The sequence below is a fragment of the Nilaparvata lugens genome, chromosome 6 (genome assembly GCF_014356525.2).
Source record: "Nilaparvata lugens isolate BPH chromosome 6, ASM1435652v1, whole genome shotgun sequence".
NCBI classification, from domain to species: Eukaryota; Metazoa; Arthropoda; class Insecta; order Hemiptera; family Delphacidae; genus Nilaparvata; species Nilaparvata lugens.
Window position 1 is genome coordinate 26297903 of NC_052509.1, and position 131360 is coordinate 26429262.

The 131360-nt window shown below is 34.2% G+C and overlaps 3 protein-coding genes across 5 annotated transcripts; 2 read left to right on the forward strand and 1 right to left on the reverse strand.

Annotated features, from left to right (window-relative positions):
- Window positions 1-12801: 12801 nt before the first annotated feature.
- LOC111063772 (probable palmitoyltransferase ZDHHC24) lies at window positions 12802-14018 on the forward strand. Its single transcript, XM_022351451.2, has one exon. It carries the CDS (start codon window positions 13036-13038, stop codon window positions 13894-13896), a length of 861 nt encoding a protein of 286 aa, XP_022207143.2. The 5' UTR covers window positions 12802-13035; the 3' UTR covers window positions 13897-14018.
- Window positions 14019-17706: 3688 nt separating this feature from the next.
- Window positions 17707-59813, forward strand: LOC111055890 (suppressor APC domain-containing protein 2). 3 transcript variants are annotated; one of them, XM_039430559.1, is made up of 8 exons: window positions 17707-17888; window positions 19504-19662; window positions 26298-26587; window positions 29831-30116; window positions 52968-53074; window positions 54770-54916; window positions 57304-57483; window positions 58771-59813. In XM_039430559.1, exons 2-8 carry the CDS (start codon window positions 19524-19526, stop codon window positions 58909-58911), a joined length of 1290 nt encoding a protein of 429 aa, XP_039286493.1. In that variant the 5' UTR covers window positions 17707-17888; window positions 19504-19523; the 3' UTR covers window positions 58912-59813. The 3 variants fall into 3 exon arrangements, with proteins under 3 accessions (XP_039286493.1, XP_039286495.1, XP_039286494.1); XM_039430561.1 differs by lacking the exon at window positions 17707-17888 and adding an exon at window positions 17960-18275 and having other exon boundaries at window positions 58771-59504; XM_039430560.1 differs by lacking the exon at window positions 17707-17888 and adding an exon at window positions 18634-19189 and having other exon boundaries at window positions 58771-59504.
- Window positions 59814-64300: 4487 nt separating this feature from the next.
- On the reverse strand, window positions 64301-119180 carry LOC111055892 (DENN domain-containing protein 1A). The gene is made up of 14 exons (XM_022343200.2): window positions 118777-119180; window positions 117247-117405; window positions 115758-115895; window positions 110537-110672; window positions 109878-109931; window positions 105363-105620; window positions 104108-104209; window positions 102705-102932; window positions 100837-101013; window positions 100044-100076; window positions 93134-93405; window positions 84841-84964; window positions 72797-72934; window positions 64301-70722 (listed from the first exon to the last, which is right to left on the reverse strand). The coding sequence occupies exons 1-14, from the start codon at window positions 118791-118793 to the stop codon at window positions 70435-70437; spliced, it is 2124 nt and encodes a 707-aa protein (XP_022198892.2). The 5' UTR covers window positions 118794-119180; the 3' UTR covers window positions 64301-70434.
- Window positions 119181-131360: the final 12180 nt, after the last annotated feature.

Here is a 131360-nt window from a genome sequence, read left to right on the forward strand (position 1 = left end):
TACTAAATCTGCATCTACATAAAACGATAATTTAATTTAGATGTATAATCTTACTTTTAGCATTTCGTATCTGACTCCTATGCATGAACAAAGTCCTATAACTTAATGTAGTTTATGTGAGTAGTATCTTGTCCACTTGTAACTAGTCGTTCTATATTTTTGTGAATATTTTGTATGAATTTCAAATGAATAAGTTCGATTTGATTCACTATAAAAGTTTTGAAATTATTACTTTCAACAACCCTCTTTTGCTTTTCAATCACTTATAATTTTTCCATGTTTGGCCATTACCGTTCTTGTATAATTTAAGAAATTGATATCTGGGAGGATATTTGAAAGTAATATATAGGATATAGAAAGTAATAGATACAGCAAACAGGATATTTGAATCTGTCCTATTTTCAAAGAAGAGCGATAATAATGGTGCATATTTTCCTGCATACAAACCAGAACCCATTCCTCACACCTTTCGGAGGGTCACTAATCTTTGTTTGCCTGCTTATTGTTTCTCTATATCAAAAACTCCTATTATTATCCTCCTATAGTTCCGAGATATTCATTTTTTTGGAGACCAATGGAGAGAAGGCCTGTCTGGAACAGGCCACTGCACAATCGCCAAAGCTGTTGCTCACAGCCCTGTGCATGAGATGATGTCAGATGTCATGAGCACGGAGTTGGTTTTTACTAAATCTTTCTCTGTTAAATTCTGCTCTAGAGAGGAGTGGAAGTCTGAGGAAGGGCCCTATCCCAAAAGAGGCAGCCTTGTCTGGTACACAGACGGTTCTCTCATTGAAGGGAAATCTGGCTACAGTGATTCACCTATAGAACACAAGTCTATGCAAGTCTGAGACAACACTGCACCATCTTTCTGGCAGAGATTTGGGGCATCATGGCTTGTGCCAACATAGGCATTTGCCAGGCGCTACTGCAATAAGCATATAGTAATCCTGTCTGACTGTCAGGCAGCCCTCAAGACTCTTGACTCCAATGGAATCAAATCCAAATTGGTGTGGGAGTGCCACAAAACTCTCAGCAGGCTTGCAACGCTCAACTCTGTGCATCTTGGTTGGGTACCTGGCCATGTAGGCATAGGAGGTAATGAGCATGCAGATGAGCTTGCTAAGCGGGGTTCTAGTATGCCATTCCTTTGTCCAGAGCCGGGCTGTGGCATAAGTAAAACAACTGCCTTCCACACAATAAATAAATGGACCAGGGACTTACACCACCAGCAATGGCAGGGTCACCCTGGTCAAGCACTCAGCAAAAGACTGCTGGCAGACGCAAGCCCTCGCTTCACCAGGTGGCTGGTGACTCTGGGTAGAGGTCAGGTCAAGCAGGTGATTGCCCTTGAACCGAAATATTCTTAGTGCGAAATAGTCTTAGTATGCTACGTCATTTTGACGTCACCGGGCATGCGCAGAAGGCCGAAATAGAAATAGTAGTCATGCGCACTGGTCGAAATATTCTTAGTATAATGTCGTCATCAATGACGTCATTGCGCATGCGCTGTACAGTTCTACACTATCACAGCAACAAGTTAATGCTCACGCACGCGAGTCCGCGTGATCAGTGTTACCAACAATAGAAACTCTAAACTATAATTTCCCTATGCATTCCTACAGCAAGATTTCTTTCCTAGCAATAGCTTGGCACAATATCAGATCATTACTGTAGTAACTCAAAAAAGCTGTATTGTGGGAAAACAGCTTTTATGTTTCTACTCTAGGGGAATTATCTATTAGAAGTGAACTATAAACAATCAATATTCATTTGATGAATTAATAGATTACTATGGCATTTCTTCCCACCTTATCATTCATCAAATCGATTTTTAAGGCTAAATAATTTTTTTTAAGGTAAATATCAACTTATTTCGAGTTTATACAGTAATGCATAGGAAGTTGAGTTAAATTTTTCTTCTTGATATAATCTGGTGAAATTCAAACGATAAAACATTTTTATCTGGAGATTGATTAATTAGTTTATTGATCATATTAGCAATTATTAGTTTTATATTTCATTTCAAATTAAGTTGAGGGTCAAGTTGAGGGTCTCAACCAACTTATTTTTTAATTCCTCACACTAACCTTTCAAATCAATGTGAAGCGACTGTATTCAAATTCACACCATTCTTCTACAACGGATGATTATTATTTTCAAGGGTGCCCAGGGGATGCATATTACATGGGGGGGGGGAGAGTTTCTTAATTCAGTGGGGGGAGGGTGTGTTCACCCGTGCTATCATAACATTAATTTCAATCTTTTAATTTGTTCCTTTCAATAGATTCAATGCTTCACATTGAGTTGTGATCGATAGATAGATACTATATCAATAGATAGACTACTATAGATATTATAGACTAACATGATAGAACATAATTTCGACTCAGATTACATCATCATCAGTATTTTCAATTTCTTTTAAAATGATATTCTATTGATTTGGAATGTTTACTCAAAATCAAGAGGAAGAAGACTTTCAATGATATAAAATGAAACACATGTTGCAATCTATCATTATGACAATAATCCAAGGTTATGCTTCACGAAGTTCCATGATGATTTTGCAATTAAATATTCGCAATTGCATTTCTTTTGTTATTCCAAACTCTCCAATAACTCTTCAGTTGATTATTAATTAAAATATAATTATATGAGAGATTTTGAATATTAACATTAATAATTAGAGCTTACACATAATATTAAAATTCATATTCATAATCATATTATGATGACTGCTTGCAACATATATATTTCCATATCTTTGTCTTTTCAAGTTTTCTTCAATTTTTAAATGAGAAAGAAAGACTTTTAAAAGATACAGAGAAATTTTAAGACTTTCAAGATACAGAGTATTGAATACAGACTTTTGAATACCGATTTCCATTCAAGTTCTCTCTAAATCAATAAAATTCTTGTGTGGGGGTCCCAAAAAAGCTAGTGATGTAGTATGACTGACGAAAATTTGTTTAGATGGTGGGGAGTGTGTGTAGAAGCTAATTTTTTTCTGAATCAATGGGGTGGAGGGTAAGGGGTCAACCGAGTAAAGCAAATTTGATAATGATCTTGATGTGTTGTGAAAATCATTACTTCAATACTTCAGTATCTTATCATTCAGAACACTTTATAAAACTTTAATAGCCTTCACTTGATAATACTCGATAATACTTTCATATACTTGGCAATACACAAAATTATGGTGGAGAGGCTACTGATCCATGACAGACGGCAATCATAAGTGTGGTGATTTGAATTTCGACAATGTATAGGATGTATTGGGCCATCTATACAATCATGGTCGAAGACTAAAGATAATACACTATAGCTCTCTAGAATCGACATCCACGAGAATAACATTCACAATTTAAAACTACCATAAACTATAACTTCGCTTTGCTCTTTGAATAGGAAATAGAATTAGTGTTAAGAAGCCAATCAAATAAATGAATTCTATACAATAAGAAGCCTATTAATTGTAATAGTGTGAAATTGAGTGAATGTTATTGCAGTTTTTTTGTGTATCAGGTCTAAACCTGAGGTTAAATTCTTGAAGTATTTTTCATTGAAGTTCCTGGCTCGTAGTTATTAGTTGCTAAAATAGGTGACGATTAAATATTGCTGAGAATCTGTGCATTTGGATTGACGAATCCACTGTAAGCTCCCAACTAATCACAGATTCAAATAGATGTTTAATAGTAGTATAATGTCAGTAAATTTTACAGGAGAGGAGAAACTCTCCACCGTTTACATTGGTGCACAACGGTGGGATAGACTGCAAGAGTGTCTTTCGAACTTCATGTCTAAGAAAGAAGTAAGGATAAGAAGTAAGAACTTTAGTTAGTTCTTAGTTCTTGAAGACCTAAACTTTATTTTAGTTCTTTGTAATTAATATTGCACGTTGTGCCATGAAGATTAACTAAGTCATGGTATAAAGAAATTCTCGGCGACATAATTTGATATCCGGTGTGAGGTGAAGAGGTTTATAGAACACCTCCACCGGTTACAGATTGATTGATATCCGGTGTGAGGTAAATTGGTTTATAAAACACCTCCACCGGTTCATTATAAAATACCTCTCTAGTATTCAATGTATTGATATCACTGCGACTTTGATGTTGCCTCTCCTTACAAATAACTACTTCCCTCTCAATGGAACACTTGAAGAAAATGTTTGCAAACTGGCTAGGGAAACAATAGTACCATCTGTACTCCCAGAATTCGAAGAAACTATACTATAGTGTGAGGGTCATCTATTGTTGTAGATATTCTTATTGTTATGAATATTCGACACTTTCCTTCGAAACCTTCCAGATTGTAGACTGGACAGAAAATAAGCCCTTTTGAGAAAAGCACCATGTTCCTTCCGAAAAGAGTTTCAGCTAGAAAAGGTTTTGTTATGGAATACGTTTGAACCTCCGATAACATCACCCTATGTTTTTGGCGACCCATTTCCCTCTTAGCAGGTCACTTTCGACTCATTTATGTAATTCGAACAAGAATGCAGCTTTCAAAGCCAAACAGCAATACACACGTGGATACAAGGAACTTCTTTCCTTTTCAAAGAAGTTGAGTGAATATTTCAAGATGATAACACAATATTGTCAATATATGATTTGCTAATAATAAGGATGGAGAAGAGAATTACAATCATATTACTTTCTCTTATTCATATTCATATTCATTTTCTCTTAATCATATTCATTCGCAAAGTTGAAATAGATCTTTCCTGTTGAATCCATTATAAAAAACGTGAATTATCTCGATTTCCGAGTTTCAAAAATGGCCATGAAAAATTTTTTGTGGAATCTATCGATTGGAACTCAACAGTTATGTAATCAGGGTGATTCCCCCTGCCTAGAACTGTGGTTCTCACCTCTCAAATTCTCAAACTCAGTATTCTTTTGGTGAAAACGTGAATTTTTTCGATTTACGAGTTTAAACTAGCCATAAATAATTCCGTATTTAATTTTTTCATTATAACTTACTGGCTCTGAATCTACGATGACCTCCTCTTCATAGAACTTTCATAATCGATGATCTATAAGCATATTTTTGTGCTCATCTGACCAAAATACATTTATTTTGAAGAACTTGAAGGGCATTATTTTTTTGAATCCTGTTGTTCCAAATATTTACATGGAACTATTGTCATAACTCATAAGGAACTATGGAACTATTGATTCTACATCCAGAACAGTCAATTTTCGATGTAGTTCTGGATAATGTTCTTCCAACTTTACACTGGCGTTGATAATATATAGTAAAGTCAAGCGCTGGCTTATCTTCGACCTCTATTATTCGTAGTTTTGCATGCATAAACTCTCAATAATTATTCATATATTCTATATTTAATTCATACATCAAGAATCAAGGGATAGAAAGATAATGATTACAGTGTGGACTAGTGGCTAACTAATTAAGTTGATTGAATATTTTTTTAATCAGCTTATAATTCTGAAATTTTTCATCTGCCATTTTAAAAATATTTCAATAGTTTTTCAATTTCAAATTTGCATTTTATAACTATTTTCATATTGTATTCGATTTTTTTTACAATATCTGTGATTGATCATTGAATATATTTATTATTCTGCGATTTGAATGATTTATTTATAACCATATCCATAATAAGTATCATCCTCCTCCTTCTCCTCTTCCTCCTCCTCCTCCTCCTCCTCCTCCTACCCCTCCTCCTCCTCCTCCTCCTTCTCCAGAGTATGATAGCTGATGGCAAATGCATTTGAATGCATCAATCAATAGACCACATCATGTAAGATTTACCGATCAACTAAGTTCATTTTCAATAAAGACGTGCAACCTATGAGCTCATTCCAGGAAATACAAGTATTAGATAGTTATTTCCTTCTAAAGAATGTCTCCTTTTGTCAAATGTGGTGCATATAATATATGAGTGCATATTATATGGTGCATATAATGTGAGTGGGTGAGTGTGCGTGTTCATTGAATCATAGGTATATGCTTAGTTTTGCCATGTGTAGACAAGGAATGTCAAAGTCAAGGACCAACTAGTGTCCATGAGACGGCAGCCCAGTATTAGTCTTCAAAGGCAAAATGCAAAAACAACCCCTAAAAAGAAACTGAAAAATAAATTCTTTTCATACGTGAACACATAGTTAAGAAGAATCTAACGTGATTAATGTGCCTGCCTGATTTTCCCTCTGCCAAGTCTACAGAAGAGTTAGAACAATATCTGTCACATAGGTGTAAAGTGAAATTTCGTCCCCGAAGATTGTATGTTCCAAGTTTTCAAAACTGAATTAATCATGGAAAGAGTAATTGAAAATGCTCTACAACATCTTTTTGTATATAAGTCTCAAATCTATTCTATGTCGGAGCTGGCAATACTGGTACAGAGAATTTATAATACAATACAAGAAGAATCACACAAAGAATGTTTCGTTTACCATAAGTCAATAAATCAATTTTCAAGCAATCGTTCCAATATGTAGCTCCAAAATACTTCAATCAACTACCATACGAAATTAAATCATCTGAAAATATTAAGTCTTTTTACTTTCCTTGCCCTATTACCATAGGTAAGGAAAGTATTGTTTTCCGAAAAAAATTAAGGTACCCCAATATACAAATTTCTATACGTTTCAAGGTCCCCTGAGTTCAAAAAAGTGTTTTGGGTATTGGTCTGTGTGTGTGTGTGTGTGTGTGTGTGTGTTGTGTGTGTGTGTGTGTGTGTGTGTGTGTGTGTGTGTGTGTGTGTGTGTGTGTGTGTGTGTGTGTGTGTGTGTGTGTATGTGCGTGTGTGTGTGTGTATGTGCGACAGTGTACACGATATCTCATCTCCCAATTAACGGAATAACTTTAGGTCCTTACACTATAATGATCCGACACGAACAATTTCGATCAAATGCAATACAAGATGGCGGCTAAAATGGCGAAAATTTTGTGAAAAGCAGGGTTTTTCGCGATTTTCTCAAAAACGGCTCCAACGATTTTGATCAAATTAATACCTAATATATTCATTGATAAGCTCTATCAACTGCCATAAGTCCCTTTTCTGTAAAAATTTCAGGAGCTCCGCCCCATCTATGCAAAGTTCGATTTTAGATTCCCAATTATCAGGCTTCAGATACAATTTAAACAATTTCTAGCGGAAAAGATTGAGCATGAAGAACTGTACAATTAATGTTCAGTAACATTTTCACCTAAAATTGAAAATAAGCTCGGAATTCGAGAAAATGTTATTATTCAATTGCAAACTGTTGATTCTATTAAAACATTCACTATAAAGAGATAGCAGACTTCGAGTGTCTCCAGCGTTATTTTCCTGTCCCCAGCTGGCTCAGATCTTGGAATAGTAGACTTGAGATGCGCGTGAACACTAGCGTCAGGTGATCAATTTTCATAACGGCAAGGAAAGTTGTGTGAGTGCGCCAGATTTTTAAAAACTATTAAGACCTTGGCTGGTGTCTTTCCAAGAATTAGTTTTTCTTGATGCAACACTGACATAAGTATGAATATGTTTATAGTAGGTACATAAGGTAGTAGAAGCAGGTACATAATATACAGATTCAGAAGCATATACAGATTCAGCATTATATACATATACATTTTTTCTCTTTTCGATAATTAGAATCGTGAATAACACATGTGAGAGATAAATAGTTGAGTAGTAATGGTTTTTAATACATTCATATAAAAAATAATAATGATAGCCTACATTTTTTGAATATTCCTGATAAATTGTATTGGTTGTATATTTTTTTCTCATTGGTTTGCAGACGTCAAGGAGTGCAAGAGATTTTTAATTAATGCTGGACTCAAAAATCAATGGATTTTATTTTGTATAATTTCAAATCAAGTCATAACCATTTATGTAACTTTTTTAGTACCCAATGATGATTTTTTTTTCTGTAAGTTAACGAATACTGGTTAGAGTGATCAACTTAGTTCCTATTTGTAAACTGTAATTTGCTATGTTTTTGTGAAAAGGAATCAATAAATTTCATTTCATTTTTTCATTTTGAACGTAATTAATTTTACGAGAGCCTGTCGGAGAAGCCTTCTTTTATAAAAGGCCTTCTCTGATTGGTTCTCGTAAAGTTAATCATGGTTAAAATTTAATCGGCTTCTGTGCAACAAGGCCTACCTTTTCAAATTCATCTGATTTTGAAGCTTCTCTTCAATTAGATTGATAATTAAGTTATAACTCTCAATATAATTTATCAAGTTTTTTAATATTTTTCAATTTATTAATGCTTTTTCAAGTGTAATAATAATTTGTTTCATCTTTTGATCAACCGAGATACAAATTTTTTAGTATAATGTATATTTGGACTGTAAATTTTTGTGATCTTTATAAAAGTGTTTTCATAACCTCATTTGAACTATTTTTATCAAAATTAGGGAGAGGAACAGTTTTGGGTTTATCCTGTTGATTCTCTCCCAAACATTAATTTGATGTTGTGATTAAGGAATGTAATAAATGTAAATGTAAATATAATGTCATAACTCTCATAACACTGTTAAAACATAATAATCACTTGATATGTATTGAGCACTACCTTTGGTTTTATTAGGGAAATTGATTTGGAGCTTTTATTTGCATAAATCAATATACTTCATAGGTAACAAATAGCAAGATGTACCCTGTTGTAATTATATTTTCAAATGGCTGCAAGGGACCATTCCGTTATGCACTACCATTCTGGGTAAAAGAGGATCTTCGAGCAATAAACGTTCCCTTTTAGGTTATCTTACTGTTGGTTATGGATACTCGGCATTCCGTGCGACGTCATAGTTCCTAAGAATATTCTGGTGACGTCATAGTGACTAAGAATATCACTGCATGTGTATGCGCGTGCGTACGTTGCCCTGTGACGTAACGTACTAAGACTATTTCGCACTAAGAATATTTCGTTACACCCTGATAGCTGGACATGGCCACTTCAGGAAACATCTCCACACAATTGGACTCAGAAATGAAAGCCAGATGTGTAGGCTTTGTAATCAGTCTGGAGAGACTGCTAAGCATATCATACTGGATTGCGAAAGTCTTGGAGCTAGAAGAAGGGCTGTGTTTGGCTGTAAGCAACCAGGTGAGGAATGGGATGTTGGTATAGGGAAGAAACTCCTGGATCTTGTAAAGGACACGGGAGTTGGTTTGCCTAACAAACATACTTTTGGAACACACAATAAGTTTCGGTTGACGTGTGAGGTTCTTTGAACCTTTGGATCTTTGAATCCGTCCCTTCAAAACATAAACATAAACATTATTGCTTCCACTTCCAAAACATATAAAATTTCAATCAACAATAATGCAAAAATAATAATTTTGAAAATAGCTGCACCGTAAAAATATTATTTTCAAAAGATTGGTCTGCTGAGTGAAGGTTTTCTGCTGAGTATGAGTGTCGAACAGTTGTCTGAAAGTCTTTTTTGTACTGGAAAAAAATACAGTGAAAAATACCGGATGTGTCCGTTCAATTATTTAATATTTCTGCTTTTCGAATTCAGAGGCATGCGTGTAATGCGTACTGACGGACGCTCACTACCCCTCCAAGGCATGCGCGCGAGGCTATCCAGTACTCACAGGAATCTGTGCGTCAGGCAGCAAATTATAATTTGTTTATTATTTAGTCTAATATGCTTGTTGTCTTTGTTGGTAGTTAGTAGTGGCACAGAATAAGTACAGAATGGAAACTTGTAATACTTACTTTACTTACTTTTTCGTGTCCGAGCATTGAGGCATTAAAGTTGTCGTGTCCAGTATTGTGCCACCGAAATGCCAGAGGCATTTCCCTGCCACAGGTCGTTGATGGTGCATTTTGTTGGGCAGAGGGGGCACTCCAAAAGGTGTCCAGTGTCCTGAAGCTCTCCACACTCGCAGTTTAGGTCTCCGGGCTCTATTTGATGCCATCTAGCCCTATTTACTTTTGTCGGTGCAACCCCAGTTCTAAGTTGGTTCAACACCGCCCATGTTCGCCAGTCCAGGTCAAGTCCTGTAGGTGTTGGTGTTTGTTTTGGGAACCATGGAGGTGGATCGGCAGATGTAGATCCCAGGAAACTCTTCCTTGATTTTAGTCGTGAAGGCGGTGGTTCGTCCATTTGGTACATTACATGTCGTGAGTCAAAAGTTTGTTTGAACCGCTCAATGTACTCAGTTTCAGCTCTGCGTACTCCCGGGTTTTCAATGCCTGCTGCTTGGTGCAACTTTTCAATGGGAGTGGGTTCATACACCCTGTTATAAGGCGACAGGTTTCATTGAGTGCTGTGTCAACCTTCCTGGTATGTGCTGACCTATTCCAGACAGGACATGCATATTCCCCTGTTGAGTAGCATAGTGCTTTGGCTGTTGTCATTAGTACAGTTGGCTTTGCACCCCATTTACTACTTCGAAGTTTCCTCAGAAGATTGTTTCTTGTGCTTACTTTCAACATTGTACTTTGACAATGAGCTTTATATGTGAGCGATCTGTCCAATATAACTCCTAGGTACTTTGGTGTCTCTGAGTGTTCCAGCAGCTGATTGTTCCATGTTACTTCCAGACGTCTCTTTGCTTCCCTAGATTTCAGATGGTAGGCACATACTATTGTTTTAGCTGGATTTGGTTTTAGGGAGTTTGCTTTGTAGTACTCTGACAGACCTTGTAGGGCATTGGTGAGTTTTTTCTCAACTCCAGGGAAAGTACGATCCCTAACAGCTAATGCAAGATCATCTGCATACAAGAAATGTTCTGCATCTGTAAAGATGGGTTGATCATTAGTATACATGTTGAAGAGTAAGGGTGACAGCACTCCACCCTGGGGAAGCCCATTTCTTTGATTTCTCCACCGGCTCTTCTTCCCTTCAAAGCTAACATAGAAGCGTCTGTTCTGCAGCAGTGATTCTACTATTTTTGCTAATTGGTGATCTCCTGTTAATGTGACTATTTTTTGTAGAAGCAGCCTGTGGTTTACTGTATCATATGCAGCCGAAAGATCCACATATGCAACGCCTGTTATGAGCTTTTCCTGGAATCCCTCTTCAATATGCTCTGTAAGCTTCAAAACTTGACTTGTACAGTTCTTTCCTGGTCTGAATCCGGCTTGTTGGGGAATGAGTCTTTGTTCAATGACTGGTTGAATGCGTTCCAGAATCATCCTCTCATAGAGTTTGTACAGGTGACTGAGGAGTGATATGGGTCGGTAGCTACTGGCTTTGTCAGGGGTCTTGCCAGGTTTAAGGAGTGCAACTACTTTAGATTTCCTCCACAGTTTTGGGATACTGTATTTAGTAACACAGTTGTTGAAGAGTTCAAGAACCCAGCACCTTGTCACACTTCCGAAATGTTTTATTTGCTCTGTACAAATATCATCCTCACCTGCTGCCTTCCCAACTCTCATCACACTTATACATTTTTCAAGTTCTTTCATGCTGAAAGGAGTGCTGAAAATTTGGCCAGCTACTGGAATTTGAGTGCTTTTCTGTCGCTTATGTTTTGTATTTTGGGTTTTCCCATTGAGGAGAAGTTGGTGAGCTATTTGGTTGGAAGTCACTTGGCAGCTCTGACTCAGAGATTTCCTATCACCATTAAGCTTCTTCATCAAATTCCAAGCTATTTTACTGCTGTGTGTCATATCCATCCTCTCTAGTGTTTCCACCCACTTTTTCTGTCTCTCTTCAGCCATGTTCTGGATAAGGGCTTCTCCACATGCAATTGTTTCTTCCCTAAAAGGGTCCTGGTCGAATAGCTGCTTGTATGTTGCCAGCACATGCTGGTTATCTTTTGACAAACCAGGTATGTAGTTCTTTCTGCATCCCCTTGGTATGTGTTTACAGGAGATTTTTCTTAGCATATCCACAAAAATCTCATAGTTCTTGGGTATTGCTTCTAGTTGAGCAACAGCATCATCTAGATCAGAAGAGTATTGATTCCAGTCAGCCTTTTTAAAATTAAATCTTCTTCTAAAAGGAATTTCAGCAGTTTTAATGGCTGAGTGGATGCTTATACCAATAGGCCTATGTTGTGATCTTGGAATATGATGATACACCTCTTTAGTGCAATACCCCTCAATACATGCACTAGCAAAACACAGATCAGGATTATAGCCCTTTTGCCATATTTTACTGTAGAAAGAATTTGGAAGTTTTGGGTCATGGACAAGGCTTAGTTGGTTTTCTTCTGCCCATGCTTCGACTGATTGCCCATTCAGGTCTGTCTCCTTGTATCCCCATGTCAGGCTGTGGCTATTGAAATCACCCATTATCAGTCTAATTCTTTGTGAGGAAAAGTTCTTCGTTGGAGTAAATCTGAATGGTTTTCCAGGTGGCTTGTAAACAGATGTTACAGTGCAGTTTTGAAGTTCTACCGTGAGTATTTCAATATCGTCAGCATTAGTAAAAGAGGTTGACTTTAAAGCCAAGTCTTCTCTGATAAAAATAGCACTGCCATACTTTGAATGTGGCACTTCAACTGCCCGTGTCATTCCATAAATTTGTGGTCTATTTCTTGTAAGATCCCTGTGTGTTTCTTGAACGCACAATATGTCACAATTAGTATTTTTACATAGCTGAGAAACTTGTAATAAATCGCCCATCTAACCAATGCTTTTTACATGACCCCAATACTGAACACGTCACGTGACCTTGGGAAGTTCCAATCCTGGTCTTCTGATTGGCTCGTAGCAGTGAACGAGATCAATTGATCCGGATCATTGAAGTGATCCGAACCTGTCATCAATACTACCTATTACAATGCGGCGCTTCCTAACAAGATGGCGGATTTTAGCGTCAGGGTACTAGCCAAGTTTCCATACTGTATGTATACTGTGGTAGTGGTTAGTACTTGGTATAGAATACCTAGGCTCACCTAGGCCTGATTAGGCCTACCTATCTAGTCGATTTGTTGAACTTTGAGATTCGCAATAACTTTACATCATATTTATTTTTACGTTTTACTCATTGTAAATAATTCTCATCAGTTTCTTGTGAGCTCGGAAAAATTTAAAAAACTGACTATGTTATGGTTTTGTCAAACTTTGGATTTCCTAACCTAGAATTTTGGACATTGAAGTGTGAATGAACATTATGGAGCTTATGATAAGAAAACAATTTTTGCCACAAACTCTGGGCGATAGATTTGCTTTTTTATTCTTTATTTTAATTCTACCATTAGGTTATTGGTTTACTTTATTCATTGTTATTCCAACTGTAGTTCCAAATAGCCCTGTGAGATACCTGTTGCATTTTATATGGTCGACATTTCTAATGATAAGCATTGTGAGTAATTTTGTGTATCTTGTTTTAACGGACTGCAACGCTTCAAATGCCATTAAACAAGCCAGCAACCAAACACATTGGAAGTATTGTGCTGTTTGTGATTGTGAAACTCCACCAAGATCTTGGCACTGTGATATTTGCAAAATATGTATTCTCAAAAGAGATCATCACTGTCGATTCTCAGGATGCTGCATAGGCCATCAGAATCAACGATTTTTTATTATGTTTCTTGCATACTTGTCTATTGGCACTTTATATTCAACGTGTTATATCCTGATATTTTTGTGGACAAGTACATCATTCACTATTAGTGTTTTTAGCGTTGCCAAGATGATATTTCCTATGGCGGTATTTGTTCTTGGAATAGATACTTCATCATCTCAGTTGTATTCAATCATGCTAATTGTAAATTTTCTTGGTCTGGTTCTTTCATCTTGTTTATTGATTTATCATTTTAGTGTGATGTTGAAAGGAGCAGTAATGTATGAAAACTCTCATAAAATCTATGAGTATGATCTTGGTTCATGGAAAGAGAATCTAAAACAAGTTTTTGGCAGCAGGTGGTACATATCTTGGATTTCGCCATTCATAAAATCTGAACTGCCAAATAATGGTGCTGATTGGGAAAGTGTCAAGTGTCAGGCAGTTAAATGCAAGTGACTTGAATTTTAAGAACTGACACTCAAGTCAAAGTTTGGGAGAGTCATCTAAATACTTTAAATAGCCTACCGTACTTATTGTAATGCTATTGATAATATATTGTTTGGTATTATTTATTTATAGGTATGGTTTATTTATTAGATGAATGAGTCCATCGCCCATTAATCAAATGCTAAGCTAATGCATTCTTTAGTAAATTAATTTTTAAATTATTCATTCCATTTTTTCACCTCTTGATTGCAAACTTGCTAGTATGTGGATCAGTAGATTTATTCAACCTAAAATTCTTGGACCAATTACAGCCTATTATACAGGTGGATTATAAAAGGACTTTACAAATTTCAAAGCACATAAATATTTATTGAAATTACGCTACTTACAGAATTGAGAAAGGTGTCATTTTGTTACAAAACACTTCAAGTCTAAGTTATTTTGTTTCGATGTGACAGCCGTTGGTAATGGGACATACATCCCACTGGTAATAGATTTTTTGCCACATTCGTACCAGCATATCAGGTCTGGAGTAACTTGTGCAACCGCAGCGATCCAAAATGTGATCCGATTTCGGAGGTCATTAAGATTGTCTGGTAGAGGCGGAACATAAACCTTACTTTCAATGAAACCTCACAGGAAGAAATCCGGTGAGCGGGGTGGCCATGCTATTGGCCATCATATTTGGATCGCTGCGGTTACACCTGATATGCTGGTACAAGTGTAGCTAGACATCGATTACCGGTGGGATGTATGTCGCATTACCAATGGCTGTCAGTCACATCGTACCAATTTTTTTTCAGTCAACAGCAATATTGACAAGAAATCTTCAAATTTTCTACACAGGATTAGCTAAGGTGTAAAAGTGTTTTAAAATGACACTAAAGATACGCTCAAAATCAACTGAGGTGTACACATTTTGTATTAAAAGGGCTTAGAAGTTACACCCAAAATTTTTTCTCAGCCTTTTCAACAACTAGGGTAATTAACAAAAAAATGTTCAAATGTGGAACACAGACTCAGACAAAGTGTACATATTTTGTATTGAAAGGGTTTTGGAATGGCGCTAAATAAGATACACCCTCAATTGGTGGTCTTTGTATTTGGCGGTTTGTAACATTCTAAACTTATTTGAGTACAAATAAGGAGGAAATGTTTATTTAGTACAAAAGTTCATTATTTTGTGATGTGAACATTTAGAATTATAGTAGGGCTTTGTAGAAATGCCAAATGTATGTCAAAAATTGGCTGTTTTTCATGTGTTATCCAGCATTTTCTTGCGTTTTCTCAAATTTTTTGAGAAAAGTGGAGAAAATTAAAAAATTTAGTACAAATACTAACATGTTAAATGTTGCATCAAAAATCTGGTGTGGCGCACTCACACAACTTTCCTTGCCGTTATGAAAATTTATCACCTGACGTTAGTGTTCACGCACATCAAGTCTACTATTCAAAGATCCAAGCCAGCTGGTGACAGGACAAGAACGCTGGAGACACACGAAGTGTGCTATATCTTCATAGTGAATGATTTAATAGAATCAACAGTTGCCAAACAGTTTGCAATTGAAATAATAACATTTTCTCGAATTTCGAGCTTATTTTAAATTTTAGGTGAAAATGTTACTGAACATTAATTGTAGAGATGCTAATGCTCAATCTTTTCCACTTGGAATTTTTTGTTTAAATTGTATCTGAAGCCTGAGAATCTAAAATCAAACTTTGCATAGATGGGGCGGAGCTCCTGGAACTTTTACAGATATGGGACTTGTGGCTGTTGATAGAGCTTATCAATTTTTTTTCTTGATTTTTATAGCACCTAGTTAAAGACTAATAAGCTATTATATTTTGACATAAATTGATAAGAATATTGTTTGTGAAGGTAAAACCCATTGGTCAAGGATTAAATAAAGATTATTTTTAGCATAAAAGGATACAGTATTCTGCCTTTGCACTTCCAATTGAACACTTTAGCACTAAGAGCTTATCAATGACTATTTTATGTATAAATTTGATCAAAATCGTTGGAGCCGTTTTCGAGTAAATCGCGGAAAACCCTGTTTTTGACAACATTTTCGCCATTTTGAATTGCATTAGATCGAAATTGTTCGTGTCGGATCCTTATAGGGGACGGACCTTAAGTTCCAAATTTCAGGTCATTCCTGAAGATCCCAAGAAGAAACGAATTTATGGTGAATTTCATCATTTGTTTGATGACTTGAAAAAAGACGATGCTAAGTTCTTTTTATATTTCCGCATGACTCCAAAGAAGTTCTACGAATTGCTTGAGTTACTGAGATTCCTAGTGAAAAACAGTAACTTCCGTGAGATCCTGAGGAGCGGCTGGCCTTGACACTGAAGTAAGTAAAATTATAAATGTCATGCTACTTTTTCATTTGATTTTTTTAGCGATTCCATTTACGTTTGTCGTGATAACTATTATCACTAGTATTATACAGGAAGGGATACTCCCTAATAGCCTCTATCAACATTTCGTCTGTACTCATCGCTCACTGAACAAAGGCGCACTACAACAAAACACTGGCGATGTGACTTCACTGATAGTTGAATGTCGACTGGAAGAATGATAAAAAAACGGACCGGCTATCCGGCAAGAATGCCCCAAACAGCAATGGTGGCCGACGGTGACTGACGGACACGGTCGTGGCCGGTGACGGACGGGTATAGTGGGTTGCCGTTCGTTTAAAACAATGCGAAGCAATGTTACCGGTACGCAACGGTGACGGCATAGTGGGTTCATCTGAGGTGAACTTTTGCTGTATTGGAAGGCTTTGAATTAACGCCAATTCAGCACATGGGACTTTTGATATGATCACCTCCTAACTGGTTCCAACAAAAATGAAAAGAAAAAAAAATGGTTTAAAGGATCTCCTCCAAATTCCTTTGTTAATATTGGTCTATTGTTGCAGAACTGAAGATTTCACACTGTAACATTAAAGCTGCTGCAACAGTCTTGGGGAACTGTGTGAAATTGTAATAAAATAGAAGAGAATTTTATGTTCTTTAAGCTTATAGTAAGCATGTATTTTTCCAACGATTTTTTGAAAGTTGAGGAACATTTAGGTAATAAGAAGATAAATTATTATTGCAGGCAAACGGTTTTTTTTTCAAAGCGACTTTCAGGATATGAAATTATTGTGGGGTTACACACAGGTTATGAACGTGAGATTAATAGTTGAGGGATTATTTGAAGTATCCGTTATCTGTACTATGAAAAAACTGTATAGGATAGATTTAGGCCCGGTTGCACAAAGCCGATTAAATTTTAACTATGATTAATTTAACGAGAACCAATCAGAGAAGGCCTTTTTGATAAGAAGGCTTCACTGATTGGTTCTCATGGATTTAATCACGATTAAAATTTAACCGGCTCGGTTGCACAAAAGCTTGTTAACTTTTAATCCGGATTAAATTCCACAAGAGCCTTCTTCTCAGAAAAACCTTCTCTGATTGGTTCTCGTGGCATTTAATTCGGATTAAAAGTTAACAGACTTCTGTGCAACACGGGGGTAACAATTTCTGCCTATTTTTTTACCAGAACCAATCAGAAAAGTTTTTTTGAATGAAAATAAAACGCACACAGACTGTTTTAAATTTAAATTCGCCGCCAAATGGAGTGACCTGGATTTTTGTATGCTTAGGTTGCCTACAAAAATATAATATATTTTTGTATATTATACAGAATTTCAAATAAATATTCATGATTCTTCTTAATTTCAAGGAAATAAGTGATGAATCTTAATTATTTCCCTATTTTTTCAAGACTGCAAAGTATACAAACATTATGTCAAAAAAAGTTTTGTAACGGAAAATAGGTTAGGGTCAGCGTGGGTGGTTGTTATTTTTGTGTTCGTATTTTTTGCTCTTTCTTGATAGTTAGAAATTGGTTTTGTGCTATGCTTTTTATATATCATAAAGATGTAAAATATTTTTAAAAGATTATTTTAAAACATTTGAATTCGGAGAACGTAGATCTGCCACAGGTAAGCAAAAGCCAGGTACTTTGTAGGTAGCTTACATACTTTGTTTTTGCTACTTGTTGCTTGTGCTGCTGGGTGGGGACTTTGTAGTTTACCCAATTCAAATAATATATTCTTGCTTTTCAAATAATTTCTAATTTAACATTTTCATGAAATTGAGAATGAATTTTACTTTTAATATCTTATAGCTGATTCGGTCATATTCAATTCTATCCAAGTTATATGGTTTTACGTAAATCGATTAAAATTCCATAATTTATTCAGTGATTGCAGTGCTTTAATGCCTCGGGCTTTAGAATAATTTATTGAAAGTTATATCACCTCTTCAGTATAATATTATGGATACTTAGTTATTGTTCCTGTTTAGTTGCTTTTTGTGTTTGTTCCTGTGTAAGTAGGCCTATTTGCTATTTAATATGCGCATGGTTTATTTTGTAAAGTAGGCAATCTTATTTTATTTCAAACTAATAACTAATAATGCTCAGCTAAACTAATAATGTGCGGAATCACTTTTTTATCAACATTTTCGCTTATTCTTTGAAAATTTTGTACTCTGAGTTGATAATTTTCATTTTCAGGTCAGCAATAAAAGTTGACGACTTTTGTTACTAAGCCCTTCTATGATGCTTACTGAGTATGAATTAAATAGGCATATATTCACGCAATTCTCAAGACGTTCATCATCTTTGGTAATTTATCAATGTAAATATACTTTAAAACTTCCAAGTGCCTCTGTTCAAGTTTGAAGGGCGAAATAGCAACTAGGAACAACATCTTCCGGAAGCTTACAGGATCATCCTGGGAGGCTCACGCAGATATCATGAGAGCAAACCTTATAACTCTGCAGAAGAATACTTTACTTCAGTTTAGAAGAAGTAAAAGAAGACGGCTGGTGACAGATTGAGATATCAAAATATATACGGTACCAAATATATGGTGGAATATTACCACCACAAATGAGTTATGAGTAGTCTGTTTTGCAACAAAGGCTGGATCAAGAAGCAGCTTTCTGGGAGAAAATGAAGATGAAGTAGTGATTGCAGTTGTAGAAAGAAGAACGTCCAATTGTCTCTCACTACAAGATAGACTGATGAAAGGCTGGTGACTGGAGAACACTCAATTGGTTTATGACTGGTTCTCGCCAGGTGAGAGCATTATGAAAGAACTTCTTACTCCTGGTCTGTGATAATCTCAGTATTTCATGCTAAAAAGAGAACCTAAATTTAGCGAATGAAAAGGCGATAAATATCGGGAAAACTTAATCTGATTCGAGTCCATACATGGAAAGAGAAGATTTGAAACAAGTAAGAACTGAAATACATATAGCCTAGTCTAACAGTCTTGAAATTAAAAATCAAAGTAACCTTTTTGAAGTAAATCACTCACTTGAAAATTAATTAATGTGTTGAAACATGTTGTGAATAAAAGTTTTGAAAAAATAGTACCTACTCAGATTTTCAATTTCAAGGTAAATAAGAGTAGTCCTCACCAAAAAGTTGATAGGCCAACTGCTATATAATATATATTCATAAATTTATTATAGCTAATATTATATTGGAATGAGTTCAATGAACTTATAAACCAAGTGGTTCTGCATGATAATTATTCTCAATTACAGGCTATTTCACTGTGAGTAAGATGCCTCCACCGACGGTTGCAGACTCCGCCGGAGGGCTAAACTCTGCTTTGGAAGGATTGCCCAAGCAATTCGTGCATGCAATGAGGACTCTCTTCGACATCATGGACGACAAAGGCTATGGATTTGTTGAATTCAGAGGTGGGCTTGTCATTCTGTTTTCAAATATTGAATCCTCCAGGTTCTACAGTATCCCATGATGTTCACTAAGGCTCGATGAACATTTGCGACGCTAGCCAGTCGCGTTTTTACGAGTGGAGCGATTCTCTGTTGGCAGCCAATTTCAGTTCAGTGCACACTTGTGCGTATCGACAGCGTCTCACTATCGAGTGACGTCAATTTGTACTCAGCAATTTTCGCGGCTTGGGCAACTTGGCCATTAATCGTGATAGGAAATTTCTGATTTCTAATTTTCAAAGTTTTTTGTAACACCGGATGTCAGCAATTATAAAATCACAATTATTGAAGGGATCAATTATTCATCAGCAATAATAAATAAATTAATCGGTTGATAACTATAATATTAGAGATATAATACAAATGAAGAGGTAATAGTACAGCTTTTTGAAAAAGACCTTTTATTTCTTTTTAAAATGCAATAAACCTCTAAATTAAAAAAACCATTGAAATCAATTTATTGAAAGCACTATAAATTTCAGGACTTATTCCCATTTCCAGGCGAAAACCTCAAAATAAATAAACATTAGTGTTGACTTATTAAAAATTATAATGTAAACATTATAACATTAAACACCTTAAGCTGCGTTTAAACCGGAGTTAATAACACGAGTTATTACCAAAAACTTATTAACTTGACTGAATCGTCAAAAATTTATCTTGACAAAAGTTAATAACTCATGTTTCTAACAGAAAATTCCTTGTTATTAACAAGATCTTGTTATCAATATGATTGACTTCCATATGATTTCATTTAACGGGAGTAACCGGAATAAAAAGCAAAAAATTGTCTTCAAATTTGAATTGAAACATGTGTGTGATCATTAACATAATGATCTTCATCTTATCTAATGTAAATGAATTATGATGCTTACACCAGAGTTTAAAACAAAAGTTTTCAACATAAGTTAATAAAATTTTCTTTTGGCTGCTAGTTATGTTATCAACGAAAGTTGATAACTTTGTCACAGCTGTAGTGTTTTGTCTGCAGCTGTAGTTATTAGGGAACAGCTGTAGTTGTAGGGTAGGGATGCTGGGCGAGGGGGCTGCGGGGAAGATAGTAACCTGTTATTAACAAAAGTTGATGCGATAAAAGAGGCTTTTGTTATTAACATAACACATTTCCTTTGATCTTTACCGACTCTCGATGGATAACATAGATCTTGTTATTAACAAGGAATTTTCTGTTGAAAACACGAGTTATCAACTTTTTTCAAGAAATTTTTTTGTCGATTCAGTCACGTTGACAACTTTTTATTAATAACTCATGTTATCAACTCCGGTGTAAACGCAACTCAACATGATTTTATTGACTTTTGTAATCAACATCAGCAGTTGATAACAGAAATGTTAAAAACTTGTGTTATTAACTCCGGTGTAAACGCAGCTTAACACAAGTTTTCAACATTTTTGTTATTAAATTATGTTAATTACAAAAGTCACTAATATAATTTTGAGCTGCGTTTACACCGGTGTTAATAACACGAGTTATCAACAAAAGTTACTTGACTGAATCGACAAAAATTTCTCTTAACAAAATTTAATAACTCGTGTTTTTAACAGAAAATTCCTTGTTATTACAAAATTTATGTAATCCATAGAGAGTCGGTAAATATCAAAGGAAATGTGTTATGTTAATAACAAAAGCCTCTTTTATCGCATCAACTTTTGTTAATAACATCTTCCCCGCAACCCCCTTGCCCAGCATCCCTACCCTACATCTACCGCTGTTCCCTAATAACTACAGCTGCAGACGAAGCACCTGACAAAGTTATTAACTTTTGTTGATAACATAACTAGCAGCCAAAAGAAAATTTCATTAACATGAGTTAAGAATTTTTGTTATCAACTCTGGTGTAAACGCCCTATAATTTGTTTACATTAGATCAGATGAAGATCATTATGTTAATGATCACACACATGTTTCAATTCAAATTTGAAGACTATTTTTTGCTTTTTATTCCGGCTGTTATATCATATGAATAGTCCGTTGAATGAAATCATTTGGAAGTCAATCATATTGGTAACAAGATCTTGTTAATAACAAGGAATTTCCTGTTAGAAACATGAGCTATTAACTTTTGTTAAGAGAAATTTTTGACGTTTCAGTCAAGTTAATAACTTTTTGTTAATAACTCGTGCTATTTACTCCGGTGTAAACGCAGCTTTACGGTATATTATGTTTTTATAATCAAATTGATGAACATTGTTTTAATAACCTTGAATTAATCAATACTGATGTTTATTTTTCGCCACACTGCACAGAAAGCAGCTGTTTTCCAGTCCCTACGTAGATCTGAAAGATATTGCTTGCAGACGACTCTAGTCTGACGTCAGAACAGGTTTCTTTCCGGCCTAGGCTAACATGGAACTAAGAAATGTGATCGAAAAACAGCTGATCAAAAAACTTTCCATTATTTGTGTTCATTATTCAATAATTGAAACATTTATAAATAATATCTTATTGTCATTTGAAAGAATAAAAAAGTATAAACTCAACCTCCCACATAATTGAACATCATCTTTTAGGTTATTTAGACAAATCAGAATAAAAAATAAAAATACTTGGACAATTTCCTGATATTCAGATTACCTCAGATTTGCTAGAGCTATCACCTTCCACTTCTGCTTTCGGAAGTGCTTAGTAAACAACTATTCTCATATATATATATATATATATATTATATATATATATATATATATATATATATATATATTGTTTATTTTTGTGTGTGGCGAAAAAATAGCGTTCGCACTACGGGCAAAAATGTTTTTCCGGCTCTCAATCTTTTCTAGTCCTCGCGGCCTACGGCCTCGCACTTGAAAACCGATTTCGAGCCGGAAAAATATCATTTTCTGCTCTAGGTGCGAAATATACTATATTTCGAATTTCAAAAGAAATATTCTAGATTATAATATTATGCTATTTTACAAATAAATTAAAATTACATGGCTCCATCCAGCAAGGGCAAAACCCTGACCGCTGAGTGAGAGTATCAGCTGTTTAGACAATATAAAAAATTATTTACTAATAATCAAAGCTACAAAAAATCGAAGTTCAACAATAAATTACTAGTAATTACAATATTTGACTGATGTCGAAGAAAAATTTTTGTATCACCCACTTATGTATCTGTTCATCCTCTGTCTACCCCTATTAGAAAGAGATTCTGACAATGCATTTGGCATGATATTCATTATTTTTGAGCTAAGATACCCCAATTGTCTTCGCACTATTGTCAAATCTGAATAGTTAATATTATAAATGTTATGAGATGTAACTATCAGGTTATACATAGAAACGTTATTATTTACTGTAAATTCATCCTTCCTCATCCATGCATAGTAGAGAAGTTTCTTTATATAAATTTGACGTACTGTCATCACTTTAAATTCGGCAAATGTTTCACTACTAGAAAAGCTTATTAAGAATTGCTTTTATTATCATTTTTTGAAATGTAATTATTTTATTCATGAAAACATCATACGCTCCTCCCCATACCACTAATCCATATTGCATCACCGATTGAACATAGGCAAAGTAAAGGACCCTAAGTAATTTAATGTCTAATATTTTACGGACTTTATAAAAGATAAAGGAAATAAATTTTAAGCGTTTACAAATATATTCTATATGAGGCTCCCACTTAAGGTTACAATCAACCATGATGCCCAGATACTTTAAAGATCATTTCTCAAAATCACAATTTGTATTTATTTTTAAAATCATAGCATCATTTGGTTGACCAACTATTGTAGGAGAAAATGTAATATATTTAGTTTTTGATGTATTTATACTCAATGTATTAATATCAAGCCATTGTTTAACAATGGATAATTACTCTTTCTGCTCTCGAGTACTTCTCTAACCATGAGCGGTCCTTAACTATTACAGCCGTATCGTCAGTAAAGGAAATTATTTTCGAACTATCAATATTTAGTTTAAAGATGTCGTTGATATAGAGTAAAAATAAAATCGGGGACAAGACGGTACCTTGTGGTATTCCAAAGACGTTAAGTCGTTAAATTCCTCCTTTATTTTCTATACTATAATAATTTACCAATTAAAAGATTCCGAAAACGAACATAATAAATGACTTACTATAACTAAATCAATCGCACTAAAAACTTTGAAATTTTTCACTGCGTCAAAAACATAACCCACAAAGAAACAAGCAAGGAAATTGATCGAACCAGTCTTTTGACCGTGTTCAAATAATTTGATCGCCCGTTCGGCGGCAGTCAAACTTAATCATCGGATTGACCGTGGTCAAACGTAACTGGTGTTGGTGGAACGAATTATTTCTGATTTAATCAGCTGATAGACTTTAACCATGTTCAAATGCCTTGACCAAGATTGGTGAAACGGGGCATTAATGTTTGAATGTTTAAATGTTTATATGTTGCGCATTTACGGCGAAACGCAGTAATAGATTTTCATGAAATTTGACAGGTATGTTCCTTTTCAAATTGCGCGTCGACGTATATACAAGGTTTTTGAAAATTTTGTATTTCAAGGATAATATAAAAGGAAAAAGGAGCCTCCTTCATACGTCAATATTGGAGTAAAAATCAGACTACAGAATTATTCATCATAAATCAGCTGTCGAGTTGGCTATAAATTGCATGCCATGACGCATGCAATTCAATATCTCAATGTAACTTGGTAAAAAATTAACAGCTGTGTAGACTATAAATTGCATGCCTCATTGAATGCAATTTTTATGCTCTATTAAAATATAGGATGCAAAGAACTTATAACAGCTCGTCTGGGCGCCTAGATGTCTTCTGGTTTTCTCGCGCTAAATTCCGGAAAGCGTTATATGATAATTAAATCTTGTGTAAGCATGATCTGATCAAATAAATAGGTAGTTAATTTATCAGTGTGGATGTGCTTATGGTTTGGGACGTCGTTATAACTGAGCGAGGTCTACTGTTCACAGAACTACTAGTCATAAATCAGCTGACAAGTGATTACACAGATTGATGTGTGGAGAAGCCAGTCTATTGTTGTATTTATAATACTGCGTGAGGTCTACTGTTCACAGAACTACTAAACAGGCAAATACTATTCTTATTCTGCACACTGTATATGCTGTGTATATACTGTTCACAGAACTACTAGATAGGCAAATACTATTCTTATTCTGCACACTGTATATGCTGTGTATATACTGTTTATGTATTGTGTATACGGTATATATACTACTAATTAACTAGTAGTTCTGTGAACAGTAGACCTCACGCAGTATTATAAATACAGCAATAGACTGGCTTCTCCACACATCTGTGTAATCACTTGTCGGCTGATTTATGAATAATTCTATAGTCTGATTTTTACTCTAATATTGGCGTATGAAGGAGGCTCCTTTTTCCGTTTATCCTTGAAATGCAAAATTTCCAAAAACCTTGTATATACGTCGACGCGCAATTAAAAAAGAACATACCTTTCATGAAAATCTATAACCGCGTTTCGCCGTAAATGCGCAACATATAAAAATTAAGCGAAATGCCAAACCGTCGACTTGAATCTTAGACCTCACTTGTATTAAGTCCAAAACAATATAGTTCTTATCATGGATTTTCATCAATCATATTATATTTATTGTGAAAAAAGTCTAGGACGGTTTCTAAATGAAACTTGGAAAAAAAAATTGAGTACTGTACGGCTTAATATCCAATACAACCAAAACTTCTTCAATTCTGATTATTTTCGATAGCCGCGAGGCCATTTAACTAATTTGGAGGCGCTGAATCCGAATCTGAAACCACAAATTCTCTATCACCATTTTTACGCGTTTTAGGTTTTTGTAGTGGATAATGAAACGCGGCTTGCCCGCCGTGACGTAAAGAAAGTGGCGGCTGGCATGCGTCAGCAGAGCGTCGGCAAAGCGTGAGCGGGCGTGCGACGCTGTAATGTGCACTGCTCCGTCCGGAACCCATATACTTCTAACAACTTTTAGAACGCCAGTGACCTTGTTGTCGCTCTGGTCGTAAAACCGCGACTAGAAAAGACGCAAGTGTGCACCGGGCCTAATAAGGATAATTTATATCCTTCTATGATTTTTGAAAAACTAATTACACGTAGTGATACAGAACTCCTAATTTCCAAAAAAAAAATCACTCAAAATGCTTCGGACAAGATATCAGATCAATTTTGATGCAAAACTCAATTTTGCTTTCCTGTTAGTGCTTTTTTTCAATTCTGATCAAGGAAAAATGAAAACATTAAATTGGAGTACCGTACCTTAATTTTTTCGAAGGCAATACTTTCCTTACCTATGGTAGTAGGTAGGGTGAGATAAATGAAAAATGCAGGTGGTGAACTGTCTTTTTTGCACTAGGTGAAGCAAATGTATCATTGAGATACATAAAGAAAATTATATAAAACATGTAATGTTCTATTGGATAACTACTGGATTACATGCTGTTCTAATAGTTTGAATTGAGACTGAAATCATTGAAAAATCATGACATTCTTGTGAAAATGGCATTGCAAATAAATTTACAAAGCAACCTTCGCTTTACGCTGCTCACAGTCGGTCTAGTATGATTTTGAGTTGTGCTTTTTTATAAGAGTTCGTCTTCTATTTGCGTAGAAATCCAGAACCGCTGGCAGGACGACGGCACGAAGGGGTTGCCGAAGGGTGTCATCGAGAGTCTAGGCAAGGTAACACCTGCCGACGGTCTGCTCACGTTCGACCGTTTTTGCGCCGGACTCAAAATGTGCCTCCTCAAGAATCAAACCGCGCCCGCCGACTACCGGGCAGTTGCGTCACAACCACCGCCGCAGCCACAGCGACCGCCATCGGCGCCGCTACTCGACGTAGACTCCACAGCAACCGCAGTCGCCAACAAGCAGCAACGCACCCTAGTCAACACCGCTAAGGTTTGTTGCAGTTTGTATTTTGATGATATTGTATCGTCGGTGTTACTCATCACTCTTGTCTCAGGTTGATCACTAACGGTAGGACAAGCATGTTACACACACACACACACACACACACACACACACACACACACACACACACACACCACACACACACACACACACACACACACACACACCACACACACACACACACACCACACACACACACACCACACACACACACACACACACACAACACACACACACACACACACACACACACACAATCAGCGAGAGGTTTCTAAAAAATATAAAATAACAAATACAAACATATTTAAACCTGAAATAGAGTAGTGAAGAAAAAATGAACAATGAAAAATCGATGGCACAAAAAGCTAACCTGTGCTCACACATTTTTATGATGCATGTCCTATCTTTAGTGACCAGCCTCAGAGCTCAAATCAATTAAAACTGATTGCCTCTCGGACAATTCAAGGTACTGAACAACATGAAAAGTACTGTACTTGAAATAAGGGCATAAAACTAAAGAAAAACATTTTACTATTATGTGGTATTCTAGTGCCGGCACTGAATTATTTCCTCTTTCATCTTGAAGTTATGTTGCATTGATGTGCAAATGTAATTGATACCGTTTAGTACTTCTCAGCCTAGGGGAATGTTTGGTTAACGAAAAAGGAACTGGAAGCTGTAGGGAAAGGTGGGTAAAGTGGCCACTCAATTATTTGGTTGGCTTTTCAATAAGTTTATGATTGTTGACAGTAATGAAAATCATGTCTAAATTTGCTTATACTATTTAGGTTCCAAGTAAACATGTGTTATATCTGAAATTTCATTATTCATCTGATTTCAATAATAGAATTAAAAATGTGCCACTCTACCCTCCTAGGTTGGGTAAAGTGGCCACAACCTGGCCGCTTTACCCGCCCCCAAAATCCAAGCATGAAAGTGTTGAATTAGTTCAAAAAAGAACACTTATTACAATACTCCATTCATATTTATTGTTTATTTTAATAATTTTATAATATAATAATTATAGCCTTATACCATTAAATTGTCTATTCTTGAAGTATTTCTTCTAACTCCTGTCGAATATCATCTTCAGTTGTGAGAAACTCTTCTCCCTGTTTGAGGCTGGCACAAAAATCTTCTGCTTGCTGTAGAAGATCTTGACTGTCAATATTGTCTAAATCTAATGACTCAGTATGAAGTTCTTGGCTTGGCTTTTTGAAGTCCTTTTGTCATCAATTTCTGCTGAAGGCATATCATGGTCCTCACTTTCTGAAGGAATGTTTTGATCTTCATTCTCAGAAGGCATCCACTCTTCATCATTCTCGTCTTCTGATGTAGAATAAATTCTCTTCTTCCTTTCATTCTTCAATTTTTTTTTGTTTTCGGGTTTTTTGATTTGCCTATATTTCTAGAAGCTGCTCCCTTTTCCTTCTGTTTTGGTGCAATATTTCTCTTTTCATTCCTTTTTTGGATCTTTTTATTGACATTCTCCTGTCTCTTCTGCATCTCCCCCAATAACTCATTTTTGTAAGGACTTCCTGTTATGACTGCTGTCTTTCCTTTTTTTCTGTTTTGCCTTTTTTGCACAATCTGGGATTTTTTTGGAAGAGGCAAAATTTCTCTTGTAGAAACATTGAATGAGCTTCTATTCATATCTTCATTCACACCACTAGGTCCAGAATCTTCTTTTGTTTCTTGATTTTCTTCTTTCTCTTCCATAATTGGGATGTCAGTCACATCAGCTGGTAGAAAATCATAATCACGGAAAACATCTGGATTGAATGGGAAAATTCCACATTTTCGGAAACCATTGATGGCTGTTGAGGGCACAGCTGCTCTCAAAAAAGATTCACCAAGGAGTCTACTGATTTGAAACTTTGTGATGGCTCGTCCAGGGTTATTCCTCAGAAAATTTCACACTCTTGAATGTAATATGCCTTGAAGGGTGCCATGAAGGATACATCCAGAGGCTGCAGTTTGTGGCTGCAATGGGGAGGCAAGCATATCACAGTCGTGTGATTTTCTCTGGCCATGTTGATGAAATCAATATTCTTAGTGTGTGTGGCATGCCCGTCCAATATGAGGAGCACCGGTGACTGCTGAAGGCTTTGAATGATTCAGGAAGTGTTCAAACCATTTTAAAAAAATATCTGCTTGCATCCAGCCAATTATTTATTTATTTATTCATGCATACCCATATTGTATTATTTGTGAATGAGATTGAATGGTAGAAAGGACTTACTAGTGCTAACCCCACCTAATAGAGAATATTTTCATTTCATATCATACTCAAAAGAACCTCCCATAGACCTTTACTTATGGACTCCATTCTATTCAAAATTCAATCCAAACTCTATACAGTATTATGATTCACTCATCACCTCTACTTGAATGAGAAATATGAGTTGCAGTTTATGGAAATGATGACTATGCATGAGTGAGTATGAATGTGTGTGAGGAGAATGGGTATAAAACCATGCTGTTCCTTGCAATATCTTGTTTTTGAAATGATTAAAAATAAATAAATGAAATAATTCAAGTAGCCTAATGTTATTAATCTTAATAGTCTATAGGTAGGTTATCTCAATGATAGCCAAAAAAATTTACCTGATGAGAAAATAAAGGGGCGGGCAAAGTGGCCAGTGGTCATTAACAGAGTGGCCACTTTGCCCGAAAGGACGCCATTACTAATAAGATACCTTATAAACTAACCAACTTGACAATGAACTATCAAACGAAAATGTATTCAAAGATGAAATATAAACAAATCAGCTGCAACCTAGCAAATAGATATGACACCTATTAATATTGAACAGTATCAAATGATATTTGTCACTTACCAAAACTATGTGATGTTGGAAACAGCAAAATGCGAATTTTGTTGGAACCATTAACAGTAGAGCATCCAAAGTCACGGACAAAAATGACCGACTGGCTGGCGACTAGTTGGCATTTTTTCTACGAGAATGCATTACTAACAAACAGCATAAAGTCGAATGGCCACTTTACCCGATCTGGCCACTTTACCCATCCTTCCCTAGAGCTAGAAAAGTGAGAATCTGTTGCTGTTTTTTGGAATTTGAATTACAAACTCTTACAAATTAACATACAAACATACATCAATACTCTTATTTTATTATAGACGATACTTAGCAAGTTCTGCGATTAGTATTAAAACAAAATTTGAATAACTAAAATGAGAATAAATGAAATTAGAATTTGTTGTAATAGGTGCGACCGAACAACGCAATGGCGCAACAACGCACACTGAGCATGCCGCAACTGGTGATGGCGGGCGGTGACTCAGGCGTGGGCATTCCCATCATCAAGCCGCAACCGCAGCCGCAGCCCATGTACAGCATGGGGCCGCCCAAGCCTCCGCGTACTGCCGCCGGATTGGAGCGGGAGCGAGAGCGCGACCACCGCACCGCGGAGATACGCACTGCCCTTCATAACTGGCAGCTAGGCCTCATGCGACTGCCGCCCAACCGCGTCAGCGGCGATGGTCTCTCTGCTGGTCAGTTTGTTTGTTTGTTTTTTAAAGCTTCACAGACTCTAATCAGAGTATAGGAATTGTCAAGAATGTATAATACATACAATACCTAATACAAAAAAAGAAGAAAAAAATCACACAAAGGAACCCTCTCTACACACAGACTCTTCTGTGGTATAGAATACTCCAAGCATCAAAAAACTTTTCAACTCGTTCTCCTAAACATCGACATCTTTACAATTTTTCAAATGATTAGGAAGCTGTCTAATAAATTTAAGGCCCATATATGTAGGTTTTTTTCTCAAAAAGAGCTGTTATGTGATACAGTGAAGCATAGTCTCCTCTATTTCGTGTATTATATCCTTGCGAATCAGCATTTCTAGTCATATTTTTTCTTCTAACATGCATAATCACCTCATAGATATAAATAGAGGGAACGGTCAGTATGCCTAATTCTCTGAAGTGGTTCCTATAGGACTCTAAAGGCATAATACCTTTGATCGCTCTAACAGCTTTTTTTGGATCTTAAACACCCTCTCCAAACTCTGGCACGTCCCACCCCACATAATAATGGCATAGCGGATGTGTGACACTATGAGTGAGTGGTAGACTGCCATTATGAGTTTGGTATCATTCAATCTTCTAATTTGGCGGAGTGCTAAGACTCCAGATGCAATCCTCCCACAGAGCTGATCAGTATAGCAATCCCAAGAAAGATGCTGATTCAGAGCAACCCCTAGGAATTTCACGAAATGAGGCTGGTTAATTTTTTTTTCATTTATTTGTACATTAATAAGTTGATTTATCCTGGAATTATTTCTGTGTAAACTGCAAAAAAATGGGATTTTGATTCATTAATTCCTAATTTGAGTAGAGAAAGGTACTGGGCTATGGCATTAATGTTCAAGAAAGATTCTATTTCTAACCCACTTGCATCCTGAGAGCTGCAAATATATGATGTGTCATCGGCATACATTAAAACTACCCTGGGATATAACTTGTGGCACATCATTTACATAAAGCAAAAACAGAAGGGCCAAGTATAGAGCCCTGTGATACACCAGCCTTCACTGATACTCTATCCGATAAGTAATGAATTATCTTCCCTTGTTATTTCCACACACTGAGACTTATCCAGGAGATAGGACCTGAACCATTCCAGTTCAACATCTCTCACACTCACCAACTCCAGCTTCCTTAACAAAATTGAATGGCTGGCAGTATTACCATAGAACAAATATGTATAGCATAAGAATATATTCCATGGTGAAAGGCATTAATATAAATTTATATTGGCATAACCTACATAATATTTAGACGATTTGATACAAAATTGAAAAATAGAACAAGTTTTGGGCAATAGCCTGATCAGTATATCCATAGTGAAAAGATAACATAAGAAGATATCCTATGGTATAGGGCGTTTATGTTCTAAATTTCACTGATAATTCAAGCCGACTGTCCTAGTAATTCTTATTGGTGAAACTATGTGATGCTGGTAGTCTCTTATACTGTGCCGTTGATTCAATGTTTTTATTACAGCCAGAAAATACATACAGTACATTAGGCCATGTCATTACAATAAAATTTCTAACAGAATTACAATAACAATACATAAATAAAGATAATACACAACATGCAGTGCAAGAGCAGGCTTCAAAGCTATTAGGTTTTTCACAAAAAAAAAATACAGAAATATCAATAAACAATTACTAAACTTCAATTCTATCACCGTCTATACAGCCTATTCTAATTTTAATCTATACCTACTTTTACAATAAATTGTGGACAAACTAAAACCATAGAAACTATTATCACAGTCAATTTACTTAGTGCTTTACACAGTCAATCTACTTAGTGCTTTACACAGTCAATTTACTTAGTTATATAGTGCTTGGGTCAGACTCATCAAACTCATGAATGGAATAGAATGGGTTGGCAATCAGCCATGATTTGACCCGCTTCTTAAAGCTCACCAGAGGCAGCTCTCTTATTTAATCAATAGTTTCAACCTATTGAAAAATCTGATGTCAGATATGGGAAAACTTTTCCTGGATCTTTCCAATCTCACCCTGGGCAGGACCAGGTTTCCATTTCCCCGTGTAGCATGACTGTGAACCAGATTGGCCCTGGTGTACAAATTAATATTCTTTCTAACCGAAACCAAGCACTCGAATATGTACAGGCTGTAGACTATCATCACTCGTAAATGTACAAACTATGGTTTGCAGTGATCAATCCAACTAGCCCTAATCACAACTTTAATGGCTCTTTTCTGCATTAATAGCACCCTATTCAAGTTTCAAGTTCCATGTTTTATTGTTTACATCAGCAATACAACAAAATACAAAACATCTCATCAGATACCTATAACTAACAATTTAAAGATTGGCACTATATCATAATGTATCAATAATACAGTAGAAATAAACTTTAAACTTTTAAGTATACAACTCATATCAACATTTTGGAATAATGCAACTGATGATGGAAATGAACCTTAACATTTTATGTGAGAACCGATGCAAACAAAAATACTATTCTCAAAAGAACTTCCGCAAAGCCCTTGTCCGTGATTAGGAGTTTGAATAATGGGACATATGAAAAAGATAAGACACATACACACACGCATTCACACAGTCATCAATATTCGACAATTATTGACACATCAGTGCATTCCCCTTATTACATATATCTGTGATATATAGTGATATATAGTGATACATACATAGTGATATAAACTTCATGTGAACAGTAAGGAGGAAGCCTCCACCTATAAATCTACCAATAGGTATTTTAAGGCAGAAAAGAGAATTTAAGACAGAAGAGAGAAGAAGAACAGAAATGTTTAGGTTTTATGACAATTTATTTACTTAGCTTACCACTCTGAAGAAGTTTTCAATTTCCAAAGGTGAATGAAGCCATAGCCAACACTTCGTTTTACGGATGAATTCAAATTCAAATTCAAATTATTTATTCCACACTCATAAATACATATACGTACATGAATCAAACAAAGCTCAACATGACAATACAATACAACCAAAGTGTAATAATAATAAACGGTAAGTGAAAAAACCACTGGCATAAGATGACTCTTGTTCGCCAGTGGGAGTAGGAGATGAAATTATAATACGCTTAACCTGATTTAAATTGATTTAGCACAGAAGCAAATATTTTTACAGAATAGTAAATTCTGAAACGAGGAATCGAAACAGAATTCACAACAAAAAAATTAAAAAAATCTTTCGAGTATCTTAATATACCATATAGCTATGGTACTCTCTTATTCATATAGTGATCCATAAATACAGTGTAAACAGGGTATATAGAACGCATTTCATGGTAAATGGGAAGAGGGAAAATCATAATATTCTTATAAAAACAAAAAAATTCACAAAATATTAAATTGAAAATAAAAAATTCTGGCAAATCGTAATTCCCATACGAAAAAAATAACAAATATTCAAATTGGAATAAAAATTCTGGCAAATCGTAATACTTCTACGAAGAAAAAGAAAACACAAAATATATTGGGAAAAAAAATCTTGGCAAATCGCAATTCCTATACGAAAAAAATCACAAAATATTCAAATCAAAATAAAAATTCTGGCAAATCCAATCTCTTATGTTATTAGGGACAGTTTTGATACATGGAAATTCAATGAGATCTGAAGGTAATTTATTGATTATTTTTGGTGCTATATAAATAAGCTGCTTACGGATGATTGTCAGATCTGAGTCATAACATTTATATTTATTTATATTGTATCTGGTTCGTTGATGTTCATTATTTATTTTAAAAAATATATTTTTGTTACTCTGAAAGTATTTAAAGACGTTCAATACATACAGCTGGCGGATTGTCATCACTTTAATTTCATTGAAGGCTTGAATAGAAGGGTATATCATGGGTCTATTTAGTATTGTTTTTATAATCATTTTTTGTATTACAAATAGAGCTAATAGATGAGTGTTGAATGCTCCCCCCCAAACCACTAATCCATATTGCAGTAGGGACTGTACAATTGCAAAGTAAACCATTTTTAACATTGGTATCTGGAGTATGGACCGCAATTTATAGAAATTATAGGATACAAACTTTAATCGCTCACACAAATAATCAATGTGTCTTTTCCATTTAAATCCTTCATCAATAATTATACCTAGGTATTTGATGTGGCTGGTTTTTTCTATTTCAGGGCAGTTACATGCAGCTAAATTATTGTTAAAATTCTCACAATTAATGTGCAGTTCAAGTACACAGTTCGTTTCTTCTCTTCCAGCAATACTCCTTGAAAAAGCAATATACTTTGTTTTTTTAATATTTAAACTAAGGGAGTTGAAATCCAACCATCTTTTTAGTGTAGAGACGCCTTCAGCGGCCGTCTCATAGGTCTCATTCCATGTTTCACCCCCATACAACAACACTGTGTCATCTGCGAATGAATATACTTCCCCTCCATTCAACTCTAATCTAAGTACTTCATTCACATATAACAGGAAGAGGATAGGTGATAAGACAGTGCCTTGAGGGAGACCATAGCATGAAAGAGGTATTTCACTTACTGAGTCATCAAGTGATAAAATCTGTGCTCTATTTGACAAGATAGTAGCTCTTGAACAATTTCAAAGGTAATCCTCTTATGCCAACCCACTCTAATTTGTCCAAAAACTTATCGTGAGACACAGTGTCATAAGCTTTTGCTAGGTCCAGGAAGATAGCTAGGGTTTTCTTTCCTTGGTTCAAACGATCTGAAACCGCGTTCGAGAATTTGATCAGGGCATCATTTGTACTCTTTTTACTCTGAAAACCGAACTGATTCTCTTCTATTATTTTGTGTTTGTTTAAAAACTTAATAATCTGTTTTTTTATCAATTTCTCCATTATTTTAGTCAATGAACTTAATAAACTAATTGGTCTATAATTTTCTGCAAGTTTCCTATCCCCTGATTTGAAAAGTGGTTTAATCTTAGCAATCTTGAATGAAGTTGGAAAAAATCCTCTTTCAAAGCATTTATTTATTATAAAAGTTAACGGCCAAGCTATAAAAGGCGCTATTTTTTTCAAAATCTTACTATTAATTCCATCTATGCCTGGACTAGTATTACATTTTAGACTATATATTACATTTTTTACTTCATCTTCTATGACAGGTTTTAAAAAAACGAGTTTTCTAGACTTGAATTATCTTTTTTATAATAAAATTTATAATCAGTTTGGTTTTCATATTTCGCTATTTTATCTGCATAAGTCTTACCCACATTTACAAAATATTCATTTAATTCTTGTGCATTCAGTTTTATTCTACTACACTCATTTCCTCCCTTATTTAGCAGCTCGTTAATGTAAGTCCATATTTTTTTTGCATCTTTGCCACATTCATCAATTTTATTTCTATAATAATTATCTTTAGTGCTGGTAATAAGATTATTCAATAAGTTTCTATAGGATTTGAATTCATTTTTCAAACTTGTATTGAAAGGTTCTTGTTTTACTTTTTTAGCCATTTTATCCCTCTTATTAATCGAGTTGATTAGCCCCTGAGTGATCCAAGGCTTAAGTGGTTTCTTTTTGTGATTAAGCTTAATCTCTATAGAAGAAAGCTCTATATATTTTTTTATTTTATGAGTAAGGTTTTCAACCAACGTGTCCACCTCCTTGTGATTATCATTGTTACTTTCATTATTGTTATCATTATTATTTCTATTTTGATTATACAGAAACAACCATTTTTCATTTTTTAAGTAAGTTCCAGTTAGTTAAATCTATTTTAGTAATTATATTTCTTTGAGCAAGAGATTTTTCTTTCGTTATGTGATTAGAACTTAAATGCAGCGCAGTTGCAAAATGATCACTAACATTTACTTTAAGAATACTAGCAGTTTCTGTTTTAATTGAATTATTTGATGTATTTTAAAAAAATATATGATCAATGCACGAGTGACTATCATCAATACTCCTAGTTGGTCCATTAATAAAAGACTTGAAGCCGTTACTACTCATTACATTTAAGTAACTTAGTGAATGTCTGTCAGTTCTCAAAATATCTATATTAATATCTCCAACGAGAACAACATTTCTATCTTTTGGAAGAGAATTCAGATAGTCGTTCAAGTTACTGATAAAGTTATCTGTGTTACTATTTGGTGACCTATATATCGCAACAATCTGTAAGATTAAATTCCTTCCCAACTCAACCAAAATACTAATCATATTAGCATCCAACAATTCACTATCCAACACCCTAAATTCAAAACATTTTTTTAGATAAATACATAGGCTGTCACACTTGTTCAATTTTGTAGGCTTATTAACCAAACTATAACCATCTATATTAAACTCAATCGGTTTATTACCAGAATACCATGTCTCTGTGAGAACTATAATATCAAACTTTAGTTTAAAGTTGTTTAGTACTACCACAAAATCATTAAAATATAATTTATAGATACTTCGAATGTTCATACTAAGAAGATTGAAGCAATTAATTATGTTCGAATTTTCCCTATTCAAATGCAAATCATAGTTCAAGTAATCATCTATTTCTTCCGTTATAAATACATCATTTCCTAAACTGTCACATAGGTCGTTGAAATCGTTCATATCAAAAAGAAAACTCAACCGGGTGTCTGGATTTCACAGTTCATTTCATCGTCTTATCATCTGTACTGGACATTTGTTGCAGTTCCTTTAAAGTAGTAACCCTAATTGCTCTGGAGTTTTCTTCCTTTCGTATGTAGATTTTCCCATTTCTTGTCCATGCGAATTTATATCCATTCTTCCCTATGAATTGTTTTGCCTCATATAACAGTTTCTTGAATTGTTTGCAAATTTTCAGCTTCCTTATTACCTCAGGAAGGATATTATAAAATTTTGGTCCCAGAAAAATGAAACATATTTTAAAGGTGTTGGGTTTGGGAAGTCTCACCAGCATTCGTGTAGTTTGCCGTGTAACCAAACTGTCTTGTCCAATATCTATCTGTCTTCCCATCAAATATATATCCCCACTCATTTTATAAAACAGGGATAGAACTTTCAACACATACATATATCTAAAAGGAAGAATCCCCAATGATTCAAACATAGTGAAAGTATGAGCCCGTTTACTAGCACCATAAATTACCCTAATGACAGTTTTGTAAAACTATGAGATTTTTAAAATGTGACATGAATGTGGAAGCATAGCAAGAAATGCCATACTCCAACCTACAATTGGAAAAAGTAAAATACATCATGCAAAGAATAGATACAGGGAAGAACGCTTTTAATCGATAAAATGTCTTTACTAAATATAGAAGGTACATTTTCATTTTTCTTATGTGAAAGTCCCAAGTTATACTCTGGTCCAAAATCAATCCTAAATATTTGACGGATCCTGATTGTTTTATAACTTCACAGTCACAACCCACTGAATTACATCCAAATTGATGGTATTTAATAGGATATGGGAAATTGAAAGTTGCAGTCAAAGAGAAGTTTATGTAGTAGGTTTTAGCTGCATTAATTGCAGCTGCTTAATTGCTGCATTTGTTGCAATCAAACCAACATCGCAGATCAAATAGACCATGCTGAATCATTCTATGCAATTCTCTTTCGTCTTTGGCTGAGTATGCTAGGGCTGTGTCATCAGCAAAGGATGTTATGGATCCATAAAAAGTATGAGAAAATAGATCATCAATGTACACTAAAAATAGTATTGGACCCAAAACTGATCCTTGTGGGACACCATATTTAACCATTGCCAAATCACTATCACTGTTAGAAATTGAAACATATTGCTTGCGATCTGACAAATATGATCTCAGCCACATGATAGCCACCCCACGGACTCCAGCAGCACAAAGTTTTTCCAAAAGTATATTGTGCTCTACAATGTCAAATGCTTTTATTATGTCTAAGAATAGACCTGACGTTCTGTACTTATGAGGTGTATTGATCCCATGATAGATATCTGCCATGAACTTGTTAAGCGCCTGCTCTGTACTTAAGCCCTCCTGGAAACCAAATTGATTCCTATGAAAGAACTTTACTGAAAAATGATATTATTCTTTTTTTAAAAAAGATTTTCAAACATTTTTGAAAAAACTGAGAGTAGTGAGATGGGTCTGTAATTTGAGATTTCTGTATTAGATCCACTTTTAAATATCGGGATCACTTTTGCAGTTTTGAGTCTAGTTGGGAATTTACTCTCTGAAAAGCTCGCATTAAAGATGTGACACAAAATAGGTACTATTGCATAAGATATTGATTTTATTTAATTAGATGATATATTATCAGGTCCCGGAGACTTTCCTTTCTTCAATATTTTAGGCCGCTAAGGCCTAGTAAAAATGATCAATAAAATTCTATTGTATAAAGCCTAGTTAATAACTGGAATTAATTATGCTAATGCATACTATACGATCTATTGTAATTGGCGTAGTTTTTCATGCTACATTCTATTCAAGTTGATTATACTATTGTGAGATTCACATTATAAATTCAGCACTTAATTAACATAGGTTTGCTCTTGTCTGAAATCGGACAAATCAGATAGCTCTATCTGTTCTACCGCTGCACTCTTGCCAGATCGTTTGTTGACTATAGAGAAACATAGCTGTAGTAGCTATGGTGAACTTGATATTTTTGGGCTCAAAATTTATGTTTTTTATTCTATACTAGCTGGCCCGGCGAACTTCGTACCGCCAAAAAGGCAATGTATCTGATATCATACTTGACATTATTTGGTGAATCATGAAATTTATCTGACAATCAATATTTTCATTTACATCTCAATACAAACTTCCTATGAGCTTAGTCATGCAGCATTATTTATTATTCTGAAAACATATTCTTCTTAATCAATAGCTGATAATATCTATCAGTAAAGTGGTGAGTTAAAAAAATACATAGGTTAAATTCAGTGTTTCAAAGATGAATTTAATGCGTTCATAGTTGTTGATTGTCAATAGATGGAAATATGCGATATACAATATGAATTACACAGAATTACTTATTCTTTCCAACTTCCATTTTAGGATGAATATCAGCTAAGCTAAATTCCAAAAAAGTAAATTATTCTGATATTCTTCAGTAATTAATGAATGCAATAATAACTCTCTTTCATGAGTTGAATTATAGTTCTGTGTGTGGCCAGCTCACAAATCTACTCCCATAAGTATTACATGTAAACTTTCAAAGGACCGTAGGAAAGAGTCGGATCATACATTTGATAGGCCATAAACCTGGTCCTGAACATAACGAACACAATTAAAAAAAAATCACCAAATTTGGTGCACACATAAAAAGTTATTGAATGTCAAAATTTGAGGCTCGATTTTCTAATCACATAATTTCATATGGCCTGATAGTCTGGGGCTGTTCTTTACAAGCACAAGGCATTTTAATTATGGAGAAAAGGGCTGTCAGAGTCATCGCCAGAGCACAGAATCAAGAACATTGTAGAGATATTTTCAAAGGTCTTCACATACTAACACTTTATTCAATGTATTTCAAATGCTTACTGTTTCTGAATGCGAATCCGGAGAAAATGGAGTCAAGAAATGTTATTCATTCTTATAATACAAGATCCAATCAGACTTTCAATGTAACCAGAAGTAGACTGCTTAAAACTGACCAAAGTCCCTCAAATATTCATTAAATTAATGAATAGGCTTTCTATTGAGGTGATGCAACTTTTCACAGGAGGTTCTAACAGATTTTAGAAACTTTCCTAACTTTTTGAGTAACCCAGTCTACTTAGTTAAAGTGTTCATGGATAGGAAAACGAATGTAGGAAACTTTAATACTAGAATTTATGAATTGCTTTTCCATGAATAGGATTCCATGAATATTTATGAATTGATGATACACGTATATAATAGTATTGTATATGCATACTGTACTGTATTAACTGAGTGTTGTTTTCAATTTATTGTTTTGTTGTTATGTTATACTAACTGGCCTATATGTCAAATTGTGACATCCTGTTTTTTGGGCTAATAAAGTTCATTTTAATCTATTCGATTTGAGACAAAATCAATTAGTAGAAGAAGTATTGGGCAACAGCCTGTTTTTATTTTCTGACTATTGCATTGTTTGCTCCATCCCATGAATAAATAAATAATGAACTACCGAAATATTTTATCGCAATTATGAAAATGTATTATTAAATCATAAAAATAAATATTATATTATTATTATTTCTATTAAAGCTAGTCACTAGGACTAACCATTAATTTTGCTCTCCTATTTCTTATCCTAAAATATTAATTTTTATTGCTAAAGTCTTCCAGTGAAGCCTACAGTTCCAATCTATAATTTCACTACTTTAAATTATTTCACTACACTTTTAATTAATATACTTTTTCTCTTCACTAGCACTACACCAACTAGAATGGCTTTGTTCTCTTCAACCTCCTTGTGAGTTCAGTGTTGTCTAGTAGTTGAATGACTTCGGTGTTGTCAATTTGATGAAGACGTGACTCATGATGGGCTACCAATCGTCTTATCTCACAGGTCACATAGGGGATGTGCAGATCTCGGTGCAAATCGCTGTTCCTTATATACCAAGGCTCTTTCATCATGTTCCGCAGTACTTTGTTTTGGAATGTTTGAATCTGGTTGATCTAGAGCAGCCCCAAAGCTGAATTCCATAGGTCCAGACAGGTTTTAGAATTTGTTTGTATATCAATATTTTGTTGTCCAATTGTAGTTGCAATTGTCGGCCCAATAGCCAATAGATTTTACTGTATTTGAGTCCTAGCTCGCTCCTTTTCATCTATGCTCTTTCTATTTCAAATTAGCGTCAAGAGTCATTCCAAGGTATTTTACTGTGTGGTACTACATTCCCATTCAGATTTATTCGAATCGGATCATTGATATTTTTGTTTGTGAAGTTTATATGAATGGACTTCATCTCATTCAATCGAATTCTCCATCTTTTGGTCCAGTCACTGAATTTGTTACTAGCATTCTGTAGTTTTGTGGTTGCTTCTTATACTGTTTCCCCTTCTGCCAGTATCGCAGTATCATCAGCAAACGTAGCAATTGCCACTGCATCCAATTCAGGAAGATCGCTTGTGTACAGCACATGAAGAACTAGTCCAAGAACACTGCCTTGTGGAACTCCAGCCCTTATTTCCTTCAATTCAGAGACGTCGTCACCTTGTTTTACTCTGAGATTGTTCAGATTGTTGGTGATGTATGATTTAAAAAGTTTTACAAGTTGAGTGGGAAGAATTTTATGAAGCTTATTAATCAGTCTTTCATGCCACACTTTGTCAAATGCCTGTGCCACATCAGGGAAGATTGCTGAGCATATAGAATTTTTCTCTAATGAATTCTCTATCACATTGGTGATTCTATGTACTTGGTCCAGGGTTGAGTGCTTCTGCCTGGAACCAAATTGATGGGCTGGTATCAGATTCCTGCTACTTATGATGGGAGTCAATCTCTTTATTAGCAATTTCTCAAAAAGCTTTGAAATTACAGGCAGGAGATATCGGGCGGTACGATTTTTCTTCTTGGGGACATTTCCTAGGCTTTTGTAACATAATGACTTCTGCCACCTTCCAAGTTGTAGGGAAATGCTGTAATCGGAGTGATGCATTGAATAAATATGTTAGCATGGCAATACCTTTCCTTGGAAGTTTCTTCAAGATCTCACCTGTAATCAGATCAAATCCAGGTACTTTTTTGGTATTCAGATTATATTTTATTTCTTTTTGAACCTCATTTATAGAAACTAGATCAATCTCTGTATCATCTATTATATCTTATTCAGGATCAATTTCAGATTGAATGTTGTTTGGCTGAAAGATTTCTTCCTGATGATTAGCAAATATATCTGCATTTCTTCATTATATATCTTCATTCTTAATTGAGACGCGAGTAGTAAACATCGTTGTTTAGAGCTGCGGAACATAATAACAATTGTGTTGTGATTATTGCAAAAGTGAGTTATAGCTGATAGACTAGTGAATCCATCCGTTACGTTACGTATGAGATCACCGGTCAGGGCGCCATATGGATTAATTCCGGAATTCGAGGAAGTGGGAGAAGAGCAGGAGCAATCATCATCTTCAGGACAGGTCCAGGAGTCCCCTACAATGGAGAAACCAGCAGAGCAATCTACATCAAAGGTAATCAGCAATGAATTTTCAAAGGATTATGAACTTTTAAAGCAGATAAAGCACGAACTTAATCTATGGGCGGAAGCGGAATTTGAAAAAAGAAAAGTTCTGAGGGCTGATTTCGACAGATTTATTTCAATAACTAATGAATTGTCGGAAACAATCGTCAAACTAGAAACAAGGTCAGTGACAATTTCACAGCTAGCGGCAGGGCTCGGAAACACTAATAAGGGTATTCAGGAGTCCCTTAAAAATATAAATAAGGCGGTAGACACTATGAAACAAAGTGAAAGTAGGCCTATGTTAAGCTATGCTGATATGGTGCAGTTGCCAGGAAAATTGAAGGACAATAAAGTTGCAGGGAACAATGTTAGGAAACTACAACCACAGGAGCATATAGTTATGTTGCAGCCAGTCAAACCAGTCCTGAACGAAGTGGAAAACAGTAGAATTATTAAAAATGTATTGCGGGAGAATATCAAAAACAAAGACGATATTAGAGTTAAAAAGACCGTGAATGTTAGAGGAGGTGGCCTCATGATTTTTCTGAATTCGGAAGAGGACAAGAAGAAAATCATTGAAAATGAGGCGTTGAAGACTGGAAATATGAAAAATTGAAAATAGTTGAACCACAGAATAGGAAGCCACGTTTAATAATTTACGATGTCCCTAGTGATTTAAGCAAAGAGGAACTAGCCGAGAGTATTTTCAACAAAAACTTTGCTATCTCTGAACTAGGAAAAGAATCATTTTTAAACGGATGTAAGCCTCTCTACAAGGTTGGACCAAAGAACAAGGAAGTAGTTCATTGGATCATTGAATGTGAGCCCGAGATAAGAAGAATTCTAATAAATAGGAAACGAGTCTTTGTCGACATGACTTCTTGCAGGTTAAATGACTTTATTTCGGTTCAACGGTGCTTCAAGTGCCAGTGCTTTGGTCACGTTTCAAAGTATTGCAAAAAAGAAAGTGAAGTCTGCGGTCACTGTGCTGAAGATCATAGTACTAAAGATTGTCCAAATACCGCCAAGGAAGCAATATGTAGCAATTGTAAGAAGAACAAAAAGCCATCAAATCATAAAGTTCACGATCCACAATGTCCTAGCCACCAGAAATCATTGCAGCAATTGATTGAAAAGACTAATTATGGGATTGTTTAAAAATATATATTGTTCTCAAAAAATAATAAATCAGACTGGAAATATTGTGATGGATATTAATGAAATTTTAGGTAATTTGAATTATACATATAGAGTTCAACAAAGATCAAAAAGTAGGACATCACTCGTATTTAATTTTGGAGGTTACACTGACCTGAATATTTCCTTCGCCAGCGTAAAAAACGGAAAAGTAAATATTCCAAGGGCATTGCTACCGTAGTAAATAGGAAATGTATGAGCATTGATTACTTCAATAGTCTAACTACTATATTTTCACAAACAAAGCAAATTGATGCGTCGGTGAAATTCGACGAGACATTGAAAATACTCAATTTGTTTTTATTGACAGATAATAGTAACTTGCTTTCCAATCTAGAAATATTACTATCTATGATCGATGAATGGGCTTCAGATAAACAAGCTCTGACAGTTGGAATTGATTTTTTTGGAACCATGGCTGATGTATCTTGTATTGATCTCTTAAGTACTGTCTTGGCAACAAAACATATTAAATATGTGTTTTACTACAAGGGTATAAATAATCTTACATTTTTAAATATTCCAGAAGAGAAAAACAATGAGAAACCATGTCCAACGGGATACTTACCTGAAAAACCACCCAAACATGAATTTATAAATAGTATGCTGGAGCTCAGAAATCTTCTGAGTCAACATGATCAGATAAATTCTATTATTTACTATGAAATTCTGACTAACATTACAAAAAAAACTTATTGAGCTCTTATTCGTACCTAATAGAGATAAAGCGTAAAGAGATGAATATTTATGATAATAATCTAAGAACATTTCTATGGCCAACTAGGAAAAGTTATAGAATGGGCTTCTGCTTGGATAACGAAGGAACCTACGTGGAATTCAACGAGAGTAATAAAAGATTCTTAACAAAAGAAAAATACATTCTTGTTAGTAGAGATACACAACTCATGTTAAACGGTGAGCTGTATCAGAAAATATCATCAATTGACATTTCTGCTTCAAGTCTTCCTAATATTACGTGGATAGATGGTGTGCCAGGGTGTGGAAAGACGTTTGAAATACTGAACCAGCATAAACCAGGAATAGATTTAGTTCTCAGTCAAACAAGAGCAGGAATCAAAGACATCAGAGAGGCTGTCATTCATAAGTACGGTAAGGATTACTGTAGAAAGATAATAAGATCAGATTACAGAACCGTTTCATCTTTCATTATAAATGGAGTGGGCAAGAAATATCATCGTGTCTTTATAGATGAGGCTGTACTGATGCATGCTGGCTACATTGGTTTCATTGCGAAATTATCAGGATGCTCCGAAGTTTTCCTACTTGGTGATTCTAAACAGATTCCTTACATCGAAAGGAGTGGACTGAAAGTTAGATGGTCTCATCCTTCAGTTTTTTGTGAGCCCACACGGAAAGTGACTTTAACTAGAAGATGTCCGATCGATGTATGCTGCGCACTATCCAAATTCTATGGTAAAATTGAAACAACTAGTGGAACTCTTCGCTCAATTAGGAAGACCATCTTAACGGCGGTCTTCCACAGCTTGATCCAGAAACACTTGTATTAACATACACGCAGAATGAGAAAAAAATTATTCAAGAGTTACTAGGTGACAGGATTGATAAAACAATAAAAATTCACACGATACACGAAGCACAAGGTCTTACTTATAGAAATGTTATTCTAGTGAGGACAAATTCAAAGGATCTAGAGATCTATAACAGTGAAAGTCATGTGATTGTAGCACTCAGTAGGCACACTCATAGTTTCAACTATCTAACAACAGCGGAGAATGATCTCATATCATTGCTTATAAAAACACATTAAGCTTTGATGATAAATATATAATGAGATGGCAGAGGAAAATAGAGGAGAACAAGCATGGAGGGGTGCGTATGAATAAGCATGATGATGAGTAATAATAACGTGCTGGATGTGGCAAATGAACTTGATTCCGTGGATGAGATAGAGGACAGTGTGATTGAGGATAAACAACAACTCCACGTTGCTCTTCAACACTCTAATATAACTGTATTTTCTCTCAATATCAGAAGTATTAGGAAGAACTTCGATGACCTGATGATTCAACTACAGGATATGTCCCATGATTTCGATATAATAATACTAACAGAATGCTGGATCAAAAGAGATTATACACAGAAGCAACTGAAGGACTACAATATTTTTCACTCTTTGAATAATCGTACTCAAAATGATGGAGTAATTGTATATGCAAAGGAAAATCTCAATGTACAATCGGTAGAACTAAATATCAGACAGGCCAACGTTCTTCATCTACGACTTCAAACATCAAAGGAGAGATATAATATATTAGCAGTGTACAGATCACCTTCCTACGCCAGCATAACAGAGTTTTTAGAGGACTTTGAAACAGTGCTTGGTAGACTGAGAGGTCAACTTATTATTTGCGCAGGAGACTTCAACATTAATACGCTACAGCCACATCAGCATTATCAACTTGATGATTATTACGACTTATTGAGTGAACACGGTTTGAAGAACTGCATTAAAAAGGCTACCAGAGTAACAGCGGGAACGTCTTCTTGTTTGGATCATATGTTGACCAACTGTAAAAGTAAAATCCATCCAATCGTGTATCACTCGAGTATCACAGACCACTTCATTACAATTCTTGGACTGGAAGAACATCAGTTAGACAGAACAAATGGGGATGAACAGAGCTCAACTAACTGTCAACTCTCATCTAACTGTAAATCTGTCAACTTGAACGGCTTGAGGAGAGGACTGCGAGTGGAACAATGGACGGAGGTTTTTGAGTCAAATAACACAGACTCAGCTTACGAAAAGTTCCTAGAAATTCTACAAAAACATATGGAGAGCAATACACATCATTACAGACAAAAGAAGAGGATCAAGAGCATAAAACCATGGATAACACGAGGACTTATCTCAGCTATAAGAACAAGGGATTCTCTAAATAGAAGAAGGAAACTGGACCCAGAGAACGGAGAACTCGCTAACTACTACCGAAGATACAGAAATACACTGACGTCACTCATCCAAACTACAAAAGAAAATTATTTCAAGATGCAACTAAATGAAGCAAACAATGATGTAAGAAGACATGGAAAATAATCAAGGATGCTACAGATTCAGATCAGAAAAAGGATATACAACTGAATGCTTTGAAAATTAATGGTGACATAGTCACACTGAAAGATAATCCTAGAGAACTATTGAGTCATGTAAATAATTTCTTTGTTAATATTGGAGAGAGTATGGCTAACAAAATATCTGAGAGTCTGAATAAAAATATTAACGAAATTATAGCAGATAATGTACCAGAATTGCATGTACAGAGTAATATGTTTCTTTTCCCCATAGATGAAAAGGAAATAATAAACACAATTGATTCTTTACACATCAATAGTGCACCAGGCCTAGATGGATTAGATAACAGGACCTTGAAAGGAATAAAAGATTTAATTTCTAAGCCTTTAACTCATATTTTTAATCTGAGCTTGTTATATGGTACTTTTCCAAGAGCAATGAAGCAAATCTGTGTCAGACCTATACATAAAGCAGGCGATAAACTAATTATTAGTAATTATAGACCTATTTCACTGATTAGCAATGTATCAAAAATTTTAGAAAAACTAGTTAAATCAAGATTAATAAGCTTTTTAGAAATTAATAATATTCTTTCTCCTAACCAATTTGGCTTCCGCAAAGGTATAAGTACAGAATTAGCTGTACTAGAATTATCAAAATTTGTAACTAGCAATTTAGAGGAAAAGAATAAATGTCTAGCAGTATTTTTAGATTTAGCAAAGGCCTTCGACTCTGTTTCCATGACTTATTAATAAAAAAGCTTGAGGCAATAGGTATAAGAGGAGTGCCACTTGAATGGTTCAGATCCTACCTCAGCAATCGACAGCAAAAAACAAAGGTTGAGAACCATATGAGTGCAGAGGGTTCCATGAAGTTTGGAATACCTCAAGGAACAGTTTTAGGACCAATTTTGTATTCGATCTTTGCAAATGAGTTGTGCTCCATTCAAATTCAAGGTAGAGTTATAGCCTTTGCTGACGATACAGCACTCCTTTTTCAAGGAAAAAACTGGGAAGAAGTGTTCCAAACAGCAGAGATAGAACAAAAATCACTAGTTGGTTAAGAAATAACTTATTGTCATTGAATTCAGAAAAAACAAAATTTTTAGCTTTTTCTTTAACAAATAGCACAAAACCACACATGACAACAATGAAGCTCCATAATTGTGATAGAAATTGTAACAATAATTGTAATTGCCCACTAATAGAACGCTCTGACAATATAAAGTATTTAGGAATAATAGTAGATGATTCATTGAAATGGAACAAACACATAACATATACAACTGCCAAAATAAGGAAGCTTATATACAAATTCTATCAATTAAGGCGTATCATAGACAAAGAAATGTTACTGTGTGGTACTACATTCCCATTCAGATTTATTCGAATCGGATCATTGATATTTTTGTTTGTGAAGTTTATATGAATGGACTTCATCTCATTCAATCGAATTCTCCATCTTTTGGTCCAGTCACTGAATTTGTTACTAGCATTCTGTAGTTTTGTGGTTGCTTCTTATACTGTTTCCCCTTCTGCCAGTATCGCAGTATCATCAGCAAACGTAGCAATTGCCACTGCATCCAATTCAGGAAGATCGCTTGTGTACAGCACATGAAGAACTAGTCCAAGAACACTGCCTTGTGGAACTCCAGCCCTTATTTCCTTCAATTCAGAGACGTCGTCACCTTGTTTTACTCTGAGATTGTTCAGATTGTTGGTGATGTATGATTTAAAAAGTTTTACAAGTTGAGTGGGAAGAATTTTATGAAGCTTATTAATCAGTCTTTCATGCCACACTTTGTCAAATGCCTGTGCCACATCAGGGAAGATTGCTGAGCATATAGAATTTTTCTCTAATGAATTCTCTATCACATTGGTGATTCTATGTACTTGGTCCAGGGTTGAGTGCTTCTGCCTGGAACCAAATTGATGGGCTGGTATCAGATTCCTGCTACTTATGATGGGAGTCAATCTCTTTATTAGCAATTTCTCAAAAAGCTTTGAAATTACAGGCAGGAGATATCGGGCGGTACGATTTTTCTTCTTGGGGACATTTCCTAGGCTTTTGTAACATAATGACTTCTGCCACCTTCCAAGTTGTAGGGAAATGCTGTAATCGGAGTGATGCATTGAATAAATATGTCAGCATGGCAATACCTTTCCTTGGAAGTTTCTTCAAGATTTCACCTGTAATCACATCAAATCCTGGTACTTTTTTGGTATTCAGATTATATTTTATTTCTTTTTGAACCTCATTTATAGAAACTAGATCAGTCTGTATCATCTATTATATCTTATTCAGGATCAATTTCAGATTGAATGTTGTTTGGCTGAAAGATTTCTTCCAGATGATTAGCAAATATATCTGCATTTTCTCTGTTGTTTCTTGCCCAAGTACCATCTGGTTTTCTAATTGGAGGGGATTGTAATAAGCTGTCACATTTTGAAGGTAGTTATTAATGGATTCCTCAGTTGGTTTCCTTATCTCTCTTCTCAATTGTTGTGTTTTGTTATTCAATATATTTTTGTCAGCAGGATCACGAGTTTGTTGCCATCTTCTTCTTGCCCTTCGTTTTTCTAAAACAAGTTGTCGAATGTCCAGGGGGTAATTGCATCCTTTTGTTTTCCTTGTGTATTGTCTGGTGTTTTTCCAGGCTGATTTCTGGATTTGCACATGAAATTTTATTCTGCTTCATCTAGCTGCTCAGGTGTTCTAAGTGGAATATTCAAGTTGATTTCATCCTTCAAATCCACTTTAAAAGCTTCCCAGTCTGTTGTCCTGTTCACTAACATTGGTCTGTCTTCTTTCTTTTTTATTCGTTCATTAAGTGTGAGAACTACAGTTGAATGATCCGAATCCAGGTCAAAGCTCTCCTCAATGTTAATAAAATTACTGGATATTCTCTTTGTTATGAAGAAATCTAGAAGATCTGGATTTTTATTCAAATCTTTTGGCCAATAAGTAGGTGTCCCTGTTGAATGGAATTCGCAGCCCAGCTCCTGGATAGCCTCTCTGAGTTCTTTTCCTTTAGTAGTTGTGAGTCTTGAACCCCAATCCTTATGCTTGGCATTAAAATCTCCACCCACTATGAATCTATCTCCAAGCTGAAGAAGAATATTTGCATAATCATTTTTCTTTAAATTGTAACGTGGTGGAAAATATGCAGCTCCAACAAGTGTTTTCTGGTTGCTTTTCCAACTACAGTTAGCTGTATTTCATCTCTTTGAATACTGAAGTCTTCATAGTGTTTAATACTCTCCACTATTACAGCACTTCCACCTCTTGCTTGATTTTGAGGATGAATAGTTTCGTAAACATTCATCCATTGATTTTGAAGTGAGTCTGCTTAGTTGAATGGGTTTCAGAGATGAGGCAAACATCTATATTCCGTGTCTTTAGAAATATTTCTATTTCTTGTTTTCTATTATTATTGATATTATTTATTCCATTGGCATTTCAGGAAGCAATCCTAATATCTTGTTGGCTTGCAATACTCATTTTCTAGTTTTCTTCTCGATACTCTTACTCTTCCCTTCCAAGCTGTCAAGTCGTCCAGAAAGAATATTCAAACTGTTTAAAATATCCTGCAAAACATTATCAACTGGTTGTTGGTGTTGTTTTGGTTGTCTCTCCTGTTGTAGGCTTGGAGTGGGTTTCGTTACTTGGGAATAGGATATTTCTCCAGTGTACTTTTTTGAAGTGAAGTTTCTCTGTTGGGTTGTATGTGGTACTCCGCTACTTCTTTTAACTATGTTGTATTTTTCAGTTCTTCTTCTCTGAAGTTCTTTAGCGATGAGACAGCCTCTGTATTTAGCTGGGTGAGCCTCAGCACAATTGAAACATTTGGCTGGGGTTTCTTTAGCCTTAGTACATGAAATAGTCCAGCACACTACACACACAGGTTCATGTTGACAGTATGCCTGAGTATGACCAAACTGCTGACAACGTTTACACTGCGGAATCATTTTATCGCTTCTAATTGATTAAATATTCACTTTCGTATAAAAAATATGTTTAATTTCATATATTTTTTGTATTTTTTTATTCTTGAATGTTAGCATGGATATTGGAAGTCTGGTAATGTGTTCTTTTCCATCCTTCTTAACTTTTTTCATTTTGTTGACAGCACTGATTATTTGAAAGCCTCTGCTTAGAAGATCGTTCTTTAAATTCTCTGAATCGCATGATGGATGAAGCTCTTTAGCCATGACACGAATTGGACGGTTTGTTTGTTTTCGTACGTGTGCCATTCATATTTAGCTTCATTCAACATCTTAGTTAAATCTCTGTATTCTTGTTCAGTTTCAACATTCAATTTTAGCTGGTTGTTGTTCATCATGTAAGCACTGAAATTAAGATTTTTCGATTTCAATGCCTCTTTAATTTTAGAATACTCTTGAACATTGCTTAATATGACTGGTGGTGGCTTGTTTTTCTTTTCTTTCAGTTTCATACTTGTAGACTCAGTGGCAGGCCTTATTGTTTCTGGTGAGTCACGGATTTTCCTCTTCTTTTGTTTAGGGAGAATCCATGCAGTCTCTGATGCCACCATTTTCTCTTCTTCCTCCCAGTTCGGTGGTGAATAACTTTTATTGTTATTTCTAGAAGATGCTGGTTGCATTGTCCTTAAGCTGATGATTGGAGCTTCCGTGTCGTTGAAGATGCTGATGAAAACATCTCTTCCAGCTGATGGATCTCCAACCGTGCTTTCTCCAACTCCTTTTCCAGCTTATTTATTTTTCTTCTCTCTTCTCTTTGTTGGCAAGTGACTTCTTCCCATGCGTTGCATAAAAACTGCTCCATTACAGTTTACAGTTGGTTCGTTTTTAGAAACAATTCCGGGGAACTGTTGACGTTGACAGTCATTGACGCTGGTTCAACGCTCTTAGACGGTGTAAGTTGACTCATAGTTGTGTCGTCATTTGTTTCCTCCTCCTCCTCTTCGAATTCTGGCAATAGGAAGGTCGGCAATCTTTTGGGAGTCGACATTCCTCACAAATAATTCTGCACTAGACTGTTTTTTCAGTGCAGGGCACTGAACTCGTGCATAACAATTAAACCACTGAACTCAGCACTTTAACTAATGCATACACTATTTCAACTACTCTCACTAAAAAAAACTACGTCTGCTCGCTACGACTGCTCGATCGATACTATATTATTTTATGTTTGAAATATAATTGATCATCCATTAACGAAAATATCAACTAATATGCGTATTATATAAAAAATCCCGGGATGACTAAAATCATAGCTATCTACTATAGATACATTACATTACTTCATAGTTGAGCTATTTTTATTTTTGTTTAATACTATAGAAGTATTGCATACTTATCATTTGCAATACTATTTGTAAGCAATCTATGGACGGTGGGAGAAGCCTTCACCAAATATGTAAGCAATATTTGCCTACACCCAATATGTAAGGGAAAAAGAACTATGAATACAAAAAAATGAACAGAATAACTGGAACTTTAATGAGTCTTTAACAAATTTACATTTGAACAAAACAAGATTAATTTGATTATAAAAAAATATTTTTTATGAATTAATGGGGAAACACTCGCTTGCTGCTAATGAGGATTCAATGTTTGTGGTTATGAAAAATTTAAGAACAATGATTCAGTAGTCACCTACCTTTTTGAAATAGCTTCCCACTTTGGCATCCACTGGTATTTCGCGGCGTTAATTATTAATTAAAAATCAAAATAACTGATCTAATGAAATGGGTTCTGATCCCGTCCTATTCAATAATACAATTCTCTTTAAACTGCCCGAACTGCGACAGGAAAACTGTATTATAAAACAAGAGCAAAATCTATCCCCTTCACCAGAACAGCCGGACTTTACTCACAGTCCTCACGAACGAGCTCACACACTCCAAAAGAAAAATTTTGGGTATTAAATATAACTCAGTCAATGCCAAACATGAAAGCCATTTCAAGTACATATTTTTATCTGTCGCACAAGCGGCACGTTTGTTATTAAAAACAAAAGAGAAGCTACATTAATTTTGACAACAATGAAATAAACAATCTTTCTGTCGATGACAAAAATTGTTCAAAGACAAAAACACTGTTCATTAAACTTTTCTAAATTAAAACTCTAAAATCCTGATCAATATGAGATAAATATATGATTCATATATATATATATATGTCCCATATGACCAGGTGACATATTACAATAACACACCTCTATCTTTAATCGTTTAATGTGTAATGTGTGGCCCCTTCGGCTGAGTAAAATAAGCGCTAATATAGATTATTATCCTTTGGGGTGTATTTGGGATCATTCCTTACCGGCAATCGGGAATCAGGTGGTGCAAGGCTCGATTCCCGCTTTTCATTTTATATTGGGAAATTTGATTCCAACAAATGAAGCTGTCCTCCAAGATTCACTCCACTGCATTATTATTAATTGATTTAGCTTTCTTGGTTTCTTTGTTAGCCTCTCAACAACTTTGTCAATTGGAATTTATCACCAACCTACTTGCAGGTCACTCGGACCAAGCGAATGCGGTTCAAGCTCAGCAGAAGAAAACAAATGGTCGCCGGCGGGAGCCGAGAAGGCACACTTTGCAGAATGGAATCGATTACAATATGGTGAGCTGATCAAATTAGCATTCAACAAATTATCTTTTTCGTTAGGGCTAATCTTGAATAGAAATAAAAAATAAAAATCCAAGTACCCTTTATCTAAATTTTTTATTTACGACATGTACGAAAGGGTACTTAGATTTTTATTTTCTCTTTCTAGCATTTAACTATATTTTACAAATTTTTCATCTTTCTATTATATTGGTTCATTCAACCTACTACAATAACTTCAATTTTGGTGTGAAATATTGAGTAAAGTTGTGCTGTCAAACAGTTTGGTGTTTCAAAACGTGGAATGTAGTGTTCTAGATTGATGACTACAAAACAGAATGACATCTGGTTATTATCGCATTTTATAGTTTGATTTATACTGCTTTAGAACCGACCTACAGCGGACTATCACTTGTGCCAAGCCAGTCTAAATTCTAAAGCAGTTCAAAACGAAGTATAGGTCAAACTTGCTTTTCAAATGTTTTTCCAAATTCGAGTTGAATAATATTTCTGAGTAGGCTACTCAAATTTATTTCTATGCTAAATCTATGTAAGCGAAATGGCACTGATTCACTCACTCACTCACTGACTCATTCATTCATAATCAACAGAACTAAAAATTTAATGGACCAAATACGTTCAAATTTGGCATGTATGTTCAGTTGGCCATTTTAGAGGCGCACTAAGGACGAGTTTGAAAAATTTCCAAAGATACGCCCAAAATCTGCGTTCTCTCAGAATGTTCAAGAACTAATTGGCAAAAAATGTTCAAATTTGTTACACAGACTCGGCTTGGATATAAAAATGTTGTATTAGAAGTTACGTTCAGCCAAAAGTTCAGAGGCCCAAGTTCCGCCCAAGATCGGCGGTTTTCGGGTTTTGAGCATTTTTGCTGCGTTTTCTAGGCCTCTTCAAGAACTAATTGACAAATCATGTTCAGATTTGGTACAGAAGTTCAGCAAGGGTCTAGAAATTCTGTCTTGAGATGACTTCAGAATTACGCTAAAGATACGCCCAAGATGGGTGGTTTACTGCATTTTTCTTGCGTTCCCTAGCGTTTTTTCTGCGTTTTCTCACATTTCGCATGAACTAATTTGAGAGAAAATGTTAATATTTGGTACACATGTTCAGCTGAGGTATAAAAATGTTGTATTAGGAGGCTCTTGGAATAACGCTCAGGCTCCGCGGTTTTTGAGCGTTTCCTGCGTTTTCTACGCCTTCTCAAGAACTAATTGACAGATAATGTTCAGATTTGGTACAGAAGTTCAGCAAGGGTCTAGAAATGTTGTTTTGAGAGGACTTCAGAATTACGCTAAAGATACGCCCAAGATGGGCGGGTTTACTGCGTTTCCCTTGCGTACCCTAACGTTTTTTCTGCGTTTTCTCACATTCTTCAAGAATCAATTGGGAGAAAATGTTCAAACTTGGTACAGAAGCTCAGCTAGGGTCTAGAATTTTGTACTGAGAGAACTTTAAAATTACGCCAAAAATACGCCCAATATAGGCGCTTTTACAGCGTTTTCCAAGCGTTCCCTAGCGTTTTTTTAGAAGTTTTATTCTATCAAGTTTTTCATTGAGTTTTCAAATTAATTGAATGAGATTATGAGGAAACAATTTTGTATAGCTTCCAATTAACAGATGTAAAGGGTTAAATTTGTAATACTGTAGTTATTTCACTGTTTAAATGGTGTGTTTTTTTTCTATTCAAAGTTGAAACGTATGAAACAAATTGAACAAGAGAAAGAGATTCTTCAGTTGGGCCTGCAAGCAGTAGACCGAGCTCGTGACTGGTATCTCAAGCAGATGGCTGCAGTTCACGATAAAATGAAGTACCTTGGACGCATGGGCTCTCACACGGTAAAACAATAATTTTCATTTCAACTAAATTAATTTCCATTCATATTATTTAAAAACAGTATATAATCCTTATTTCTCCTTGTTATCTTATTGCTCGAGATTGTAAATAATTGAACGAGCGTTAGCGAGTTCTCACTTTTCACTCACTGAAGGCTAAAGTCGTTGTCCGTTGTATGCTCTACAATAACTTTAGAGAGAATTGATCAATTACCTTCAAATTATGAACAAGTATTCTTCGAAACTTTTTACATGTCAAATTCGTTGAAATATTGTCGATTCTATTTTTCGACTCGATATTTTTGTGATTTTGTGTCAGTTTTTGAGTTTATCTAAGCTTTGAAGATATGATGTGCTTACACATATGGATAGAAGAAGAACATGCAATATTGTGATTCACTTCAAGCTGATTGAATGGGAAGCATTGATCATATTAAATATCATAAATTTTATAACTGATGTTTAGTTTGTTGAGAAGCAGTTGAGTAAGGCGCAGTTACTCTAGATCGATCCTAACAATTTTTCACTTACAACTTTACAATTCTATTTAAAATTATGATTCATTACAATCATTTCTTCAACTAGTGTTTTGTGTGTTGAGTAGAAAAGAGTTAAAAAGGCGCAGTTATTCTTAGTTTTCAATCGATCCAATCCATTTTTTACCTGTAATAACTTTATAAGTGTAATTCAATACTAATCCACAATCTTGACTATTTGCTTTTTACAACTCATTGTTCACGAGCAGTGGAGCAAGATACTTGAATAAATTACTTCACTATAGTGAGGTCCACGTTAGAATGGCACAATTCGATTACAAATGGTGTTGCTATCCTTGTCTACCATTCAACAATGCAGATATCACTATCCTTTTCTAGCTACGCAAGATATCCAGATCGGGTTTCAACAATGTGGAAGTATAATTAATTAGCAAATTATTTAGTCTCCATTATGGAAATGTATAAATTTATCGTTGGAAAATATATTTTCTTGACGAATAAAATATGATCGATTATTTTTATCAAGAATGAACAGTTAATATTACCAGATATACCAGAATCAACTTCCATAGGAGGCAGTGGCAAAGCAGATTCTCGGCAACGCTGTTCTCCTATCTTTCTCCACTGCCATTATAACGTTGACACACTGTAGTGTAGTAAAGTAATTGAATTCTACTTTAGAAGGCAGTGGCGAGGCAACACTATTTTCCTATTTCTTTCCACTGCCATTCTATTGTGGACTTATTGCCTAGTGTAATTGAATTCTACTTTACAACTAATAATAATAAACTCATGTGACGTGGCTGGCTAAGGTTTGTTATCACAGTTTTCAGGTCTAATTAATTTCAGATACTGTTGTTGGTAAGATGTAGTGATATTTATAAATCAACTAGCTGGCCCGGCGAACTTCGTACCGCCAAAAAGTCAATGCATTTCATGTCACATTTGACTCTATTTGGTGAATCATGAAATTTATCTGACAATCAATTCACATCTCAATACGGACTTCCTATGTGCTTAGTCCAGTCATGCAGCATTTATTATTCCGAAAACATATTCTTCTCAATAAATTGGTAGTTTGTTCTATCAGTAGAGTGTTAAATTGAAAAAAAATACATAGGTTAAATTCAGTGTTTCAAAGATGAATTTAATGCGTTCATAGTTGATTGTCGATAGATGGTCCAGGAAATATGCGATATACGATGAATCACACAGAATTCCATATTCTTTTCATATTTTAGGATTAATATCAGCGAAGCCAAATTCCAAAAAATAGTAAATTATTCTGTCATTCTTCAGTAATTAATGATGCAATATGAACAACTCTCTTTCATGAGGTGAATCCTTTTTTCCAACATTTTCCAGTTTCTCAATGATAGGGAGTGATTTGTATAGGTCTTCTAAGGAACCATTAACTACAGCTGGTACCAATCAACTATACTTCCAAACTACCGTATTAAGCACGGGTGACCTGTTTATTACAGCTGGTAACTTTATATGCTAAATTATATTATCACAACATGATCTTGAATGAAGATCATCTTTCCGTTCTAAGGTAGCCGCTTGGCCGGTAAGTACGAAAACATAGGTCTCTAGAAAGGATTAATAAATAATAATAATTTTTTTTCTAACTTACCACTATAGCATTGAGTTAACACAGACTTAGCAAATAGCTGGAGATAGCGAATAGCTCGACTTAGCCAGCTAACTCCAACATTGTGAATACCCCTATAGATGAAACACTGGAATGTTGTCTAGAAATATCACAATAAGTGTTGAAACATGTATATAATTTTTCAATAAATTCGTGATATTTCTAGACAACATCCCAGTGTTCCATTATTGTAATAAATTAGTGAATTAATTGAAACAAGTAATGTTTTGCTTGTTTAGGAGCAGTTGAGCGAGGCGCAACAGGAGAGGGTGGAGCTGCAGCGAGCTCGCGTGCTGGAGGTGAACAGACACTTGGCCACCCTCACCGACGGAGTGCCTCTACACATGAACCTCGCCCTCAGCGCCCCGCCGCCACACCTCATCACCCGGCTCAACCAGCAGAACCACTTTCTCAACGAGGTCACTCACTTGCTACAACATTCAATAATAACAACTCAACACTATTCTCACTTGATACAACATTCACTAATATTGCTAAACGTAGTCTTCTCGGCACTCATAGCTAGAGTGGCAGAACCCCACCAAAAATACCTTCATATCCTTATCCTTTTTATCTCACATCCTTACCGTCTCATCCAGCCTTACAATCCTTCCACTTGAACTTGATAATATTAATGATGAATTTTTATCCATTCTAAGAATCATTTCCTCATTCCTTTCATACTTTCCACTTCCCTCTCACTTCTGTCCATTCAAATCATCCTACCATTTCATCCGATATGATTCAAGTTGCATATCAGCTCGTCACTTAATTTATTCAGTAGATGATAATAATAATAATATTATTTATAATAATTTGTTTTATTGTAGCCGATTTATTGTTCGCATGGAAGTGTTATTTACTTGTTTATTATGATTACGTGTTTGCCATAGGTCTTATTAGACCTGACGATGTAGAATTTATAATAATAATTATAAAATATTTTATATTTAGATTAATCTCATTTTACATAATTTAAATTTCACTTCAGTAGTAGAAGTATAGATAGTCTTTATCCATGTAACGTGAACAAAACTATCCTAGGTTGAAGTTCAATAAATTTATGTTTTATTAAACATACTCATTAGTACCTAGAATCAAAGGATTCGATAAGTAAAGATTGCAAGTAGCCCTGTAGAAATTTATTGATAAAAATCATGTTTTAATTTATGTTTCTGGAACCGGAATCGGATGTGTAAGGCTATGTGTATTTCAGTATTTTTCTTCTCATTGAAATTAGAGAGGAAATCAGTTATAACTACATAAAAAATCTTCATAACTAATAAAGCTGTTGTAAATTATTCTAGTTATGAAGTTTTATAGGACGTATTCCTATTTATAAAGTATTTATTTATATATAGAGTAATCTAGAGATTATCGTAGCGAAGCAGCCTTTAGGTGCTCAGTAACCAATAGCAGGAACCATTCAGAATTGTTAAACTATAACTAGCTACTAGAATTATTCTTTTCGTTGCAATTAAGTAAGAGTGATTGTCCAAGAAATAGATTGAAATCGTTCATAAATTTGTTCTTAGAGATGTTTTTATCTATAGGTACCAAAATCTCATTTTGCAGAAATTGAAGCCGGCTAACTAACTCTCTTAGCCGACAATATATCTTTAAAGTATGGTAGCATTAAATTAAATAAGTTCTCATCTATTAATATTTGAGATTCTAATAATAATGTTTACTATATTAATTTGCAGGAGCTGACTAAAAAGAGCGAACGAATCACATCACTTGAAAGAGAGAAAGCTACACTAATACGAGAACTTCTGCAAACAAGGGCCCAAGCACGTCGAATAGAACCCTCGAAAGATGGCAACACATTCGTGTCCAACATTTAGCCGGCCACAGGAAAGCTGGAAGAATGTTTACCATAACCAAACGCTCATCAAGTGCCTGTGCTCAAACGATACGTATTTACACCAGTTTCAATAAGAATTTTTCAATTTCCTGCTGCTCATAATTTGTAGTTAGTGAGGTGTGGCGCGATTGAGGCACTTATTGTGACGTGTGCTAGGTGACACGTGTTCCTTGGGAATCATCCACTAGGAACTGCATACCGCGACGTCAGATACAGAATAATGCCAACTTGTCACGTGCGACACGTGAAACTGTGTAGAGTTGACGATTTGCGGCGATCCATAATAATCATGCAGTTTAAAAGTAACGTGTGCTATCGTGAGTCATCTCGCATGTGCTATGCAACAAGTGTTACAAGTTGCGTGTGGACTAATACTAGTACTATACTAGTACTACTAATTGTAGGTAGCCTATATGGCTACAATGAATAATAATTTTAATATCAGGGATTCAAGAGAAATTTCACTTGCAGAATATGATCTCATGTTGCGGTGTCTTCCATTACTTATCTATTCATTTTTACTTTCCTTGCCCTACTACCATAGGTAAGGAAAGTATTGCTTTCCAAAAAAAATTAAGGTACCCCAATTTTAAGTTTTCTATACGTTTCAAGGTCCCCTGAGTCCAAAAACATGATTTTTGGGTGTTGGTCTGTGTGTGTGTGTGTATGTGTCTGTGAACACGATAACTCCATTCCTAATTAACCGATTGACTTGAAATTTTAAACTTAAGATCCTTATACCATGAGGACCCGACAGTAAAAAATTCAATGAAATTCAATTCAAGATGGTGGAAAAAATGGCGGATAATTACTAAAAAACCATATTTTTTACGGTTTTCTCGAAAACGGCTCGAACAATTTTCTTCAAATTTATACCATGGATAGCTATTTATAAGCCCTATCAACTGACATGAGTCTCATTTTTGGGAAAATTGCAGGAGCTCCGTAATATTTTTGAGAAAAATGGCGGATAATTACTAAAAAACTATGTTTTTCACGGTTTTCTCAAAAACGGCTTTTACGATTTTCTTCAAATTTATACCATGGCTAGCTATTTATAAGCCCTATCAACTGACATGAGTCTCATCTCTGGGAAAATCGCAGGAGCTACGTAATATTCTTGAGAAAAATGGCGGATAATTACTAAAAAATCATGTTTTCCACGATTTTCTCAAAAATGACTTGACTGATCTATTTCAAATTCATACCCTGTATAGTTATTTATCAGCTCTATCAACTGACATGAGTCTTTTTCCTTGGAAACTAATGGGGTCCAACCCATCCTTGAGAAATGGACTTTGTAAACTCCTCTTGCATGAGGTAGGTAGGTAGAGCAGTTTATAAAAAGAATACATAGTCGAGATATTTCATCTGTAGAACAGCTGTTTTGACGACTTTAAAAAAATGACGACTGAAAAAATAATCGAATTTCACAATTTACACAATGGAAAAAGTACTCCAATTATATACACACATATTATACAGAAGTCTGACCGTAGCCTAGTTTCAAATATGAGCAAGGAAAGTTGTGTGAGTGTACCACACCAGATTTTTTAACGAGCGAGTTCCAACTTTCGACTTGATTCGTTGGCAGTTTGTGAGTGTCGATATTCGACAACTTTCCAATGATTTCATCAATCAACTTCAAATTTCTAACACATATTCTTTGAACCATTTATACAGTTCAAGTTCGTTAGCCAACTCACTCCTTCTAGCCCAGTCAATGAAGAATTAATTAAACTCTATGAAAAACAGGGTTTTGTGCAACAATTTAGTGAAAATTAGTTTTCCCGAAAACACCTGTTGATGGTAATCCTATTATATTAAGCGAGCAATTTCTGTATAATTATATTTGGTTAATTATGGCCAACGGATCTCGAAAACGGCTTTAACGATTTTCACGAAATTTGGAACATAGTAGGTTTATGATATAAAAATTCTATTGCACTAGGTCTCATCCCTGGGAAAAAAACGTTGAAGGGCATGAAAAGGATAATAATTATTCATCCTTGGAAAAACAGATGATAATTTCGTCGTCTGTCGATAACAAAAGGTGCGTGTGCCTGTGTGGGAGAGAGACAGAATTATTAAGGTGAAATGAAAAGATATTGTCAATTCCACAGAATTTATTTGAGTCCATGGAGTCCGTGGTCTCAAATGTGGAATTGACAATATCTTTTCATTTCACCTTAATATGAAGAAATTCCACAACATTTCTGTGCAAAGTGTTAATTTTAGACAGAATTATGTTTAGCAGTGTAATCAATCAGCTTATCTCACGAGAAATATTATCTAGAAATTTTCAAAATAATCTGATTCGTTGACATGACATGGTATTTCATTCTAAATTAGAGTATATCATAATTTTCAAAGTTAATCATTATTTACAGTTTTAAGTGATGAGTGTTATTTTGTTATTCAATTTGGTTTGTAAACAATCTAAATTAGAACTTTTCTGTTTTCAAATGTTTGGTATGAAAATTGGACCTGAATTCAATTGTATGGAACGTAAAATACTTATTGGACTATTTATAGAGTATAAATAAAAATTCGGGGAAGAAACAGTTTTGGGCTTTGGCTGTTAGTCCTTCCCCAATCATTTTAAAGAATATTGTGTTCTGTTTATCAATAAATACATAACGAGCGAAGCTCGGTGCCCCGATATTGTTACGTTAATAGGCATCTAGCGCGGAAAAATATACATTGTGCACATGAACTGGACATTTAAGATTATAGGACATCAAAAAGTATGACTTATGATACAACATTTCAAAGGTCTTAAAACGAGCTATAACTCATGTTCGAAACATTTTTTTTCGAAAAACGGAAGCGTAAACTCTCATTTGACGAAATAAAAAATTATAACATAATTTTTTTTTGTTTTCTATAGGATTTTACTTACTTCATGAACAATGGATATATGATCAAATGTTGCATGACATTAACTGTAGGTCTATTCATCCTTAAAAAGATGAAATGAAAGTCAGCTGGATATCTTGATTTGAAGCCGGGATTGATTGTTCTACGAAATCATTGCAGTTTCGAAGTTCGGTGGTTTCGAAGCCCTGAGGGGAAGCGAGCGTGAGACGATTGGGAATTGGGACTGTGCAGTTCCAGGCTATGTAATGTGCTTACAAACACCCTGCTAAACTCCAGCTATCCCCTTTTTTGTTGCGCATCAATGTCCTTATTGACTGGGCTATTTGTCCTTTTTTGAGTATATAACGGCTAACAGGATAACATTGAACATGCATTATGAAAAAAATTGTAGTAATTTATCATTAGAAATCACAAATAAGTTGTCAGCTGGATTATTAATAAATTTCAAGCAATTAATAATTCAATACAACTTGAACTATTCTCTTGAATTTCCACTGCTGATAGAACAGATGTTAGAAAATAAGCGGATTTTTGAGCGAGTTCTCCAGCCCGGGGGCTCACTAATATAATTTAATCAATTTGTATTATTCTCTAGGTGCTACTCTCTTTTTTATTCTATGAAATTGATCGAAATGCTGATTACCAGTTCTTATTTGTAGTGAGAGATGGATTTAACCATTCTTGGCCATTTCATAAGAACAGATTGTGCCGCGGACTTTTGTCTCTTCCACGCCACTTATGGTCCAATTCAAACGGAACAGACGTGGCGCGAGCGTGGCCTAGTCAACTATTCATTTTTCATTCTTATTAGATCATTTCCAGGTGAAATTATATATCATGTTATGATCGAGCCTCTGAGAAAACTTCTGTAAAATTTTTCACGCAACTTTACTCTGTCATGATAATTTGAAATTCACAATAAATTTTATCAAATTCTTCCATGAAATTTAGTGTGTAATGGCTTGACCATTGAAAGTTAATAGTTTACTCATTTGTGAATTTAGTTAGCTTGTTAGTAGATATAGTTTTTAAATTTTTGTTTTATTATAACCGCTTAATTTAACCCTTAACTTTACAATAATTTTAATTGAATTTTCAAGATATTTTTATGATAATAATATGGATCTCTCTTTACTCCTACTTATGATAGTACAAAACTTATTCCTTCAATCATTGTTTATGTTTTTTTGTAATATATTTTTTATAAGTTTACTATTTGTGATGAGCGTTAATCTGAAAAAGTGAAATCCACATACGTTCCATGGCCTCCACTGTTTCTTGTGCTAATTATAACGTTAGTTTAGAGTTAGTTACTATTACATTCCAAACTTTATGGTGCCCTTTATTTTATCATTCCAATTTTTAAATAATAGTTTAAATTATGTTTTCTTATTTCTCTATTTTATGCTCATTTTGAGATAGTTTCAGTCAACTAAGTCAAGTAATGTATGTGCCAAGCTACTAAAACTAATAATCTAAATGTATATTGAATTTTCAAAAATGTTGTATATTATGCTTGAAACCTATGTGAATAATATATTTTTCACAGAAATCCGTCCAGCTTATATTGTATTTAGGTTTTATTATTATATAAATATATCCACTACAATTTTTTCGGATTCTTTTCATTATTCCTATCTCCTTGTTGCTCAGAAATTTTGGATAATCAACTGAAGAAGTATTGATTATTACTTGTAGAAAACACGCTTTCCTAGTGTAAATAAACTCAAAATGTATGGCTTTGTTCAAGAATCCGTCCCATTATAATCAAGAAAACATTAATAATTAACATTATAATTAAGAAGAGACTTAAAAGTGAATTCAACTACCAGAATTTTGCCAGGAGAAGCAAAAAACAAATTTACAAAAATACAATTACGACATTCTCTTTGGATTTTTGGTATCTAATGACTTTTGGAGCTAAATCATAGTTTATAAATAATGGCTTCAATGAAGGATACTTCGAAATTAAACAAAAATATAATGGAAACGCCAATAAAAAATGTGGTTAGCACGTTTTGATAATTTAATAATATAAATTACAAGGCAACAAATCATTTCAACAATTATTATAAATGTAGAAGAACAGGAAATCCTATTATAATAACTGAATTTTAACTGTAAAGTAACATAGGAATATAACAGTAATGTATTTAGTTGATATTATTGATATATTTCGGCCATCATTTTGTTTCCTGAAAATTATAGAATAATTTTGGCTAATGTTGAAAAAAAATAACAACTGGATAGGAATAGGACCAACTTGGAGCAATATTCAAATTACCAAATTAGAATATAATATTCAATTTAGACCACATTACTTTTGAAATTGAATTAAACCGAAAAAATAAACAGAATAATTGAAAAAAGAGGAAAACTTCAATTCCTTATTGCATAGCAGTCTAAATAAAACAAAACTCTCAGTTGCTACTCAGAGAACCTTAATATTTTATATAATGCCTTTAATACATTTTCAAGAAAAAACAACATTAAAGATGAACAGTTATGATTACCGTATACTGTATACGGTAACACTTAATACTGTAGTCGTATCTTTAATAAAACATACACTATTGATCGAATAAAAACATGTCTACAAAAATAACATTGATCAACATATTGCTTTGTTCTTGTAACTCATATCTCTTCTTATTGCCATTAAACAAGTAAGTTGAAGAATTCATACAGTCTTTTATATACGAGGCTTTTATATTAGAGAACTGAACTCATTATATTCGAGTGAATTTATAAATAACTATTTTGAAGAATTAAGATGAAGACATACCAAAATTAGATGTCTAATCCATAGGTATTAATATTGATGTTTTATTTGCATTTAATACGGCTGAATTTTTTGAAGGAACAAAGGTCATTGCTGAATCGCAAACTTTACGTTTGCAATTATAATAATTAACTGCAACAGAGTACTGTGTACTCGTAGATTTCTACAATTTTTACAGCCGATTAAAATATAAATATTAGTATTATAATTATACATAATATATTTCTGTTCAGTCATAAAATAATTTACATTATATTGTAATCAGGAACAATCATATTATTGTAATCATAATTAAAAGTAAATTGAATTAGCAGTTATTTTTAAACCCTAATAGTTATAGTAAAATATTATTTTAATAAATCAGTATTAAAATTTAATAGTATGAAATAATTATATCAATAACTTTATCAACATGTTGAACACAAAATAACTGAAACAAACCAATTCATAAAATTGTAATTTGGCTATTATGTATTTAACCGATACGAATAGACATACTGTAGGCCTACTATAATTATCAATTTATCATTGATTAGTGTGAATAAAGGAAAAATGAAATGATTTCAATAGGCCTTACTTGATTTCATAAAACAAGTGATTCTATCACTAACATTAGAACCATTTTAATAAATATACAATATGTTCACATTACTGATAATGGACATATTTTTTATACACATAGACTTAGTACGTATCAACTTTACACTCATTACACTGTACAATGAAAAAATTACATAACATATCATTTCCATTTCCCATCAACAATTTCAAAGGTTCAACACATTTCAAGATTTTCAGTGAGACAACAAGAAATAAAATGGTTGATTACATTGTTTCAATCAATATCACAGTCCATATAAATATATAAAATCACCATTTCTAAATTGACGTAGAATAACAATAATAGTTTCCAGCTAATTAATAATAGTTTATAGAAATACTAAATGCATGTTCAGGAGAAAACTTGCACCACTAAGATATCAGGGTCAATAATATGAGCTATAATATCAATTATGATTGTTATAACAATAAAGAGTGGAGCAGTGAAACAGACTATTTTGGAATTACCGCCATTTTATTTTTTTCCGAAATAGACTGCATTCACATATCCATTCTATAATAATGTACAGTAATTCGAAAGTAACTTAAATTATACTGTACAATTACTAGAAAATAGACCTAGTAGAAATAAAGAAATTAAAATAGAATAATGTTGAGAAGATCAAAATACTGACATTCACTTTAATATAATATATCCATTTTTGATAATTACAATGGATTTGAACTTAAATATGTAATTGGAAGGTCAAGAATGTACAAAATTTTACTACTGCTTGCATAATAATCAACAAATAATAAAATGTTGGTTTTTGAGGGGCAGTATAACGTAAAAAATTTATTTTGAAAATGAGGATACTAAAATTAAAATAAGAAAACCAAACATAAATTATCGTAAATAAGATGAAAAAAATACTTTCCTTTAAATATTGAAGATATTTAAAATCTTGTAAATGAACAATAATTGAGATCAACTCATGGTATGTATTGAAAGAAAAATGAGCTTTTATGTCAGAGTATTCTCTAAGGAAAAGTGAAGGAGGCAATAATTAGGTTGTACTAAAAATAGAATAGAGAGCGAACAATTAGAAATAAACGTTGAGAAATGAAACACGACATTATTTGATTTTCAACTAAGAACAAAAATAAAGATTAGAATTGAGGCTTCATTGCATTACCAAACATTGTGATGAAATATTCAAATTATCACGGATAAGTCTGTAAATTTACTTCTCCTATAACAGTTGTCTACAGCTATATAAAACTTGCTTACAACTCTTAACATAACTTCTATGATAAATTGTGCGCTTTATGAGGGGAATTCTAATATCCATTTAAGATTGAAAATACTGTGATGTGAAAATAATATACGTTAGAATCATAAAATAAGAAACAATTCTCATGATTAGAAAGGGTTAAAACATGTTATCCAAAATTATTGCTAGTCTTGTTTAAAACCAATTATTGAATTTGAGCAAATCTCTCTGACGAGCGTAATCAATTTAATGATTCATCTATAGTTTGTATAAATCAAGTTGACACTAGACCCTCCGAAGAAATATCAGCGTTGTCAAATTGTGTGAAATTTGGACATTCTCAAATTTCTAATTTAACCACACAATTGTATGTAGAATATCCAGATATTCTAGTAGTGCTAAGTTTCAGGGTTGAAGTGTTAATAGAAAGTTATATTTTTTGATGAATTTAAACATCGCGAAAATATGTTTGTCTTTTGAATACACTCTTCTCATGTTCGTCAATGCCGGGAAAATTCAAGCAGAAAACATTAAATTTTCGACATGTAAGAAATGTTTTTGTTTCAAAAGATAAGTTGGTGGTTAAAGGGATAAAGTTGCTCAGAAGTAATTGACATTTTTTCCAATTGTCAAAATCAGTAGGAAGAACATAGTTTGACCACTCAGGAGCATCAAAGTCAAGGATAGCGGTTGAATGGTATGGCACCATATGCTTTCAATAGCTGGGACCAACAAAAAACAGATTGCTTGAAAGCGACGGCAAACTATGAATATATACAGTGAAAATGACAACCTTGCCTCGAATAATCCAAGCAGTGTTGCATGGGAGCCTTTATCATTGCAACCATCTGCGTGCAGTTGAAATATTTCAGTCAAATATCTTGTAAATTGCCAGCTTTAGCATACAATTTAGGACACAATGAATACCATGCAGCCGCTTTCCTAACTTTAAAATTACTGAGTGGTTAAAATACGTTCTTCTACTTTTTACAATTGAAAAAATAATTTCAATTATTTCTCAGCCACTTTCTGGCTTTCACCATCTACTTTCATTTTGCAACAAAAAGTAGCATGTCAAAAATGTCATGTTTTCTACTCGACATTGACGAACATGAACATTGAAAATTGACAATGAGTCGGATGAAAATTATCTAGATACCAATAGAAAGGGGACTTTATTTCTATTATTAGTAATTCTGAGAAGATTGATATTCAACAGAAAAACATTATTTTGCGATGTTTTCTTTTTCATTAAAAAATTGAATTCCCTTTTAACCCTTCAACTCTGAAACTTTTTTAGCACAACTGAAATATTGGAGATGATAGGTACTCTACATACAATTCTGTGGCTAAATTAGAAATTTGAGACAAGTCCCAATTTCACACAATTTGGCAACGCTGCAATTTCTTCGGATGTAAGACCAAGTCTCAACTTATTTTACACATACTATAAAACAAGTGATGTGTGTGACTTTATATTTACAGCTAATTAAATCATAATAGTTACTTTATTTTTAAGTGAACTCAATGAAAGCCAATATAATTTCACAACAAGCAGTCTTAATGTAATATCAACAGAACGGGAAGGAACTGAGCCGAATATCAATGCGAAAAACTTCAAACATTTCGAAAATATAAATTAATAGATATGGGTATTTTTCAGTAAAGCTTGAAAAAATTTAATTGCTAATAATGTAATTGCATTAATTAATAGAACTAAAGCACCAAGTCGAATATTCTACTATGACATTTTCTGACCGCGAAAATACTATTGATGATAATTAGATACATTCACATAAGGAAAATCAAAATATTTCAACTGGAATAAAGCTTTTGTCCATAGATAGATTTACAAAAAATAAAGAATGAAACTATGATAAGAATTTAACAAACAGTTTTATTTGCATCGTATGCCGCATCCACATGTTGGCCCAATGACGACCAGTGCCAGTGTTTGGGTGGGTGGTTTGCCAACGCTGGCCTTCATTGGCACTGGTCACATTGCAGGCTGGGCCAGCGAATGGGCCAACATGTAGACATGGGACTAGGCAGTACACTAAAATGAGAACATCTTTGAAAGAACAGACTACGGAACAGACTAACTTGGGACAGTTTCACACCTTCACTCCCTTATCAATTTATCAACTTAAAATGAAGTAATCCAACAGAACATATGAACAATGATTTCACGGTAATTGGCTTTTGTGCAACTGACCCTTTGATTATATATATTATATGCTGAGGCAATGAGTTGGAAATTTGTTCGGTTTCGCCGTACAGTATTAACACTTTTTTACACGACGGAATTTCGAGTTTCGAGAAAATAATAGAATTATTAAAATATGAATATATTTTCTAATTCAGTTTTATCTGCTGTTTCAAAACTGACTGAATCAATATTTTTGTTAACACTTCTTTCAAACTTTTTTATTTTCTTAGTTCAGGCTAGTAGCAAATTTACTATTTATTTAACACAATTCATTGATTGGGGAAGTACCAATATTGAGAAGCGACACAACGTGACCCGAGTCTGCTAGATATACATATATGATTATATTATAATGCTCACAGGTGCTTGCTTCGTCTCAATGTGAATATTATGATATAATCATATGTATATCTAGCAGACTCGGGTCGCAATATGCGTCTAGCCTTATGAAAAACATATATTTGATCCAGGACAAAAGGCTTAATAGCTTTAAAAATGTATTTTTTACAGGACCAGTAATGAATCAATCAATAAATTTCCGTTTTAAACGGTTTGGATGCCTCTATGATTTGTATGCGTACAAAATGCTTTACTAAGGCTGGCCACTATCGGCAGGACCTGCATGATAGACATGTCATCTTACATTGTGGTGTCATCACAGCAAAAGGCTTCGAGTAAAAGTTTTTGAGGTTAGGTTTTTTGAATCTCCGATTTATTGTTGTTTATTCTTCTTATGCTTTATTTGAGATTAAATTATTTTTCTATCATTACAATATATAATTTTCCAGTGGTTTATTTTATGTTAGAAGCATCTCGCTGATGACAAAACATGCATGATGAACATAATGTCTTACAGTTAGTGGCCAGGCTAATAGGTGGCTATTGATAGGACCAGTATTATATCGAATAGAATATTTTGTTTTATACAATTTCCATCATAATAATTTAATGGAAAGGAATGTACACTATAATACAATGTCTAATATCGCTGATATAGTATGAAACATCACTCTTTGGCTTATCTATGCTGTACAAAGTTATGTTAATGGACAAACACCTTGGAAGAAAGACAGTTCTGAAAGTTCAAGCTGTCTATATAATCGAACTTTTTTTGTCTTTTAAATTGTTAATAGACAACGACTATAGAGAAAGGGAAGACAACAATTATGAAAGAAAGGGTATGGATGATATCAGTAGGTTATTATATCAGTATGGATGAAGGGATTGTTTTAGTTGTTATTAACAACTACTTCTTATTGGACAAATATCTTACTATGGATAAAGTGGTTTATGGATATTTTAAATATTTATCAACAAATTTTTATTCATCGACTAATGGAAGAAGCGGGTGTTCTGATAGTTTGGGTTGTCTATCATCAAGAATTTCAACATTCACAGATTGAAGTATACACACTGAGGTAAGGTTACATAGAGTGTTACTGGAACATTATCATTCCTATGGCAGATGATCCGGCCCCGGCTTGGCTATGATCAAATGTCTTGATCGAGCTTGGTGAAACGTTGTCTATTAACTTTTCACAAAATTACATAATTTAAATGTTTATTAACATTTACAAATTAATTACTATAAGGAAGTTAGTAGACCACAAATGTTTATTTTTCAACAGACACATTTATGTTGAAAGACAGACACTAAGGAAGAAAGGTGATTCGCTAACCTGGGCCTGTGTTAATCGAACATTGTCCGATAGGCACTGCAAGGACAAACTATTGAAAATAGTTTGTTTTAGTCATTGACTAACAACAGAATTTAGAAACGTACAAATGAATAGACAAAGCGGATGGATTGGGCCTGTTTTAATCGAACTTAGTCCAGTTGGCCTGTCCGGTGGCGGCGGACGTGCGCTGAACGGACAAACTGTTGAAGTCAAGGCCGTACTCTCGTAGCAAATCAGAGTCGTCGCCGGTTGCGACTGCGGTGGCCTCGGGCTGGAAGTAGGGGTAGAGCGGATTGGCGAGGCTGAGCGGCGGCTGCGTGGGGGGCGAAGCGGGGCTGGACGGCGGCGAGTCCTGCACTCGCAGCAGAGGGTCAAACGGATCTTCAACACTGGGCGTCGAGTCTAGGCGGATCAGGTTGTGTTCAGCCTTGCCACACAACAAACATCAAGATAAGTTACAATGGCAGGGTTCCAATGGCAACAACACAACAAGTATTCGCTAAACTTATCTCTGTACATCTTGTATGTTCACAAGATCAACATGGTGAACATTACAATTTATTACTCTGCGATTGAACAAAATGAAAAACCTCCCAAACGTCTAAAGCTGGGTTTTCCTTTGTGCGTGAATGCCGTCGTCGACCACGACAGGGAGAGAATCTTAGATTGGATAGATTTCAATTTGTCTACATAACCTAAAAGATTATGTTCAATCATGTTTTAATGGGACAGGTTGAGGTTATAATTTGTATACTTTTAAATGGCAATATGTTGATATTATTAGAAATGTTTAATTCTTTAATAATAAAGACAAATAATGAAAAGTTATTTGATCAGCTGTTTTAGCACACTTGAAATTTGGACAGTATGAATGTCAAGAATGCTTGCTGTCGTCGACTGCGGAAATTTACGCATAAAGGAAAACGTACCTTTACAAGTAGTACTAGTACAATAAAGGCAGTTGCAGTAAAAGTAGTACAGTAATATCTATTTCTCCTGGACCTGAGCCCAGGCCTCCTATCCTAGGCCAACTACTCTTCATGTTGTATATTAATTTCTGATGTACATTTAGCGGTATCTGAAGGAGTCCACTTTACACTATATGCTGATGACACAACTCTACTTTTCTCGGATGAAATTGTGAATAATTTCGGAATAGACAAGAACATCTCCACCAATGCTGTTGTTCAGTATTTCAATGAAATCTGCTTATTGAATGAGAGAAGCGAATTCTATGTTTCAAATCAATCGGCGTTTGTTTGTACCGCAGTTACAGTCGCATTAATGGTCTGATTTGGATAAAATTTGGTATACAAGTACATTGAAACAAGGCGCAGAAACGTATTTAGATTTTTAAGTTCATGTCCGTTTCAAGATGGCGAAATTTCACCTTAAAAATCAACCTAACTTTTCAATACTTTATCGGATCAGGTTCAAATTGGGCTCATTCTTCTCAGCGCTTCAAAGCGGTATTATTTCATGTATCACATGTTCAAAATTTTAAAATTGTTGCAATTCGAATTATTTTTCCAAGTTTCCCAATCCAAGTTTCAGATTTTCTATCTCTTTAACCGTGCATCATAGCTCAATGGAGTAAAGAACTTTTATTTCTCAGCGAAAAAAATGATGGATTTATAAAAATGTCTTTTTTCAAGTCTACGGAAAGCCAAACTATCCACTTCAAATCTGCCGCTACTCTTCCTCAATTATGTATTGGAGAGGATGAAATCAAATGCACGGACAATTGAAGAAATTGAAGAATATTCCACTCAAATAAATATTATTTAGAAACGTTTAGAGTAATTTTGGTAAATTTTGAGCCAGAAAAAATATGAAAGATCTCAATGTGAAATGCATGATGTACTCTTTCTGATAGAATAGTCACAAATCCTCTCGGTCCCTTACTCATCTACGGTATGTTTTGCAGATGATGCCCACAAAAGCTTTTTGCTCAAGTGTGGAATTGGTGCGTGGGTGATTGATGGAATGATCGAACGTCCATGCCTACCGATAACATTCTAAACCACGACCTAACAGTACTAGGACACAGTATACATACAGTATGGAAACTTGGCTAGTACCCTGGCGCAAAAATCCGCACCCTTGTTAGGAAGCGCCGCATTGTAATAGTATTGATATTGATGTTCGGATCACTTTAATGATCCGGATAAATTGAACTCGTTCACTGCCACGAGCCAATCAGAAGACCAGGATTGGAACTTCCTAAGGTCACGTGACGCGTCTAGTATTTGCGTCATGTAAAAAGCATAGGTTAGGTTAGCATGGTTAGATAGGCGTTTTATTGACAGTTTCCATTCCGCACCTATTCTGTGACTAGGAGACTGAATTCTTTAGTCCATTTGACCAACATGACCAGCTGAATCTATAGACAATTAATTAGGGGTATTTGTTGTAAGCTATGTGTATTACGTCCTGTTCATCACCAAGAGCAGAGAAACATTCAACCAATAGGAGTGAACCTTCAATAGTAAATATAGTACCTTTGTGGGTAGTGGTGCTTGCGGCTGCGCCTGCATGTGAGAGGTGACCCACTGCTGGTCGTCACCTGTCACCTGATTGGTCGTCGCCCCCGTGCTACTGCCACCCGGAAACGATTCTAAACTCCGAACCGGTTTCAACTGAAACAAGAACAACAATATTACATTTGATTGACTACAAAAATTTATCTCATTACTCACGCACAAGCCTAGAGCTCATGTGGACATCACCATCAGTAAAAAAACACAATACAAATGATCTAAAGGAGAATTTCTCAGCCCCCCAGAATTTATTTTTAGTAACCTTTTTTCAAATAGGTTATCTGAGAATCAGATAGGTCAATAGGTTAACAAAATTCAGTAGAGACTAAAATGTAATTTTAAACCAACTTTTAATCCGCCACTAGTAGGATGAAGATGATTTTCTGCCCCTGAGGGCCAAGCCAATTAGGCAATCGGAGCGATATCCATTTATCAATTTTTACATTAGTATTTCAAGTTTAGAATGAGTATGTTTAGCAAATTAGGATGACGATGTTAGTGTATGATAATAAATTGCAATAATATTACAGTGAGACAAGATTCATAGCTAAAAGCCTGAGCCTGATGCACATATGTTCAAAACTATATATGTTAACTAGCTTGCCCGGCGAACTTAGTACCGCCAAAAAGTCAATGTATCCCTTGTCACACTTTACTTTATTTGGTGAATCATGAATTTTATTGACAATCAATATTTTCATTTACATCTCAATACGGACTTCCTATGTGCTTAGTCATGCAGCATTTATTATTCCGAAAACATCTTATCAATCAATTGGTAGTAATATCTATTAGTAAAGTGTTGAATTAAAAGAATATATAGTTTTAATAAGTGTTTCAAAGATGAATTTAATGTGTTCATAGTTGTTGGTTGTAAATAGATGGTCCAGGAAATGTGTGCCATGTACGATGAATCACACAGAATTCCATAATTCTTTCCATCTTTCATTTTAGGATGAATATAAGCTAAGCTAAATTAAAAAAATGTAAATTATTCTATCATTCTTCAGTAATTAATGATGCAATATGAACAACTCACTTTCATGAGGTGAATCCTTTTTTCCAACATTTTCCAGATTCTCAATTATAGTTGAATGATACTTATTTGTATAGGTCTTCTAAGGAACCATTATCTACAGCTGGTACCAATCAACTACACTTCCAAACTACCGTATTAAGCACGGGTGACCTGTTTATTATAGCTGGTAACTTTATATGCTAAATCATATTATCACAACATGATCTTGAATCCAGATCATCTATCCGTTCTTCGGTAGCCGCTTGGCCGGCAAGTACGAAAACATAAGTCTCTAAAATGGATTAATAAATGATTATTATTAGCCCTCCTATTAAAACTTCTGGTCAGAAATCATCCCCAATATTCACACAACATATTCCCAAAGTTTTATGCCGTTCTGTCAAGTAGTTTCCAAGTCTATAGGAAACAAAAACACTTACAGACATTCATTTTTCTATATATAGAAGATGAAACACTGGAATGTTGTCTAAAAATATCACAATAGGTTTTGAAACATGTATGTACTTTTTCAATAAATGCGTGATATTTCTAGATAACATCCCATTGTTTCATTATTCTAATTAATTAACACAAACATACATTCATTTTTATAAATAGATAAGCCAAGCTGTATTGAACAAGAAGGGGATTGGATAATTTGTTGCTTCTGAAGAAAGATCTAATGCCTTCCTAATTTTATTAAGGCCAAAACACTTGGTAAAAATAGTAATTATCAATAAAAATCTTTTCAATTGAACGATTTCAATTGGAGTATTACTTTGATAGATCAATGAAAAGTATCATCAAACCAGTATTTTATTTATATTTTTAATGATATGTCATATTATAAAGAGTTTATAATAATATGTCTCAAATATTCTAAATTGGAAATAAATGAAATTGAAAACCTCTCCAGACTTATGTTCCTTAAAAAATATGAAAAAGTGTTATTTATTCGTAATCGAGCGTTGGTGGAGAGCGGTTGTGTTCTGCTGGGCTGGGCTGTTCAGATAAGATATTATAGTAGTTGACTGGTTGCAAGTTACTGTAGTGTACACTGTACAATTAACCTCAAAATTAAAATGAATTTTAAAGATCTCAGTTTAATGTAGTACAGCTTTACCCTGATTAATCTTAATTGTAGCTTAATTGATTAATTGTAATAGGATAGTGCTTAATACTTTTGTGTTTGTAATATCTAACTCCTTCAATAAATACAACCAAACAATTATCCGAATAATAGAACTTAATAGTGACACCAATTTCATAGATCAATTAGTGATTAGAATTCCTAGCATATTTAGTCATAGCATATCCAATCTTAATGTTTAATATAATTAGTTTTTAACTAGACATACATCATATTTACCAAATATATATTAATAAGCTTAAATAAATATTCCAATCAAGTTTTATAATTCTTGTTTTGTTCAATCAATAATTTAGCAATTCAGTGATAATAGATTCATTTTAACAATTTAATCCAATAGAATTTAATTAGACCTTATTATATATTTCACAACTCCGCTTTTTGTTGCAAGTTATAAGGATTGAGAAAGAAAGGGAGTTAATCTCTTCAAATTGACGTAATTGAGCTTTGTGCGTTAAAATAAGTCTATCCTGGCTGCTCTTGTAAGCGTTGTGCAGAGGTATTTAAGATCTGAATTGTAAACCCTGTAAAGCCTTGTTCTGAGCATTTTTCGAGCTTGTCCTGGGGCTGGACGGGATACGCTCGATTTGCAAGCAGGAATGTTAATCTGAGCCACCCATATTATGTTTGTTTCTTCATCTTGAAACGAAAAGTGGACTAAGTTTATCTTAGCATTTTTAATTGAAAATAAATTAATCCCGTAAACATATTGAATAAATAATTATTTTCTGGAACCGATTGTAGTTGTACTTGCACAAAGTTTCGCTGGGTGACACGGACACTTTATCTTTTAAGCGAGATAATCTCCGACCTTCGTTTTCGGAGACGGCTTATCGGCTTTTATCACAAAAATAACAATTCGACCGCCAGGTACTATCAAATTATAAAAATATCTTGCAAGAACCCTATAAAAATACTTGACAATTTTCAATTCACATGAAAGTAATTTTACTGAATTATAAGAAGTGACGTCGTGATTAATAGTAAATCTCTGATAATTAAATTAGTATTTAATAGTTTTCAACAATTTGCGTGTTACAGTTTTCACGGTAGTGGTTGGGGGTATTGGTGTGGAGGAGATTATTTAAAATTGAGTACTGCATGATAATAAGTTGATTTCGTAGAATTAGAAATTTTCAATTACATCTTGGGTATGGAGAAATTGGAAAAGTTCCTGACACTTCAGAGGAAACCTGAATTAATGTATGATGGTTTTGAATATCGCCGAGAATCGCGAAGGACAGATGGTCGTGTCATGTGGAGATGCTTGGCGAAATCATGTTCGGCTTCTATAAAAACTAAATCTGATGAGTGTGAAGTCGTCGCTATGGACGGCACTCACAATCATTCCCCTAGGCGATTAGACTCACCTAATAAAGCTTTAACCCCTGAAATAGCCGATGTGGGCATATCACCATCATTAGAATCTTCGAAAAAAGCTCCTCACGCACAAATTCTCCCTTGTTTAGAGTGGGTACCTCTTTTGAGTCATCTACAGACGAGTCAGTATCGGATCTATCAGCTATCTATCTTACTGATTTTGACACTGTTCAGATGTATTTTGTGCATTTTGATGAATAAAGAAATTTTCAATTCAATTCAATTCAAGTTGAATAAGTTGATATCTCAGAGTTTTGAAAGTCATGATAATATTGATACGTTGGATCTGAGTAACTTTAAAATGAACGATTACACACGTCATGGACTACATTTTAATAAACATAGAGGGAAGCCAAAGCTTGTTCAATTGATCAAGAATTATTTGATGGATAGAAATGTACTTGGTGATAGTTACACAGATTGTGAATTAAACGCTCAAATTAGTCTTGACAATTCCAGCAGTAGACGCATCCCAGTATTGAATGGTGACAATGCGTTCGATTTTTTATAGGTAGTAAAATTTTTCACGTGAACTGCCAGGGTCTTTCAAGCGCAAAATTAGACCTGGAATTGTTTTTGTCGGATAGAAATGAGAATTTTAATATTTTATGTTTTACGGAGCACTGGTCAAAGGAAGGAGAATTAGATGTTTATTCCCTGCCAGGCTATGAATTAGAAGCACAGTATAATAGAAAATTAAAAAAAAAAAGGGGAGGATCATGTATTTTTGTTCGTGAGGAATATGTCTTTAGTTCTCATCGGAGAAAATATGTTGAGTCGCTGGCAACCAAATTTCAAAAAGTTCTTTTGAAATTTCAGCTGCGGAGTTTAAGTTGAAATCGATGATTAGTAAGATTATTGTTTTATGTATATATCGAGCACCGATTTCACTGTATTCATCGAACTTCTCAGAACAGCTATTGCTAAAATAAATAAATATTGAAAAAATATTTTGCATTTGTGGAGATTTTAATGTGAATTATTTGACCAATAACAGAGATAAAAGACTACTGGAGAACCTTCTAGCCACTTTCCAAATAAACAAAGTAACAAACGGACCAACTCGAGTTTCTCAGAAAAGTGCAACAGAAATTGATTATATTATAACTAACTATCCAGCTGATCTCTGTGACAATGAAACGTTTTCCTGCCCTTTCACCGATCATGAAGGTGTTAGTGTAACATCAAAAGTAAAAAAAACTAAACAAGCCAAATAAAAACACAATTATTAAAAATGGACAAAAGAAAACCTTCCGAGTTATGAATGAGACTAATTTAAATGCTCTGAACCAAGATTTATCTATGGTGGATTGAAATTCAGTTTACAATGCTGGAAGTGTAGATGAAATGTTCAATAGCTTTCTCACGATTTATATAAATCATTGTAACTCATCTCTTTTCAGAATTAAATTCTCTACAATTTTTATCGCAAAAAATTATTTTTTTACTGGTCATTAAAGAAAGTTATTGGGCATCAAACGTAGGAGTCTGTGTTTTTCTACTTAGATTTTTTGCATATTTTAACTTTTTTCTCAAAATCTACTCTCACTGCAGCTTCCAGACTAGTTTTATTCAATTTTTCAGATATTTTACCATATGAATCCAGCATAAGTTCTTTAAAAACTAGTGCCCAAACAATTCAGCATCGGTGTATTTCACCCTAGGAACTGAATTCCGGGCGAAATCTTTCACCCTGTATAGCTCGCTAATGAAGCGTTTATGGATATATGTTTATAAGTACTTTTTTCTTATTTTTACCTCTACTATCACGTATAATATTATTTTACCATAATAAAGAATCACCCTGTATAAGAAAATCTTAAAAAATGCAAAGAAAATAGCTGATAATAACTTCATTAAGAGATCTGATAATCGAATAAAAGCTGTTTGGAAATTGGTTAGATCTGAGTCAGGGAAAGAACAAGAACATATTGTAGAAACTCGTTTATTAGATAATCATGGGGTGGTCAAGTCCGGTAAAGAGGCTGCATATTTGTTTAATAACTACTTTATAAATATTCCTTCCGCAGTCCTAAACAAAAACTCGCACAGCTCCAAACATAGGTTTGAAAATTTTTTATACGATACTCATTTCTATGAAAGAAATTGAAATACTAACTTTAGGCGTTTTGAATTATTAGATTAACAGGAGTTGTTAAAAATAATTCAATCATTAAAAAATAGAAAAATCATATGATATTTATGGTATTTCGAACTGCTTGGTCAGGAGATCGATCATTTCAATTTCGGAGCCTCTTAGTTATAATATTCAATGCATCTTTGGCTAGTGGAATTGTGCCTTCTAAATTGAAGATGTCAAAGATAAAGCCTATACATAAGAGTGGGGATTTGGATAATCCTGAGAATTTCAGACCAGTTTCACATCCACCTGTATTTGCAAAGCTACTCGAGTACATTGTATTGGCTAGAGTTAGGAAGTATCTCAAACATTGTCAAGTCCTAACAGAGAAACAATATGGATTCAGGTCTGGTTTATCCACCAATGACGCTCTTTACGCCTATATAAACAAGGTATTGACTCACATGGATGACGGTTCTAAGATTTCCGGTTTGATTGCAGACCTGTCAAAGGCGTTTGATCTAGTTAATATAAGAATACTATTAGCAAAATTAAAATTTTACGACTTCCAAGACGTAGTGTATAATTGGTTTGTTTCATATTTTGAGGACAGATATCAACAAGTTATAATAGAATCTAATAACAAATATGTTCATAAGTCAAAATGGTTGAAACATAAATCAGGAGTTCACCAGGGATCGGTGCTAGGCCCCCTTTTGTTTTTACTTTATATAAACGATCTGCCTAGTTACTTGTATCCTGCACATAGTGTTTTATATGCTGACGAAATAAGTTTATTATTATGGTCCAATAGTGATATTGATTTGAAGATTAAATGTGAAATAGCATTAAAAAACTTGACGAATGGCTCCAGGCTAACCTATTAGCACTGAATTATAATAAGACCAAAGCTCTTGCATTCAGGTATAACAAGAATGAAGCATTGGAGGTGAATAATCATGAGATTGAAAGAGTACATGAAGTTAAAATTCTAGGAGTCACCATAGATAGTAAACTTTCATGGAAACCCCATTTAGAATGTTTGAAAAAGAAATTAAACTCTGCTGTATATGTGCTTAGGACAATGAAAAATCTGCTAGATATTCAAACTTTGAAAGAGGTCTATCACGCGCTATTCAATTCACATATGGCATTGCATTTTGGGGTAATTCTACGGATGTCAGCCAGATCTTCAAGTTGCAGAAATGGGCAATTCGCGTTATGGTAGGAGAGTCAATAAGAAATAGTTGCACACCCTTTTTTAAGCAATTAAAAATTCTCCCACTCCCTAGTTTATATATGTTGGAAGCAATTTGTCTCATAAAAAAAGAGTTTATGTTTAAGAAGGGTTTTATGATACATTCCTATGAGACAAGATACAAAAATGTACTCAGGGATGAAACATCGTACAGCTTTATATGCGAAAGGGGTAACCAGCGTGGGAATTCATCTATTCAATGCATTTCCAACACATTTATTGTGTCTAACGCTTGAAAAACTGAGAGTTCAGTTGAAGACAGAACTGGAAGGACAGTGCTTTTATTCGATTCAGGAGTTTTTCAATTGCTTTAGTTCACGATGATTTTTCGTATACCTTTGAGAGTATTATATGTTACAATCTGTTTTATAAATGCACAATTTAAGTTGAATAATTTAAATGATTGACAAGTCCATATACCCCTTTGAGAGGAGGTCAGTGGCAGCTAAATTATCTATCTATCTATCTATTGATTTTGTGAAGCTTACAGTTCTATCGACAGCAGGACTTTGCGGCGGACTGTCGTTGAGTGCAGAACAATTTCTGAAGATGACATCTTGCAGGTCTCCCATTAGGTCCATGTCCAATGGTGAAAGATCAGGCGATGAATGACTGCAAAATAATCATCAACATTAATTAATCAATTTATAATGGGAATATAAATCTACCGAAAACTACCTATTACATCTAAAAGTATAATTTGTGGATTCAAGTGAAATGTTTAATATTTTTTGTGATTGTGAAGGAAGATTTTTGTTTGGATTTGTATTTTGAAAATAATTAATCTGATAAATTCAAAATGATTGTAGTACATACATTTTTTGGACTCAAAATAGTGTGTGAATTAAGTTATCATTTACATAACCTCTAGACTGTGTATTCCAAATTAAGGTTTAAAGCAGTTTTGGGCGAATGCCTGTTGTTTTTACCTGCATTGTATCTATTGTCTATGAATAAATGAAATAAAAACCACTTCTCATTCGTAATATATTTTAGCTTGATTCATTTTGAGTTTTCAAATCAATTGTTTGTCCATGTTTTTCTTAAGATTTTGCAATTGGAAAAATCATTGATTCCAATTTTTCACGGTACCATGTCCTTCGAACTACTAAAATTATTCTGAAAATTAAAATTTATGAATAGGAATTTCCAATAGTTTTAGATCTACGTATATAGGAATGTTACATTAATCCATTTAGTTGATAAAACGTCATTAAAATTATTTAAACCCCATCTTTATATAGGTAAGATAAACATGTGGATATTACTAAGTTGTTCAAACGAACAAGTTCGTGAGATGTTTGTATAATATTTGGTTGGTTGATTTCAAATTATAATAATGAAATGATTGAATCAATTTGACAACGGTAAAAATATAACTATGTAAATGAAATTAGTGAAATAGAATATACAGTACGTACTTCATTGAAGACTATTTTTATGGTGGTTATCTAGCGTGATTACTTGATAAATATAACCCTCCTTTTAAAAACCGTCAAGATGTTATAGCACAAATTTCGCTACCTTGAGCCCTCGAGTCCAAGTTCGGTTATTTCGTTTCCAATACAGATACAAAGTGAACAAAGGACAAAGCATAATTTACGCCCATTTGTGATAAGTTTACGCCCATGTATGACGCAATATGTGACACCCATATGAGATAGTGAACAGACGCAGAAATGGAGAAACAATATTAAGCTTATCTTTTTATTTTGTTATCAAATAATATTATGCATGGTTTTAAGTAAGTTATACATATATATTACTAGCAGGTAACCCGTGCTCCGCAAGGGTCTATTTTTAAAATTTACAAACTGAAAACTTGACGTAATAAAATATTGGAAAATTGAAAATAGGCCTATAACCATCCTCGGTTGATAAAGAATCTTTATGCAAAGTTTCAAGTCATTCAGTCAATTAGTTCAGACGTGATGATGCGTCAAACATAATTTTCCTATCCCGTCACATGTATAAGCCAGTTCTTTCCATTATTATAGTATAGATTGTAATATTACATTTTTTCTCAATTAAAATCGAATCTTCAATTCGATATCAATAAAACTTGATAGCAAATATCGGTGTAATCGATATGCGGACTTAACATTTTACCGGGAATTTATCAGATACACTTGTGTTGAACATCCTACTGTAACACAGTTCTATTTCTGAATTAACAGATAATTATTCTAAACAATATAAAGGGTAAATAAATTTAAAATAACTTTAAAAATAAAGTTTTATTGAGTATAATAAATGAAATTTGTAGAGTTGTATTCTTTATTAGTGAGGTTGGCAAAATTGATGGAGTGTCTAGGCTTCACCCGAAAGGCTTCATTTCTCTCTCATAAAAAAATGGCTGCAAGAATTTGCTAGCATTAGACTAGAGCAGGTTAGTATAAACCTTCTATTGAAAGATACACATGAAACATTGATTGAAAATCATAAAGATGAAAGCAAATTGAAGCATGATAATAGTAGTGTTGAGATACAAGATCAATTTATTCAAGTTTTTGATAATGTAGGCCTAGTTACTGTTGTTGAGAATATCAAGCCTATTGAAAGTGTAGAATTGAGTAAAGAAGTAGGTAGGGAGTTGTCTTCATTGAAAGTCAACTATCAAGAAAGTACTATTGCTACATTGAAGGTTAGGAAAACAGTAAACAAATCGAATGTTTCTATGAATCAGATTACTACATCAAAAGTTAGGAAGATTGTAAACAAAGTGAATGTTTACATGAGACAAGTTTCTACAGAGGTTAGGAAAAATGTAAACAAAATGAATGCTGCTTTGAGTCAAGTTGATGACTTCAACTTTCAATTGAAAAGGTATATGCAATGCAATCTCTATAGCATAATAGCATAATCGCTACGCAGTGTGTGGTAAGAGTCCATAATTTTGTCTTTTTTCTTTCCTATAGCCTATTTTCTTGGCCCTAAATCTTTTCAAGTTTCGATTCTTTCCTGTCTTTGTGTAGTATTCAGTAAATTTCTTATAAATGATGCATATCTTAACCAATCTTGTTCATAGTCATTTAAATTTGTGAATTTAAAGTATTCTTCTGAAATAATATTAGAAGTTGAAATTGTAGCTTATTTTTCCTAATCTTTAAATTGTTGATAAACTTAAATTTTCTAGAATCTATCTACTGTAGTGTAAAGAATTGTGTGCTTGTGACATATTTTTTTCATCATGTATCACTTATTTTGAAATGTGTGTTGTTTTAGGGAACTTAATTTTTCTCTTATTTGCATTACTTAGGGAATCTATTTATCCATTTTTCCTTTTTCTCTTATTTGTATTTTTTAGGGAACTTATTTACACATTATCCATCTTGATCTTCTTTGTATTGTGATCTTGAAATGGTTTGTAGTTATTATACAGTCTTCAAATTCATAAATTATTTGAAAAATAAATGGTTCAATTTAGAAAATGTTGAAATTTAATCTGATGTATAAATTCTTTTGTTATAATAATAAACTCCAAAATTTGAAAGAATTAATGAATTGTGTTGCAATAAATATAAAATGTTCAAGATAAATAAAAGTCAATTTGAATAATGATTAGTTTATTGAATGTAAAAGTTTTGTCATATTGTAAATTGAAATGAGTTGAAGGTTGAATTTCTTCTAAATTAAAGTATTAAATTGATGTCTTTTCTCTAAATTTAAAAAAACTGTTTTTCTATAAATTTTGATATGATTAATTATCGTTTGAAATGGATGCTGAAGTGTATGTAGAATTTTTAGTGGGGTTTGATGATTAGAGTTTTGCTGGTATATGATTGTTTTTGAGATGGAAAACCATTATTGCCTAGAGAAGGAATGACTAAAAGGTTATCACTTAGAGAGGCAGTAATGAGATAATATTTTTTTGTGTTGATTACTTATTTTGATTGCCATAGATGCAAAATAATGATTAATTATGTTGGGTGCCATAGATGCAAATGATTGATTGCCATTGAAGCAAAATATTATTGATGTTTGAATGATTTTTTGTTTAATGATTAGTAGTAAAGTTTTGTCATGAAATGTAGTTTGTGTTTAGAACATTGGAAAGTCGAAATAAACTATAGTATCCAACAAACGACGATTAAGAATATTGAATAATTTGCTTTTTATAAATTATTTGAACAAAATTAAAATGAAAATTTATAAATCTGTCTACATAAATAACTTTGAACCCTGAATGATAAATCATAAATGTGAAATACTATATTTGAATGTTATATTGAATGATAATGAAATGCAGATATATTGTATTGTGAAATGATTTTTAGTGGAAGACCAATTGTCTGAATATATTGATGTATGTGTTAAGGTATTTGTTCTTGTGATGATAGATCATTAGTTTGTTGTAACATTGATGGATAAATAAAAGGTTATAGGATTTTATGGATTTAAACTGAGTATATTGAAATTGTTAAATAATTTTATTAAAGTTTTTGTAATTGATGTCTATAAAATGAAAGAAATTTCAAAACTTATGTATTGTTGACTGTATAATAAGATGTTCACAATAAATTTCATTTTTTTTTTGCTGATTACATACTTGTAAATAATTTTAAAGGCATTAGATTGTATTGGTAGCCTAATCAAATTTTTCTTTTTAGTTTGTAAGCATATTAAAATAACAGTTACAGCATGGACGTTAACTTCAAAATAATTATTGGGTAAATCTCGAGATCTACAAAACAAGTGAATGCCATGAAGAGTGTTAAGAACATTTGGGTGATTTTCGAACTGGTGTGACCTATGCCTACGCCTATGCCTACGCCTATGCCTACGCCTATTGCCGATTACGCAACTCAAACTTCTGCACTATTATTACCTGGAGGTAATTGCCATCCATGTCCAAGTTCGCAACTTTAAACTCAAAAAATAGTCACTGTATCATGAAAGAAACTGATTCAACAAATCCTCACCTAAATTAATCCTGTATGCAGCGTCTCTCTCTTTTCCAAAAAAATACATTGTCAATTCAAGCCTGAAATGTACACTGTATGTATAACACACAATTTACATGACTTTGAGTGATTGACAAGTCCATATACCCCTTTGAGAGGAGGTCAGTGGCAGCTAAATTATCTATCTATCTATCTATTGATTTTGTGAAGCTTACAGTTCTATCGACAGCAGGACTTTGCGGCGGACTGTCGTTGAGTGCAGAACAATTTCTGAAGATGACATCTTGCAGGTCTCCCATTAGGTCCATGTCCAATGGTGAAAGATCAGGCGATGAATGACTGCAAAATAATCATCAACATTAATTAATCAATTTATAATGGGAATATAAATCTACCGAAAACTACCTATTACATCTAAAAGTGTAATTTGTGGATTTAAGTGAAATGTTTAATATTTTTGTGATTGTGAAGGAAGATTTTTGTTTGGATTTGTATTTTGAAATTAATTAATCTGATAAATTCAAAATTATTGTAGTACATACATTTTTTGGACTCAAAATAGTGTGTGAATTAAGTTATCATTTACATAACCTCTAGACTGTGTATTCCAAATTAAGGTTTAAAGCAGTTTTGAGCGAATGCCTGTTGTTTTTACCTGCATTGTATCTATTGTCTATGAATAAATGAAATAAAAACCACTTCTCATTCGTAATATATTTTAGCTTGATTCATTTTGAGTTTTCAAATCAATTGTTTGTCCATGTTTTTCTTAAGATTTTGCAATTGGAAAAATCATTGATTCCAATTTTTCACGGTACCATGTCCTTCGAGCTACTAAAATTATTCTGAAAATTAAAATTTATGAATAGGAATTTCCAATAGTTTTAGATCTACGTATATAGGAATGTTACATTAATCCATTTAGTTGATAAAACGTCATTAAAATTATTTAAACCCCATCTTTATATAGGTAAGATAAACATGTGGATATTACTAAGTTGTTCAAACGAACAAGTTCGTGAGATGTTTGTATAATATTTGGTTGGTTGATTTCAAATTATAATAATGAAATGATTGAATCAATTTGACAACGGTAAAAATATAACTATGTAAATGAAATTAGTGAAATAGAATATACAGTACGTACTTCATTGAAGACTATTTTTATGGTGGTTATCTAGCGTGATTACTTGATAAATATAACCCTCCTTTTAAAAACCGTCAAGATGTTATAGCACAAATTTTGCTACCTTGAGCCCTCGAGTCCAAGTTCGGTTATTTCGTTTCCAATACAGATACAAAGTGAACAAAGGACAAAGCATAATTTACGCCCATTTGTGATAAGTTTACGCCCATGTATGACGCAATATGTGACACCCATATGAGATAGTGAACAGACGCAGAAATGGAGAAACAATATTAAGCTTATCTTTTTATTTTGTTATCAAATAATATTATGCATGGTTTTAAGTAAGTTATACATATATATTACTAGCAGGTAACCCGTGCTCCGCAAGGGTCTATTTTTAAAATTTACAAACTGAAAACTTGACGTAATAAAATATGGAAAATTGAAAATAGGCCTATAACCATCCTCGGTTGATAAAGAATCTTTATGCAAAGTTTCAAGTCATTCAGTCAATTAGTTCAGACGTGATGATGCGTCAAACATAATTTTCCTATCCCGTCACATGTAGAAGCCAGTTCTTTCCATTATTATAGTATAGATTGTAATATTACATTTTTTCTCAATTAAAATCGAATCTTCAATTCGATATCAATAAAACTTGATAGCAAATATCGGTGTAATCGATATGCGGACTTAACATTTTACCGGGAATTTATCAGATACACTTGTGTTGAACATCCTACTGTAACACAGTTCTATTTCTGAATTAACAGATAATTATTCTAAACAATATAAAGGGTAAATAAATTTAAAATAACTTTAAAAATAAAGTTTTATTGAGTATAATAAATGAAATTTGTAGAGTTGTATTCTTTATTAGTGAGGTTGGCAAAATTGATGTAGTGTCTAGGCTTCACCCGAAAGGCTTCATTTCTCTCTCATAAAAAAATGGCTGCTGGCTTGTAGAAGTGTTTTTAGTTCTCTTGACATAAAATTGAAATTTAAAATGTTTTAATTGAGATCTGAACAATTTTATTGTGTTCTAAATTTGTGTTGAATGTTTTGTGTAATTTTGAAAGCCTGTAGCCAAATATATGAGCTCAATATGAATAGATAAGTATTTTAGCTTGTAAGAATTTTCCGTTTAAGTAACAAATGGTTTTGTTCAGTAAATATTTGTTGTAAATTGTCCAAGTATTATGAAAATTATAATTTGATTTGCTCTGAACTGGATTTTTCATTCATAGGCATTAAATCTGTTCATGATTTATCAAGATATTAGAAAAAATTGGAACCGATGACTTTCCTTGGGTGATAGGTGAAATACTATCAAACCTATTTGGATAAAATTGGTAGCATGCCAAGATGGATTATTTATCAGTATCTTTGAATGAGAATAACTTTTGAACGGTTTGAGAAATTGATGTGCCGTTTCATTTTCTCTTGAAATTCTGTATCAAAATCATGTTATTATAATGACAACCTTCCAATTTAAAAAAATGAAATTGGATTTAAAATGGCGGTTCCAAGATGGCTGACCAAAATTATGTTGGGACAGAAAATCGTTTATCTTTATTCAAATAGGATCCCAATCATACCTTTCATCTAATCTCCCTTTTAAAAGAAATGTTCAGCTGTTTCTTTACAACAACTGGAAGCATGACAAATTGAAAACCTGATTTAATGAAATCTTGAAGAATTGAAAATAGGCCTATAACAATCCTCGTTGAGTAGTTCAGACGTGATGATGCTTCAAACATAATTTTCCTATTCCGTAGGTATATAAGCCAGTTCTTTCCTTTATTATTAGTATAGATACGGTAACTGAAGAAAACATAATACTTTAAAAACTCATAGTAGGGCCGGTTTCCGAGCTCGGGTTCTATAAGTTCTGGACTTACAGGGTCCAGGACTGAAAAAAGCACTTGGGTCTAAATCGACTTTCTGAGTCAGGGTTTTATCTTCTAAACTATTGAATTCTCGACTTATTTGAGTCCAGGACTTTAATGTAGTAAACATGAGGGAAATTCACATTATTTTGCTGTTGTATTGTTGGCAATACAATACAATAATTGTATAGCAAAACGAAAACAGCTGATTGCAGCGGAATAATTCAAATGAGCATGCTCTCCAAACTATTTTGTGAAAATACGTTTTGATTTCTTTTGTAATATTACATTTTTTCTCAATTAAAATCTAATCTTCAATTTGATTTACAAAATATTAATAAAACTTGATAGCAAATATTGGTGTAATCAATATGCGGACTTAATTTTTCACCGGAAATTGATCAGCCACTCAAATGTTGAACAGTTGAACAACTCACTTTGAAATAGTTCCATTTCTGAATAAACACATAATTCTAAACAATATAAAGGTTAAATAAAAAGCTCAAAAAGTTTTAAAATAAAGTCTTATTGAGAATAATAAATTTTAATAGTTGCCAACATATAATTTTGGAGGTTGACAATTGATGACGTGTCTTGCTTTGAAGCTCTAGGCGTCATTTTCTCTCTCATGAAAAGATGGTTGCTGGCTTCTAGAAGTGTTTTATAGCTCTCTTGAAATTTTTCTATAAATGTGAAATTTAAAATGTTTTAATTTGAGATCTGAATAATTTTATTGTGTTCTAAATTTGTGATTAATGTTGTTTGTAATTTTGAAAGCCTGTAGCCAATGAATGAGCCAAATATGAATAGATAATTATTTTAGCTTGTAAGATTCTATGTTTAAGTGTCAAAATGGTTTTGTTCAGTAAATTTTTGTGTACATTGCCCAAAGTTTTATGAAAGTTATAATTTGATTTGCTCTGAACTGGAGTTATTATTCATAGGCATTAGATCCATTCATAATTTATCAAGATATTAGCATATTTGGAGCCGATAACTTTCCTTAGGTGATGGGTGAAAGCTATCAAACCAATTGGATAAATTTAGTAGCACGGCACTTTGTAGGCCTACTACCTTTAGCCCAGTCAACAAAGTGTTATAGAGGGAGAAGTTTGGAAGACAATTTTTGACCCCGCAGTTCTGTTTAGGGTAGTGAGGAGGTAAACATATCAAAAGTCCCCACCCATACCCCCTGTGCTAAGGGGGTGGGGGTGGCTCAAAGGTACCATTTTTTGGTTTCTCGCACAAAACTCGAAAACTATGCATTTTACAGACATGACTGTTCTATAAGAAATTAAAGCTCAAATTTCCTACAATATTGATCAAACAACCTTTTTTATATCTCCTTCACTTTTCGAGATATCCGCTCTAAAAGATGTGACAGTTTTGAAAAAATCACATTTTCCTTCACCTTTTTGCTATTTTTGCTCTTATAACTTTTTGAATATCGATGGGAAAAATCCATGCTGATCATGAGCTTATAGAACATCAAATTCTCTTCAATTTGATGTATAATTTTACAAGTTCACGCTCATCCCCACGACTGTAGCAGCAGCTTCAGTGTTGAGTGTGAGATCTTCAGTTATGCAAAAATGCCAAAAATAGACCAATTTTGACAAAGGAATTTGGAGAGAATGTTTTGAACACAATTTTCGACTTTGCAGCTTTGTTGGGACCAGTTAGGAGGTGAACATATCTAAAGTCCCCATCCCTACCTCTTGTGCTAAGAAAAGGATGAGGGTGGTTTAAAGGTGCATTTTCAATGTTTTGCTTGAAACACGCTCATATCTTGAGAAAAATGCGTTCAACTGACATGACTAACTATTCAGAAATTAAGCCTGATAAATTCTCTACGATATTTGTTCTGTGGTGATTTGTGATATATGCTCTTAGAGAGTTATACGCTCTTAAAAGTGTAAAATTGTTAATTTTGATGTTTCAGGGCCTTCAACTCTCCAACAATGCATTGTAAAAATGAATGCTCACCGTAGATTTGTAGAGCTTTGTTTTCTCTTCAATTTGATGTATTATTTCACTACTTAATGTTTCCCTTCTATTGTTATAGCAGATTCAATGTGGGGGGGGGGTGGAATTTTAATTTTGTAACAATTATTGATCACTTGACAATGAAATTTGAGTCTGGAACATCTGTTACACAATTTTTGACTTTGTAGCTTAATGGAGACTAGTTGGGAGGTAAACATAGCAAAAAAGCATCTCTAGCCCGTCTATTGAAGGTGTGGAACTGGTAAGTTGACACTTGTTGCAGAGTTGAAAATTTCACCCCCCCACATTGAATCTGCTATAACAATAGAAGGGAACATTAAGTAGTGAAATAATACATCAAATTAAAAAGAAAACAAATCTCTACAAATCTACGGTGAGCATTCATTTTTACGATGCATTGTTGGAGAGTTGTAGGCCCTGAAATATCAAAAAATAGGATTAAAAGCTGTTATTTTAACTATTTTACTTTTAAGAGCGTATATCTCAAAAAATTTTTTTGGAGATATAACAAATCACCACAGAACAAATATTGTAGAGAATTTATCAAGCTTCATTTCTGGATAGTTAGTCATGTCAGTTGAACGCATTTTTCTCAAGATATGTGCATGTAAGCAAAACATTGGAAAATGCAACTATTAAACCACCCTCATTCCTTCAGCACAAGGGGTAGGGATGGGGACTTTTGATATGTTCACCCCCTAACTAGTCCCAACAAAGCTGCGAAGTCAAAAATTGTGTTCAAAATATTCTCTCCAAATTCCTTTGTCAATTGGTCTATTTTTTCATAACTGAAGATCTCACACTCAACACTGAAGCTGCTGCTACAGTCGTGGGGATGTGCGTAAACTTGTAAAATTATACATCAAATTGAAGAGAATTTGATGCTCTATAAGTTCATGATCAGCATGGATTTTTCCCATCGATATTTAAAAAGTTATAAGAGCAAAAATAGCAAAAAGGTGAAGGAAAATGTGTTTTTTTTTCAAAACTGTCACATCTTTTAGAGCAGATATCTCGAAAAGTGAAAGATATATAAAAAAGGTTGTTCGATCAATATTGTAGGAAATTATGTGAGCTTTAATTTCTTATAGAACAGTCATGTCTGTAAAATGCACAATTTTCGAGTTATGTGCGAGAAACCAAAAAATGGTACCTCTGAGCCACCCCCACCCCCTTAGCACAGGGAGTAGGGGTGGGGACTTTTGATATGTTTACCTCCTCAATACCCTTAACAGAACTGCGGGGTCAAAGATTGTCTTCCAAACTTTTCCCTCTATACCCTTTTTTGAGCATTCATTGCCTGGACTACTTTTTAACCTAACCTTTTAAAAGATGAATGAATAAACATTTCATTTACGTTATGCTATTATTAATCATTGATCCTAACCAGTGATTTTGGAATAAAAATTTCATAAAGCTATTGAGTTTGAAAACGTATTTGTTTTGAAAAAAAACTGGAATAATAATGTATTCTTGTTATTATTATTAATATGTTTAATATGACATTGATTAATAACATTCAGATTGGAAAATAAATTCCAAGGCAATCCTTGTATTATTTTGCTTGAACATTTTTAGGTTATGCCACAGTCGTAGAATGAGGTTATTTTTTTACGCATAATTCTGATACAATTTTATTCCAAAATGAACTTGCTAACTATAAATTATGAATTTAGATGGACTAATCCAAATAATTTAAGTATTCCATGACATCTATTTGGCTTTTTATCTACTCCAAACAATAACTGAATTGTGTTTTTCTCAGTTAAGTCTAGAACTTAAATTTAAACCAAACCCCAGTCGAAGGTTTAAAATTACGCTGTTTTAAGTTCTGGACTTAACGATTTTTGATAAATCCTCGACTCGGAAAGAGGTGAAAATCTAATTCAAGTCCTTCACTTATAAGTCCTTCACTTATAAGTCCTTCACTGAGAAAGCGAAATTATAAACTCCAGTGTCTAACGTGATCTCTAAACTCCAGAGTCTATTTAAGTCCTTTTATTATTATTTTTATTATTATTATTATTATTATTATTATTATTATTATGTTTGTTTCTGTCCATAATGTGAACCACATTGGATGGGCACAGATAGACAAGTCATTAAAAATGAAAGAATAAGCATGCACTCAAGGCAAGAGCAGGCATCAAGTAAAATACCGCTCCAAAGCAAACTACCTCAACTACGTTAACGCCCTGGCTCGGAAAGCCAATTTCCTGACTCCAGAGTTTAAAGCCAGTTGAAGTCTAGAGCTTAGCTAGATCCCGAGCTCGGAAATCGGCCCATAGCATCATATTTGATTTTTCTTCAATACATCAATTTTAGTATCGATTAGATCCTCCTCAATTTGAATCAGGCAGCCTTTTGCTTCCCCAATTCCAAACAAAATACCTACAAATTCGTTTCACTCCTAATTTGTGTCTAATAGTAGGCCGACATTATAACTGAAGAATATCAATTATTACGGTACTAGTTTTATTATGATCTATCTATTCATGCATTTCTTATGAATTCCAATGACACAGCATGAAACCCATGTCCATTTCATTTAAACTGGTTGCAAAATATTACATAGAATAATTAATTAATGAAATCTATTCTCAATCTTAATGAAAACAACTTCCTTCAAAAAATAATTTAGGTGTAATAATACGTTTCGAGGGGAAAAATTAAGTACAAAAAACGGAAGAATCGGGATTCGGACCTAGGAACACTACCTAACCGAGTACTCTATCACTAGACCACGGCTGCGTTTAAATTATGATGCCTTTTACTAAAGTTATAACTTCCTTACTTATAAAGAAACACATTTTACAACAATGTAAGCTATTCTGTATAAAATTTCATGTCCCATAAATGGAATTTGAACATTAATTCTGAAAAATCCAAAAAGAAAATTGAAATTTGGGCTTCGAGGTGCACGATTTTGATATTTTTAGAATCTATGTGCAAAATTTAGAGATCTAAATCATTACCGTTTTTCCGGTATGCAATCCACAAGTTGACATGTTTTGATGCGAACAAACACAATCCTACTCTCTCTTATTATTTAGATGTAGAGTTTATCAAGTTACATTCATGTAGCTGATGTCCTTTCTCGAATATTGTGAATATATAATTTGCTCCTGATGAATAAATGAATGAATATGGATAGATAGATCATGAACTACTGATCATATACATAAGTAAAATAAAATTCAGAAAAAAAAGCATAAGGGTTGTTGTTTCTCTCCAATTGTTGTTACTAATCATTGCTATGATTTGTGTGCTTTTATGGCTAAATACTGTACGGTGCTCTTACAAATGATAACATGCAAAGTTGATTTACAAAGGGTACTGTAATATTACAAGTGAGAACACACTAAATTTCTGATGCAACACGAATTCCGATTACACGACTCCATTTTGTGAGGTTGAGTTTTTATCAACTCCACGATACTATAAACATCTAAGCACACTTTACTCTTGGAATTGGGAACTGACTTGATTTCGGAAGCAGAGGAATTTCGGTTGCGCGACTGCATGAGATCGCGCTTGTAAGAGGAGGTAGCCGTGTAGAATGCACCCGTATGCGGCCGTGGCGACCTCTCAGTACTGTAGAATGCAGCCGTATGCGGCCGTGGCGACCTGTCGGCTGCAGCTGAGCCGTTGTGCAATTCTTCAGAGGTGCGGCTATGGCTGTGAGCCGGCAGCTCTTTCAACTTGGAGCGAATGCCTTTGTACGCCTTGCCCACGTCTTTGCCTCTCTCCTTCACCTATTCCACAAATCAATTAATGATCAATGCAGTGCAATAAATTATTACGTTGAGATAGAAAGAGAAATCAATGGATGATCAGAGCAGTGCGATAGATTATTATTACGTTAAGATAAAAAGATAAATCAATAAATGATCAGAGCAGTACAACTGATTATTATTACGTTTAGATAAAATGAGCAATGAATTTCAGTATCATCTATAGTGAGATTCTAGACTATTTATAATAAGAGTGAGTAGGGTTGTGTTTGTTCGCATCAAAACATGTCAACTTGTGGATTGCATACCGGAAAAACGGGAATGATTAAGATCTCCAAATTTTGCAAATAGATTATATCAATTTCGTACACCTCGAAGCCCAAATTTCAATTTTCCTTCTAGATTTTTCAAAATTAATGTTCAAATTTCATTCATGCTACCGTACATGAAGTTCCATACGGCATTGGCTATATTGTTGTAGGACTAAAGTGTGTTTTTCATGACGAGCTTATAATGTTGTTACAAGACTTTTATTTTCGAACGGAGCCGTGTAGCGTAATGGAAACGGAGCACTCTCATTCAGAGCGAGATTTTCTCGGTTCGAATCCCGAATCATCCAAATATTTTTGTTCTCAATTTTTCCCTCGAAACGTATTATTATAAATTATTTTCGAAGGAATTTGTTTTCATTACAATTGAACTTGGAATTTATTAAATAATTATTTTCAAATTGAAATTTTGCCACCAGTAGACTAAAAATGAAATGGACATATGCTTCATGCTGTATCATTGAATTTCATAAGAAAAACATGAAAAGATTACGATAAAATAAGTAATAATTTATATTCTTCAGTTATAATGTACTATCAGACACGAATTCGGACTGAAACAAGTATTTTAGGTATTTTGTTTGGAATAGGGAAAACAAAAGGCTGCCTGATTCAAATTGAGGAGGATCTAATCGATACTAAAATTTATTGAAAAAAATCAATATGATTCTGTAAGGTTTTCAAGTATTATGTTTTCTTCAGTTACCGTATCTATACTAATAATAAAGGAAAGAAATGGCTTTTACATGTAAGGAATAGGAAATTATGTTTGACGCATCATCACGTCTGAACTACTGAACTGATTAATTTGAAATTTTGCATATAGATTCTTAATTAACCGAGGATGGTTATAGGCCTATTTTCAGTTCTCCAAGATTTCATTATTTCAAGTTTCCAATTTGTCATGCTTCCAGTTGTTGTATGGAAACAGCTGAACATTTCTTTTAAAAGGAACATTAGATGATAGGTATGATTGGGGATCCTATTCAAATAAAAATAACTGATTTTCTGTCGCATCAAAATTTTGTTCCATCATTTTGAAATCAACTTCATTTTTTTAAATTGGAAGTTTAAATACAATCAATATGATTGGAAGTTTTAACAATCAATATGATTGTTTCATACAATCATATTGATTGTATGAAATCAATTTGATACATGATTTCGATACAGAATTTCAAAGGGAAAATGAATGGCGAAATCCGCACCGATTTCTCAAACCGTTCAAAAGTTATTCTCATTTAAAGATGCTGATAAATCATCCATCTATACTATAATAATGGAAAGAGCTGGCTCATAGCCTCATACACGTACGGGAAATTATGTAGGAAAAGTACGTAGGAAAATTATGTTTGAAGCATCATCATGTCTGAACTACTGGACTGATTGATTTGAAATTTTGCATAAAGATTCTTTATTAACCGAAGATGGTTATAGGCCTATTTTCAAATTTCGAATATTCTATCACGTCAAGTTTTCCTTGATACGGGTTACGGGTTACCTGTAACAGGTTTTTTAATAATCTAGTCAGTGGAAATAATAGGAAGGCGTGTTGTCATGTTTCCTTTTCCATAGCCTTCTATAGTAGACAGCAAGTGATAGTGATTCAAGTCATCCCCCGGTATGCTGATTCTTTTTAATAATATTATAAACTAACAGGTAACCCGTGTTTCGCAAGGGTCTATTTTAAATTTGACGAAATGAAATCTAGAAGAATTGAAAATAGGCCTATAAGAATCCTCGGTTGATTAAGAATTTATAAGCAGCATTTCAAGTAAATCAGTCGAGTAATTCAGACGTGATGATGCGTCAATAGTTATTTGTGCAACTAGTGCGCAAAGTGACAGTTTGCTGCACCGAAAGAAACGTTTACGTAGGAAAAGTGGAAAAGTGGGTAATTATGGGTAAAATTGCCTGAAATCCATCAAATGTATATCTGTGTAATTTTATTATTAATAAATAAAATAGAATGTAGTATGTGTGTTTGAATGGCGGCTGTGTGCTGTCAACTGCTGTCATCCACCACAGTCCTCCCCATCAAGATTCTTATAACGTGCACCAGTCAAAGTTACCAACTTAATTTTGATTTTGCTGCACTGGTGCTCCATATAACCTACTAACTATTTTGCGTTGCCATGTTGCAAATCTGGAGTGCAGGAAAAATTTTTCCCGCACTAGAGCGGAAAAGTGATTCTTTGCGTTCTGTAATCAGAGCAGCAATGGCCACTTTTCAACGTAACTGTAGGAAAATATAATTTTCCTATCCTATTTATCTCTTTTCTGTATAGGGCTACTTTTTATAGAAATAGAAATAAAAATAAAAATCTCAGTACCCTTTATGAATTATTTAATCACATATTTCGGACATTTTGATGGACTTGTGATAATGGACTTGAAAATGGCATCAATGTCCGAAACGTGTTGTGATTAAATAATTCATAAAGGGTACTGAGATTTTTATTTTTATTTCTATTTTTCCTATCCTCTACACGTGTTTAAGCCAGTTCTTTCCTTTATTATAGTATAGACGATGATAGATGGATATATCATTTTCTATACTATAATAAAGGAAATGAATGAGAATAAATTTTGAAAGGTTTGAGATATCGATGTGCGGTTTTCACCATACCTACCTTTTCTCTGGAAATCCTGTATCGGAATCATGTATCATGTGACCACCTTTCAATTAAATAAGAAGTTGGATTCAAAATGGCGGTTAAAATTTGAGTACGACGGAAAACCTGTTTTCATCATTCGAAAAGGATCCCCAATCATACCTATGTTCTAATTTCCCTTTTAAGAGAAATGTTCTGCTGCTTCCTTACAACAACTGAAGGAATGACAAATAATTGAAAACTTGACAAACTGAAAACTTGATGTAATCAAATATTGAAGAATTTAAAATAGGTTTATAACCATCCTCGGTTAAGCAAGAATCTATATGCAAAATTTCTCAGTATATGCAAAAGTTAATTAGTCCAGTAGTTCAGACGTGATGATGCATCAAACATAATTTTTCATACTTAACACGTGTATACGTGCATAATCCAGTTCTTTCCTTTATTATAGTATAGAAAAGGATAGATGGATGGATGATTATTGTTATTTTACTAAAAGGTAGAATAAGTTGAATAGTTTCCCTTTAAGAGGGAGTTTTGACAACCCACAAAGCTCATTTTTCATTTGAATATATAACGAAAAGGTGCATAGGACCTTATTTTTTTGCTCAGCTTGCCAAAATATCCCTCATTCCAATATTAAAATTTTCGACTAACTGTATAGTGAGTCAGTCATTCTATCAGCGCTCGAATAATTTTGAAATTTTAATTAAATAAAAATGGAAGGGAATAATTTCTTTATGTAAATATAAACACCTTTATTCAAAGACATATTAACTGCATGCGTCTCATATTTTCATATTGCCGATAGCCTACAGCATTGATGAAACTGTAGACGTTTATTTAGCACTTTGTCTCTAAAAACTGTTCTAGCTGAAAAATTAATAATGCATGCCACGTGTAGGCCTAAACATTGCATCAGGAAAACGAAGTTTCAAAACTATGGGCCAGTTGCACGTAAACTACGTCTTTTAAATATGGACATTAACGCCGATTAACAAATCAGCGTTAGTTTTACATATTCATTTCTGTTCCACAAAGGTCGGTAAGTTTTCAATTCCGATTAAGTTTTCCGGTTAACTAACCAAGATTTTAACGGTTTCATAATCCGGCAACACTGTAATTTATCCGACAGTGATGTTATTAAAATTATTATTCTAAACAAATGGCAAAAAAGTGAGGTTATGTTTTCAAAGCGGTGACTATTCATTATGCATGCGCCATAAAAATGTTCTGTCTGTCGCCAGTGTCGTGCTATCTGCAAACAAACCAGATCGAAAACTAACCTCAAAAATCAGGATCATAATTTTGGAAGACAGCTATCAGTAGGTACCTAATCGGCGTCAGTTGGATTTAATTCCCCGTGAATTGCCTGTTAATTTTTTTTTACATCGATTAGTTTTATCGCTTGAAATTTCTTTTTTGTGCAACCAAAATGCATTGGTTAGCGCTAATCTCAATTGAAGTATAGCATTTTATCGTGATTAAACGTTAACCGATTTATGTCCATTGGGGGAAAGTTTTTTTTTCTAAACAGATATTTTTGAGATAATTTCTTTGATGCAGCTGTTCCACATTCACCATATATTATTATTATACAGAGTTTGTGGAAATAAAAAAAATATATATATATTAATTATCAAAACAATACTATTATTATATTTATAATAAAAATATAATCATTATTATTAAAAATATTTATCAATTATCAAAACAATATTATTGAGGTTAAGTGGTATCAGGTAGAAAGCAATAATAGAAACAGATGTTCCTTTTTTAATTTCGACCATATTATGATTTGGTGATTTTTTTAGGAAATCGTATGTACCATTAATGGAATTTGAACATTAATTCTGAAAAATCTAAAAGGAAATTTGAAATTTGGGCTTCCAGGTGCACGAGATTGATATTTTTAGAATCTATGTGCAAAATTTGGAGATCTAAATCATTCCCGTTTTTCCGGTATGCAATCCACAAGTTGACATGTTTTGATGCGAAAAAACGAATACACGAACAAACACAACCCTACTCTCTCTTATTAAGGTGCGTACAGACTTTCGCTCTGCTCCGCAACCGAACGTTACTCGAGTAGAGCGATTGATGATCGACCGGGGAGCAAGAGTGGAACGCGAGAAGAGCTAACATCTCCCGTAACGTTCATGATCAGTGCGACTGCAGATCGGGGGCGGAGCGATTGCAGAGCGATGGCGGATCGAGGGCGGAGCTTGCGCGGGCGGGTTGGAGGCGCGTATATCTGTACGCAGCTTAATATAGATTTCATCTCAATATATTATCATATTCATCAAGAAAATAACTATTCACTATTATAATAACGATTCAAGAACATTTTTTTATAATTTATTAAGATTGCGTATTAAATATTTTGCAATTGTGCGGTCCACGTTATAATGGTAGTGGAGAAAGACAGCGTTAGCGATTCTCTGCCTTGTTACTGCCTTCTATAGAAGATAGCTGATGCCGGTATATTCGATGAACTGTTCATTCTTTCTTTTTTAATAAATATTCAATTTTATATTATTCGTCAAAAAATATATTCTTCAATATTATTCATTAAAGAATTTTCATAATTAAAATTGAATATTTTCTTAATCATACTTCTACATTGTTGAAAAACGATCTGTCAACGTTGCAGAGCTAGAAAAGGATAGCTCTATCTGCTTTATCGAAAGATAGACAAGGATAGCAACACCAATGTTAATCAAATACTGCCATTATAACGTGGAACTCACTAAAGTTCATCTTATTTCTACATAGCTTAAAAACGTTAATGACAAATTTGTAACTGTGCAGAGTTGAAAAATGATAGAGCTATCAGCTTCGTATAATGATGGACAAGGATAGCAAATAAGAATCAGATGCTGACTTTAAAAGTGAATCTCACTATAACAAATAGTTTATAGTAAATAATTTTTGATAAAAATGAACTAATTCCATGATTGGAGAACATTATTCCTTGGGATTTTTCTGAATGACATACCGTAAAACGGGGTAAATAGGAACAAAGATATTTTCAATAATTTGTCAAACAGGGACAAAACTAAGCAATATCGGGGAAATTTCGTTTTGCTTTCGAGCACTACTTGTAGATACAGGTAAAAATTTGTTTGGTATGTTGGCAGCACTGCAGGTACTTGCATTGTGTTTTTGTTATAGAATGCAATACAGTTCTTGAATGAAATCATTAATCAATGATCTCAAGAACCGCTTTATAGATACAAACCATAAATTCAGTAAAGTTTGCATGCAGTTCTACATCCATATTGTTAACAATAATGACTAAAATTGCAACATTGAAACTGTGTATTGACAATTTAAAAAAAAAATTATTTGTGTTTTGGAAACACATTACATGATAGAAATGAAATACTAATGAGAGTTTGCTTGGTATATAAGAACATTTGCGAGGCATAAAGGTGATAAAAGTAATAAATTGGGATGGGTCTAAAGCATGGGGTATGAGTAGCATGAAAATGGCAATTATCCAAGAAAAATGTTCAATGTAAGAGTAAGAAGGTGATAAAATGAGTTAGAATGTAATATATGCAGAGGTGTAAAACATGTGCACAGTTATGAGTAGCATGCAAATGTCAATAATTACATTCAAGGAAATCAAAAGAAATTTCAGTGAATGTTCTTTATTATTTATAATAAATGTACTTCATTATTTTACATTCTGAAAATATTTACTTACATGTTTGACAGCAGACTTCATAGCAGGGTTAGCCTACAAGAAAAAATAAACCAAGATAGCAAATCAAATGAAAAGCAAATTATTGAAACCTACATTATTATTTTGAATGTAATGAAATTAAACATTGAAATCAAATACTATTAGCCTAAATATTATCTGTGTAAGAACAATCCATTACTTTAAAGCAGTATGACAAATCATTCAATTTAAAATAGAGAACTATTTACTATATTATAAACATAACGTTTAGTTTATAAAAATGAATGTTCTATTATGATTATATAAAATAGCAGTTAACAACTAGATAGTAATGAGAAAAGCACTTGACAGAATAATTATGATAGAGCAACTGAAATAACATAATCATACTTCTGTAAATCTACAACATAAATAAACCAACATCCCAGAAGCCCTGGCCTCCAATATAATTACCGGTCGCATAATGATACAAATTGTTACTAGTTAAGAGTAAAGCAAAGGACTTTTCACAATAAGTGATGACCCAACTAGAAAATCAGTCTGTACCTTTCCGATTACATTTAGAAAACGCATTATAAGTCGAACCTTGACTCATCCAATAAAGTGTAGAAAAACTCAGAGACTTTGGACACTTTCAGCAAAAAAGCAGCACGGGAAGCAAGAGATTTATTCAAATAGAAAATCCAATGTTGTTGATATTTCAATTGTAAGTTGGATAGGATTGGAAGAAAATTGAAGCAGTCTACAACTGTTTCAAGCACACCATATAATAAAGCGATCTAATTGAGGCGAAAATAGATTGAAGATGTGTTACCTTGCTTTTGACGCTTTTTAGAAATGCAGTGCCCTCCTTTCGCATAGTGTAGGTCCATTCTTTGTACTGCTGTTTAAGGCGTGAACTGGTCTTGTCGGAGTAGTTGCACGCTTCCATTTCGAACTCGTCAGAAAATCCAAGTCCCGCATTCAGCATGTCCAACCTCTCTTCTATGAACTAATAAAAACATACATGTGAAATAAAATACTATTCCTTGTAGCAGAGAAGATTATACTGTAGTATATTTTAAAGACCTGAAATTGTGTAACATTAATTCACACAAATAACTGAAAACTAGCTTCAGTGGTAATACCATTACAAATCTCTAGTAAACTTGGTTAACTAGATCCTTTTCATTCAATATGCTACAAAAAAAGAAAAATAGTTCCCATTACTACTTTGGAAACCCAGATATTATATAATTAACGTTGTATATACTTGATAGTGAGAAATAGAAGTGACCGTTTAGAACAAAAAAAACATGCTGTAGGAAGGCTGAATAAGCATAGAGAACCCATTGAGTGAGCAGGATTGCAAAATTCGACATGTATGTATACTCGGAGTGAAATATTAAAGATTACAAAATGGTCCATAGCTACTTGATAGAACCTACAATCATATATAAGAACTAAATGCTGTAGGTAGGGCCTACAGAGTGGATGTAGAGGGGATTCAGTGGATAAAAAAGGGAAGTCATGTATTCTTGGAATAAAATGGTCAACAGCATCATCAAAAATGACAAACACGACATTTTACGACTTGACACTGCCATTCGAGACTTGAGTAAGAATAAAAGCTTTTCTGGGTGTGAAATGGTGAAAAATGTTTATTGCTGTTCAAGACCGAATTTCACGAAATTCACGCTAATGCTTCGTTTGTTGAGCTTCTGTTAAAAATAACTGATAATTTTAACCACAGATTAAGAAATTCGATTTCATAAGAGAAAAAATGTTAAAACAAACACTGAGTTATTAAACTAGAGTTTAGGGGAGTAGATCAAGGCGGCAGTGAGCTACAATAACAATGGGCAAACATGTTAACACGGAGTGTAAACAAAAAAAAAATGACCAAGAAAATCGCTCAGATTCAACTATTCGGGAAGAAAGAAAAATCGGATAAGAACACAGCAATATAGTATAGCTTTTTCAAAATATAGTAATGCAAAATATTGGAAGGGTAGATCCTTGAATTGTCAATTGAATTACAGGAACTCAACTTATATTTTTAATTCAGAGTGAGTCATATGTATGGGAGCCCTTCAATAAGTTGGAGACTGTTGTAGATATAATACTGTAGCTTTCAGGATAAGTTATCTGTCGAATACTTAATGACTTGAGGGTTGTGACTCGAATGTTTTAAATATAAACACTCATTGTGTGGTACATCATTTTAAAGGACTTTTTAAAACAAGAAAGATGGAATCAATATAAATGTTCTATGATGTACCAAAATGGCAGCTGATTTAAGTTTTAGTTTTAAAAGAAATGATTGGTAAAGTAATGAAACTTAAACAACACGTTTTTGAATGAATAACGAAATACATTGAAAAATGGTTATTTATTTAGTAATCTGTTTACTACTATTTACATTTCATTTTAAAATATGCTCGAAATGCCCTCCTCTCGTTTGACAGTGTGCCAGCCTGTCATAAAATGATGACACCGCATTAACTAATGAATCCTCAGTGGCCCCATAGAAAGTGATCCAATGATGTCAAGTCACAGCTGTGATGACACAACAATATAATATGATGACTGTGTATCATGAATGTTCTATCGTTAGTAGCCAGCCTAAAATTAAAGTTGATGGTCCTCCATTTATATTGTTCAACCCTAAGATAATAGGGAAATAGTGAGTGTAGGTAGTACCTGTTGGAATATCTGGAGCTGCAGCATTTTGCGGAGAAAGGGCTGCATGGAGGGAGGCCGTGACTCGACGAATGCGTCTGCGTTGAACTTGATGCTCTCTCCCTGGTGGAACTTGAGTGCGTCCCTGTAGCCACCGATCAGCTGCACGAGAGCCCGCAGGAATGCTCGCGACACCCCGTCGCCTAGCAGAGCGGCGCGGTTCTTCAGTTGTGCTTTCAGTTCCCTAACCTAAATAATACATATTGAAACTGTTCAAAATTCAAATGATAGGTCTATTATGATAGGTACATTATGATTATAATGATAGGTAGCCTACATTTATGGTTCAATAATAATCTTATTTGTATTGAAATTGTTCAAAATTTAAAAAATAAATTAATAGAATAAAAGCTAGCAATTGCTAGTTCTAGGTAATTTTCACGAAAATGCTGAGATTCGAGTCAGCTGTATAATCTTATTTGTATAGCTAGATCCAATGACTTGTTGCTAGTCACTAGATTCTAGCTTTCACTCAATCGTCTTGTTGATAGATACTTACATTGTTATAATCATTGAGCAGAAATCAAATTAATACAGGTAGAACAGCTAGGAAAAAAGTTGATAAGCGCTAAAATCCTTGGAAAATTTGGAGGACTTTACATGAGCGCTGCTATCTTTCTCGCTGTTCTCCCTGTTGTAATTATTTACAATAGTAGAAGTCTTCAGGGTGGTTTATGACATATTAATTTGGACTTGCAAATAATTATAAACAACAATAGTTTACTCGTATACAAACTAATCATTTCTGGATACAATTACAGATAATATTATGAATAAATAATATCATGAAATAAAGTGAGATATAAATTATGACGGAAATATTAACATGAAAAGTTCGATTATTGTAATACAATATATAGTATATTGATTGTACTGGATAAAGAGGAAAAAGTATGTTGTATTCTTTGGAGTTTGATAATGTCTAGTATTACAGTTTTGAACTTATTGGTAATACGGTATATATGTTATGAGTGTGCTTTTAGATTCAGAAAATTTATAAACAGACTATTATGGAATAAATATGATGATGAAGAAAGATTGGATGATTAATTTTCAGTATATTATTGAAATGTACAAAATATTGAGACTGCACTTATTCAACTGTCGAGTCAGAGCAATAGTAAACAAGAAACAGATCAAGCCCAAAGTTCCTCGTCTTATAATATTGATGAAATTTCTAAATGGAGGCAATGAACCTTGTTTATTCTTTATGATTCCACTTTGGAATCAAAACCTATTAAGACTATAAATCTTCAAAATCCATTAAGCAGAACAAATTAACTTATTTTGATAACGAATGAACCGTAGGTTTAATTCTTATTTTCATTAAAAAGATGTTAATTTCAATTTGAAGTTATACTTACTACATCCTGTGGAAGACTTTCTAGATCACTAAACGGAGTTTCTATAGTATTGTTGTCGGCATCTAATATCACAACTTCGCCCATATCTTGTCGGTTCACTTTCTATATAACAAACAAAAAACACCCTTAATAGCCATTTCATCAATTCAATTTTCTCATTAATAAATGTTATGGTTAAGACTTTTTGTAGAGGGTTCCTGAGATAGAAAAAAATAAAATGTTCAGCTATTTATATCTGGGCTAATGTCAAAGTGTAGAACACATAATATTGTATCAAACTTTTTCTCAATAGAAGTATCTTCAAGTACTAGTCTCAAATACTAGTCTCTTCAAGTACAATGAAATGTCTCAAGTTTCACCTGAGTGAAATTTCAGTGCCACATAGAGTTTATTGATAATCTGAATCTGACACGGTTACTTATTGTGGCACTAAGGTGTGGAAACACTTGTGAACTGTTAGGCTCAACTCACACTTACGCGACTCAGGTCGAGAAGAGACTCGACTCTAGTCGAGAGCATGTGTTTCCAAATGGTTTCACTCAGACCAGTCGATTCTAGTCTCCGCGACGTCACCATTCGAAAACACATGCTCTCGACTAGAGTCGAGTCTCTTCTCGACCTGAGTCGCGTAAGTGTGAGTTGAGCCTTAGAGGTGTAAATTTGTAACCCATTCTCTTTGTGAAACGCTTGTAGTTGATAACTTGTTATCAGTACTTGACAGTAACCATGGATGCTAACATGGTTTGTTGATTTGTGAAATAGGACCCTGATTATATTGTAGGTTACTTGGCTGTGGGTGTCTCTTGCAGAGCTTGCATGAAATTCCAGTTTCAGCTAGTACCTCTACCCCTACACTGTAACGGCAGAGGGGGTCAAGAAAAAGAAGACGAAGAAGAAGCTAGTACCTCTACTAACTGGAAACATCATGCTGGCCTTGCAAGGCCTTGTGGTCACTTCCCGGCCACATGACTTGACTAATATTTCAATTCTTATTCCATATTCATTCAGTCATGTACAATTATTACACTTTTGTGAGAAGGCAAAACATATTGCCACAAAATGGCCCGGTTACACAGCAGCCGGTTAAAATTTAACCGTGATTAATTTCGCGAGACCAATCAGAGAAGGCGTTTTTGAAAATACGGATTTTCTTATTGGTTCTCGTGGAATTAATCACGGTTGAAATTTAACCGGCTGTTGTGCAACCGTCTCAATGTGTTATTTACAAGCAAGTATGAAATGTGTTTGAAGTGACCTGCAGTACAGAGTGGGGCACACCGATGAGGAAGGGCATGGGCGCCAAGAGGTAGTCGCGCAGAACGTGGGGCAGGACGGGGATGAATATGTGTTGCCAGTGCATGGGGTAGATGATGGCATTGGCCGCTTGCACGCACGCACTCAGCCGGTACAGCCGCCGCGACGTAAACACCATCCGACGCTCGTACAGCATTGACGCAAACACCACCATCATGTTGGTGCTGTCTACTGCATTGTAGTATTCAGTCAGGTTGCGCTGCAACACACCAACATCACTACTCACATACACGCCCGCCCCGCCCATACACGCACACTCAACACACACATACTAATTGCATTTAGAGTATCATGATATTATATAAGAAAAAAGACCACCTTGCAGCGCTGAAAAATAAAGATCCTCTACACTTTTGAGCTCGGAAGCATGGTTGAAAAGATAAAAATTCTGAAACTTGGATTGGGACTTCGAGTTGGATTGGGAAACTTGGAGAAAAATTCGAATTCCAAAAATTTTAAAATTTTGATCATGTGATACATGAAATAATACCGCTTTGAAGCGCTGAGAATAATGAGCCCAATTTGAACCTGCTCCGATAAAGTATTAAAAGGTTTATTTTTAGGGAAAACTTTCCGAATAAAGGGCCGCCATCTTGAAGCTGGGATGAATTTGAAAATTTCAGATATATACGTTTCTGCGCCTTGTTTCAAAGTACTTGTATACCAAATTTTATCCAAATCGAACCATAACTGCGGTACAAACAAACAGACAATTATTTAAAAAAACAATACAATACAATGATTATCAATGTAATTTTCTTGAGATACACAGTTGAATTTACTCTGTTGATACTATGTTGAATTCACAGTGCAGAAGTATCGTATAGCTTAGAATATCGTATATCATAAAGCTTGTTCTGCACCAAAGTGTGAGTTACATTCGCACGGCATTGACTGATCCATGTATCTGGAGTCCAAGATAAGCTAGTTCTACACTCAAGGAATTTGATTTTGATGGCACTGAACTGATATTGGCGCGCTGTAGCATTGTTGAGGAATAGGTATCCTAACCTCATTTCTATCTGATGTCCATTTTATGCTTTATGCAAACTTCCTTTTCAACATTAACGAATATTATGGAGAGCAGAGGACAATTTTTGGACAAATTGGCTGAGCGATCATGTAAGTACATAACCTTCTAATAATTATATAATAGCACAAATTTGGTAATAAGTTAATAAAACAGGAAAAAACTTTAAGTTGTTAGCAGTAGGCTGAATTGTACCATTAAGATTCAAGTTAGCAAGGATTTGATAAACAGCCCAAATTCATGTAAAACTTGAACTTGGATAAAAAGAAACATTTAACCATGGTCCATCACTTTGAGAAGGATTAAATCATCAGATTGTTGCTGATGTTACCTGTACGGTAGGCTACTGTAAGTAACTCATTTCAAGTTACCTAATCAAAAAAGTGTTGGGTTACAACGTGTTGTGTTAATAATAATCAATCCATTCAATAGGTTGAATCACTGTTGCTCACAAGTGATATGTTTATTCCTTACCACAGTTTACTATGTGATACATTTTTTCGATTGTATTAACTTATTCCTCCTCAAAATAAAATTGTCCAATTGTTTTTTTTATTTGCAGGTTTGAATGAGGCTATAATGAGAACAATGATATTGGAAGCGATTTTGATATTGATGGTAATCAATTTTTGGTAGGCGATTTTGATATTGATGGTAATCAGGATAACGAAGATATTGAAATAATGGAGCCCAACAATAGTTATGCCAGTGAGTATGATTACCTAGTATAATAATTATGGTATATGCGATAAAAATTATTTTCCTCAATGAACTACCTTTTTTAAGCCCTATTATTGATGTTGATAAAACCAATTTATGTATTTATTATGGATTGATTCTTGTTTTTTTCAATTGTTTATTTCCTATTATTCACTATTTTCATAACAGGAATTTCAATATTACAATTCTCTTTAAACTTGCAGATTTGAATGAAGCTAGAATGGAGGATAACATTAACCATGAATGTGATGTTAATACTAATAATCAGGACAATGAAGATATTGAAATAATGGAGCTCAACAACTATTATGCGAGTGAGGAGTATGATTTTTGATTCAAAAGTATTTTTTAATGACTCGTGTCAATTTTACAGTAATATTGTTCTTAATCATAAAGCTCAATCTAATCTGATCTGCTGTCTGGAGTGTTTCTCAAGTGCAGTTATTTATTTTAAATTCTTGTTTGTTTTTTGTAAATTTAGGTTTGAGCGGAATACAACTTGGAATCTAGTTATAATTAGGGATGTGAATGGAAAACATTATTGTACAATTATTATTGTATAATATAATATGCTGATTCCACACTCTCCCATAGTTCAAATACTTACTTCAAATACTAGGAAGTGACCAATCAGTGGTTTACATAACATTGAAAAAGTGGAGCCTTATATTTTTCAAGATAGTCTTCACGAAAAAGACAGTTTGCTCCAGGATAATCAAGCCATTGTTGCAGAGGACGTGACTGAAGCAGGTTAGTATTGAAGAACTCCGCTGTAGTACAGGGATATATTATGGTATATAGGATTTATAGTATAAAAACCCTTCTAATTTTATGTATTAAAACCGGTGCTCTTTTTAAATCACCCTATATTTTCATAAATAATATAAAATAATCATTATTTTTGTAACATTAAAATGATATAGCTCGCGAATCAATGTTATACTTCTCATGTAAAAATCATTCATTTCCCGTAAGTCGCTCTGTATTCTACAGTATAAGATCTTGAAAATTTCTTCTGGCAGACATACATAACAATAATGTCTTTCGAGGAAGTACCTCCACATCGTCCCTATATTTACAATATTAACCTATATTACAGCTTTTTTAATAATTTATTATAATATATTGGTCAACTGACGGATAAATGGAATATGCAGTAGGCAATTTAGACGATGAATCGTCTCACAGCTATCGTCTGTGAGACAGAAAATGATTCTAAATAATATGGGTTTGTTGGTGTCAATGGCAGGAGGTTGCTAATGATGGTTTCAACGGAAAGTGGTTTTAATGTTATGGCTTGTTATGCTATGCAGAATGTTAAATGCTCACAACTCGGTTTTCGATCTCATACTAAGGCGGGCTACACACTGGTGTCGTGGACATGTCTACGACAAATCTCATGTCCGAGGCATGTCGCATATGAAACCAACCTGTGTTGTAAAATCAGAGCTTACTCACTGCTTGCGACAGATGTTCGAGGCGTCGCCTGTGTATCGGACAGGTGTCGCATGGAACCGGTTAGCCGGTTCCATGCGACACATGTCGCGCGAGACATCACCCGCGCATGCGCTCCAGCCACTGTCTACTGCCAGCACTGAACACTCTTTGTCACTGCTCATGCGCAGTCTGTAATACAACCGAAAATCACGAGACATGCGACAAGCGACAGATACATGCAAAGGACATGCATGTCTCATGAAATTTGATAAGACACGGCACGCGTCTTAAGACGCATGTCTTGCAACACCAGTGTGTAGCCCGTCTAAAAGGGAAAACAAAAGCTAATAGTTTTCCAGAGACTATTCATCTATGAAACAGGGAAATTTCGTGTTGAAAAGGGAAAAATTGTACAGTCAAGTGAGAAGTTTTCTACAATTAATAAATACAGCACATTTTAGAGCGGCACAAGTTCTATTATAAAAAATGAGAACCACTTTTTCTACTTAGGCTATATTATTTTGGGCAAGATTTACTCTTCACATACTAAAAATACAATGATCTTTCATTTTGAAAAGAACAAAAATTGCTGTATCTTGCAAAATAACGGCGCTAGATACGAAAAAGTAACTTCCTGGAAGGAGTTTGGTCTGCGGTTTTTCAAATTACAAAAAACCGGAGGTCTTATCAAAAATCGTTACACATACGTTTCTGCGTATTGTTTCAAAGAACTTGTATACCAAATTTTATCCAAATCGGACAATATCTGCGACTGTAACTGCGGTACAAACAAACAAACAAAAGCCTATCGAGTCGAAACTAAGACCTCAGCTTCGCTTCGGTCAATTAATCCCAAAAGTTAGAAAACCTGTGAGGATGATGAACAAAGTTTATTAAAGAAGAAAAGATGAGAAATAAGAAATATCTGCATAATGATTACAATCAAATATATCATTATATGTTATAAATTTTCTCCGATAAAATAAATTTTTTTGTTATAAATTTTTTTCCGATAAAATTCGGAAATGTTGTACTAAAACTCTATTATAATATTAATTAATAAGATAATAATACGAATATTATAATATATATTATAAATATCGTAATATTGATTGATGGAATGGAACCACAAATGATCCCACAATCATTTCCACACAATTTGTATTCCCATAATATACTACTTAGCTTATTTCAATATTCATTTAGATTGCTAATATGTATTTATAAAATAAGTAAAAGATATTATTCTCTTTATGTGAGTGAACTTACATTTTCTGGTATACTTGGAAGAGAAAACTGGCATGGACATTGGCATACAAATTTCTGAAAAAAAAACACACGAAGGAACACATTAGTAAATCGTAATAAAAGGTGGAGAAAAAAATATCTGAAAAAAATACAAAAACGATTAAGAGTATGATCAAATATATTAATGGGTTTCTTACATCTGTTTAAATCTGTCACTGTGATTTATATAAAGAAATATCAGTAAAGTACTATTATAAACCTACATTACTTGAACGTACAACTTCAATATTATTATTAAATGAAAATGGACTTGATATTGTAAAAACACTGGTTTATTAAAACAACCTAAGATAATAGTTTCGTTTGTTACACCACTACCAATATCTAGTGATGGTGGTGATGGTTGTTACATAGTGTAACAACCGGAAATAGTATCTTGGATTGTTTTAATAAACCAGTGGTTTTGACATATAAATTTAAAGTTCATTTTTATTTAACACATCAAAGTCCATATGTTTGAACCAAGATGGTAAACAGTAAGGTTTTCCCATGGACCATGTGTACCATAGTTGGACATACGCAATAGTAATGTTTCAATCAATGTGGTATCAGGATTGGATGTGGTAAATATGGATATCTACCACAATAACACAGGAAGTATCATTATTTGGTTTACTCACAGAATGAGACGTTGAGGTGGGAACCTGGAGAGTTGCTCCCGGTTCCGGCACTCGACTCTGGTAGACAGTTTCCAGGAATTTCCACAAATCATCAGAGTGAGCATTATGAGTTAATTCGCAAATTATGTTCAAAAATCTGCAACAAAAATGGGTTACAAAATAAAGAGCAAGCGATAAAATGCGTTGAATTTTATCAATTTAGAAATATCACGGAATAAACGATCTTCTCAGGAGAGGGAACAATAACATGATCAATCTATTTTTTCCAATTTCATAACTTATTGACGTCCAATTCCAATGTTTAACCAAAGACGTATTAGTTTTTCAAATGTTTATTGATGTACCGGTATTTATGAGATGACTGTGACTTTTCCAATGTTTGAATCCAATAACTAAATTTATTTGGAATTTTTTCCTCCACCTACTGTCTGCAGTACTTATTTCACTCCCTTGGAACATAATAGTAAATCATCACTTTTTTGCCCTAGGGACTAAAAATGGATTTTACTCCCTAAGGAAGAAAGTAACTCCATTTAAATAACATGGGAAGCATCTCTACTTTGAAAGCTTACATTGGAAATAGATAGGGAGGTCAGAGCTCAGATAAGAAACTATCTTAAGTTGTCATTGAACTATTGTAACATAGCCAACTGAATTCAAGACCACAACCAAGATCTGATCAATTGGTGAAATACGTTTGCTTGGATTTGAAATAATATCTGTGGAAAATTGATATTTATTAATATTTTAGGTATATTATTGGTGCTTTTGGAAACAGAAAAACAGATTATGTTGGTATAGGTCATGTGGCAAACTCTTAAAAAAAAGATTATGATAAACGAAACTTGAATAAATATACTTATGATTTTGCTGGCAGAGAAAGTGTTGTTGACATTCTATAAATCAAGTACTTGGAAGTAGAGTAAAAACTAACATTATTTCTACTAGAGATACGCGTTGTTGTCGAAATGTTGACAATTGTTGCAGCAGTTTAGTAGAAATTCGCAGTAAGTTATATTTGCAATAATTCCTAAAAGTTTAATTTTAAAATACGATAAAATTTCGAGTGATAGTGATAATTATTTATTAACTCCGCCAAAACTGAAGCTGAAAATGTGACTTCAAATTTGCTGCCCGAGAAGTCGAAAAATGCATACAACAAGCGTTATGGCTTATTCATGGATTGGTGTAATAAGAACACCGAAGCTCGGTGCCTCGATATTGCTTCTAATAAATGGTACAATCACATGTATCTTGTTATGCATCTTGGATAATTCCCTCATTTACACTGAGGGTTTATAGTTGATGGCATGATTTGCATTGATCGAGCAGCCGAAATCTTTTATCAAAGCGAATATTTTGCTATTTGTTTCTTTTTAACGTAGGGTAGATACCGTCATGGGAGTGCATATTGTTGACAGTATAAAATGGATCAGACAGAACAATTGTGATAATATCAGATGACCGAACTCATATGATTATGTTTATTTTGTAACTAGGAACATTTCTATAACAAGTACCCCCTGGGTTGTATAGCTCGCTCAAGAACTGTTGTATTGATCTCTGAGATCCGCAACTTGTAATTATTTATTTATTATTCTGTGCGAGGCTGCTTTGAATGTGTCAAAAAAAATTGTGGGGCTCAAGGGGTGCCAAGGAGGTAGAATTTTCGTGATTTGGAGGTTTTACCATAGCCTCCAGTGTGTTCTCTAACTGATTTTGAGGTTGATTTTTCGAGCGAACAAGCTGTATTGGCTGTGAATTTTTTGTCATTTGTAACTTTAATATAATAAAGATCTATACATTGATACATACAATATCATTCTCAACTATGCTACAGAGTTGGTGAGAATTATTATGGAAACAGCTAAATATATCTTTTACAAGTATGATATTAACAGTAGTAGGTTCCATAGGATCCTATTCCAATTGAAAAAAAACTTTTTGTCGCTTCAAAACTTTTGTCCGCCATCTTGGATCCGTCATATGGATCCAACTTCATTTCGAATCCAGCTTCATTTTGAATCCATCTTCATTTTCTCAAATGGGAAGGTGGTCATGTGATACATGACTTCGATACAGAATGTCAAAGGAAAATTAATAGTGAAACCCGCACATCGATATCTCAAACCGTTTCAATGATCTCAACATTAGTACACATAACATTAGTCCTACTTCTCTTTCGAAAACTGTTGTAAAAGTATCAGTATTGACACTGGAAGCTCTCTGAGCTTTATAAACGAATCTTTAGCAAAATATTTGAATCTGAAAACTTACCCTACCGATGGAGTGGTTATGATGGCATATACATCTCTAAAATCGACTTATGATGGCAAATACATCTCTAAAATCGACTATTCGCAAAAAATGTAAAGTGAACATTGGATTAGATGAACACTCTTACTTTAATGTTGATCTCCAAAGTATGCCTGAGCTGTGTGCTGATGTAATAATTGGTCATCATAATCTTTCATTACACTCAAGTCTCGAAGTCAAGTTTGATGGAACAAAGAATCCTCTAACTGTTTGCGGATTGACCGCTGGAAACGTTCAACTCTTTACACATCTGACTAGCAATATAAAACCAATAAACCTCAACCTTGGAGTGCACAGGTACTCATATCTCAAACTGCCAACCACAAGAAAAGGATGGTAATTGACTATTCTAAAACAATTAATAGATACACATCTGGATGCATACCCCTTACCACGGATTGATGACATACTCAACAATGTAGCATCATATAAGCGCATATCATCGGATCCCTATACCAAAGGAAGACATGACCTAAACATTATTTGAAGACTCAGGACAACTGTATCAATTTACGAGAATACCTTTTGGTGTAACTAATGGAGTAGCTGCTTTTTCACGCGTACTTGCCAACTTTATAAAAACTGAAAAGATGAAAGATATATTCTGTTATCTGGATGATGTTACTGTATGCGGTAATACTCAAGAGGAACATGATTATAAATTTACAAGATTTCTGGGAGCTGCTCAAAAATACTCTCTCACTATCAATGATGAAAAGAGCAGATATTCATTAACAGAGATCAAACTACTGGGATACACCATATCCAATGGTCTGGTATCTAACACCAGACCCTGAACGTCTGAAACCCTTGCAATCACTACCACCACCTCATGATTCGGCCTCTCTTTGAATATGTCTAGGAGTTTTTGCGCACTATTAAAAATTCTCGAAGAAAGTACTACCACTCACCAAGGCTACTTTTCCACTTTCTAATGAATCTATACAGGTTTTCAACAATCTAAAACAAGAGATAGAAAAAGCGACAATCACATCAATAAACTATAACAAACCATTCGTTGTAGAAACAGATGCATCAGAGTTCCCTATTGCTGCTACTCTTTCTCAGAATGATCGCCCTGTTGCCTTTTTTTCTAGACGCCTTAATCAATCAGAACAACACCACTCATCATTACAAAAAGAGGCCTAAGCGATTGTCGAATCTTTGCGAGAATGGAGGCATTATCTACTTGGTAGACACTTCACCCTTGTAACTGATCAGAAATCAGTTAGAAATCAGTTTCTGATTTCTGATCAGAAATCAAGCAGCCGGTAAAATCAATAATGAGAAAATAATGCGGTGGCGATTAGAGCTGGCTGGTTACAAACACGACATCATATTTTAGACATGGCAAAGAAAATACGGTTGCTGACACATTCTCAAGAGTGTGTGCAACAATTGATTATTGTAGCACGGAAAGCATCGAAGAACTCCACGAAGATTTATGTCATCCTGGCATTACGCGTATGCTCCACTGGATTCGAAGCAAGAGCCTTCCATTCTCTGTCGCAGATATTCTAAATTTAATTAATTCATGTTAAGTTTGTTCTAAAGTCAAACCTAAGTTTGTGAAACACGAAGGAACTTTAATGCTACTTCACCATTTGAGAGACTAAACATTGATATTAAAGGACCATTAACCACTTGTACTCGTAATCGTTACATTCTTACCATAGTGGATGAGTACACAAGATTTCCATTTGCATTTCCTTCTCCAGACCAATCGACAGATACTGTAATTTCGAAATTGACAGAACTTTTTGTATAATTTGGAATGCCAAAATATCTTCATTCAGATCAAGGAGCTACATTTATGTCACAAGAATTAAAATCATTCTTAACTAACAGAGCAATTGCTACCAGTCGAGCAACACCTTATAATCCACAAGGAAACGGCCAAGTTGAGAGATACAATGGAATAGTTTGGAAAGCAATATAATAAGCAATCAAAAGCCAAAAACTTCAATTGAATCAATGGGAACAGATCTTCGCCACTGCCCTACACTCGATTGTATCACTGCTCTGTACAGCTACAAATTCAACACCACATGATCTGATGTTTACACATCCAAGACGGTCAAGCGTACTCCTACTTGGCTGTTGAATTCCGGACCAGTTTTGCTCGGACATGAAAACAGACAATCTAAGTTTGAACCAACTGTCGATGAAGTATACTTATTGGAAGCAAATCCGGAATATGCTCATGCTCGATTCCCAAATGGAAGGGAAAAAGTATCAGTACGAAACCTTGCTCCGTCTGTGCCTTGTGATAATCATCCTGAGCTGGAGACAACTCCCACTACACGAGCGGAATTTGAAGATCCAGTTAAGCCTCTAGATTCAACTCTAAAATCCCCAACCTTACAGGAACATTCTATACATCTGGAAGAGCCCTACTGAAGAACTCTCTGGCTCTCCTTGTCCTAATACTGTGAATCCAAGAAGTAGTGAACGAATCCGTCGTCCTCCCACTCATCTTCGAGGCTACTACTTCTAAAAGACCACTGAGGGTGAATGTGATAATATCAGATGACCGAACTCATATGATTATGTTAATTTTGCAACTAGGAACATTTCTATAATAATCTCATTCACTTGTAATCTTCCATGATCTGTAAAATTTTGTTAAATAAAACTTCGATGCGAGTTATTACAAGAACATCAATTTGAGATAACAATTTTGGAGAATTCTTAAACATCTATCAATTTGAATTGATGTAAATGTACATTTACTATTGATAAGAATCTATCAATGATGCATTAAGTAGAACTAGCAATATTCACTTTACACTCTTAAAATGAGTAATGTTTGCAATAAGAATAGATAACTGTTTGTTTTCATTAGCAATTTAAGTTATGCAGCAGTATCAGGAAGTAAATATTATTTATTTTGTATCATGCTTACTTGTAGAATGACTCATGCCAAGGGAGAAAGCTTAAAACAACCAAGGCAGTCTCGGACTTTGGATCATGCCTGCAGAATCCGAAAGTCCATTTCGAATCAATGTTTGTTAATACAAACGAGTAGTGCTGGATATTTGAGCTGAAAAATATTTAAAAATAAATTAGCACAAATTGAAAGGTTAAATAAACTTAATTAGAAATTGGAGAGATAAATGTTGAATAGACTACATTATAATTCATATTATTTAATTGGCCTATACGTAGCTAAAATTGAATTGGTTTGCTTTAGTATAGAATCCAATCATAAAATAAATGTAATTTATCCAAATTTTTGTTTTAATTAAAGAGCAATTTTTTGGCAAAGTTTCAAATTTTCAACTATGTAACTGAAGTAATAAAAATTTGACTTAATTCAAAAACAACGAATTTGTTTTAGAACTTTTGAATGATTGTGGGACTAAAGTTATTCAAGAAACAAAAATATTTATATCGATTGATTCAAGAGGCTATTAAAGACACTAGTATTTCTGTCAGCTATTGAAAATGTTTAGCTACTTGAAGTATGAACTTATCTAGCCTATTTTATTCCATCAATTTCAAACTGCATTAATTCTGTATCGTCATCAAACGGATCATAGTTTTTTTGGTTTTGCGCACACTAGTAGTCATTAGAACATCAGCATTTCATCTCATTGCGACGTATGTCGCGTCATCTGCAAATTATATGTTGTATGTAGGAATTTGTAGCACATAATACACTGTAATAATCAAATACTATATGATATAAGTTATGGATAGCAGTAGCGAAGTCGAAGTTATTTATTTATATTCAACATTCATTGATTAATTAATTTAGTTATACATAATTGTTTCTTATTTGTTGAAAATGGAGAAGAGGAACAGCGACATGGGAAGAGAAAAAGCAAAATATGGACCCAAGAATTAATCATAAAATGATAGAATATGGAGAGTTTAATAATCTGTTTCCCAAATTAATTGAAGACAAAGTTAAATTTGTTAGCTACACCCGCATGTTGCAATACCAGTGAGTCATTCAATCCGAACGGAGCAGTCGGCTTCAGTGCCCTTTTCAGGATTTCTGACGACATTTCCGATCTACAATGCGGATAGGTATGCGCACTCCAATTGAAAACAATGCATCAAATCTATCCAGGTCCGATCAGTGCCATCCGTCCTAGACGATCAGTGTGCAATATTTCCGACCTATATCACTATCTGCCGGTTGCACAAAAGCCGGTTAAATTTTAATCGTGGATCCACGAGAACCATTCAGAGGTACCGTCTCATCAAAAAGGCCTTCTCTGATTGGTTCTCGTGAAATTAATCACGGTTGAAATTTAACCGGCGTTTGTGCAACCGGGCCATAGGCCCGTTATGTGTTCATAACGTGATCTATCCACGGATAGGCTACCTGGGCATTGATCAAGTAATTGGAAATTAATAAGTTACTTCAAATAGGAAATACTTACTTGTCAAACTCGCATGGAAAAGCAAATTTTGGAACAGATTTAAGAACCTCTTCATCTCTGTAGCTGTCAGGGAATTTCTGGATAATCCAGGGATCAGCCCCATTGGGTTGAGGTCCAACTACTTCACAAAAACACTCAAAAAGGTGTCTCACATTGTCTCTGCAATATTCAATAAATGAAATCAATCTTTCAGTAGAGAATCATAATTTGAATACCAAAAGAAAACACTTATACCTAACTTTTCACAATAAAAGAAACCCTGTAAGCTAAAAAAATGAGAATTAGAAGTTAATTATGATTTATTATATAGGAAATTCTATTATGAAAGAGTTTTAAAAGAGATAGAAATACGTTGAGTTCAAGTATCAATATAAAGAGTTTTCATAAAGGTAACTAGCGTAATTTATTATCAGTTTGCAAACAGATTAAATCATTTTATGACTTTTTCATTCAACAACTAGCTAACCCCGCGAACTTCGTACCGCCAAAAAGTCAATGTATCTCATGTCACACTTGACTTTATTTGGTGGATCATGAAATTTATTTATAATCAATATTTTCATTTACCGTACATCTCAATACGGACTTCCTATGTGCTTAAAACTACCGTTTTTATACCAGAAACAATTTTATCACGGAGTGATGTGTTTATTACAGCTGGTAAGTTTAGATGCTAAATCATATTTATCACAACATGATCTTGAATCATGATGATCTTCCCGTTCTACGTTAGCCTTTCTGCCAACAATTTTGAAAACATAGGTCTGTAAAATGGATTAATATATAATTATCATTAACCCCCCCTATTAAAACCTATGGTAATAGGGCAAGGAAAGTAAAAAACAAAATATTCATAAACTGAAGGTGTTGAATACCTTAGAATTTTTACAACTTAAGGTAGCTTAAATTAATGACAATTTAATTTTGTTTGTAAAGTTAAGTTGGCGTACACCCAAACTGAGCTTACTCTACTAATTCAATTCATGAATATTAATTCGATTTTTTTTTAAATCGTTCACCAAAAAACAATTTTAAATGATAAATTTGAGTTAATAATGAATACAAAAGTAACTTATGGTATATTATTAATCACAAATTAAACAGAAAAGCAAGTTTAAATGAAGACTAAAATTTTACTATAAGATGTTACTTAATTAACAATTTATTTTAATTCAATAGCCACAATATAATATTGAATTTTATATCATTCTTTTGTATAATGAATTGTGTTGAGTAATGAGGAAGAATCTTGTTATTACAGAAACCTTGTAGTCACTTAACCTTAAAGTCAACTTGACATTTTGTCATTTTTGAACTAATCTAATACAAAGAATAAAATTACATTGATTCAATTATAGAAAAGTTTCAATTTAATTTTATTAAAGAAATAAGTTAAACTAAAAAACACAAGACCGCTAAAATTAGTTGACATCGTTCTTGATGTTTCCCTTAAAATACAGACTCAATTCGCTTTGTCAAAACGCCTTTGAAACAATTTTTTTAAATGAATGAAATGAATATTACACATACCTTATTCTAGAACCCATTATTTAGTAGCTATGTCACCATTTCTTTTTCCAGTAGATTATTACTAAAAGACAGCAGGAGAGATAACCTTATTGACATTTTGCTTTGCAATTTTTACTCCATTTTGAAAGCACGACGATCTTGATTATGTGGGAGAGCACACATGATTAGAATATTATTATCAAAGGTATCATTCATATTGTCTGGTATGTCAAATATGCAAGTGTTTCACCTTCTCGTTATTATTGTGATTATTTTATAGAATTATGAGCATATTATTTTTAATGATATAAAGTAGCCTACTAACAACATTTCCTTTTACCTTTAACATTACACTAGACAGTTTGGGAACTGGCGGATCTAAGGAAATTTAAAATTTAATTGGCGGGAGAGCCTCATTATAGTGAGGTCCACGTAATAATGGCACATAATGGCAGTGAGGAAAGATAAGAGAAAAACGTTGCCAAGTCTCTCCATTTTGCCACTGACTGTACACAGCTGTTACTCAATTCATCCCATTAAATTTAATCTAATAATAATTATAATTTCCTTGATAAAATGATTAATTCAATGTCAAATTAATCAAGAAAATAGATTTTTTCATAATTTGATTCAAAAATTTGCATTCATACCTGAGATCAGATTTTCATACAAACCTGAAACGGCGGCTAATTTAAAAAGCTGTGATACAACAATCTGAGTTTTAAAACAACTGGTGACGCCCTTTAGCGTATTTAGATTAAGTCTAGTTTAAATTAGTTTTTAGTCTAGCGGTAGTTGTAGTTGCGAGGCCGGCAGCTGCTGCGCCCTAGCGGATAAGTTAGTATTTAGATTATTCTATCGCATAATCGTTAGTTGAAGTTGTCGGCTCGGATTGGACGGTGAAAAAACAGGATCGTTGCTGTTTTTTTGATTGTTGCCGTTGAAATTCAATTTTACACGTTCGTCGTTGTGTTAAAATTATTATCGATATATATTAACTGTCCCAATTTGGGGAAAAGTACAGTTTTTCCTTATTATTTGTGAATATATAAATTGAAATATTCAACTAGTGCGATCAGACTTTGAATTGTACAGCAGTGTAAAGTGATAGTCAATATGGTAAAGTTATCTTCCAAGCAATTTTCGGACTGATCAGTAATTAAATTGATGCCAGAATTAACATACATCAGATAGGGGTAGCAGATGTACAAGAGAGGCCAACACCTTTCCCCGACTCCGTCTTGTCCTGCCACAAACCTAATTCCAATTCCTGGAGTAAGTTTGGTATTTAGTATTTGAAGAAAACTACTTGCTGGTGAGTAACCAAATAAGTCACTTCTGGTATAAATTTAATGCTGAAAATATTACTTACTACATTCAATCTATTAATTAATGCTCTCTTTATTCTAGCATATTATCATTCAATATTTTGCTCTTTATATTTATAGACAGTCCTCTGCTCTCGCTTGTAATTTGGGCTATCCATTATGTTCCTGTTGGACCGGATATGAACTCAATTTGTTTCGAATTTGTATTTTTTTTCATGCTAGAATTATTTTGCGTTACAATTCTAAGTCCGTATTGTACAATTATTTTCTTGTTAGAGAAAGCTGCATGTCAGCGATTGTCGACTCCTTTCATTTAGCATAGTTGCTAGCCTTGCGTTCAAGCAATGCTTATCGCAATACAATGGACTTGTTTGTTTCAGATAAGTTATCTGTTCTGTCCAGTTGTAATAATAACTTGTTCATCGAATCGTTTTCTATTCTTTTGAAAAACTAAATTGAATTACAATGGAAACTGCTTCCGATGAGCTGAAGCTGGCTTCGCCAACTGAGGTATCATTGCGAATAAATAAAGCAAAATTAACTCAACTATTTTCAAGAGCTGTTCAAAGATGTTATGATTTAGTTAAGGATGTAGGAACTAATAAAAAAGTTGCTAGTCAATTCCTCACATTGCATAGATTGATTCCAAATACTGTTATTGAATATGAAAAAACTGAACTTCTTATCAATGAATTAGAATTAAGTTTGAATGATCAATTCAATCCAGCATTCAATGACAGTTACTTGGTTATGGTAGCAAAAATATATGAAACAGCTGAACTTCTTCAAAAAATTAATTCAGCACCTACTGTCGAAGTGCAATCGGCACCGACAACCTCACCTACTACTGTGTGAAATGAATTACTATTACCGAAAATTGAGTTAGCAAAATTTAGTGGTCATCAGTCCGAATGGGCTGTCTTTTATGAGTTATTCAAAAATCTCGTTCATGAAAATAAAGCATTGTCTGACCAACAAAAAATTCAATATTTAACATCAAAACTTACAGGTGAAGCATCCAATATTTGTAGGCATCTCCCTACCGTAGCTGCAAACTATAGTATTATTTGGAATGCTTTAGTTAATCGCTATAATAATCCAAGAGCTCAGTTGGAGACCTATTTCGATGAGATTTTTCAATTCAAAGGGCTTAAAGTAGAAAGCAGGGAAGGGTTGACTTTGGTATTAGACCGATTTTGTAACTCTGTTACTGCTGTAAAAAGATTAAAAAATAATGGGCTTGACGATGCTATATTCTTACATTTGGTTTGAGAATTCTTGATACTGTAACTCGTAGAGAGTTTGAATCATCTCATAGAGATAAAGAGGAGCCCACTTATGAAGACTTTGTAAGTTTCATTGAAAAACAAGTTCGATCATTGTCGATTGATAAAAAATAAGGGTGATAGTTTTCATAGTGGAAAAGCGTTAAAGGGCTCATCAAACTCTAAGAATTTCGCAATTCAGTCAGGAGATAAAATTCCTAGTGATAGTCGGGGAAAATCTCATTGTATAAGCTGTAAGGGGAGTAAACATAAGTTGACAGATTGTGAGTCATTTTTGAAACTCTCGCCATGGAATAGATTGTCTAAAATGTTTAGTGGGAGGTCACTCAGCTCGTGAGTGTAAAAGCAATGCTTCCTGTACTCAATGCAAAAATTCACATCATACGTTGTTACATTTCGATTTCAAAAATCAATCTGAAGAGAGTGGTGTTAGTTGTTGTAGTACTAAATTGGTAAACAATGAGTCTGAAAATGATAAAACTATTGTTTTATTGTCTACTGCTATCGTTCTGATCAGAAATAAGAGAGGGCAAGAATGTCCCCTGCGATTTCTTATCGACTCTGGTAGTGAGAAGAATTTTGTAACTTCTCGTGCGTGTCGTCAGCTAGGCTTGTATATTAAACCTGTCTATTCAACTGTCACTGGGTTTGGCGGTCAATCAAGTAAGGTTCAAGGTCGAGCGTCGTTCACAATTCGTTCTCACGCTGACACTACATTTTCGTTTGCTGTTGATGCGTTGGTAGTTGAAAAAATACTTGACAGATTACCATCTCGTGAAGTTGATGTGTCTAAGTTGTCCTACTTGAAATCATTGAAATTGGCGGATGATAAATTTTTCATCCCTGGAAAATTGGATGGTATTTTGGGTGCCGAATTCTTTCCCGATCTTATCAATAATTACCAATCTCATCAAGAGGTAGGTTCAGTCAAATTAGTTGACAGTAAACTGGATTTTATTGTTATGGGTCGAGCCCCAGTTTTGAACTCGTCACAAAATAAACAATTCAATAATTGTTTGCTCGTCTCTAGTCCACCTTTGAATGACCTAGTACAGAGGTTTTGGGAGGTTGAAGATTGTCCCAAATCGGGGAATGATCTTACACCTGCCGAGTTGGATTGTGAAAATAATTTTTGTTTGTCTGTTCATCGTTTGGAATCAGGTCGATTCGTGGTATCCTTGCCGTTTGAAAAATCAGCTGATTGTTTGGGTGATTCATATTCTATGGCTAAACGGAGATTGACAAATTTGGAAAATCGTCTCGCTCGCTCCGAAGATATTAAGATCGCATACCACGAAATAATGTTGGATTATTTGCGCCAAGGGCACATGACCTTGATTGAGGATCAGGAAAATAAACAGGGGTATTATATTCCTCACCACTCAATCGTGAAGGCTCGTAGTACTACTACACCTATGAATCGTTTATGATGCAAGCGCTAAAACTACGACTGGTTTGTCATTGCATTCGATTCTCCATGCTGGTCAGAAGTTACAGACGAACATTTTCGTGTTGCTATTGAATTTTCGTCTTTTTGCAATTGGAGTGACAGGTGATTTGAAACAGATGTATCGTCAAATATTTGTGAGTGAATCTTGCCGTGAATTTCAGCGGGTGTTATGGAGATTTTCGGTAGACGATCCTGTTGAAACCTATGAAATAAATTGTGTCTTATTTGGTATCACTTCCTCTCCGTACTTGGCTTTGAGAACTATCCATTAGTTGGTTGAGAGGGAAGGCGATAATTTTCCGGATGCTAAAGCTCGCATTCCTACAGATATGTTCACGGACGATTTGGTAATGTCTTTCCCTTATGTAAGTGACACGAAAAAATTGTGTAGTCAGGCCAAAGAGCTGTTTAAAGCTGGTGGATTTGAATTGAATAAGTTTGCATCAAATTCGGAGGAGCTGATGACAAGTCTCAATGATAGTGAAAGGTCCTTGTTGTCCAAAACATTTCAATATCGAAAATTCATTAGCCATATTAGGTCTAGAGTGGCAACCATTTTCCGATTCGTTTCGTTTTTTCGTCTCATAGGGTCACTCTATTGCCACAAAACGGAATATATTATCCGCTGTGGCGCGAATCTATGATCCTCTAGGACTAGTGGCTCCTCTCACGTTGTTTTTGAAATGTCTTATAAAAGAATTATGGCGTATTGGTTCAGATTGGGATGAAAAACCGCCTGATTCTATTGCATCTCAGTGGGAGATATGTCAAACAGAATTTCAATCTTTGTCGAATTTGTCCATTCCTCGTCACTTAGGAGTATTTGTTGGTTCCAAGATTACATTAATTTGTTTTTGCGATGCAAGTTAGTCTGGCTATGGAGCTGTGATCTATTTGAAATCACAGGGAGAAGATGGTAGTTCTTCAACTGTAACGCTGCTGTGTGGAAAATCGAAGGTTGCACCGAGTAAAACTCTATCAATACCGAGATTGGAATTGTGTGCTGCTCTTCTCCTAGTCAATCTACTTGAAGCTACCCTCTCTGTCCTCGAACTTTGTTGTAAAATCGTCAGAGTTGTCGCTTTGTTGGACTCAACTGTTGTTCTCCATTGGATAAGAGGTTCGCCGTCGTGTTGGCAAACGTTCGTGGCTAATCGAGTCTCGAAAATTCAAAACTCACGCATCGATTGTTGGATGCATGTTTCTGGTGAGGAAAATCCCGCCGATTGTTTATCGTGTGGTCTTAAACCAATGGATCTCATTAATCACGAGACATGGTGGACAGGACCCCACTGTTGACTATGGAGGAAAATCACTGGCCTGTAAAATTTGAAATTGAAGAAATAGAGTGTCCACCTGAAATGAAATCTTCAAATGTTGTACGGTTGTTCAATCTGAAAGTGTTTCAGATAATGTAATATATAATTTGATTGAGAAATGCTCTGACTATCAACGTTTGCTTCGTATCATGATACTAGTATTGAAGGCAGTGCGAATATTGCCGAAAGCAGGTGAACTGGAATTCGATGCGGCGGAGAGATATTTGTGTAGAGTCGTACAGAGAATTCATTTTTCACGTGAGCTTGTTCAACTAAAAAAGGGTGAAGATTGTGCCCTCAAATTTCAGCGTTTGTCACCGTTTAAAGACAAGGAGTTAATTCGAGTTGGTGGTCGTTTGCCGAACTCAGACATGGATTTTGACAGCCATCACCCTATTGTCTTGCCTAAGAGTGATCCTTTCATCACCCTTCTTGTCAATCATTATCATTGAAAAAATTGTCATGCTGGTCCTCGTCTATTAATGTCGGTAATAAGACAGAGGTTCTGGATATTTTCTGCTCGTGTGGTCATTCAGAGTCGTATTCAAAAATGCAATAGGTGTTTCCGATGTTGGCCTAGCGTAACACCTCCCAAAATGGGTGATTTGCCTGCATGCAGGGTACTCCAGAGTAAACCGTTTGGACAGTGTGGTGTTGATTATGGTGGGCCTGTATGCATCACAATGGCTCAACACAGAAATCCACTCATCCTCAAAGCATACATTTGTCTATTTGTTTGTATGTCAACAAAGGCTGTGCACATAGAATTGGTTTCTGATTTATCTACGCCGATGTTTCATTCAGCATTTTGCCGATTTTTATCTCGACGCGGACCTTGCCATGTAATTTAATCCGATAATGGTACAAATTTCGTTGGTGCGCATGCACAGCTGGTACAGTTAGCAAAATTATTGGATTCGTTGGAATTTCAAAATACAATTACTAATGAGCTGGCTGATTATCGAGTGGATTGGAAATTCATTCCTGCTGCTTCCCCAAATTTCGGTGGAATTTGGGAGGCCAACATAAAATTGGTCAAGTCACATTTGATAAAAGTGATTGGCGATCAACTATTGACCTATGAGGAGATGAATACTGCGTTGGTTCAAGTGGAGGCAGTGTTGAACTCTCGGCCGTAGTGCCCTTTGAGCGAGGATCTGAACGAACCTCTTGCCTTAACTCCGGCTCATTTTTTGAAGCTGACACCGTTGACGGCTTTTCCAATGAAGGATGTGACCAACATTCCCGTCAATCGTCTCACTCGTTACGAACTCATCGACCAGCTTGTTCAATCGTTTTGGAATAGGTGGAGAAAGGAGTATCTCCATGAATTACAAGTAAGTGGAAAGTGGTCCAAGTCATCACCTCCTCTCACTGTTGGAACGGTTGTGATAGTGGACCAGCCTAATCTACCCACATTGAAGTGGCCTCTAGGAATCATTGAGGTTGAGGAAGTGTATCCTGGAGCCGATGGTGTCATACGTGTGGCAGTAGTACGTTTAGCTACTGGACGTTTCAAACGTCCTGCCAAAATTGTTTCCATTGCCCACACAATAATTCTTAGGATAAATTATTGTTTGTTTTGTTGTGTTAGCATTTTTCTTTTGTTGTCTTAATTTTCTTTCGGTTTGTTTTGTTTTGTCTAGTTTTGGCCAAAGTCGTGGCTGAAAACTACATTTCAGGGTGGGGGGAATGGTGACGCCCTTTAGCGTATTTAGATTAAGTCTAGTTTAAATTAGTTTTTAGTCTAGCGGTAGTTGTAGTGGCGAGGCCGGCAGCTGCTGCGCCCTAGCGGATAAGTTAGTATTTAGATTATTCTATCGCATAATCGTTAGTTGAAGTTGTCAGCTCGGATCGGACGGTGAAAAAACAGGATCGTTGCTGTTTTTTCGATTGTTGCCGTTGAAATTCAATTTTACACGTTCGTCGTTGTGTTAAAATTATTATCGATATATTAACTGTCCCAAATTGGGGAAAAGTACAGTTTTTCCTTGTTATTTGTGAATATATAAATTGAAATATTCAACTAGTGCGATCAGACTTTGAATTGTACAGCAGTGTAAAGTAATAGTCAATATAGTAAAGTTATCTTCCAAGCAATTTTCGGACTGATCAGTAATTAAATTGATGCCAGAATTAACATACATCGGATAGGGGTAGCAGATGTACAAGAGAGGCCAACACCTTTTCCCGACTCCATCTTGTCCTGCCACAAACCTAATTCCAATTCCTGGAGTAAGTTGGTATTTAGTATTTGAAGAAAACTACTTGCTGGTGAGTAACCAAATAAGTCACTTCTGGTAGGTATAAATTTAATGCTGAAAATATTACTTACTACATTCAATCTATTAATTATTGCTCTCTTCATTCTAGCATATTATCATTCAATATTTTGCTCTTTATATTTATCGACAGTCCTCTGCTCTCGCTTGTAATTTGGGCTATCCAACAACAGAAATTAAGTTATTTGGTAGGTATTCTATTTCAATTTCTCTTAAAAATAATAGAAAAATATAAATCCTATTTAAAAATAAGTGATTTCAATGGATTAATTTTGAAATGACTTTTCAATATTATTTTTACCGGTACGAGTAGGTCTAACCTATATGGGTAGACTATGGTAACTGAAGCATGGATGAAGTCCAGGATGGATAGTTTTCAACTTTTAAAATGTCAATTCAGGTATTTTAATTTGTGTTTCTCATACGGTAATGTCTAAAAATTATTTCATCGTTTCAAAAATATATTTTAAATCAATTATACGACTTGTGTACTCAAGTATTTTGATAGAATGAATAAAAAAATGGCGGCTGAGAATTGTTTGGTTATTTTTGTACAGTCACTGTCAAAAGTGAATATAAAATATTCTGGCAAATAGACAACATTGCAAAGCAAGAGAGAGATAGTGCTATCTGTTTTGTTGTATGATAGAAAAGGACAGCATCAGTATTGTCAATCGTACACTGCCATAATAATGTGGACCTCACTATAGTGCAAGATTTCAATTTGTCTAGTACCGTATATGAACATAAATCAAAGGTTCTGTTCAAATTAGGTTTTGAAGGAAGATGAAAAGTTGGAGAGGTTGAATCTGGCTTTCAAATAGAAATATGTGGATATTATTCATTTGAAATGTGTTGATAATATTCTATTTAATGAAGAATAAACAAAAATAACGAAAAGTTGAAATACTCGCATATTTCAGATACCGTACGGTATAACACAGGTAAAATTTTAAAAAAATCAACAGATTAGAATCATGTAGAATCCAACAGAAACGGTACGGTACAACTCCTTGTGAATAAGGATAAGATTAGATTATTATTTCAGTATAACTAGCCAGTAGCTTCACGATCTTATTAACATTTAAAATTACAAAGTGCGTCAGAGAAACTTACTTATTTGAAAAAATTCCCGTGCGTTGAATTGGTCGTGTAGAGGGGCAGGAGTGGGCGCATCTGGAGGGGGAAGTTCTCAAATTTATCCTCCCACAAGTGAACAGCCATCATGCTCCGGTCAAGAGAGCAGCGGACCTTCGCAGTTAAGAGCTTCTCCTCTAACAGTCGATCACCTTCCGCGCTCGATTTGAAATTCCCCCCACAGACTCCTTCCTGGCCATAATTCAATTCCTTCGTGGTTTAACTCATTCCAGGAGTGTGGAAGTGTCGCTAAACCCAGAAATGGACTTCAACAAACCATCAAAACTCCAGAAAATATCGAAAGAGTGAGGCAGTCAGTTCTTTCTCCCCGGCGTTCGACTCGCAAACACGCAGCTGCTATGGCAATTTCTGACTCCACTGTTCGACGAATTTTCCATGAAGACCTTCAACTTCATTCCTATAAATTGGTTGTTGTTCAAGAATTGACTGAACGCGATTTTGTTGTCTGTCAAAATGCATTAGATATGCTGATTGACAACCTGCCTGAAGACGCGGTCATTTGACAAGTCTCATTTCCACATGCGTTTCTTCAATGCGATTTTTTTATGTGGTTATTAATATCCCTGGCTTATGTCAATCAACCACAGACCATAGCACACCTCAAGAACAACATTCGTGACGCCGTTGCTAACATACCGATTGATATACAACAACGAAATTTCAAAAATGGACTATCAGTGTATGCGCAATGGGGGTCGCCATTGGTCTGAAGTAATTTTCAAGACTGCAAGGAAAAAAATAGTGTACCAAAATTTTGAGTTATTAAATGGAATTTATTCTATGTTAAGTTAGTAGTTTTCAGTTCCCATGAAGATAGTAAATTTATTCTTGTTCATTGGCAACTTAGCCAGCATTTCTAAAATCGTTATAATTATGACCAGAATCTTATTAAAGTCCTTGGTTCCCACGATCCCACTTGGAATTATCTGTTCTCACGACGATCTAGACGCCAGAAGTATGCTGATTCGATCCCATAATTCTAAACTTGCAAAAGGGAAATAACTTTTCTCTCCTAGTTTCCTTCTTGCTTGAACGTATCACCTTCCTTATTTACTGAGGAGAAAGAGAGTGGGCGAAGAGAAATTCACAGGCGATCGGGTAACTATTTTAAATGATGATGGCAAAACTGATCAGTCTGGAAGCCTCTGAAAACTAGGAGAGCAATCATTCTAATCCCAGCTGTCATAGTGTTAACTGTTTCTTGAGATTTCTTACAATTTCCAGTAATATGTTTTCGTTTGGGGGTACATTCTCATTCTCTCCAGGAGATTTATTGTCCAAGTAAATCGGACATCTTTGAAGTTACTTTAAATGTAGGCTAAGAGTAATATTTAGGAGTAAAGTCCCCCTTTACAGTAATAGCTTTTGAGAATGGGATAGCTTTGTATTAATAAATGACGATTGATTCCCTCTATATGTTGGATCTTCAAAACCCCTTTTGGGTGAGTATTTTTATTATTTTCATTGAATATGATTTATAATTTGTGAAGTGATTTATGTATGTTAATAATATTATTTATTTCCTCATAGGAAGCGGTGAATTGTATTTATTTGATGATCTACCTAGATCATCAATTGAATACAATCCTATTAGATATTGGTAATTATTATGTTTCTAATTCTGTTGTAAATTTGTCATCAGGTTTCTGTATCGGGCTGAGAATTTCCATTGTAAAAGGGCCGGCGACTTCTTCCAACCATGGATGGAATCGTACGTCATTGAACGCGGATGAGGAGAGAACAAGACTAACTCCCTTTTGGATCTGTCGCCGCGACGCCTGAACATTCCTGGAGGACGATTAATCATCTTCACCCTTCATCCATCTCCGCCAGGGACTCCGGACATCGCGGCGACAACTACAAGATGAGTACTTGATCTTTCCCCACCAGAATTCAATGTGTCCCTTAAATTTTGGTCTCTTAAAGACGTAAATTTGGTCTCTTAAAGACAAAGATAATCTTTAATTGAAGAAAGTATTTATTGTAAAGTGTTGTTTGAATTTAAATATTTAATATAGAGGCAATCAATCGTCAAATGATTTTTATTTCGGATTCCTCACCACTGGAATAGTACTAGAAATTTCACTAACCCCTCCACCATCGGGGTCTCGCATGATTTCCAAACTTAATTATAGTTGTCTGAGAATTTAGGTTCTCAAAAGACACTATAAAAATAGATATTGTATTCTCATTTAAAAAAAGATTGAAACGATATCTTAAGTCCTTTTGTTTTTATTGACCTTTTAAATAAGTAAGTTTCTCTGATACACCTTGTACCTAGTAAGTTGAGTTGAGGAATCAATAAGGTACCGTAATCATTTTATTTGTTAAAGAGCAGCTCACACAAATGAGTTGTACATCCATGTCAATCAAGAAGTTGTAACAATGGAAAAGTATAATAAAAAGCATATAAATTCTTAAAATATGAAACAAATTAAAACATAATAATAATAATAAAGACAATGATTTTTATACTTTCTTTTGATTGCTGAGGATGATGCCCACATGAGCTCAAGGCTTGTAGGTGGGTAATGAGGCGGATGATGATGGTGAGATGAATGGAGCTACAGTTTGAGGTGGGTTCCGAATCACGAGAAAGCAATTTTATAACTTATGAATCATCATATTCAGAGGAGTTGGCTCAAGCGGTCACCCTTCCAAAGGGTGTACCAGCGCATGATTCTTATCTGATCGATAGCTATTTCATTTTATTCGAGATGTTATTATCTAAGGCAAGGTTGATTTGTTTATTATATCTAAAACAGTCTCCAATTTATTGTAGGGTTCCCATACATTTATATGATTCACTCTGTATATTGTTCAGGAAGTTAATTCCATACATAGCAAGGAAATTAGAAAACTTTCACCTCATAATTCTAAATATTTCTAATTCAAGTTTACTCCTCCGTTTTTCGAAAAATATTTCTAATAAAAGGTTTAGCTTGTTTTGAGATCTTCAAAATGATTCATCATAAGTCATCCTTTTTATTTAATGTTTTTTTTTTTTTTAGATTACGTCCTAAAGACTCCAGTCATGGAGTATAAGACAAGTCATGTTATTACATGATAATTCTAACACTAAGTAGTTCAACCTAGTTTAGGTTTGAAAGGAATTCTTGTACACTATAAAAAGCTCTATCAACTAAATATTTTTTCATTTGTTTTTTGAAAATCTTCAAATCATCATTACTTTTCAAGATTTGAGGTAGCTTGTTATAAAATTTCCTACCAATATAATCTGGTTTTTGTTCAAATAACCTACTATTGTGACCCATTATATGATAATCTGCTCTGTTTCGCGTATTATACTCATGAACATCTGAATTCTGGATCACACCACTCGTTTTCACATGCATTACAACTTCATATACATACAAAGATGGCACAGTTAATAGACCAAGCTTTTTAAATAAAGGCCTACAAGAGTCTAACCTATTCACTTTCTCTATACATCTGAGTGCCTTCTTTTGAATCTAAAACACTCTGTCCATATTTTGTTGAGATGAATTACCCCATACTAAAATAGCATACCTAATATGAGATAGTATAAGTCCATGGTAAGCAGTTAACAGTAGTTTTTTATCATTCAGCCTAGCAAGCTGCCGCAGGACAAATACCCCAGATGATATCTTATTACATATCCTCTCAATGTAAGGATGCCATGTTAATTTCCTGTCCAATAAAATTCCCAAGAATGCTACTTTCTCTTCTTGGTCCAATTCATTTTCCTCTACAAACACATTTATTTCTCTATCCTCTACTGAATTATATTTACTTTTGAA

Bases quoted from the DNA above. Each gene is read 5' to 3' on its own strand.
- LOC111055890 (XM_039430559.1), top strand. From the start codon at position 19,524: ATGCCTCCACCGACGGTTGCAGACTCCGCCGGAGGGCTAAACTCTGCT. The intron at 53,075-54,769 runs GTGAGCTGATCA...TTCTATTCAAAG, and splicing joins ATGGAATCGATTACAATATG to TTGAAACGTATGAAACAAAT. The intron at 57,484-58,770 runs GTCACTCACTTG...ATTAATTTGCAG, and splicing joins AGAACCACTTTCTCAACGAG to GAGCTGACTAAAAAGAGCGA.
- LOC111063772 (XM_022351451.2), top strand. From the start codon at position 13,036: ATGAACATTATGGAGCTTATGATAAGAAAACAATTTTTGCCACAAACT.
- LOC111055892 (XM_022343200.2), bottom strand. The intron at 115,896-117,246 runs GTAAGTATTTCC...AATATTTTTCAG, and splicing joins TTTCCATGCGAGTTTGACAA to CTCAAATATCCAGCACTACT. The intron at 105,621-109,877 runs GTAAGTTCACTC...GGTGTGTTGCAG, and splicing joins TTCCAAGTATACCAGAAAAT to CGCAACCTGACTGAATACTA.